Source organism: Miniopterus schreibersii (assembly GCF_964146895.1).
Source record: "Miniopterus schreibersii genome assembly, chromosome: 18".
Lineage (NCBI taxonomy): Eukaryota > Metazoa > Chordata > Mammalia > Chiroptera > Miniopteridae > Miniopterus > Miniopterus schreibersii.
In genome coordinates, this window is record NC_138121.1 from 6248155 (window position 1) to 6352051 (window position 103897).

Here is a 103897-nt window from a genome sequence, read left to right on the forward strand (position 1 = left end):
CGTTATTGTTAATTAGATAAGTAAGCAAGGTCACTGTATAGAATATTATTATACCCATCACAATATATATTTGCATTTTTCATTTACTGAACATATAGTCCTTATTGTTATAAACAACTATCGCCTATGGAGCATGTAGTGTGTGCCAGGAACTATTCCAAGCTCTTTAGACACTTCATCTTCAAAACGTTTTTAGGTAAATACTGTTGTTTCCTCTGTTTTAGTTTAGGAGCCACAGACAGAGAGAGGTAAAATAATTTGCCTGTTACAAAGTTAGTAAGTGCTAAAGGCAGGTTTCAAAATCTGGCATTTGGTGACCAGAGCTTGAGTGCTAATCACTACATCTCGTTCAATCAACATAAACAGCATGTTTAATTTCAGTCATTTTTCCTTCCTGATGCCAGAGAGATATATCCTAACATGGAAACTCAATTTTTTTCACCTGTTTTTCCAGTCCTTAAGAGAAGATACAAATGCTTTAGTAAGTCACACAAATAGGAATCTTCCATATGCTGGTTCTCTCTTCAAATCAATTTCCACTCTATGTCCAGCCATAGTGAATCACTTGAACTTCTACAAAAAGCCTCCTTGCATCTGTTCTGCTACATCCTGCTGCTCTGTTCACTTCTAAGTCAGAGTCTTCATCCATAGCCTAAATATTACCTGCTCTAGTAACACTTCTTGTGGGCTTTCAAATTGCAGACTAATAAAAGCAAGGTGCAATAACAAAGATTACATACTTGGAGTCAGCCTGCTGAAATTAAAGTCCTTTTTCTGCCAGTTATTCTCTGAACTCTGTCCCACTTTTCATTTGTGAAATGAAGATGAGAGTTGATATGAGAAATGAATACACACACTTAAAAGCACTGGAAACTGCTTGCTTTAGGTTACTAAAACATTAGCAATAATTGTTAATTATTCAAATTTGAATGCTGTGGAAAAACTGGTAGATTCTGCATCCCACTAAAAGTGAGATCAAGGATCACTAAACTCTGTATTATTTCCTTTTGTTTCCTAAATCCATTTTAGGAATTCTGAATACAACCTGAGCTGCAGGCCATTTCAGGGTTTTAGGTAGCTACACTAGACTCAAACACTGGAGAGCTTCTCTCTCCATCTCCTGCTGGGTGCTAAGCACAATGTAAAGAATGGCCAGCCTGCCCAGGCGGTGTGGCTCAGTAGTTAGAGCATTGGCCTGTACACTGAAGGGTTTCTCTTATTTCCCTTAGGATGAGGGCCATGGTCCCGCTGGCTCCCAGCTTAAGCTTGGGCAGTCCCAGGCTTGGAGGGGCCCCAGGGATTGAAGACTCATGTACTACAGGTAATAGGGCATGCTGTAAGAACAGAATCACAGTTAATAGTTATTCACTATATTATAGATTTTTTTTTCTTACAGACCCTGGGAAACTGGAGGGTGTGTCGTAAGAAGAAAAAAATTGTAAAGATAAAAGTGGCCTCAAAGCCCAGATGGGTCCATTACTCAGAAAAGATAAAGAATAAGTGGCCTTGAACACCAGATGAGCCCATCACTCAAAAGAAGATACATTTTAAGAGCAGGTAAAGGATAGGACCTGTCTGAAGGGAGATGGTGTCTCAGGGCTAACCTTTACAAGGACAATTAGAGAAAAGAGACCCTGGGAACTCAGTTTTTAGATTTTTTTTCTACCCTCTAACCCTATATAATAGCTGGCTTAAGACATGATGTCAGAGCAGTTTCCCAGGGTATTGTACCTGCCACTCTCTCAGACTGACTACTTGTGTCTGCACTTACATTAAAGTAATTTTAAACATCTTGCCAATCAAAGTAGATGGCCACACAGGCCTGAGTCCCGTCTTGAAATAGCCAGTCAGCAAGATGTTAAGCTATGGCTGAAACACTGCTTTAATGAAAAAAAAAAAAAAGTTTCTTTTGAACTTGATTGGAAGAATTCACATGACACGTAAATTTCTTAAAAATCATTTTATAAAACACTTTACCTGTGTGAACTCTCTCATATTCTTAACAGCCCTATCACTTTTAGAGGATTTATTACCAGCATGGATTCTGTGATGAATTGTAAGATTTGATCGCCAACTGAAGCTCTTACCACATATCTCACAATTATAAGGTTTCTCCCCTGTGTGAACTCTCTGATGAGATTGTAGTTGTGAGGACCGACTGAAGACTTTGCCACACATATCACATTTGTACGGTTTCTCTCCAGTGTGGACACTCTGATGAAGTTGAAGACTCGAGGCCTGACTGAAGTGCTTACCACACTCCCCACATTTATATGGTTTCTCTCCTGTGTGGACCCTCTGATGCATGTCAAGATTCAAGCTCCACTTGAAGCCTTTCCCACACTTCTCACATTTGTATGGCTTTTCTCTGGTGTGGACTTTTTGGTGGGCTTGAAGGTGGGAACTCCGACCAAAGCTCTTCCCACACTCATCACATTTGAATGGCTTTTCTCCACTGTGGACTCTCTGATGGGCCAGAAGATTTGAGGCCTGCCTGAAGACCTTCCCACACTCCTCACAATTATATGGTTTCTCTCCTGTGTGGATTCTACAGTGAATTTTAAGATCTGCTCTACGACTGAATCCTTTCCCACATTCTTCACATTTGTATGGTTTCTCCCCAGTATGGATCAGCTGGTGAATCTGAAGTCGTGAACTCTGATTGAAGCCCTGCCCACACTCTTCACACTTGTAAGGTTTCTCTACACTGTGAGCCTTCTGATGGATTTGAAGATATGAACTCTGACTGAAGCCCTTTCCACATATCTCACATTTATAGGGTTTCTCTCCTGTATGGACCACCAGATGAACTTGATAATGGGAGTTCCTCCTGAAGCTCTTCCCACATTCATCGCATCTGTATGGTTTCTCTCCAGTGTGGACTCTCTGATGTGCTTGGAGATTTGAACTCAGAGTAAAGCCTTTACTACATACATTACATATGTATGATTTCTCTCCAGTGTGGACTCCCCGATGGGCCTGGAGACTTGAGGGCCGACTAAAGCCTTTACCACATTCCTCACATTTGTAAGGCTTTTCTCCTGTGTGGACCCTCTGATGAATGTATAGATTTGAGCTGCAAATGAAGCCCTTCCCACACTCTTCACATTTATATGGTTTCTCTCCTGTGTGGACTCTCTGATGTGACTGAAGATGTGAATTCCTACTGAAGCTCTTACCACACACATCACATTTGAATGGTTTCTCCCCAGTGTGGACTCTCTGATGGTCCTGAAGATGAGAGGCCTGACTGAAGGCCCTCCCACACTCCTCACAATTATATGGTTTCTCTCCCGTGTGTAATTTACAATGAACAGTAAGTGCAGATCTACGACTGAAGCCTTTCCCACATTCCTCACATTTGAATGGTTTCTCTACAATGTGGATTTTCTCATGATTTTGCAGATGTGAGCTCTGACTGAAATCCTTACCACAACCATCACACTTACAGCTTTTTTCTCCCATATGAACTCTCTGATGAATATGAAGAACTGATCTATAACAGAAGCCTTTTCCACACTCACTACATATATGCGACTTCTCTTTTGAGTGTACTTGCTGATGAAGATCAAAAGTGGAGAGATTACTGAAGGTTTTTTTACACTCATTACACTGGTAAGGTTTTTGCCCTGTGTGAATCACACTATTCTGATCCAATGTTGATATTTTCATGCTATCTTTTCCATAATTATTGTAACTATAAGATTTTTCACTTCTGTGTACTCCATAATCATCGAGGCGATGTGATACCCAATTGACGGTGTCAACATCCCATTTATACAAACAGAATTTACTTTTCATGGAAATTTGTTGATACCTATTCTGATAATTCTGTGACTCAGTCAGTGAAGTTTTCCTCCAAGAACCCTGGACTCTCAAAGTTTGAAACTCTGGATTTCCAGTGTCACTGGGACCATCCATTTTATGACTTAGTCCATAGTTTTCATCTTCAGAAATCTGAGTAGATAGTCCTGCCCCAGCCTGACAGGGGGAATCACCTTGTTTGTGGAACTGAGAACTATTTATCATGGAGTCTTGACACCTGGTTAAGTCATTTACGATTTGTTGCCAGATCTGCCAACAGGAAAGCTCTTCATGCGGTGGTCCTCTGTCCTGAACAGTCCTCAACTCACTTTGATTGCTCTCGCCTATACGAAGAATTCGGAGATATGGACAAGTGAAAGCTTTGTTCAAAGATTAAAGATTTCACACATAGGACACACAGTATAAGACTTTAATGAACGCTGGGATAGTTCAGCTTATATTTATCACATAGGAAGTTACCTGGTTTATATACTGACAGAAACCAGGGAGTGTTCTATTAAGCTCCCAACCACTTAGCATTAATGAAACCCACATAAAACAAAATGACTGCCATTTGATACTACTTAAATCATTTTTCATAAATTACATGTCTTTCCTACCATAACACAGTTATCAATAAGGAAAAGCATTTTGGAGTGTTCATAGTTATAATAGTGCCTGGCAGTTAGTAGGCGCTCAAAAAATGCATACATAGATGAATCACAGTTAGATTTCTGGGATTCTCTATAACTAAATCCCAGCTTAAGTTTGAACTAAGCAAAAGTGCTTTTACAAGGAAGATATCTGAAATAGAAAAAGAGTCGGAAAGTATAGTTTGCTGAGAATTTGAAAGGCTGCAGTAGAGGTAGTGACACACTAAGAGATTTAATGCTGAGGATAAAATCAAAGGTGCTACAAATCACTTGGAATGAAAGAAAAGCTGGACAATCTGGATTTTCTGAGATTTCTGCACTGTCTGACATATAATTTTCCCACACAGGAATCAAAATTTAGAGGCTAGGGAAGAATGCTGTCTCTTTGAAGATAGCACGACAATTTTATATGGAGATACACTGGCTTTTAACAAGAATGATCTCCGAAGTGAGGATGCACTTTATTAATGAGCTGTGAAATAAATTCAGTAGCTTGTGATAAGTATTTAGAAGACACAGACTGGAAGTTATCAGAGAATCATCACAAGCAGTAAAGGTTTCATTACATAAAATGCCTTCTAAAGTCATACATGTAAATCTACACATAAATAAAATGTTTGTAGAGGTAACAATGTAAGATCTATTTCTTATTATGGATGTAGACTTTGCAAGAAGCAAATGGAATGCAGCTAGGCAAATCTTTCAAGGGAGAGGCTAATTCACAAGCTATCTTCTGAGAGCAGGCAACCAGTAAGAAGGCTGTTGCAATAAAACTGGAAAAAGACTTGACAATTTCGACTGAGTGAGGGCACAGGGGTGGTGAGAAGTGAAATAGTTAACTATGAGAACTCACAATTGCTTGGTTCTTACCTAAATTTCTCTCCAACTGGGATGATGTCTTCCTCATCCAAAGCCTCTCTTCTCTTTCTATATGTGATATATCTTGTCTAAAGGGTCGATGTCCTGAAAACATGCAGTCACAAGTTTCAATTGAATATACTGGAGCTAAAATTTGAATTCTAACTGCATATTCAAGATATTGAAAGCAGTGTTTTTCAAAAAATTTTTTACCATGACCTACTGAATAACATTTACTTCATGACCCAAACACATGCATAGATATGTATTACTAAAACAGAATTGAATGCCCCAGTTCTACCAATGTCTATTTTCATTAAATCACCTCCCAATAGCTCTGACCACTCATGCAGAGGCTAGTTTTAGCTGCAATGTTCTATTCTTCTTAAGGAGCTCTGATATCTTCTACCCTTGTTTTTTAATCCTCAACCAAGGACATATTCATTGTTGTTGTTGGTTTTTTTTTAGAGAGAGGGGAAGAGGGGGGGAGAGAAACACTGATGTGAGGGAGAAAAATTGATGGGCTGCCTCCTAACCAGGGATCAAACCTGCAACCTAGGTATGTGTCCTGACAGGGAATTGAACCTGGGACCCTACGGTCCCCGGGATGACGCTCCAACCAACTGAGCCACCTGGCCAGGGCTACCGCATTTTATTTTATTAAAAACTGCAGATAGGACCAAATAAATTGGTTTTATAATTCACTAATGGGACAAGAATGAAACTTTAAAAAGATATAGAAGAGGTATAGCAACATTTTGACCATTTATAGTTCTTTTACAAAACACAAATGAAAAAGGCCTGAAACATTCTGTTTAGAAAGATTAGAAAAATCTTCTTGAGTCCCACGGGAAGTGGAAAAAGTCCAGTCCCCAAAATGAAGGAGCCAAAGCCTTAACCCCAAGGATGCAAAGATACTGCAGAGGGAGGCTGTTCTCACCCACTGAAACCAGGTTCCTGAAGTTCTCTACCATCACATCTTGGTACAGCTTCTTCTGGGCAGAGTCCAGCAGCCCCAGCTCCTCCTCCGTGAAGGCCACAGCCACGTCCTTGAACGTCACTGCCTCCTACAACAAACACATACACCGCAATCTTACACCCAATGTCCACTGAAAGAGGAGCAGCACTAACAAGGTGAGGAGGATAGGTGGGAAGTTGCTCTGGCCCCTGAACAATTTGGAAATCTCCCAACCCTTCTCCTTCTATCTTGCCAATGTCACACACTGATTTTCCACAGCCTCAACAAAAATGCTGCTATGAAAAAAAAAGCTTTGTATGTTTACCTGGTGCTCTCACATTGAGCACTGTTATGAGTAAACTACCTAGAATTCTAACTGCTGTATCCTGACCAAAAAGGTTCTATGTTTTAGTTAATATTGCTGATTGCTCCAGAAATGTCTACTGTTTTAATCCCAGCAGTGTTAGATAGCACCTTCCTTCCCACTGAGATAGGAACCAGATGAGGAGCATTATATGTGGAAAAAATCAAAAGGGCTTGCCAGGTCTCTGAATGAAAAACTATCTTTCCTCCTGTCTCTGTATTTCACTCAAGTACAATACTCTGACTTGCTTTTCTGTGTGAACTTGAGAAGGTCTCTTATTTTTCATAATACATTTTCTTTACCTTAAAAGTAAAGATGAAACCAAAAATCTCATTATAAAATTGTTCTGAAGTGTGAATGCAGTGACAAGTCCTCTAGAACCACTGCACTTTTTAAACTGAGGTCATGTATTACTTTGACTTAAAAAAAATACGTGAAGGAATAAAAACAAACACTAAGTAAAATAATACACACAGGGTATGACTCAGGCACAGGGGAACAGAATCTAGCTCTTGTGGTAAGAAAATTTCTAACAGCCTTTTTGCTGTGTGAAGCAGCAGTGTGATCCTGATGCACTGAGCCATATTTGAATATTCTCCCCAAAACATCCAAGGTACCACATATAAAACATACTTTTTCTATTCTGAATACCTAGTATGTTAAGAACAAAAAAGGCAGCATTTTTTAGAATTGCTTTTTTGAGAAAAAGGTTCAATGCAGGAAAACTGCACTGTAGTGTTCCTAAAACAGTAAAAATCCTAAATTAATGATTATGAAGAGAGAATAGTTTTAAAAAAACAGGTACATAAATTTCATGAGAACATGATACAACAAAAATGAATGTTATAGCTCTGGCCAGTGTGGCTCAATCGATTGAGCATCATCTCATGCACCAAGCGGTCACCAGTTCGATTCTCGGTCAAGGCACATGCCCATGTTTCAGGCTCAATCCCCAGTAGGGGACACACAGGAGGCAGCCGATCAATGTTTCTCTCTCATTGATGTTTCTCTCTCCTCCTCTCCCTTCCTCTCTCTCTCAAATCAATAAAAACATTTATTTTTCAAAAAGAATATTATATAGTATTAAAAGCAAAAACCAATTTAAATTTGTATTTCTGTTCTGAATAAAAATACACAGTACAAATACATATGATGAAGAGATCATAGGAATATAAAAGCAGCTAATTTGTAAGCAGGGATGTAGTAAGGTAGAAGCCATTTTTTATTTCTACTAATGTTTCTCTTATTTGTGAAATAAAAAATGATGAAATAAAACAAAAAGTAAAAACAAAAGCAATTACACTTAAAAGGGACAAAACGGGCACCCGACACACTCAACAGCTCCCCAGATGCCTGGACATTCCCTGAAAGAGAAACACTTGTGCCCGGTCTCCGGGTACTGAAACGGCATTTTTAAAAGCAAAAAGGCAAGCCCGACTCACCTTGAACACGCTCATTTTTTCCTTTTCTTTCTGGGCAAACACAGAGTTCTAAGAAGACAGACTGGGAAAGGAGAAAAAAGTCAGTGGAAACTGGTCAAGTATGTCATGTATGTCACTAACCCATGTGGCTGCTCATTGTAAATTTGCAATGGTGCCCATTCCCGAGTGGCAGCAGCTGCATGCAGCTTGATGAACAGAACTTGGCATGGATGCCAGATACCCGGCCCTGCTCTTTTCAGTTCAGAAGACCTGACAGTGGATAATAATTAGTGGGGGAGGGGGGAATATCACTGGACTGAGTAGGGCTCTGGTGTATTCTATTCAGTTTTTTCTGTGACAGCTGGCAGGGTCAATTTTTTAGGCCTTAGTTTCCAGACAAGAACCTGTCCTAAATTTTTCAGATTTTCCTATGCACAGCAATCACCTTAGGATCTTGTTGAAATGCAGATTCCTGGGTCCCATCCGCAAAAATTCTAAATCAGAAGGTATCAGATGGGGCTCAAGGATAGGCATTTCTACCCAAGCGATGCCAATGCTGCTGGTTTGTGGACCACAATTAGAGAAGCACTGCAGCGTACCAGCAGTCCCAAAGAAAACAGCCTCCACTAAATGGAAACAGACACAATGAACAACTAGAGTTACTAAAACATTAAAAATGGTTATCCTTGTTTTTTTTCAGTTCGACACATTTATTGGTATTTTAATAAAGACATTAATCTCAGTTGTTTCCCTTTCTCATCTTGACCAGATATATATATGTCATTTGAGTCAAGAAAAGAATATGCAGGAGAGGGATGTTATTTTAACATAACATAAATAGTAAAATGGACAAAAATGAAAAGTTTGCCATATTAAAGCAAGTTAAATTCATGTATCTTGATATCATTAAGTCAATAAAGTAAGAACTAGTAGTTCTATGTACATATCCATTGTTTTACTTGGGGAACAATAGTTATCTTTATATCCTATGGTTATGGGTAACTTAAATGTTTATTTATACATTTCTGTATTTTATGAATTTTCCATGACCATTATGTTACTTCTACAATACAGGGTAGGGCAAAAGTAGGTTCACAGTTGTGAGTACCTAAAACAGAGTTGATTCTTGTATTATTATTTATTAATTATTGTATTACTTTCCATGTAACAACTGTAGACCTACTTTTGCCTCACCCTGTAAACACATTACTTGAAATACGATAGTGAAACAGTTGAGAAAACTTTTAAAAACTCTTCTATAGAATAGCCTAAAGCTTGCTCTCAAGGTTCCTACAATCAAGTCCCCCTTTACTTTCCCCAATATAATTCTAATCCAGACAGTTCCCTACCCTCTAGGAGGATATACCAGAGATTAATGAACTCAGGTGCTGCACTCAGGCTGCCTAGGTTCCAACCCTGGCTCCACCGCCGACTAGCAGGGTGACCCTGGGTCAACATGTCCCCTGCATCTCAGTCTCAGCTTCACCGTAGGGAAAGCAGCAGCACTTCCCAGAGCCACTACGGGGCAGAACTGTGTTTCTCTGTATAAAGCTTTAAGATAGAATTCAGCAACTAAGGCTTAGTTATAATCACCACCGCATCTGCCCAAGTGCACGGGCCCCTCATTCTCCAAGCGCTACTCACATGCGGTTCCGTTGCCTCCTCCGTGCGGTGCTTTCGGAGAAAGCAGGGCTGGGGGAGGAGAGGAAGCTGTGAAACACCAGGACAGTGTTTCATCCCCCATGAATCGCAGCCCCGGGACCAGCTAGAGGCAACCCCCTCCTAAAAGAGGCCAGGAGCCCAGGACAGTTCAGGTTCCTGGGCTCACAGAATCTAACTGCGAGACGGACTCTTTTCGGAGAGTTATAGTAGTGTTAACAACCACCCACGTTCCAAGCAGTTTTAATTAAACCTTTTATTTATACTATTCTCCTGTTTTCCCCCCAAAACATTCTATTAGGACGGTTTTACTTTTATTTCCCTTTTACAGAACAACAAGCGAAGGCACAGAGGGATCAAGTAACTCACTCAACGGGATACCGCATGAAGGGGTAGGTGAGGGAGCTGGGTTCGGGGTGCAGGGAGCCCGGGAGACCCTCAAACCCCGCGAAGCGCGACGAGCCCGCCCCATCCCCGGGGCGGTCCAAACGCAAAGCCCCGCCCGGGGGAACGCAAATCGCCACCTCAGCCTCAGACCTCCGTTGGTAGCCGGTCCTCCTCTTTCTTCCCCAACACAAGGCCAGCAGCTGCTGGCTCCGGGCGCATACAGGAGAAGTTTGAATGGATGGAGTATAACCGACCACAACCTGGGAAAAGATGGCTGCTACGTTGGTCAGGGGCGGAAGTGCCTGTGACTAGCCCGAGCCCCTAAACTACATTTCCCAGAATCCTGCAGCACGGCCCTCCCCGAAGGGAAGCGCCTGGGGCTACACAGAGCTTTTGGTTCTACACTCCCCAGAATTCCGCGGGGGAAAAAAGTTTACAGCCGGGCCTTACTGTAGGTGTAGCAGGTAACACTCCACGGAGCTCTGGACTACAAGTCCCAGAATGCTAAGCGGAAACCAGCAACAATGCCGCCCTCGTGGATGACGTGTCTCGAGCAGAAAACGGACGACGCCGCGCCTCCCGCTGTGGAAGTGCCCAACTGCGCTGAGCGACTTCCCGGAATCCTTCAGAAGGTCTCCGGCAATGTCTTGCCATTCTAACCTGTCGGCTTTAGAAGGATGTAGATTCTGTTCATTGAGAAGCTGAGTAGCACTTTGGACGGGTTCGAAGGACTAAGCAACCTAAATCCACTGCCTACCATGGAGGCTTCCTGGTAAAAACCCCAAGGGGCTTCAGCGTAAGAGCAAAAGGGAAGTGGGCATTCTTTGGCAGGGACTGAAACTAAACGTCACCTCAATCCCTGACGTTGTATAAAGGTGAACGTATTTTGTTAGCATCTTCCGGCCCTCGCAGAAACAAATGAAAATCCGCTCTAGAGAAAGGTACCATAATCCTAGGCCTCAAAATTATTTCTATAACTATAAAATTTGTGATAATGTTTGACCAAGTGAACTTTAAGAAGAAAAACATTCGTTGACATGTGGAGGGGCACTAAAGAATGACAAAAAATTTCAACTTACCGGAAACTAACAACTTCAGTTATGTTTTATAAAATGAAAACTGACAGAACCACAAGGAGAAAGATTCAGTGGGTGAAGGGGATCAAAAGGTAAAAAAAGAAAAGTGAGCACTGTAGGTTGTAGTGCAGTGATTCCTCACAATGCACCTGTAAGCATGAAAGTTATCTTAATGTGTGGATCAGAACAAGCCAACCATGCAATGAATGAATGCTAATCAGGCAATGCAATGAAAGTGATTCTATATGGGAAAGAGAGAAGACTCTAAAACTAGGATACCTGAATGGGAGGAAAAGAGATCAAGGCTCAGGGACTCAACATTTCCATTTGTAAATAAGAAAAACTAGTATTTTTTAAAAAATCACACATGAGAGAAGTTGATGCCATAAGGAGGAAGTCAGAGTAATGCCATTGCTGGAAGAGAGCCATGAGCTAAGGAATGAGGACAGCTTAAGTTGGCAAAAGCAAGAAATGAATTTCTCTCCAGAAGGAAGGCAGCCCTGCTGACACCTTCGTTGTAGCCAGATGAGTAAACCAAGGTCCTGAGAAGAATAAAATACCCAAGGAGTCACCAAGAGCAAATGGCAAAGAAGTAGTCAGGTTGGAATGTCATGGGAAATGGATGGAACTGTACACTATGCACCTAGAAACTTGGGAAAATATAACCATATAACCTGTGTGAACGAGAACAGCATTTCTTTTCATCTATGAAAACCTATTCACAGAAACAAAGTAGGAGAAACTACCAGTTTGGGGGAGAAAGAAGATGTGATTGCCCTTCCCCCCAAATCCAACATTTGTGCAAAGGACCTGTATACCATATTTCATAGTCCTGAAATATGCAGGACAGGAAAACAGGTAAGAGGGATTTCAGACCCTGTATATAAATATTCTGTTATTTTGGATTTCATATCTATTGACGGTAATATGGTTTTGTTATACAAAAAACAATAAAAACATAGAACCTTAAAAAAAAAAAATCACATGACATCCTAGGTGGTATGTGTGTGTGTGTGTCTTGAGGTGGAAGGGGTGGGGAACAGCCTGGGTAAAAACCTAATTTCTAAACCCCTGACTGCTCAGGTCTCCTATTCAGATGTGTGTGGTTGACCAAATGCTCCAAGAAACCAAGAGGATGCCCATGTGGTTGTTCAAAGATCTGTGGCCAGCACCAGTTCCAAAAGGGAAGCCTGGGGAGCAGATATCTCAGATATATATGCTTGCAGGTGTCATAGGAAGTGACTGACAGAAGTCTGAAGGCTGAGAAGTTCCATGATCTGTCTGCACACTGAAGACCCAGGAGAGCTGGTGGTATTGTTTAGACTAAGTCCCAAAGCCTGGAAACCAGGAGAGCTGATGGTTTAAAATCCAGTCCCAGGACTGGAGAAAATATGGCCCCACTGAAGCAGGGAGGCAGGAAATGAAAAGGGGCAAATTCCCCTTCCTCTTTTTATTCTACTCAGGTCCTCAACAGATTGGATGCTGCCCATATTGGAGAGGTCAACCTACTTTACTGTAGAGTCAGTTGACTCAAATGCTAGCCTCATTCAGAAACACTCTCACATACACATATGCACACGTGGGAAAACACACGTACAAACACACAAAGATCAATGTTTGATGATTCTATGAAGGCTACAACCTAGGATCTCTCAAAGCCCGTATCATGTATTTCTCCTGTCCTTACAGGTATCTGCCAGAATTTTAATGGCTTCAGGTTAATATCAGGATGTATCAAAATTCAAACTCCTACAGCTGTATGCTTATTTCCGTTTTAAACAATTCAGTGGCATCGTCAATGTAGTGCTCATCTTCTGGGTATTTTAATATCATAATCATAACTTCCATTTTATGATTTCCAGATCAAAGAAATGTATAACCTATATTCTGATATATACTCCTTTCCTGAAACCATGCTTTACTGCTACTAATAGGAAAGAGCACATAAACATCAGTCTTGCCTCGATAATAAATTTGATAAAATTATCAAATTCCCACAAGTTTGTTTTTTTTTAGGTATTCATATCACGGGTGTGGAAGAATGTGGCATAGCCCCTACCTGAGAAGTTTTGATAAATATATGCTACAATAATTAGAAGGCAAGCATTTCAAAGTCAGGCTGGAAATGCACAGAATTAGAAAGCAATAATAAATTGCAGGTTAAAAAAACTGATTGTTAACTACTTGTGACACTTTCAGTGTCAAGGGTGAACCCTCGCCTTAACATTGATAAAAATCAATTGTGTAACATGCTTTTTAACCTCTTGTAAAAATGAAAACAAACATTTTCAGTCTATACTGTCAGAAAAACCACAAAATATAATTCAATTATACTGTACACAATCCTTGGAAAACTAGACAGAGCCCCAAATAATAAGAACCCAACTCAGAACAGAGGTTGTGAGGAAGACAGAAGCTAGTTGCAATAGGGTAGTACCATAATAATATTGTGGATTGGAATACTGAGTGGCTTTCTGTATTTCAACAAATGTTCATTTCCCTGAATTAATTTTATTTGGCAGGTTTCCTCCTCTGGATATATTTTCAGATACTGTGCATTTTCTCCTTTTGGTTTATTTAACGTACAAGTACTGAACACATCTACAAGAATGAGTCATGGTTAAGGTTGTACAGATGTGGCAGCAAAGTCCCTGCCCTCATGGAGCTTACATTCTAGCGGGCAGCAATTCTGGTACACCAATCACTGCACTTTTGTTAAAGGTCAGACCGAACTCTTTTCCTTTCTTAGTACCATCTCCTAAGTGATATCTAATAACTGTCAAAGTTCTGAATGAAGTGTTTACTGTATCAATTACAAGCATTCTCCACTGTATGGACTGCTGAAAACTGAGATGTGTTCAGCTATTCCTTAAACACTGACTAAACTAAAACAACTATTTTCTCCCCTATAAAACCTGATAAGAATTCAGATTGTACATGAGTTTTTAAAAAACATCATTTTGTAGAACTTCTTTCCTCCCATAATTCTTTGATGTTCTTACCACTCTCATCACCTTTGTAAAATGTATTACCAGCATGAATTTTGTGATGACTTACAAGATTTGATCTCCAACTGAAGCTCTTACCACATATCTCACACTTGTAAGGTTTCTCCCCTGTGTGAACTCGCCCATGATACTGAAGTTGTGAAGACCGACTGAAGACTTTGCCACACATACCACATTTGTACGGTTTCTCTCCAGTGTGGACACTCTGATGAAGTTGAAGACTCGAGGCCTGACTGAAGTGCTTACCACACTCCTCACATTTATATGGTTTCTCTCCTGTGTGGACCCTCTGATGCATGTCAAGATTCAAGCTCCACTTGAAGCCCTTCCCACACTTCTCACATTTGTATGGCTTTTCTCTGGTGTGGACTTTTTGGTGGGCTTGAAGGTGGGAACTCCGACCAAAGCTCTTCCCACACTCATCACATTTGAATGGCTTTTCTCCACTATGGACTTTCTGATGGGCCAGAAGATGTGAGGCCTGACAGAAGACCTTCCCACACTCCTCACAATTATATGGTTTCTCTCCTGTGTGGATTCTACAGTGAATTTTAAGATCTGCTCTACGACTGAATCCTTTCCCACATTCTTCACATTTGTATGGTTTCTCCCCAGTATGGATCAGCTGGTGAATCTGAAGTCGTGAACTCTGATTGAAGCCCTGCCCACACTCTTCACACTTGTAAGGTTTCTCTATACAGTGGGCCTTCTGATGGATTTTAAGGTATGAACTTTGACGGAAGCCCTTTCCACATATCTCACATTTATAGGGCTTTTCTCCTGTGTGGACCACCAAATGAACTTGATAATGGATTTTCATCCTGAAGCTCTTCCCACACTCCTCACATTTGTATGGTTTTGCTCCTGTGTGAACTCCCTGATGGGCTTGAAAACTTGAACTATAAATGAAACCCTTACCACACTCTTTACATACATATGGTTTCTCCCCACTGTGAATTCTCCGATGGGCCTGAAATTGTGAAGGCTGAATGAAGCACTTACCACATTCCTCACATTTATATGGTTTCTCTCTTGTGTGGACCCTCTGATGGATATGAAGATTTGAACTACAAGTGAAACACTTCCCACAGTCTTCACATTTGTACGGTTTCTCTCCTGTGTGGACCATACAATGGCTATTAAGTGCTGATCTACGACGGAAGTTCTTACCACATATATCACATTTGAATGGTTTCTCCCCAGTGTGGATTCTCTGATGTTCCTGAAGATGTGAAGCATGAATGAAGGCCCTTCCACATCTGTCACAATTATAAGGTTTCTCTTCCATGTGTAATTTACAATGAACAGTAAGTGTTGATCTACGAATGAAGCCTTTCCCACACTGCTCACATTTGAATGGCTTTTCTATAGTGTGGACTTTATGATGAGTTTGCAGATGTGAACTCTGACTGAATTCCTTCCCACAGTCATCACACTTATAGCGTTTCTCTCCCATATGAACTCTCTGATGAATATGGAGTGCTGAGCTGTAACAGAAGCTTTTTCCACATTCACCACATGAATGAGACTTCTCTGCTGAGTGTATTTGTTGATGAAGATCAAAGTTGGAGACATTGCTGAAAAATTTTTTACATTCATTACATTGGTAAGGTTTCTGGCCTGTGTGAGTTATAGACAGAACTGCCCCAACCTGGCTGGAAGAATCACCTTGTTTGTGGACCTGAGAACTCTTTATCATGGAGTCTTGATGCCTGGTTAAGTCACTTGCAATCTGTTGCCATATGTGCCAGCAGGAAAGCTCTTCATGTGGTACTGCTTCTGAAACAGTCTCCACCTCACTTTGGGTCTTTCCTCCTGTAAAGACAGAGAAAGCAGAGAAGTGAACTGAAGGCTTTGTTCAGTGTTTTCACAATTTCACATTCAAGAGAGAGCCTCAGCCTTCAATGAATCCCGGAAAAATTCAATTTGTCTTTTCCACTGGATATCATGTTCTCTGGTTTGCATGTCTACAGACACCAAGAAGTGGTCCAGTTGGCTACTGTCCACTATGCATAATGAAACCCATTAGTACACACCAAGTCTCGTATGTGAGGTGCAAGTAAGACGTCAAAGATTTAATTTAAAATTCATTAAAGCTCCTCCCACTGGTTCTCACATCACTCACTTAATTGGCCAGTGTTTTTTCTGCAAAGTATTCTGTTCTCCTAACAAACTGATATTTCCTCCTTATATTACTGCATTAAAAAGTGTTGGTACAAAAGTCTGGTCCACAAATGCAGGCAACCATTTTAAGACTCACAAAGCCTTGAACACCTGAGGACACAAGCCAATCCTGGGAGCTGATATTCAGTTACAGAGGGCGCCTGTCCTCACCCACAGAGACCAGGTTCTGGAAGTTCTCCAGCATCACGTCCCGGTACAGCCTCCTCTGGACAGAGTCCAGCAGCCCCAGCTCCTCCTCGGTGAAGACCACAGCCACGTCCTTGAAGGTCAATACTTCCTACAACACCAAACACATGTAACCTCAATCTTATAATCAGTGGCCACCTGAAACGGGACAGTGCTGAGAAGGTAGAGAGAATGGACAGAAAATGGTTCAGACTCTGAGTGACTTAAACATCTTGCTGACCAGGCACGAGATAACTCATGTCTTCACTTACATTAACTTAAATAATTTTAAACATGCTGCTGATCAGTCACAACGAAAAAGTAGCCGGTCGAGTTCTGGCTTGAAGTAGCCAGTCAGCAAGGTGTTTAAGTCCATGTGTAGACCTCCCGGCCCTTCTCCTCCAATGCCACACACTGATTCTCCTCAGGCTCAGCATAAGTGTGGCAGTGACAACAGTCCTCCTATTTTTATTTTGTGTTCTCACCAAGTCTACTTATAAGTAACCTCCAAGAACCCTAAATATGCAGTGTTGATTAAAACAATAAAATTCCTCACAGGGATGTAACATGCAGCATAGGGAACATAGTCAATAACACTGTGATAACTGTGTATGGTGCCGGGTGTGTACTAGAGTTAATGAGAGGATCACTTCTTAAGTTACATGTCTAACCACTATGCTGTACACCTGAAACTAAAAGGATATTAAATGTCAACTGTAACTGAAAAATAAAAATAAGTTAAAAAAAAAAACAACAGTAAAATTCCTGAACCATCTAAATGTCTATGAGTGGCCAGTAGTTAAAAATTAAAAGGCATATCAATTTGGGGCAAGTAGTTAAAAATTAAAAGATATATCAATTCAAGGGGAATGTGATATAACCCTCAAAAATAAACATTAGATAACATTAGAGGGAGAAAGTGACAATTTCAAATTAGATGTAGCCCGGCCGGGCGTGGCTCAGCAGTTGAGTGTCGACCTAGGATCCAGGTGATCAGGGTTCGATTCCTGGTCAGGGCACATGCCCGGGTTGCGGGCTCGAACCCCCAGGAGGTAGCCGGTCGATGACTCTCTCATCACTGATATTTCTATCTCTCTCTCCCTCTCCATTCCTCTCTCTGAAATCAATAAAGATATATAACAACAACAACAACATTGTCTTTAAAAAAAGAAAAGAAAATGAAAACAGCTACTTTGTCAGCAGGGAAACGGTAAAGTGAGAGAACTGTTCATTTCTAGTTATTTTTCTGCTCCATAAGATAAATAACAAGATAAAACAAAAACTAAAAACAAGTGCAAAGTAAACTCAAAACCCTAGAGCACAAAATGTCCTCAAATACCCGTTCTTCTGCTTGAGTTGTCCCAAGAAAAACATGTAACAAGCTGGGGTGGTCATGAGGTGGAATTTTAAAAGTGAGAAAGGCAAGTCCACTCACCTCGGATTTGGCCATTTTCCCTCCTTCTCCTTGCGATGCGCAGAGTCCTGAGCGAGACAGATCCCAGGGAGGCAGAGCTGCGCCCGGCAGCATCTGCAAAGGCAGGAAAAAATCACACACGCGAAAGGGTGGCCTGCGTGCTGCTCACCTACACGGACGGTTGCGAATTAGCACATGAGTTTAGAGCACCCTTATTCACAACAACCTAACACCGCGAACAACTGAAACGTCGGCCTGCGTGTGAATCCACAAGTTGTGGCACATCTATTCCATGGACTATTACTCCCCAGTGAAAAGAAGTGAGGCACTGATCGTGGTAGAACATGGATGAACCTTGTAAACATTATGGAAAGAGAAAGGAGCCGGTCACAAAAGACTGCACACTGGGTGATTCCACTTACAGGCAGTGTCCAGAATAAGCAGATGTACGGAGACAGTGTGTTAGTAGATGCCCAGGTATCTGGGGAGAGAAGGGGGTTAGTCAACTGCAACTGGACGTGAGGAATCCAATCGGGGAAACAAAGATGTGCTCCACTAAGCAAAGTTACTAAAAATCATAGGTTGCTACACCTGAAATGAGTGAATTCTATGATATATATAATAAATACACCGCAAGTTGGAAAAAATAAATGTTTGTTAGACTACATTTCATTTAAGTTAGTAAAATCAATTTATGGATTCTGAGTCCATACTGATATGATATTTATATTTGAACAAATGAATAAGTAAGTGGGAGAGAAGGGGAAGCTTGTCTTTACAGTAGAATACCCATTAATTAATGTATCTCCCCCAAAACTGTATTAATTTCGGAAAACCCCCAGTAACTTTGCAATGGACAAATCTGCTAGACACCACCTTCGCTTCGTGTACAAAGCTGAGTTCACCAACACAGGGACAAGCCAACATCCTCTGGCTCTTGTTGTGTTGTAATGACAAGGGCACCTCGCCACTTCTGTGGAATCCCCACCAGCAATGCAAGATCTAAACCTAAACATGGACTGTAGGAAATAAACCCCAAATGAAGGAGTATCTCCTAAACAACTTGACTCTACTCTTAAAAAGCATCAAGAACAAAAGGGACGAAGGCTGTGGAATCGTTCCCATTAAAGAACATTAAGAGAAGTATGATAAAAATTTGTGAAATGTTTATAAACAAATGTACAACTGAAGGCAATGCATAAAACTGGACTTTGAAACAGGGCAAACCGACTACACTGCCAGTCTGCATTGCCTTTCCCTGAATCCTCCAGCGAAAATATTACATTATAAGGATTTTAAATGAGAAACAGAACAAAACAAACAGGAGTGTGGATCATGTAATGGTATGCTAGATGTTTTCTAGCATCATCTAATAGGTAACACTATAACAACCATTAGCAATAACTTATGAAATTACATGGAAGTTCATTAGTTTAATCTTTCTTGGCAGTGTTTGGAAATTTCCATTGTTAAAACACATACGGGGAAAAGCATTAAGAAAGGTATGATAAAAATTTTGTAAAATGTTTATAATATACAAATACACACACACACACACACACACACAAAACACTAAACAAAAATGCATTAGATGCTTACCACTTGCTATATTTATATCCTGGATGAACAGGTAATTCAAAAATGCCTTCTCTCATATTTCTGTAACTTCTGAATGCTCCATAATGATATGGTTCTGCAAGAATAAGAAGTCTTTTTTAAAATAAGTCAAACAAAATAGTTGACAATGGTTTAAAAAACTCACAGACCCTTGCTTTTAAGGTGTCTCACAATCAAGTGCTAACTGCCTGGCCTGATTCCAGCTGGTCCCTATGGCTTAAGGCGAATATAGCCAAGAGATTATGAATTCGAGCTCCGGACATGAACTTCCCAGATGCCAAGCCCAGCTCAGCCTCTTAGGAGGTGAGCGGCTATGGGCGCAGGCTTATGCTCCTTGGGACTCCTCTCATTTTATGGACTAGGAACAAAGCAGTGCTTCTTCACGGAGCCACGATGGGGCAGGATGTATATTTATTTGTATAAAACCCTCCTCATCACCAAAGGTGGCAGTTACGGATTAATTATCACTACCCAGGCCAGATTACACATCCCACACTTTCTCCAATTTATGTGAACATCATTGGAAAAGGAGAATGCCAAGTCCCACTCACGCAGAGCTTTGCTGTCAGTAGCCGAGGAGTCGCTTTTTGGGAAGCCGGGCTGGGGGAAGGAGGGCGCAATGAAATGCCGCGATCGTGCCGCCGTCCTGGAGGAAAGTCCAAGCCGCCTTCCCCTCGGTGCGGGCGGGGCAACCCTGCGCTTCCTAAGAAGGGGGGGCTGGTGTCAACCCGCGTCGCGCGGGGATCCGAGAGGAGGCCAGGTCGGCGACGCCGCAGCTCCAACCCTAACCCGGGGACGCGACAGCTCCCCTGGAAATTAACAGCAAGGAGAAATCGCCACTCACCACGGGCCAAGAACTATTTCAATATTTCTATTTCTACCACCTTTTTCAATTCCCAAAACAATTCTATTGGGACGGTCCTAATTATCCCCATTTTAAAGAACAGTAACGGGAGGCACGGGGAGATTACCCAATGCCAGGAGGTAGAAGCGGGCATGGAGGGGGTAGGGAGGCCGACTGGGGAGCTGAGAGCCCCGAGAACTCAAACCAGGCGACAAAAACGACCCGAGCCCGCTCCACTCCCGGGCGCTGGAAGCGCCCCAAACGCGCAGAGGCACCGCCGACCTGGGCCTGCGATACCAGCATCCTCCGCGGGGGCTGCTTTTCCCCTAAATCGACCGCAGGGCCATTGCGGGTCTTAAGCATAGATTCAGAAAACTCGGGTGGGCCGGCGAGACGCTGAACAGACAAACCGCCCCATGGAAAATACAGTCAAGACCTCACACTCCGGGAACGGAAGTGCCCTCGAGCTCAGGGGCTTCGGGACTACATTTCCCAGAATTCACCAGACCCGCCTTCCTGAGCGGAAGTGCGCGCGACTGCGCTGGAGGCCTGGGCTAAACGGCCCAGAATTCCGAAGGAAAACGTTTGTGCAGGGGCTCGCCCTGTGGGAAAAGGGTTGTGACTGCAGGAAGCTCCTTGACTACACTTCCCAAAAATGCCAGAGCGGAGAGAAGCCCAGTCCCAACTTCCTGGGTAGTAACGTGGATTCCTTCACCAAGCGCTCCCCTCTTGGCTAAATGAGTGGCTGCTACTTCTTTACTAGAAGATTCTTGCTCTAATCTACCTTCCCAAAAGTTAAATTTATTGCGATTCTCGATATGAGAATTGCTCCTTCTGACAGCATCCAATCTAGAGTGAACCCTGCTTCCTCACGTCTTCCCCTAAACTGGAAAGCAATGATCCAGTCATTGCAAAAAAAGTCTAATTCAAGGATCCAGTCATTGCAAAAATGTTTATTTCCCAAGTACACAGCCACATTGGTACAATGCCGTACATCCCTTTGGGGAACTCTATGGAAAAGATTAACAGCACACGTTTTTGCAGTATGGGAGGTTCCACCCTCAAGAGGACCAGGCCTTCGCTTCATCCAAGGGATTCTGGGTTTGTGAACTGGCCACATTTTAGAATTGATTTAGGAGCTGGGACTCTGTTCTTGGTGATTCAAATGAGACATTCGTTCATTTGACCTAGAACTTTGCAACCTATATAGATCAAAAAACAATTTAGTAGACTTTCTATCTATTTACTTACTAGGGACTCCAAGATCAACAGGAAAGGTTAAGAAGCCAATGCATGATGACTTGAAGCTTTCAAGTCATTATGGTTGAGCTGGAATTTGAGGCCATGAGCTTGTCTTTCTCATTCCCACTTTCTCCAGCAGTTAGAAGCAACTACTCCTTAGTTTGATCAATATGTTCTAAAGTAATATCTCATGGTAATCCAGAACCTTGCTTTCAATGGTTACTTCACTAGGAGTATCAAATATGTTATGGAAATATATAATTTAAACAAATTCCTATTGATGCGCACTTATTTCCACTCTAAAAATTGTGTGGCAGCTTGGCTAGGTGTGGCTCAGCAGTTGAGCATTGACCTAGGACCCAGGAGATCATGATTCGATTCCCAGTCAGAGCACATTACCAAGTTGCGGGCTCAATCCCCAGTCGGGGCATGCAGGAGGCAGCCGATCAGTGACAATGCTCTCATCATTGATGTTTCTACCTCTCTATCTCCCTCTCCCTTCCTCTATCTGAAATCAATAAAGATATATTTAAAAAATAAAATAATAAAAATTGTGTGGCATTACTGATGTGGTATTCACCGTTTATTTGAATCTCATAATCTTAAATTCTTACACTATGATTTCTAAGTCAAAGAATTGTACTTTACACATTCTGTTATATCTAATTTTCAAAAGATGTGTTTTTACCAAGAAAGAAAATCATGTAAGTGGCATTCCTGCACCAGTAATGAATACATTTGACGAAATTACCAAATCCCAACAAGTTTTTCTGGTATTTATTTCATGGGGATAAGGGAATACAGGAAGTTGAGAAACTAAACATCCTTCAAATTTGGTATAGCCCCCATCAGAGAAGTTTGACAAAAGAAATGCTACAGTTAGAAGGCAATCATATCAAAGCCTACATGGAAATATGGAAATTTAAAACACAATGAATTCGAGATTAAGAAAACTTTTAACAATGGTACTAAATCTGACACTTTTAATGGGTTACTTTGTACCTTTGCCTTAACACTGTTGAACAATTTCAGTTGTGGTATGTGCAATAGCCAATTATTACAAAGTTAAAACTGTCTGCACTATGAGAAAAACCAAAAGTGAGAAAATTTACACTATATATACCAATGGAATACCAGACAGGAACTCAAATAATAAGAATCCAGCCTCAGTACAGAGCCAGAGGGTAGGCAGGAGCTAAATGCGAGGATACTACCAAAATAATGCTGTGGTATGCAGTACCCAGTGCATTTCTGCATTTCAATTCATGTCTGTTTCTCTGAATGGTTTATTTCTGCAGGTTTCCTCTTCCAGATACAATTTTTAAATATATCTTCTCCCTTTGATTGATTTAACAAACATGTATTGAGTACATATACAAAGTGCTAATCAACGTTAAGGTTGTGTAGGTTCAGCAGCAAACAAGCTCCCTGTCCTCATGCTCCCTACCTCGTGTGGTCTCCGAATCACCGGGACATGTTGAGCTATGGCTGAAACATTCACTTCACTGAAACAAACGTTTTCCTTCCTCTGAGAATGGATGAAATTTATCACCAACATGACTTCTGTAATGAATTTTAAAGTATGAACTTGACCTGAAGCTCTTACCACATACTTCACACTTGTAAGGTTTCTCCCTTATGTGAACTCTCTGATGAGATTGTAGATGTGCAAACTGACTGAAGAGCTTACCACACACATCACATTTGTATGGTTTCTCGCCAGTGTGAACTCTCTGATGAAGTTTAAGGTGCGAGGCCCTACTTAAGTGCTTACCACATACCCAGCATGTATATGGTTTCTCTCCTGTGTGGATGCTCCGGTGCACATCAAGATCCAAGATGGTCTTGTAGCCCTTCCCGCACTCCTCACACTTGTATGGCTTTTCTCTGGTGTGGACATTTTGATGAGCTTGCAGGTATGCTTTCCGACCAAATCTCTTCCCACACTCTTCACATTTGAATGGTTTTTCTCCACTGTGGACTCGCTGATGGGTCAAAAGATGTGAGGCCCATCTGTAGCTCTTCCCACATTCCTCACAATGATAGGGTTTCTCTTTTGTGTGAATCCTCTGATGGTAATAAAGATCTGCCCTAGAGTAGAAGCTCTTTCCACAATTGTCACATTTGTATAGTTTCTGTTCCATGTGGGTGCTCTTATGGATATGAAGATGTGAGCACCAACTGAAGCACTTCCCACACTCTTCACATTTGTACGGTTTCTCTCCTGTGTGGACCACACAATGACTATTAAGTGCTGATCTACGACGGAAGTTCTTCCCACATATATCACATCTGAATGGTTTCTCCCCAGTGTGGACTCTCTGATGGTTGTGAAGATGGTAAGCATGAATGAAGGCCCTCCCACATTCCTCACACTTAAAAGGTTTCTCTCCTGAGTGTAATTTGCAATGGTCACTAAGTGTTGCCCTACGACTGAAGCCTTTCCCACACTGCTCACATTTGAATGGCTTTTCTACAGTGTGGACTTTCTGATGAGTTTGCAGACGTGAGCTCTGACTGAATTCCTTACCACACTTATCACACTTATAGCATTTCTCTCCCAAGTGAACTCTCTGATGAATACGGAGTGCTGAGCTATGGAAGAAGCTTTTTCCACACTCATCACATGTATGAGACCTCTCTCCTGAGTGTATTTGTTGATGAAGATCAAAGATGGAGATATCACTAAAGAATTTTTTACATTCATTATACTGGTAAGGTTCCTGGCCTGTGTGAGTTATAGATAGTCCTGTGCCAACCTGGCTGGAGAACTGAGAACTCTTTATCATGGAGACTTGACTCCTGATTAGGTCACTTGCAATTCGTTGCCATATATGCCAGCAAGAAAGTTCTTCATGTGGTTCTGGTTCTGGAACAGTCTCCATCTCATATTGGATCTTGCCTCCTATAAGGAGAGAAAGTGCAGAGATGTGGACAAGTGAAGACCTTGTTTAGTGTCTTCAAGATTTCACATTTAGGAGAGAGTATGAGACGTCAATAAATCCAGGGACTATTCTCTATGTCCTTTAGGTATGTATCATGGTCTCTGCTTTACATGCCTACAGAAACCAAGAGGTAGTCAGTCCAGTAGGTTCTTATTCACCAAGCATCAATGAAAACAATTTAGAACCACACCAAGTTTCCTATGTGTGGTACAAGTTAGAAATCAAAGTCTTCATAGCAAATATAGGAATATGATACATGTTAATCTGTTGCTATTTCTACTGAATTTCATAATCAGTGTAAACTCTTGGAGAGTAAATTATGCAGCAAATAAATTATATACACAATGAAGTGTGAATCAATACAAACTTTAAGGAAAATCAGTAACATAATTAATACTTTGTATATCTGCTTTTACGTTACAAATCCTTAGGTAGGAGAAAACTTAATCTTACCAAAAGGGGGATCTGGTCTTTGCCCTCGACATCTGACAGATAAGCTCTAAGCATGTGAAATGTCATGTCTGAAAAGAGCCTGAAGGTCTGGAATCACATTGGCTGGTCTAACAATACGATTTAGGAATGAGGCTGACCACACCAGAAAGACCAAAATGTGACTGTGGATAAAGCTTTTAGTTACCTCGTAGTGTGAACCAGGAGACAGAATAACCTCTCCTGGTGTGAACAAGGAGACAGGTACACTGGCCATGTGATGGAACTCCCATAATTACTCTGGACACTGAAGCTCAGGTGAGCTTCCCTGATTGGCAATACCCTGTGTGTAATTTCACACCTTTATGTTGGCAAGTAACATGGAAACACATCCTTGGCTCCACGCAGAGGACAGTGGAAGCTCTGTGTCTGGCTCTTCCCTAGACTACCTTTCCTGTGCCTTTTCTCTTACTTAATTGTAAGGTGAATTCTTCTCTGCAATAAACACTAACCACAAATATAACAGCATTCAGTAAGTTCTATCACGCCTTTTAGAGACTCATCAATGTGATGGTAGTTTGGGAACCCACCAAACTTGCAGTTGGTGTAAAGTGCAGGAGGAGTGTAAGTCCCTCTAAACTCTGTAGTTGGCTAAACTCTTTACAATCCTATATATCAAAAACCTAGCCCAGGCAGTGTGGCTCAGCAGTTCAATCCCTAGTCAGGGTATGTGTGAGAGGCAACCAATCAATGTTTCTCTCTTACATCAATGTTTCTCTCTCCCTCTTTCTCTCTAAAAATCAATAAAAACATATCCTTAGGTGAGGATTAAAAAAAATTTGAGAGTAGGACTCAATTGGTTTTATAGCTCATGATAAGGTCAGAAATTGACACAGTAGAGCAGTATACTGTGCATTTACAGTTCCTTAACAGAACACAAATTTGCCTGTTGATAAAAACCAAAATAATCCTCTCTATGTGTCCCCTATATATTAGAAAAGTCAGACCCCCAAACTCAGGGAACCATTTCAAGGGCTCCAAAGCCTTAAACACCCAGGGATATAAAGCCACTCCTGAGAGCTGACATTCAGTTACAGAGGGCGCCTGTCCTCACCCACTGAGACCAGGTTCTGGAAGTTCTCCAGCATCACATCTCGGTACAGCTTCCTCTGGGACGGGTCCAGAAGCTCCAGCTCCTCCTCCGTGAAGACCACAGCCACGTCCTTGAAGGTCACTGCCCCCTATGACACCAAACACATGTCATCTCAATCAGTGCTGAGCAGATGCTATCTTACCTGTCCTTTCAAACAGAATGGTGAATATTCCTTCATCCTTGCTTGGTTTCCTGTGTGAACCTAGGTGGGTTTCTTCTCAGTTTTTCCCTATTTACATGGAAGATGAAATGAAGAAACTCCTTATCCAGCAGTGCAAAGGAGTAAGTCCCTGGCATATCCAGCAAGACTGGACTTTTTTTTTTTTTTTTAAATATACTTATTGATTTGAGAAGGAGAAGGAAACATCAATTTGTTGTTCTACTTATTTATGCATTCATTGGTTGCTTCTTGTATGTTCCCTGGCCGGAAATTAAACCCAAAACCTTGGTGTACTGGCATGACACTCTAATCAACTGAGCTACCTGGCCAGGGCAAGACTAGACATTTTTAAAAACATTTTTATTCATTTTTAGAGACAGAAAGGGAGAGGGAGATAGAGAAAAATTGATGTGAGAGTGGAACATCAATCCACTGCCTCCTGCAAACACTAAACACTATAAATACTAAACAATCACTAAAAGCAAATACAAAGTAAACAGGTCTTTAAATACCTGGTGTTCTTGAGTCATCTCAAGAAAGGAAAAAACATGTGGCCTGAGTAGTGAGATGGAATTTTAAGAGTAAGAAAGAAGAGCCATACGCACCTTAAATGTGGTCATTTTGTCTTCTTACTTCTGGAAATGTACAGATTCTGAGATATGGAGAGTCCTGGTAGGCAGAACTGTGCCTTGTAGTGTCTGGAAAGATAGAAAAAGGACATGAAACGGTGATCGGGATGTTGCTCACTCCATGAATGCTTACTGTGAATTAGCCAAGGAGCCCCTTTCTTGAGGTAGCTGCTGCTGTACACAGCTTAAAGAGATCTCAGCAGGGCCTCGATTCCTGCACAACACACACACTGGCACCATCTCCAACACTGCCTTATGGCACTCAAGGTAATGAATCAGATTCTGGAATGATACCAATTGAGACAATAGAATGTCGGGAGCAAGAATCATATCTGGGTTCAAATCCTAGCTCAGCTTGTCACTTAGCTGGGTCATTTTGGGCAAACGAATAACATCTCTTTTCCTCAACTGTATCATCTATACAACTGAGAGAATTTTATTTCCCAACTTAACTGAACTGTTCAGAGCTGGACAGCACTTTGAATACTACCAGGGTTTCTTATTTTTGTAGCTATAGAAAAAAAGATGATACTTGGTAATATAAACTTGGTCTTTTAATGTGATCACTTCCAAAAGACACCGTATGGTCTCTGGACTTCTGACGTGATTGTTTTGTTCTGTGAAGGACTCTCATAAAATCTGAAAAATTTGTTAACTCTGTCTCACTGTCTTCCCTAATAATGTGTTGCCTTAAACAGTAATTTTGAAATTGCCACAGACAACTGTTTTCTACAACAAACAAACATTGGTTTCTAGTGTCTGTTAAGAAACACAAGATTCTGGAAAAGAGTTTTGGAAAACAGTTTTGGCAGTTTCTTAAAAAGTTAAATCTAAAGCTACAAATCAACCAAACAATTCCACTTCTAGGCATCTATCCAAGAGAAATGAAGACATTATCTCCACACAAAAACTTACACATAAGTGTTTATAAAACTGTTATTCATAAGAACCTCAAACAGTAAACAACTAAGTGTGGTATGTCCACAATGAAATATTCATGGGCAATAAAAAAGAATAAAATTATGATATATACTACAACAAGGATGTTGAATCATTGTAAGTGAAAGAGCCAGTGTCAAAAGACGACATATTGTAGATCCCATTTAAATAAAAGGTTCACAATACAAAGACAGGAAGTAAGCTAGCTGTTGGGGTATGAGAACTGAGATTAACTATAAATGGGAATAAACCATCTTTCTTCTTAATTTAAATTCTTTTTTTTTTTTTTAATATATCTTTATTGATTTCAGAGAGAGGAAAGGAGGGGGAGAGAGGTAGAAACATCAATGATGAGAGAGTCATTGATCGTCTGCCTCCTGCAAGCCCCCAACTGGGGATCGAGCCCGCAACCTGGGCATGTGCCCTGACAGGGAATCGAACCCTAATCGCCTGGATCCTAGGTCGACGCTCAACCGCTGAGCCACACCCGGCCGGGCTAAATTCTTTATTGTTGACACTTGCAGATGTCCCCCATCCCTTCCACCCCCCACTTTGCTCACCTCCACCTAGGGGAATAAACAATCTTATTATAGGAATGAAAATGTTCTAAAACTGAATTATGGGAATAGTTACAAAAGTCAATGAATTGTACACACGCAAAGCCAAAATTCTTATGTGTAAAATATATGTCAATTAAGTTGTTTTTAAGAATCATTTAATAAGCTACATCTCATTTAAATTAACAAGACTGGATTCTGAGTCCATATGGATATAGAGTTTATATTTGAGTGAACAAACAAGTGGGAAAAACAGGGAAGCTCATCTTTACTAATGGGATAGACAGTTCCTTCTCCAAGTGAACAAAGCTGACATCAGCAATATAAAGCCAGAAAAGATTCTTTGGTTCCTGTTACGTTGGCTGAAAAGTACACCTCACCAACCCTGTGGAATCTCTGCCAACAATAAATCCAATTGTGAAATATACCAGGTAAACTTCAAATGATGAGCTTTCTCCAAATGAACTTGCCTAAACCCTTCAAAAACATCGTGAAGAAAATGATGGAGGTTGAGAAATCATTCTGGATTAAAGGAAACAACAACAAACTAGACAGCAAAACGCAATCCAAAATATCGGACTTAACTGGGGGGAAAACAATTATAAGGATTTTAAATGAAAGACAGAACAAATTTAAATACGGACTGTGGACTGGATAACAGTACATTAACAATATAATTACTTTCTGATTTTGATCATGATACTGTGATTATGGAAGAGAATGTCCTTGTTCTTAGAAAATATACACAAATATTTAGTGGCAAAGAGGAACCATGTTACATCACAACTCAAAATTTTCAGGGGGAAATAAGAGAGGTATGATAAAACTGTGAAGAAAAAAATGGCAAGGGAAGTTGATAGCTGACAACAGCTAGGACTTGGTGTTTTCAACTTATCATTGATAATTTCTAGAATACCAACAGTTTTTAGACTGTTACTCACTAACCATGGTACAACAAGAAATGCAGTCCTTTTTGAGAAGTAAAGGCTGGAGGGGTAAAGGAGGCTCTGAAATACTAGGTTATGTCTCTGTTAAAAAACAAAATTCAGCTGGGTAAATTTTAAAGATCTTACTGGCTTTGTTCATTGATTCACGAATTGGTAGCATCCAATCTACCAATAGAAAGGAGCTCCAGGAGCTGTAGAAAATGAAAGACTTTTTTTTTAAAATATGCACAATGGAGCAAGAATAAGGAAGTTATATTAGAAAAAAAGCAGCAAGCTTGGTTATTGCAAGGTCAGCTCCTTTAGGGGATGGCAAAGGTCCATCAGGCAGATGACCTAACTAGTGCTAATCTGGAGATTCCTGACTGACTAGTTTAAGATTCCACTTCTGGGAGAGGTGAAATTGTCATTAAGTCTCAGCTTGGTGATATGGGACTTATCATAAGTGACTCCATTTGGGGCCTTGTCTTGTTTTTAACATCTCTGTCCCTGAGAAATGGCAGAGATAGCGTGCTTTCCCCAATCCCTGCTCCTTTCCAGCCAGAAATGGTTTGGAAGTCCAGCTTCCCACAGAGATCAAAGAGAAATGCCAGGGGCACTGCAGAGGGAGCTCTTCACCCATTTGACTTCTGGGTTTTCTGGAGACTGAGCACTTCCCCAAACTAAAGAGCATTAATAACAAGAAGCCTCCATTCCCCACCTGGTAAGAACTGCCTTAAGACTTACTTATACTATCTCGTTTAATTCTCAAACCACTGTATTAGGAAGGTAGTAACGTCATCCCAAATTTACAGAAAAACATCGGAGACAGACATTAAGGTAATTTGATCAACGTTCTACCTCGGGAACCGGCAGAGCCGGAGGAAGGTGCGCCGCCTCGGGAGGCGCTTGAAAGCGCCGGGACCCGACCGCCCCAAACACGAACAGGCTGGGCCGAGGCGAATGCCACCCGCCCAAGCCCTGAAACCACCCCTTTCGGATACAACCTCTTTCTCGTAAACCGATGGCCGGGTCGTACCAGGACCCAGAGAAGTTCGGCGGGTTCACCAAACACCGAGGCGACTTACCGCAGCGCAGGGAATGCAGGCGGTAACCAACACACCTAAGGCGGAAGTGCTACGCTTGGAAATACATTTCCCAGAATCCCCCTGCCCCGGCTGCGCCTTTGCGGAAGTACCCGAGTCTCTAGGACCGTTGGACTACATTTCCCAGAAAGCCAGAGGAGAACACGGTCCACATTCTCACCCTCAGCAGGCGGAAGTGCTTGATGCTCCTCGGAGATGAGCCACAGTTCCCACAAAACTCGTGGGAACGAAGTTCACGCTGTCGACCGCAGGGCGCTAATGTGGGAGTAAGCGCACTGAGGGCTAGTGTCACCCTCTCCTGACTCCACGAGCGGAAATTTTTCGATAAGCATGATTTCCTGGCGTCTAAATGTCTTCAGTTATTACAGTATTGTTGGAAAAGTAAACAGTGAGCCCCGAGATTAAAAATTAACCTCAAACTAGGAAATGTTCAGTTTAGGGGCAGTAGGGAGATGAAAGGAGGGTAACGTTGAGTATAATCTTACCTGTATGAGAATTAAAGCTGGGTATTTGAAGGATGGGCGTGGATGAGTGGTTTTGGAGAGGCAATGGTGTGCAAAGAAGGTATCAGTCTCTACTCTTGAGGTAGTGGTACCTGCTTTGGTAGAATATAATGCTGCAATAAGGAATCGTATGTAAAGTTACTAAACACTATTAGTCATAATGGAAATTCAAATTAAAGTAATACAAGACATCATTACATTCTTACAAGAAGAGCTAAAATTAAAAGACAAAAAACTTTAAAAAATTTAAAAAGGAAAAAGGAGGGGGAAAAAGACCCAAAAAAATTTAGCAAAATGCCAACACTCTCATGCTGCTCTTTGTAGTGTAAGTTGGTACAACCACTTTAAACATATTTGAAGGTATGTACTAAAACTAAAGATATTCATATGCCATAACCCTTGGGTCAACCCATACACACATCTCTCAAATTAATATATCCAAACATTCAGCCAAAGAAGTTTTCCAGTATGCTGATACCAACACTACTTTTAAGAGCCAAGTGTGGAACTACCCAAACACCATAATAGAATGGATTATTGGTAAATTAACACATTGTAAAAATATCCACCAATGAGAGTGAATAAAATTCATCTAGCCCCCAAGTTTGAGTTTTATATAGTGTTGAGATGAACTTTGACACAAAATAATTTCTGTAAAATACAAAAAGAAACTCAGCAAATCTATCATGTTACAAGTTAGTGACTGCCATAGTAAAAGGGTTGTGACTAGAATGAGGCATCAGGGGTGCTTCTAGGGTGTTGGATTTTTCCTGGTCCTCCAAGAAATGAACACTAAGAATTTAAGGAACAAGAATATTAAGGGAAAGGCAGAAGCCAAGGGTGGCTCTAAGAACCATCTGACCTTGATGCAACTGTTACCCAGACTGAAGGACAGTGAGAAGAAATATTTGGTGGAATGATCATTTAGCCTTTTAAGCTATGAAATATTCACCAAAACCATCAGAGGGTTCTTGGAGAAAAAGTCACTGCAAAGAGAAATTCTAGTCTACACAAATGAGCCTGCTTAGAATTTCTATTGCATTAGCTGGGATCATCCAATGGCAGAGTAGCCTCTGAGCAATGTAGTTTTAGAGCAAAGCATCAGGGACTTTTGTTCAATTGTGCTGTCTGTAACTGGATATGTATAAAGCAGAAGGCTGTCCCTCAGTTTGAGTTTATCTATGTTTCTGCATGATTACATTCAGGTTGTATATTTTTGACAGAAACAATATAGAAGTGATACTGGGTCCTCAGTAATCATATCTGGAGATCTGAAATGCTGGTTTGTTCTGATTGTAACGTTAACTTTTATCTCTTAGTGAATGTGATAGTTATCAAATTTGGCCACAGTAAACTTACTATATTTTCATCTGTAATTAATAATTTATATAGAGATATTGGATCTATGTAATATTCTGTTCCTCCTTGAACTTTCACCTAGTATTTTTAGCATTCCTTAGTGATCCTTGCCTGGACTTGTCATTACTATGATGGGGTTGATTTCCAATTCCACCATTACTTCTACATTTATGGATTAGCTTTCTATTATAAGAGTTTATATTTCTTTCTTTCCTTTTTTCCAATCTTTCCTCATTGCACGGGGCACCACTCAGCCAACTGAGCCACACCAGCCAGAACTGAAACCATAAAATGTTTAGGTTTTTAAAAGGCGATAAACTTTCATGTTATTAACCAGTGCCACCCCAATGAATTTAATTTTTTAAAAAGGAGAAAAATCTTTGTGACCTTGGATTAGGCAGGGTTCTTATATTGGAAACCAAGAGCACAATCCATGGAAGACAAAAATTAAATTTTATCAAAAAAATTTAAAAACTCCATCTCTGAAAAAAAAAAAGTTAATAAAAATACAATTCACACATGGATAAACATTTTTGCAAACACTTAACTGACAAAGAACATGTATCCAGACATAGAAAGAACTCTCAAAAATCAAGAATTTACAAAATAGGATCTATGGATAGCAAACATTCATATATAAATATGCTCATCATAGTAATTAGAAAAATATAACTTAAAACCAAAATAAGATACCACTATAAACCTACTGAAATGCTTTAAAAAAAACCCAAAAAACTGATACACACTAATGGTGGGAATGCACAATGGTATGTCCATTTTAGAAAGGTGGTGAGATTTTCATAAAGTTAAATATATACTCTTATCTACAACCCAGCAATCCCACTATCAAGTGTTTACTAAGACAAATAAAACTTATGTTGACACACAAACTTGTATGGGAATGTTTATAGCTGCTCTTTTTCATAATCACTAAAAACTGGAAACTCAAATGTCCTTGAAGTCATAAATGGACAAACAAAATATGGTACATCCTTTTAATAGAATACCATTCAGCAATTAAAGGAATGACTACTGATACATACATCAAGACTGATGAATCTCAGAAGCAGTTAAGTGAAAGAAGCCAGACCTCAAAGGTTACACAGAGTCTGACTCCATAAATATGACGTTCTAGAAAAGGTAAAGTATACAGACAGAAGAGGTCAGTGGCTGCTAAGGACGTCAGGGGTGTGAAGGGAAGAGGGGTTAACTACAAGAGTACAAAGGAATTTTGGGGTGGAGGGGGCTGAAACTGTTAAAATGTCTTGATTGTGGTGATAATATGATAACAAGCTTCTGCCAAAACACAAAATAATACATTAAAGATTCCATTTTACTATATATAAATTATTCCTTAATTAAAAAAAGAATGTTAGCTTGTAAGATTTTCATAGATGCCTTTTATCTCACTGAGGACTTTTTTTTATCACGAGAGGAGGTTGAATTTTGTCAAATTCTTTCTCTGCATCTGTTTAGATGGTCATATATTTGATAAAAAGAATACAGACACAAGAATACATACTGAACCTGTATGAAGCTCAAGGACAGACCTAACTAATCTATGGTACAGAAATCATAATACGGTTGCTTCTAGAGATCAGATTGACTGAAAATGTATACAAGGAAATATTCTAGTTTAACAGAAATATTGTATACATTGGCCTTGGTGATTACACAAGTGTACACCTTTGTCAAAATCATGAAACTGTAAACTTGAGATTTATGCACATTACTGAATGCAAATTGTACTTCAATTGTTAGCATACAAAAGTGCTGCTCATAACCAGCTGAATGGATTTCTCGATCCACTAATGGGTTGCAACCCTGTTTGATAAACACTAATTCACAGGAACTACAGGTTGGTAAATGTGCCCATTTGTCTAAATCTTCTCCGAGTCTTGCAGAATTCCTCTTCTAAATACAATTTTATAGAAATATTTAGAAATGAACTGAATAGAAATTTCAAATATGGCTGTCCTCTTTTACTCATTTAACAATTACTGAACACCTACAATGTGTTAGGCACTGAAAAGGCAGAGTAGATTTGGCAGTCAACAAAGTCACCACCCTCTTCACACTTATATTCCAGGGGAATAGTTTCAGGCATTTCATCTTAGTGTTGTTGATTAACTTCAGATCAGACTCATCCTTCCTATGCTTCTCTTCTGTGTAATATCTGCTAAATGTCATGATTTTGCATGAAGTCCTTATGTCTCCACTCTCATGAGGCTTCTCTGCTATGTGGTCATCTAACAACCGCTGTGACATGACAAGCACTGGCTGAAATATGACAAATGTTTTGTTTTCTATAACAGGTCTAATAATTGGACTATTTCAGCACCCATTTTGAGGTATTAAAACATAATTTTTATCAAGCTTCTTTCCTGTATGAATTCCCTGATGAAGGAAAGTCCTTATCACCCTCATCATCAGCATGAACTCGCTGATGAATTACAAGACTTGAGCTCCAACTGAAGCCCTTCCCACATTCCTCACATTTATATGGTTTTTCTCCAGTGTGAACTCTCTGATGGGCTTGAAGGTATGAGCTCCAACTGAAGACCTTCCCACATTCCTCACATTTATATGGTTTCTCTCCAGTATGGACCCTCTGGTGAGCCTGAAGGTATGATCTCTGTCTGAAGCGCTTATCACACACATCACATCGGTATGGTTTCTCTCCTGTGTGGACTCCACGATGAGCCAGAAAATTTGAGGCTCGACAGAAGCCCTTCCCACATTCCTCACATTGGTATGGTTTCTCTCCAGTATGGCACCTCTGATGGGCCTGAAGCTGTGAACCCACACTGAAGCCTTTCCCACACTCTGCACACTGATACGGTTTCTCTCCTGTGTGGACTCTTTGATGGACTTGAAGACTTGAGAACTGACTGAAGGCCTTCCCACACTTCTCACATTTATAGGGTTTCTCTCCTGTGTGGATTCTACAATGAACATTCAGATCTGAACTCCGACTGAAGCCCTTCCCACATGTACCACACTTGTATGGTTTTTCTCCAGTGTGGCCTCTTTGATGGGCCAGAAGATTTGAGGCCTGACTAAAGCCCTTCCCACACTCCTCACATTTATAGGGTTTCTCTCCTGTATGGACTCTAAAGTGAATGTTAAAATCTGAGCTACGACTGAAGCCTTTCCCACATGCATCACACTGATATGGTTTCTCACCACTATGGCCTCTCTGATGGTCCAGAAGATTTGAGGCCCGACAGAAGCCCTTCCCACACTCCTCACATTTGTATGGTTTCTCTCCAGTGTGGCTTATCTGGTGGGCTTGAAGGTGTGAGCCCACACTGAAGCCTTTCCCACACTCCTCACATTTATAGGGTTTCTCTCCTGTGTGAATTCTACAATGAATGTTAAGGTGTGAGCTATAACTAAAGCCCTTGCCACATGCATTACATTTGTACGGTTTCTCACCAGTGTGGATTCGCTGATGAGCCTGTAGTCGTGAACGCCAACTGAAGCCCTTCCCACACTCTTCACATTTATAAGGTTTCTTTCCCATATGAACTCTCTGATGGACTTGAAGATAGGAGCTCTGACTGAAGCCTACCCCACACTCCTCACATTTATAAGGTTTCTCTAATGTGTGGGTTATCAGAGAAGTGTGACAATGTGAGCTCTTCCTAACATATCTCCCACACTCCTCAAATTTGTGTGAATTTTCTCCTGTAAGAACTCTCTGATGACGATGAAGATATGACCTCTGACTAAAACTCTTACGTGACGTATCATATTTGTATGATTTCTCTCTACTGTGGACTCTTTGATGGGCTTGAAGACTTGAAAACCGACGGAACGCATTTTCACATTTTTCACATTTATAGGGCTTCTCTCCTGCACAGGCCATCTTATTAATTTGAAGACAAGAGTCCTGAATAAAACCTTTCTCACACTCCTCCTGTTTGTAGGTTTTTTTCCCAGTGTGGACTCTGTGGTGAACCTGAAGCTGTGAACTCTGATTAAAGCCTTTACCAAATTCCTCATATTTATACAGTGATTCACCTTGTTTTTCCAATGGAGAGCCAGTTCCTTGAATATTTACTACAGAATTTCGACATCTGCTTAAATCCTTGGTAACCTGTTGCCAGATTTGCGAGCAGAAAAACTCTTCATGTGGTAGGTACCTTAATCCAACTTCCTGAATAATCTCCATGTTACTTAGATTCTTGTCTCCTAAAAGAATAATAAAGAGAGTTTGGAGATGGGCATGTGAATGCTTTGTTCAGAAATGTCAAGGTTATAGATTTGGGACTACACCCCAAGGCTTTATTGAACCAGGAGAAAGCTCCATTTTTATTATCATGTCTCATTGTTCTCTGATTTACATGACTCCAGAAACCAATAGATGATCCACCAGGCTCCCATTCACTACTCACTAACAAGACACGTTTAGGAATTGTACTAAAAACTATTGAACTGTATACTTTAAATGGGTGAATTGTATGGTACGGTAGGGTATGTGTATGCAAATTACATCTCAATAAAACTGTTAAAATGTAAAAAAAAAAAAGCCTATTTTCATCACACCCTGCCCAGTATTTCTCACCCTATTCTTGGCACAGGCTGCACATTTCACTGCAGGTATTGCAAGGGGCTCTGACACTTTCTACCCTATTTTATTTCACTAAAAAATGCTGGTAAAATTTTCTAGGTGGGTGTCATGATCAACGAATTGGACATGATCACTACTTGAGAAAGGCTAAAAACATGTAACAGTCACCCTACCAATTTACAGTTCATTTACAAAACACACTTTAGCTGAGGGAAGACGTCCAGAAAAATGCCATCGCTGCTCTAGCTGGTTTTGCCCAATGGTTAGAGCACTGGCCTGCAGACTGAAGGGTCCTGGGTTTGATTTGGGCCAAGGGCACATACCTCAATCCCTGGCCCTGGTTGGGGCACATGTGGGAGGCAACCAATAAATGTGTTTCTCTCACATCACTGTTTCTCTCTCTCACTCTCTCTCTCCCTTCTACTCTCTCTAAAAAGCAATGGAAAAAATACTAATAGCAAAAAAAAAAAATGCCATTGCTGTGTCTCATGTTGCTTAGAAAACTGGCAACCAGTTGAAGAGCTCCAAAGCCCCACACATCCAAGGACACAAATACTTCAGGGGGCTCAAGTTCAGTCACAGGGCGCCTGTCCTCACCCACTGAGACCAGGTTCCGGAAGTTCTCCAGCATCACGTCTCGGTACAGCTTCCTCTGGGATGGGTCCAGCAGCCCCAGCTCCTCCTCCGTGAAGACCACAGCCACATCCTTGAACGTCACTGCCTCCTACAACACCAAACACAGGCAACCTCAATCTCACAACCAGCCTCTACTGGGAGAGGGGCAGCACTGAGAAACGTGTAAAGACTGAGACCAGAATCAATTTTACTGTAATATAGTTAAACATTCCAAATAATGCATATTATGTTTTTCTTTTCATAATAAATGCTGAAAACAACTTTTTACATGGATATTACATCCCTGTCTAATTATTTTCTTCAGATAAATTCCAAGAAGTGAAATTACGTCAAAGAATTTGCAACTTCAAAATTATTATGTACAATAATAATTTTGGCAAATTTTCGTTTCAACTTTTCCCCTATTTTATCTTTCCCTCAACAGAATGTAAGCATTCCTGATTTTCCATACCATAAACAACACTGAATACAACCAATGTTTTTATTTATTTGGACATGTGATCATGTCCAAAAATTGATTTTAGAGAGAGGGAGAAGGAGAGAGAGAGAGATTTTGTTGTTCCTCTTATTTACTCATTAACTGGTTGATTCTTATATGTGCCCTCACTGGGGATTGAACCCACAACCTTGGTGTATCAGGACAGCGCTCTAACCAACCGAGCTACCTGGCCAGGACCAACAGATGTTTTTAAACCCTAGGTAATCTGGTCAGTAAAATGCAACTTACTTTGTTATTTGTACTTATTTGATAATTAATAAACTCATTATATTTTCATATATTTACTGGCCATCTTTAGAACCTGTCTGTTAATGTTTCTACTCCAATTGGGGTTTTTTAACTTATGACTCTGTAAAATTTCTATTAGAGATTTTAAGTTTTGTTTCTTTAACGTATGTATTATAAATATTTTTCACCCACATTTTGCTATTAGTCTTGTATAGCTTTGTGCACAGCATGATTTTTCACCCTTGACACTATTGACACATTGGGCCAGATAATTCTTCATTGTGGGGGCTGTCCTGCACACTGTAGGATGTTTAGCAGAATCCCTACGTTCTACACACTGGAAACCATTAGCAACCCTCAAGTTGTCACACCAAAAATGTGTCCAGATGTTGCCTGGAGGCAAAACTGCCCATGATTAAGAATCACTGGTATACAGACTTGTCTTAACTTTTCATATGAAAACTGTTAGTCACTGGACTGCTGCACATCCAGGTGCCACAGAGATTCACAGAGAAGATGAGGCCACCAAAGAGTGAGCATATTTGTGGTGTTTTCTACCCAACAGCATAACCAGGCACCACACACAAAGGGCTAAGTCTCTGGTTGGGGAATTCTTTTCCCTTGCCTCTATATCCAAGTAAAATTCTAGGAGTCATTTTGCATCAGTTGGATCTTTGGTTTCTTGTGTGAACTTAAGCAGTTTTCTGAAATTCTACAATCCTGTTTCTTTGTAATAAAAAAATACACATGAGTCCTGGCTGGATGGCTCCACTGGCTGGAGTGTCATCCCATAAACCAAAAAAAGGTGGTGGGTTCGATCCCCAGTCAGGGCATGTACGGGAGGCAACTGATCAAGGTTTCTCTCAAATCAACATTTCTCTCTCTCTCCCCCCCTTCCTCTCTCTCTCAAAATCAATAAAAAAACATATCCTTGGGTGAGAATTAAAAATAAAAATACTGATGAAACCAAGTACTGCCTCATAAGGTTGGTCTGAGACTAAATGCAGATAGAAAAGGATCTGGCAACTCCTTTTGTACTAATGCCTTTTAAAATTAAGTACATTATTACTTTGATAAAATAAATTAATACATAAATAAAAAATATAAATCAGTAAATAAAACATGCACAGGATACGACGCAGCACAGCCTAGCTTTCTTATATGAAAACGCCTAATACTATTTTCTCCATGTGAAGTATGGGTTAGACCCTGTTGCACCATCATACTGAAATATTCTACATACAAACATCCAAGGTTCCACGTATCAAATGTACTTGTTCAATCTGGAGTTCCTAAAACATTAAGAACACAAAATAGCAAACTCTTCCAAATTCCCTTTTGAGGAGAATGATCTTATTAGGAAAACTGTTATTACAACATTCATCAAAACAGTAAAAATTCTAAACTACCTAAATGTCCAAAAATGGGGAAAAGTTGTAAGAGACACAGAAAGTACAAGTCAAAGGAATATATGTGGTCATTAAAAATGGAGGGCATACTATACGAATTAGAAAAGGCACACCTTAAGAATTTTAAATATACAGTCATCACAAATATAGAGCTATGAATGCATGTGAGAAAAAGAACATGGGAAAGTGAAAATACATGTTTTGTGAGGAAAGCAGCAGTAAAGTGGGAGATTTATTTTTCACTGCTATTGACTTTTTCTACTCTTATTTATGAAATTACAAAAGGTGATAAAACAAGCCCTGGCTGGGCGGCTCAGTTGGTTGGAGAGTTGTCCCATACACCAAGAGGTTATGGATTCGATTCCCAGTTAGGGCACATACCTAGGTTGCAGGTTTGATCCCCGGTTGGGGCGTGTATGGGAGGCAATCAATCAACGTTTCTTTCTCTCTCTCTCCCTCTCTCACTCCCCAAAACTAACACTAAAATAAAAAGTAGTGACCATCAGACACATAAGATGGTCCAAATGCCTACTGTTCTCTTTAATCCTTCCCAAGAAAAAGAAACAGGATGTGTCTCATACTGAGAAATGAGATGACAATTTAAAACCTAGACAGGCAGGCCCAACTCACCTTGAACTTGGTCATTTTGTCCGCCTTCTGGGGAAGGGCTGAGTCTTGGGAAGGCACAAAGGGGAAGGAGAAAAAACCAATTAGATTCTGGCCAAGGATGTCACTAACCCATATGGCTGCTTTATGTGAACCCCTCATGCACACCCTGTGAACACACACCCACTGAGCCTGGTGCCAGTAAAAGCAATGGTGCCCCTTCCTTGGGGTGGCTTGATGAGCAGAGTGCAGAATGCATTCCAAACACCACTCACCCCTCCAGCCAAGAGGCCCCGCATAGTGAACAACCCACGGTGGCCCTAATACAAGTTCATGCAGCTCTCAGGGTACGATTCTGATTACGGGAGAGTGGAAATTGAGAGCAAAGTACCCAGGTTAAGAGAGTAATCCCTGGGGCCAAATGGCACTGCTACTTATTAGCTGAGAAATCTTGGGCATGTTATTAATATCTTCACGCCTTAATTCTCTCACCTTTAAAATGGAGGGATCAACAGTGCCTATTGCATAGATTGTTGTAAGAATAAAGTGAGTAGTCAGAAAGTTTTAAGAACACTTTCAGGACACCTTATTAGTAGCAGCAGAAAAGCAAGTAATATTCACTAACATAAAACTGGTCTCATAAATGGTTCCTATCAATGGAGCCTTCAGAGGTGGCTGTCTGTCATATGACTTTCATATGACCTCTGCCATGTTATCCTCTCTTTTTCATAGTTAATTTGATGCCTTTGCAAAAATATTTAAGATTAGACAGTTTTTCCTATATAAAATATACATAAGAAAACCTACCATTTTAACCATTTTAGGTGTGTAGTTCATTAAGTGCATTCATACTGTTGTGCAACCATCACCACCATCCATCTCCAGAAATTGTTCACTTTTCCAAACTGAAACGCTGTACATTAAACACTAACTCTCTACCGCCGCTAACCACTATTCTTTCTCTATGAATTTGACTATATGGATGACTGGTTTTTTAAATCTAGCAAGTCCTGCCCTGGCTAGTGTGGCTCAATTGGTTGGGGTGTCCCCATACACCAAAAGGTTGCAAGTTTGATCCCTGGTCATGGCACGTAAGGGGGTCAAACAATCAGTGTTTCTCTCTCTCTTCCTCTCTCTCAAATCAATTAAGAAAAAAATCACTTTGTTTGTGAGGGTAAAATAAAAAGCTATTAAGTCCTTACCAAATTTACTTTGTTCACAATAGGGCCTTAAAAAGACTATCATGGAGATGAAGAGAAATGAAAAACCTGCAACGCTGAGGATTTATTTAACCATAAGCTAGGTAATCCACATGCCACTTAAATGAACATGCTACAGTGATCACAGTAATGACAAAAGCAACAAAAGTGGCAATGTTTAACATGGAATAAGTGCTAAGGACATGATAGGGACCTTGTAGAGCATCTGGCACACATTGTTTCATTAAGGTACCTCCCATGTACCTGTGAAGAAGCTACTGTTGTACCAGTCTTGTGACTTTGATCCAATCGCGGAAACCTCTGTGACTATCCTCAGCTGTAATAAGGAGATAACAACAGAATGTCAGGCACAGGATTACTGTGGGGAATAAACGAGCCAATTCATGCAATGCCCTTGGCATGCACACAAAGGAAAGACCACGTGAGAGCCTACTAAGAAGGCAGCCATGTGTAAACCAAGGAAAGAGGCCTCAGAAGAAACTAAACATACTGACATCTTGATCTTGGACTTCTAGCTCCAAAACTGTGAGAAAATAAACTTCTGCTGTGTGAGCCACCCAGTCTGTGGGTATTTTGTTACAGCTGCTCTAGCAAACTAATACAATCTCTCCTCTCGTGGTCATCATTTATAAACAATTTGTGATAATTAATTTTTAAGTCCTACTGAATTAACATCAGTGTTTGCTTTAAAACTCTGAAGGCAAAAAGTGTGTACATGGAAAAAGAAAAAGCCACAAGATTAGCAAGGATTGAAGCAGGGTGGCTGTTACATAGAAGTTCGTTTTACTATACCTTGAGTATGTTCGGAAATTTTCACAGTAAAGAGTTAAGGGGGTATCTATGAATAGTGTGCTAACTGTCATAAAACATATGTAACTACACATTTTAAAACTGTTAAACAGAAATGCATTAAAAGTTAATAATTGTCCATATCTTAGTATTATGGATAATTCTTAATGCTTTTAATTATTTCTATATTTCCTGAATTCACAATGAATGTGCACTTAAACTATAATCAGAATATGGACTATAAATATTGTTCCAAATAAAATTAAATGCTTTCAAACATTTATAAATATGTCAAAACTCACCCTACTTTCAAAATCCTCTACAATAAAATTCCTACCTACATCCACAATTCGATCACAAATGACTCCTCTGCAGCCAGTTTCCTATGGTTGACTGTTTCTGTAGACTGTTTTTCTATTTTGTTTCCTAATCCCAATTTGGGGATTTTAAAATGTGGGACCAAGAATATCAAAAGATATAAGAAACACAAGCCCTAGATGCAAATCCCACTGCTCTTACTAGCAGTGTGACAGACAAGTAACTGCTCTCTCTCTCCATTTCCTATCTGTAAAGTAGAGGTAATGATAGTATTGCCTTCATCGGGCCTTGTGAAGGTTAAATATGTTAATTCTTATAAAGCCCTCAGAATGATACTTAGCACTCAATGTTTATCTATGATGACCAGCACTCATGCCCTGTACACGTTCTACATATTGTCACAGTTATTTAACAATAACTGAACACCTTTGTAACAGGAACATTTGCTAATGAATAAAATACCTTCTACCATTCAAAACAGAAAAGTGGGACTGCTGCGAGGAGCCCTGGGCTCACTCCCCTCCTTTCTGCAGCCCCCTTTCAGAAGTAGGGGCAGGGGAAGGAAAGGAGGCTGCAGATACCACGGTCCTGTCTGATCCTGGAAAAGCCAGAGGAGATCTGTGCCTCACTCTTCCTTAAAAACGGGTCCTAAGCCGCCCACGCATAGCCTCCTTTTCTGCGGGGATCAGAAAGAGCCAGTGGCACTGCGAGGAACTTCGGAGAAAGGGATATTCTTCTGATTATTATAAGACTAATATTAACAGCTAACACCTTGCCAGATAGACGCCTGAGCTGTCAAAACATTTCACTTGTACTATACCATTAATTCTCAGAATGTTTAAGGCTCGTACTATCCCCTTTTATAGAAAAGGAATCGGAGGCACAGAGAGATTAAAGTTGTCATCCAATGTTTATGGCTAGACAGTGACAGTGTGGAAGGGGGGGAGGAAGGGGGGCAGCTGACAGCCCGGGACACCCCGGGAACCCTGCGGGATCCGCGTCCGCCCCAACCTGGGTACTCGCGAAACGCCCCAAACGCAGGGGCGCGGGCCAGCGGCAGGAAAGCGGCAGCCCCGCCCCTCAAGCCCGCTCTCGGCCTCTGACGGCGGCTTTCCTTCCCTGTGACCCAGGACCGGGCCGGTTGATCCCACGATCAGGTCAGAGAAGTTGAAAGAAGCTGCGGAGTCCCGGGGTTCACTCACCTCACACAGAGAAACGAAGGCCGCGAGCCCCACCTCCTGCAGCGGAAGCGTCTCCGACTTCGCGGAGCTCGCGGACTACATTTCCCAGCATCCCTGAGGGGCACCATAGCTGCCGCCCCGCCCGGCTGGGGCGATAGTGCCGGTTCCAACGCCGATGGCCTGACTGCAATTGCCCCAAGTCCACGAAAGAAGCTGGATTCGTACCCTCGCCCTCTGGTAGCCGAAATGCCTCCATACATGCATAACAGCTGACTCTACGCTCCTAACTCCCTGCCGGAGCCAGTAATGCACATCCGCGCTTTCTCCGAGCGGAAGTGCTCCAGTCACGGGAGGCGTCTGGACTACACATCCCAGAATCCTCTGCAGGGCCAGCTTCCCACCAGCTGAAATTTTCCGTTTGAACCGGCAGGCGGAGTGCAAACAAATTACCCGGTGCCTGTAGAACTCCGCTTTAGTTTTCTTTTTCTCATTGTTCCCTTTTACGAGTAACAGAATTTGAAAATATGAAAAATAAGTGCAAAGTAGTAATAAAGGCGTGCCATATGTGAGCTAAAAATAGAGGTAACAAAAGGGACTGGATGACTGCGCTTCACAAGCCGCCTTCATTGCATGGAGCGGGATTCACCTGTGACCAAGAGCCCAGAAAAGGAGATGCAACCGCCAGGCGGGATGTGAACAGAAGCAGCAAAATTCTCCGCTATTCCTTCGCTTTAGTCTTCTTGCATTGGCAGGAAATTAGAGAAAACATAGTATCGCATAGCGTTTTCCCCTATATATCTTGAATAAAATTCTGCTTTGAGTTCAAACTAGGGAATCACATCACATAATTCTTGCTCTTTTTATTGAAATACAATAGGCATATAACGTGTAAGATAAACAACACGTTGATTTGATACATTTATATATTGCAATATGATTACCGACTTAGCTATAGTTAAAACTTCTATCACCTCACCTAATTTTTATTTCCTTTTTGTGGTGGAAACAATAAAGATCTAGTCTCTTAGCAACTTTTACGTTTATAATACAATGTTGCTGACTATCACCACTATGTTGTGGATTATCTCTCCAGGACTTACTTATCTACTAGCTCTAAATGTGTACCCTTAACATATCCCCAATTCCCCTAACCCCCAGCTTCTGGTAACCATCATTCTTCTCTCTGCTTTTACCAGTTCACCTTTTTTAGATTCCACAGACAAATGATATCATACAGTATTTATCTTTCTCTGCCTGACATCTCATTTAACATAATGCCCTCGAGATCCATCCATGCTGTTGCAAATGGCAGCATTTCTTTCTTTTTATGTCCTAGTAAGATTCCATTGTATATATGCCACAAATTATTTATCCATTCATCTGCTGATGGACACTTAGGTTGTTTCCTTATCTTAGCTATTGTGAATAATGCTGCAGTAAACATGGAAGTGCACATATCTCTTCAAACTCCTATTTTCTTTTTTTAATCTTTATCTCAGAGAGAGGAAGGGAGGGGGGAGAGAGAGAGGGAAACATCAATGATGAGAGAGGCATTGATTAGCTGCCTCCTGCACGCCCCTGACTGGGGATCGAGCCCACAACCCGGGCCTGTGCCCTGACCGGGAATCAAACCCCGATCGCCTGGATCCTGGGTCGACGCTCAACCGCTGAGCCACGCCTGGCGGGGCCCCAGAGTATTAATTGAACAATATCTCATATTGTACAACTCATCTAAAACTAAAGAAGAGTATTTGCAGCTTTTCTGATTGTGAAACCTTTTATGTGTTAGAAAGATCTTGTATTCTATGGGCAGTGGTTTGGCAGCTTAATTGAAGATTTTTCATTTTTAATAAAATAAAATTTTTAGTCTTACTATCCTAAGAAAATTTCTAAAACTAAGCTAATATTTCTTATTTCCCCATCAAAATTTTGAGGTTTTTTGTTCTAAAAAAATGCCTCTTCTTCCTTGTTACTCATCACAGTGTGTAATATTATGTTTATTTATATTTGGATTATTCTATGTAGGTTTCCATCAGTCAAATAAAATGCCCGGATTCTTATGGCAAGGATTTTGACTGGTTAATCATCTATTCGTCAGAAAACTAGAGCTCACAGGCCAAATCCAACCCACCACCTATTTGTATATGGCTCTGGCCAATAAGAAAAGAGCAAGAATCGCTTTTACATTATTTTAATGGTTGGAAAAAATAAAAAACCAAATAATACTTTGTGACAGTTGAAAATTATGGATTTCATAATTTGGCTTCTTTCATACCAAAGCCTCAGAGTTCAGTAGTTGTGCCAGAGACCCTGTAATGCACGAATTCTTAAAATACTGACTGGCATTTACGGAAAAAAAGTACTTGCCAAATCCTGCTTTATACTTAGTACAGAGAAAAATGCCTGGCAGATAAGAGACTCTATTGGTCCACGTTTGGTGTATCATTTAGATATCAGGCTGGACTTTTTAAAAGCAATCTCTTTCAGCATGGGGAAACAAGAGGCCCCTGTGGGGCTAATAAGTAAAGCGAATCCCTGGCTGCTGAAAAACTAAGTTGGCCTCAGCTGTCAGACGGTAAACATAGACCAGTGTAATCAGGGGGGTGAGGTGAGTAGATTGTGGAGTCAGAAGAAAAGTGGCAGATGAAAGTGTCAGCACAAGCACATGGGAGTTAGTTGCTGACACCGTACTTCCACAGGTTCTGCACACAAGCCATTGAAACCCCTCTTGAAACAGTGGCTGCTTCCCCATATCACAGAAATGTTCCTCTACAAAGTACATTGGTCTCTCTGGGTTTTCTCATTAAGCACTAGTTGGTAATTGCTTGTTACTATTTTTCCTGAGCCAAGTTTCTGAGATATTCTCAATTCTCCTTGAAGACTGTCATTGCTACCAGTGACATCATAGTGGGTGCACTGGGGGAAATGAGATCATGGTGCTCCCAAACTATAACTCACACTCTCAGGTACAAGCCCTGGCAATGACAGGCTCATCATCCAGGTGTCAGAGGTCTGCTGGTATATGAATCTTTTTCTCCATTTTAAATTGTCATAAAAAGTGGCTTTGTGGCCCCAGGAATCTTTTTTTATTATTTCTTTAATTTGCTTAAAGGTTTTATTTAGGCATACTTATTTGAATTTATTGGGGTGATATTGGTTTGCAAAACCATACTGGTTTCAAATGTACAACTCAATAAAACATTATCTGCACACTGCATCACATGCCCATTGTTCCTAAGTCCCTTTCTATCCACGTTTTCCCCCTTCTTTGCCCACCTCGACCTAGCCCCCACCCCCCTTTCTCTGGCTTTCACCACACTGTATTCTGTGTCTATGTGTTATGTATGTTTTTTGGGTAATTCCTTCACCTTTTTTCATCCAGTCCCCCGCCCTCCTCCCCTCTGACAGGAATCTTAATAAGCCTTTAATCTCAAGATTAGAGAGAAGTTGATGACTCCAGTGATGGTGGTGATATGTCCCGTTTTTACTATATTTTGAGTTATTCTCTTCCCCTTCCTTTTTCTTCTTGGGCTTTTGAATCTACCTCTCCATCCTTTTCCACTCTTACATTTGCCAGAACTGTCCTCCCTATTCCCCGTAATTAAACCTTCCAACCTTTTAAAACTTTTCTTTAAATTGGGCACAACACCTTTGTCACAGGAATGAAGAAAATATAAAATCACAGACACATCTGACTCTGAACATGGACATAGAAAATGTGGGTTCATTTCTTATTTTCTCTGCAGTTAAGATTGGCTTTATAATAACACTCATAAAGTTATCCCAGGCCTTATGGTCAAGATGGCAGCATAGGTAAGTGCAGTACTCAAATCCTCCCATATTAAAGTTACAACTAAACTATACAAGCATCATTGAGAACTGCCTGAATCCTAGCTGAACAAAAGTCTATGACTAAGGATAAAAAGAAACCACACAGAGACTGGTAGGAGGGGCGAAGATGCATTTATCTCATAATGGACAGGTAACAAATTTGTGGACTGGCACTAGTCTCCAGACAACAGTTTGAGTAGCACTTATCTAAAATTGTTCCTACATTCTAATCCAAAGGGTTCCTCATTTGGATGAATTCTCTGATGTATTCTAAGATGCTTACCACATCTATAATCCTTTCTGCATTCCTTACATTCATAGGATTTCACAGCCGTTTAAAGTCTGATGTGCAGAGCAAGAACTGAATTGAATTTAGGTTCTTCCCACATTCCTTAAAGTGTTTCTAATAAGTATAAGTTCTGCAAAGCTTATCAGACTCTATGTAATGAACAAAGATACACTCCTTTCATTTAAATGGTTTCAAATCAGTATAAATTGATGTTTAATAAAAAAAATTCTAAAGGCCTTTTCATATTCCTTATATTAAAAATATTTCTTACTAGAATGAATTTCCTGATATCAAGCAAATTGTCCACACACAGGTGAGGCTTTTGCACATTACCTACATTCATAAGTTTTCTTCAGAATAAGATTTCTCTTCTTATCCATACACAAAAAAATGTTTTCATATCTCTTCAATCATAAAGTTTCACCAATATCGTTCCAGTTGAGTAAGTTGTCCATATAAAGGCTTCTCCATTCTTTACATTCACAGGGTTTATCATTACTATGAGTTCTATAATGTTGAACAAGGCTTGAGTCATGAGTAAGTCTTCCCAAATTCCTTACATTGATAATGTTTCCTACCAGTATGAAATCTCTGATGAACACTAAATTGATATCCACTACCAAAGACCTTCCCACATTCTTTAGATTCATAGGATTTCTCAACAGTATGAGCTCTCTCATGTTTAACAAGGCTTGAACTCCAACTGAAGGTCTTCCCACATTTGTTACATTTAAAAGGTTTCTCACCAGTATGAATTGTCTGATGTTGAGTAAGGTGATAGCCACGACTAAAAGTCTTTCCACAATCTTTACATTCATAGGGTTTCTCACCAGTATGAATTCTCTCATGTTGAACAAGACTTGAACCACACTTAAAGGCCTTCCCACATTCCTGACATTCATAGGTTGTTTCTCCAGCATGAAATATCTGATGTCGAATAAGTTGATACCCACTACCAAAGGCCTTCCCACAGTCCTTACATTCATAGGATTTCTCAACACTATGAGCTCTCTCGTGTTTAACAAGGCTTGAACCCCAACTAAACGCTTTCCCACATTCCTTACATTCAAAAGGTTTCTCACCAGTATGAATTGTCTGATGTTTAGTAAGGTGATAGCCACGACTAAAAGCCTTCCCACAATCTTTACATTCATAGGGTTTCTCACCAGTATGAATTCTCTCATGTTGAACAAGACTTGAACTACACTTAAAGGCCTTCCCACATTCCTTACATTCATAGGGTTTTTCTCCAGTATGAAATATCTGATGTCGAGTAAGTTGATACCCACTACCAAAGGCCTTCCCACAGTCCTTACATTCATAGGATTTCTCACCAGTATGAACTCTCTCATGTTTAACAAGGCTTGAACCCCAACTAAAGGCTTTCCCACATTCCTTACATTCAAAAGGTTTCTCACCAGTATGAATTTTCTGATGCTGAGTAAGGTGATAGCCACGACTAAAAGCCTTCCCACAATCTTTACATTCATAGGGTTTCTCACCAGTATGAATTCTCTCATGTTGAACAAGACTTGAACCACAATTAAAGCTCTTCCCACATTCCTCACATTTGTAGGGTTTCTTGCCAGTATGAATTATGTGATGTCGAGTAAGCTGATAACCCCAACAAAAAGCCTTCCCACATACTTTACATTTATAAGGTTTCTTACCAGTGTGGATTTTCTGATGCTGAGTAAGTTGATAGCCACAACTAAATGCCTTCCCACATTCTTTACATTTATAAGGTTTCTCACCTGAATGAATTATCTTATGTTTAGCAAGGCTTGAGCCCCAAAAAAAGGCCTTCCCACATTCCTTACATTCATAAGATTTCACACCAATATGAATTTTCTGATGTTGAGTAAGATGATAGCCACGACTAAAGGTCTTCCCACATTCTTTACATTCATAGGGCTTCTCACCAGTATGAACTCTCTTATGTTTAATAAGACTTGATCCCCAACTAAAAGTCTTCCCACATTCCTTGCATTTGTAGCGTTTCTCACCAGTATGAAATCTCTGGTGCACAGTGAGCTGACAGGCACTAAAAAAGTCTTTTCCACATTCTTCACATTCAAAGTGTTTTTCAGCTGTATGAGTTCTCTCATGTTGAACGAGTTCTGAACCATGACTACATGTCTTCCCACATTCCTTACAAATATAGGGTTTCTCTGGATTATGAATACTTTGATGTGCAATAAGAGATTTACTTTTTTTGTAAGTGGGCATTTTTTCATAGCTGATTATCATTTGACTGAAGCATTCCTTTGGGTGTTCCTGTAGTCCCTCAAATTTGCTTTTGCACTTCCAATCATTTTTGATCATGGATGCCTCAAGACCAAGGGTTTTACTTCTTTCCTTTACCTCCCATTGGGGAAAATTTATTTCAGAAATGTTCTTTCCTGAAAAGGTATTTTTGGTCTCATATGTTGACTCCAAATCTGAAAGAAAACAAGAAAACCACACATTTTATTTCCTCTACCAGAAAAATGTCCTCCAAAGTAAAAATAAAAGATGAATTGAAAATAATACCCCTAAGTAAGTTAGATTAGACTTACTGAACTCCTAAGCAACAAGTCTCTCCTCATCAAATTCAATTTTGATTTTTCAACTCTTGTGACCTTACTGTTCTGATTTGACAATTTTCTGGAGGATTCAACAAAGATCACTTTAACAAGTCCCTCATCTTGCTGTGTAGATGGTCCCTTAAACCAAAATGTACCCTTGCATCAATCAAGCTCTTCTGTGCCCAGGTGTGATTCCAGCTGAACTTTTAATGACTGTCATGATGAACTGTAATCTAGAAAATCTCCACATTAGAAAACAACTTCATTAAGCCAAATAATTCTCCTTCACAGGAATTTTTCTGAGTGGTTGGTGTTGGGCTAAAAAGCAGACAACATCTTGCAGTTTGACCAGTTATTTAGTTCCAAGGCTCTAATGGATTTCAAACAAGAAGTGAAACAAAACTAACTAAAGCTGTAATACAACCACCCAGCTCAAATCCTGATACACTAAAAGAGGTTAGCCCATCAGTGGCCATGTGGGAAGTTTAGAGCAAAGAAAGATTTTTAAAATCTAATTTGAAACAAGAAATGAACTAAAATTAATTAAAGTTAGTCCTAGCTCAGCTCCATGCTTGAAGCACAGTTTTGTACAACTTAGCATCAAAAAATAATTCAATAAATTTGAATTGCCATATAAGGGCTTGCATTATAATTATTTGGTACTTGAATGTTTTTAGTGTTGAGTTGGAATTGGAGATGTCTGTGTGAACTCAAGGTTTTCAATATATTGATGTAAATGTGTGTGCATGTACATGTACGTATGTAGTATATAAGTATATTTGCTAGTTCCGTCCACTGAGAGGGTCTGGGAGCAGCCACCCCTCAGCAGCAATGAGCAAACCTAGTACCCAGATTTTGGCTTCTAAATACCATGGACAAAAAGGAACCAGAGCACCTGGAAGAAATGGCTGATATTAAGGCTGGAACAGGGAAAGTGCAAGATGAGCCTGAAACATGTTGTGTCAGAAAATAAGGAAGTGCTTAGGTGGAGACATGCCAAAGGACCAGAAGCCACCATGACAGGGTTCCCAGTGGTTAAATATGGAACAAGTTCAAATTTTAAGCTTCACTAATAAATAATAGGAAAAATAGATGACAACCCACTGACTAGAAATCCAACATATAAATAAACTGAAAGTTTGAAGGGGAATACAATACTGAATAATCTCAAAGTTCCTTCTCACAGAATACTCATTAAAGGAAAAAAGATTAACTTTATAGGGAGGAAGCTGGCAGATATGATCTTAATCGCACAAAGGAAGCATCAACAGTATTGACAAATCATTTGCACAACTTGACAGGATGCAAGGAAAATGCAGCATGAATTCTGTGATATTTCTGTCAAAAAATGCATAACCTAAATCTAATCATGAGGAAAGAGCAGACAAACCCACACTGAGGAGCACTGTACAAAACAACTGACCTGTAATCTTCAGAAGCAGCAAGGAATGCAAGTCAAGGAAAGATGTAGGAACTGTTCCAGAGTGAAAGAGACTAAACAATCCAAATTCCTAAAACAACAATGGCAAAACTGTGTATTATCTGACCCTTGCGTATCTCCTAATTTCCTTTTTTTAAAAAAAAAAAAAATATATCTTTATTGATTTTAGAGAGAGGAAAGGAGAGGGAGAGAGAGAGATAGAAACATCAATGATGAGAGAGTCATTGATCAAGCCCACAACCCGGGCATGTGCTCTGACCAGGAATCGAACCCTGATAGCCTGGATCCTAGGTCGATGCTCAACCACTGAGCCACGCCCGGCCAGGCCTGACTAATTTCTTAGTACACACTCCACTGCTAACTCTGCTCTGGCCTTACAGGTCTTCCAGTAAAGTTCCTTTCCAACCACAGGGCCTTTGCACTTGCTGTTGACAGTGATTGATATATTCCTCCCCTATATAGTCATATAATTTGATCCCACTTCATGTGTCTACTCAGGAAAGCTTTCCCTGAACACTTTATCAATTAGCCCTATCAATTCCCATTATTTTCTATTCTCTTATGTCCTTTACTTTTCCTAAACAGCATGTTCCATTACAAGATTTTATTTATTTAGTTAGTTACTTACTTGTTTTATATTTCTCCCTGACTACACAAACTGCAAGAGAACAGGCAAGTTATCAATCTTGTTCATGATGGTACAATGCCTGGCTGGAAGTAGGCACTCAAAATATTTGCAGCCCTGGATGGTATGGCTTCATAGTTAGAGTGATGGCCTGTGCACCTAAGGGTCATGGGTTCGATTCCGGGTCAAGGGCAGGTACCTGGGTTGCAGTTTTGATCCCCAACCCCAGTCAGGGTGCATGTGGGGGGCAACCAATCGATGTGTCTCTCTCACATCAATGTATCTCTCTCTTTCCGCACTCCCTTCTACTCTCTAATCAATGGAAAAAATATCCTCAGGTGAGAATTAACCAAAAAAACAACAAAAATATTTGCAGAATTTATGAATGAATGCATATATTTACTCACACACAGAGAGAAATGCAAAAGATCTGGAAAGCAGATGAATCGAACATATAAGAAAAATGGTTACACTGGAAACAAAAAAAAAACATCTTCCAAAAAAAAAAAAAAATCTTCCTCACTGAAATGGGAGGGGAATGTGAGAAGAAAAACAAGGAGTGTGGGAAATGAGATCAAGATGAAGTTCCTTTTCTAGCCCAAAATGAGACCTCCATTTCCTGCCAGGTGTCAGGCCTTCACTCTGCAGGCCTTGGACCTCTGTAGGGATCTTTCCAAACACCACCCCAGATGTTCCTGCTTCTCTTCTGTGACCTGCGAGGTTGTTTCCTACAATGTTGATTCCCTCCTTCCTTTGCCTTCCTGGATTCCACTCTCTTGGTCCTCCCCTCACAACCTTCCAGGACTCTCCTCCTTGCTCCAATAATGTCACCACACCTGACTATGCTAAGCCAGAACACTTAGATAATTGTCAATAAAGTAAAGGTAAAATGACGTTGATAAAGACTTCAGAGAAGAGAAGGACGATGGGAATAAAGACCATGACATCACATAGATAGGAAAATGATCATGTCTGAAACTCATCCAGGCTCCACCTCTTTAGAGCAAACAGAATCCAGACTCTGGAGCCAGACTTCCTATGTCCAATCACTGCCACTGCCTTCCACCAGCTGTGTGACCTTGGGAAGTCACTTAAACTATATATGCCTCAGATAAAAATAGTACCTACCTGTGTCCTGGCTGGTGTTGCTCAGTTGGTTGAGTGTCATCCCATGCACCGAAAGGTCGCCAGTTTGATTCCCGGTCAGTGCACATGCCCAGGTTGCAGGTTCGATCCCCAGTTGGAGTGCATGTGGGAGGCAATCAATTGATGTTTCTCTCACATCAATGTTTCTCTCTCTCTCTAAAAAATAAAAACATATAAAAAAAATAAAAATAAAATAGCACCTATCTCACAGGGACGCTGTGAAAGTTAAATAGGTTAATATATGTGTTCTTAGAACAAAGCCTGGTTTATAGTAAGTGCAGTGTGAACTGTTAATGTTATTGTTACTGCTGTTACTTTGCTAAGAGGAAAACAAAGTTTCATGAGATGTTTTTAGGAGTTAGCTCAAATTGTAAATTTTTACTCTAAATTTGTTGTAAGTAAAGGAATGCATTTACTTAGTAAGAAATGAATTCTGTTCATTTAATCCAGCCCTATCTAAAGTGAAGAGGCTCTTTTGAAAGTTAGAGTGTATCAGGACCCTGGTCCCCACCCTAGGTATACTACCTGTGTATGGGTCAGAAAAGAACAAAGAGCAGTGCTTCTTTAATGTTCATAAAAATCACCTGGGGATCTTGTGTAAATGCTGATTCTGTCTGCAGGTCTGGGGTAGGACCTGACAAACTGCATTTCTAACCAGCCCCAGAGAAGCTGATGTTACTTATTTACGTAATGCTTAACAATAAAAAAGTTAAAACCCCATATAAACCAAGTCATGGCTTCCAATCACTGAGGAAACAGCCTACATTCTCCCCGCAAACCAACAAAACTGGCTATTATCTGGGCCTTGCCTGTCTCCTCACTAATTCTTGATACTCTCTCCTCCACTACTTTGCTCTGGCCTTCTTACGGTTCCTCAAACAAAAAGACCACACTTTGAGTAGCAAGGACACAGATCATTTATAGAAATGTTGACGTTAAACACAGTATGAAACCTGGTTTCTCTGACAATGAAATAAATGCCCCATAATATAAATCCAACTCCTTGGTCATTAAAGAAGAGAGGTCATTCATTGCAGGAAGGGTCACAGGAAAGTTTGAAGCTCACTGAGGGGTGGGAAGATCAAAGTGCTCAATGAACCCATTTCTAACCCAACAATTATCAAAACATTCCTTTGAGAACAGGAAGAAAAAATCCACCTGGTTTGTTCAAAGATAGCCCTGTAATTCCCAGTGAAGAAAGCTGATGTCGCAGAGAGGAGGTTCTAAATGATTTCAGGCAGATGACCTTACCCAGTGAGATCAAGTTATTATAGTTCTCCAACATCACATCCACATACAAGTCCCTCTGAGCAGGGTCCAGGTACTCCCATTCCTCCTGAGAGAAGTCGATGGCCACATCCCTGAAAGTCACCAACCCCTAAAACCAAAAATCCTCAAGTTACTTATGAAATTAAAGAATTTAAGAAAATATTTCCAAGAGGAAAAAAGAGGTTGTGAAGGATAAACCGCAAGAAGGGGAAAATATAACAATTTTTATTGTTGGGCTGGAAGCCTGTGATACATACAGCTAGGAAAAAGTAAGGAAATTAGTATGACTAAAGCAGAGTGTCTACATGTTCTGGAAGAATCCTGTGACAGCAGAAAAAACTTCCTGGATACTGTGAGATAACTCAGTTCTCCAGTCCTGTCTGCTAATATATTTTAAAAATCCCAGTTTCTCTTCTATTGAAGAAAAAGTGCAGGGGAGAAAGAGAGTTTACTGGTGTATATACACACATTCCCTGCTCTGTGCCCGCCTCAGAAATCCTTTATAAATGTGAACTGCTACGCCACCTCTTACCTTTAGGAATACGGAAAACAAAAATGAAAACATTTTCTCCAAAGGAACTACAAAATCTCTACTTCAGAAAAACAACTTCCATTAAGGATTATCATTAAACCTCAAGTAAATCATTCTGTTAGATTACATTCTAAGAATTGTGTCTTATGATGATGAATACATAAAATGTTTTATTAGCTACAATTCAGTTTATCATTTGGCCATATGAGATTAATAACTCTTATATTTACACACGTAGGTTGAACAAAATTTCTAAAGATTTCCTTAATCCTTGTAATCGTACTTAAGAATCTGGATCACCTGCTTGTTACATCAACCACCCGCTGCTTAACACCTTCCTTGTCCCCAAGTTGGAGGACAATGATATAGGACACTGCACATAACAAATGTTGCCGAAGACTGCATGTCCTGGTCAATGACAAAATGGACTTTGGCACATGTTCATCAATTAGGGAATTCCTGGAAAGAACCCCTCACTCTCCCTGTAATCCTGAAAGCCTCGCAAAGCATATGATCGCACACAGACTTAGGCTGAGAACAAAAAATCCCAAATTCCACCTGAACCTTCTGGAAAACTCAGGTTTGTGAAGAAGTTCCAAGCTTTCCCATGTGATCCAACGGGACTCTCATCACTAACTCCTCATACCACAGACTTGACAAGGGAATGAGAGATTCTGAGAAGGGAAATGCTACAGCCCTGGTGCCACGAAGATGGAGGTGATAACAAAAGGCACGACCAAGACAGCCTGCCATGGACATGCCACAGCGAAACACCAAAGCTCTTCCAGAGAATACACAACTGAAACTGCCTGCTATGTGGCCATCCAGCCATCTCAGGGAACAGGACTCCGACTGGCTTCTTTCCTAGCTCCTGCCAATCAGCATCTTGGCCAGAAAAGCGGAATCTGTCATTTCCAAAATGTCTAGTCTTTCAGTCTCTCCTCTTTCCTCCTTGTTTTATATAAACCCTGTCTGTGCTTTGATAGATAAAATCAATCCATCATTGGTTTTCCTTGTATAGGAGTAAAAGTGCTAATGGTTAACTTATTTCTTTGAGCAACTCTTTGACAGAAGCTCAAGTACTTCCCACAAAAGACTCCATTCCTTTACTGTTCTTGACAGAAGACTGAGCTTGCAGGAGATGTGGAATGACGTGTTCAACAAATATGACACCGACTGGAAAGGGTACGTCGGGAGGGCTCTGAGAAGCAGGTTCAGGGATGGGGTTCTATTAGGTAGAAAGCTTTAGCATAATTAAGGAAAAGGTTCTCATGAACTAAAAATCACTGTATTTCAAGGAGAGAGAAATATCAACTTACATCAGCCATGGTTCTATAATTGCAAGAACTAAGTAGTGCTCTGTGGGGTTCCTCTATTGTCGAAGCAGAGTCCAGAAAAGCCAGAGCTGGGGAAGGAAAAGGAATCTTTAGATCATGTTTAATTGATGCCATCATGACTCAAGCTAATCCACACCCCATACACCTGGAATCCAAACACTCACCCAAAACCCCCTGGTCCTTCAGCAGAAAGGTTTCTTTCACCACCCAGTTCTGGGGATGTTGCTATGAGCTTGAAATTGGACTACTCAGTCGTCCCCAGGTCAGATCCTTTGCCCTCCATTCCCACCTGTCAGGACTGAGAATGGTCCACATGGTCCAAGACTAGAGCATTCTTCATGGGCTCAGGACTTTGGAAAATTGGTCAAGACATAGGAGCAGACAGGATGTACAAACAATTCCTCGGGCAATAGCCTGTGCCCAAAATCTGACTTAATGCATTCAGGACATCCACGCAGTGGAATACTATGAAACTATGCTAAGTTGGAGGAAATAATCAAGATCTACTGTCAATAGAAAAAAGAGGTTATATGATGTATATAGTATAACTACATTTTTAAGTGGTATGTATATAGCAACATAGAAAGGCTGAGGATCAGACATCAACAGATGAAAAATGTTTGGAAAGTTATATAGCCATATATAATAATGTATTATGGTCATAATGATCTTTTTGTTTAGGTATTCTGCATAATTACTGTAATGACAGCCATGCATTATACTAACTATATGATTTCTATGGTTGTCCTACCTAGAAAACAATGGCTGAAACTCCCAAAGAAATCTCGTGGGTATATTGAGAGGTTCTGATCCTGCTTCTCAGGTTTGATTCCCAGTTAAGGGCACATACCTGAGTTGTAGGTTCTCCCTGCCCCGCTTGGGGTGCATGTGGGAGGCAACCAATTGATGTATCTCCCTCCCTCCCTCTCTCCCCTCCATTCCCTCTGAAAAGCAATGGAAAAAATATCCTCAGGTGAGGATTAACAAAACAAAAAAAAGATTCCCCCATGAGTGAACACAAGTTATGGAAGTCACCTTCAAAGTCTGAGGAAGGAAATATATACGCATAAACAGAAACTCAACAAAAACGTATGTATTTGGTAAAGAGTAGATGCTGGATAAGTGTGGCTACACCTTTCTACTTCTTCACTGAATGGCCAATGAAAACAACATTTTGGATATGATCCTTGAAAAATGTCTTTTCAAACCCTGTCTTTTCTAATGGGATTCATACAGAGCTCCTAACATTTGAGAGTACTTTTGTTCATAACTATAACTTTTGCTTAATATTATCATTTACATTTTTCCTTCTTTTGATTCTTTATAAACAAAATTTTTATTAAGTGAATATTATTCTACCACAGGAAATGCTACAATTTACCTGTTTCCCTATCACTGGACACTAATTTTCTACAAGCTCCTTCCCAGTTGTTATATCTTTTTATTCCAGACCAATGGAGCTAGATCTTTTTGAAGTTATGTGCACTTGATAATTTCAGTAACATATACATTTTGCCCACTTTATAAAATGACTTTACAAATATTTACCAAAACTCTGTCTCAATTTCAAGGGGTTTGTGGTCACTTGGAATAAGAAGACCTGAGGTAAAGATTTCCTATACTAACCCATTTGAGCATTTGGTCACTTTTTTAAACTTGCAAGCACCCATCACAATCATCTTCATATTTCTCTTCATATGTTGATCTATAAAAAGTTGATGGGGAAAGATCCAGAATCACCACATAATAGCAACTCTTAATATCTACCAAGCCTGTATCATAGGGCAGGTACTGTTCTAAGGAGCTTTACATATGTTAACACATCATTACAATCCCATACAGTAGGTATTATTTTGTCCTGATTTTGTCGATGTGGCAAGGAGAGCCTGAATTATTTGTCTAAGCTCATCCAGCTGGGAAAAGGCAGAGCCAGGATTTGAATCCAGATGCTCTAGATCCAGAGCCACATTCTTAACCGCAACACAGTACTGCCTGCCTCTCACAACCTACACAAAGTTGGACCTGAAACAACTTGTGCTTAGCAGTGTTACAGATTTCTATGAAAAGATTATATGAAAGTCTCTGCCCTTGTTGGCGCACACTGCAAAGCCCTATGCTCAAAGCTCAAGCACATTACTGCTCCTAAAAGCATCGCAACACTGAAATTATTAACTGAAACTATCAATTCTCTCCTATCTTGTTTTGAGCTTTAAAAATCATGACTGTAGAGAAGATAAAAAATAGGTTGTACACCATACTATCGAAATATTAATCTCCCCAAGTAATCATAATCTAAAATAAAGCTCTAACAGTAATCTCCAGGAGGTGTATTTCTTTTATTCTTTCTTTTTTTTTTTTAAATTTCAGAGGGATAAAGGGAGAGGGAGAGACAAAAACATCAATGATGAGAGAGTCACTGATCGGCTGCCTCCTGCACACCACGCATGGAGCATGTACCCTGACTCCAGGAGGTATATTTCGATACCAGGAGAACACTCAGAAAGGGAGAATGCCCTGAAGGAATTGAACAATTTGCCATATGAACAGTTGGCTATTAATTGACGAAAAGGGCAATATGGGACCACTGGGAAGGGGGATGCATCAGCGTGGTGGGTCACTCACCAGAGGGAAGACCCACGATAGACACTTCTAGTCAAGATATTTCAGGCTAAAGAAAGCAAATATTCTCGTGATCTAAAAGCAAAAGCAATTGTACGAATAGAAAAGAAACACAAACTCACCTGAACTTCGATTTCCAAACAGGCAACTATTCTTTCCTCCTCCTCGGGGTCCTTCTTAGAAACCCGACAGCAGCGGGAGGGGAAAGAGGAATCATGAGACACCAGTGTTTTTTGAAGCAGACAGACTTAACTAAAAAAGAAAAACAGAACCAAAAAGGCCACATCTGCCTTCATCCACATACAACCAAATCGAATTCAAAGGGAGGCTGGACTCTTATCTCTGAGTCGACAGCAATTCTTGGGGACTGAGGTCTGGTTGTCGTGGCTCTGAAGCCCGCGGCTGGCCCCCAAGGAGCAAGGAGAGGTGCCTCTTCTAGGAACCCTACCTGTGTAAGAAGGAAATAATCTTTTTTGTCAAAGGGCTTAGAAGAGGCCAAACTGAATAGATGCCCACCTCCGCAGCCTCCAGTTAACCGCAGCGGCCCCGACTCTGTACTCAGTACACGTGCCCAATTGCCCAATCCAAGGGCCCGCCCCTTTCCAAATTAGCCAATGGGCTTAGACTGTGAAGCCTCGCCCTGACCAATAGGGCAGGCGCAGGGGAACCGCCTTAGGGATAAAAGCCCAACGACTTCCTCCCGTGGGCCGCTTGCTTGCTTTGGGTGGCTGCGCACGCTACTGCTGAAGGCGTTTGCCTCGCCCAGTTACTTTCGATTTCTTGTGTCCTTATTTGCAGCACGGTGGAAACATTTCCAACACCTGAGACCTTCGCCTCGCGTCCGCCCAGGAGCCGGTGGCGAGCACACTTCCAGACCTAAAGTTCCCACCCCAGGACTAGACGCTCCTGCTTGAACCGTTCAGTCTGGGGTTCGGTACAGGGCCTCCTTCCCTGGGGTCACTGGCCTTTGGCAGGCCCTAAGAGAGTCTAGGCTCTAGAGGGAGCTTAGCGCACACAGCCACAGCGAACCACGCCTACAAATAAAGGCAGGGGGCCGAGACACAGCTGGCCCTGTCTCGCTGCCTGTCACACACCGTCCCTCTCAGCCGCTCGCGCACGCTCAGGCTTGAGGCTCCGGACACGACACGCTTGGTGCGCGACGCGGGCCTCCTCCCCTCCAGCGCCTCCCGGTGTCACCCAACCCTCGCTGCCCGTTCCAGTCCCGCTTCGGGGAACTCCGCTGAGCCCTGCCACCCTCACCTGGCGCCGATTACTTCCTGGGACGCGACCAACTCACCGCGCAGAGTCCCAGAACTTGGGGACACCGGAAAGCGACCCAAAGACCAAAGCTTTGAAGGCTCTTCACAGGCAAACTCGCCCCTTCCCGAAAAGACATGTGCCCGGAGGCTTCTGGGAAACGTAGTCCACAGTAGGCCAATTCCCGGAAGCTGGGACCTTCAGAAGGCTCCCAGGATGCAACTCGGCCCAGCGTCAAAGGCGCTTAGCCCGAAGCCATCCTGGAGTGCTAGGCTTTGCTGCTGGGAGCGGTTCCCTGCTGGGGCCAGCCGGGCAGCTCAGGCGTCTTCGGCGCGGCTAAGGGCGAATTAAAAGGTTCTCAGCGAAGGCTGAGGGACGCATTCGGGAGTCCAGAACAGGCAAAAATGGGGATGGAGGGTGATCAGGGACTTAGGCCTCAGTGAGCAAGGCATCCCTGGTGAAGTCCGTGGGAATGACCCTGAGCGGGCCGCGAGCGTACCTGGGTGCGAGAGACTGGGGCAGGGTCTGGTAGTGGAACGGATGGGTTGTGCTGCTCTGGGTGAAATTGTGGGTCCGACTGGTTGTCTGGGACCCTGCGTGGAGTTGTTTATACTCATGGGATAGTTTCTGCCGTTGTGAATCATTGTCTCCTCATGTGTAAGGCAGTTTTTGTTGGAGGTTATATGCCACTGTTGGAAAGCAATAGTGATGACTGACTGTGAACGGATATTGTGACCATGGGGATTTGTGCGAAGGTCTCTGTAGGGACTGACAGAGATGTGAGGTCTGTCACATTGTGTGTTTCTAGTAATATCAGTAACTGGAGATGACGTAATATTTGTGAGATTTTTTTTTATATGCATTTCTTTTATGTGCATACCATGGTGATTATGAAAGTGGATCACTGTCCAGCTGGGATTGAAAAACAGTACAGTGTTGTCTAGCTTGGTATGTGTTAGTTTGGTTATCTGACTACCAGCCACTATATATGCCTAGGAAATATATAGTGATGATAATGCAATAATCCACGGTTTTATTACCTACAAAATAGTGTTATTACATCTTCTTGGAGCATCAAATTTAAGATGCAGAAAAAGATTGGCAACTTATTTGCCATAATATTTAGATATTTTGTAATGAATCAAAGATGTTTTATGGGAAAAAATGCAAATCAGCATAACTTTTCTTAAAAAAAAATGTTTTTATTGATTTCCGAGAGAGAAGGGAGAGGGGGAGAGAAATAGAAACATAAATAATGAGAGTCATTGATCCACTGCCTCATGCATGCCTCCTACTGGGGATCGAGCCGAAAACCGGGCATGTGCCCTGACCTGGTATTGAATTCGAAACCTTTTTTGGTGTACAGGATGAGCCACCTGTCCAGGACTGTGCTTGCAACTTTTTAACTGGGTTCTGGAACTTTCATAAGTATTTCGGCCCAAGTACCATTGTTAAATCCATGTTTCTGTGGAGGAACTAGGGCCAGGACTTCCTATTCTGCCATCTTCATGATGTCAGTCTGATCCTGCTTGAATTTTTAATGAGCTCCCATACAAGGTCATAATAAAAGCAATAAATGTTTTTTCATTGAGGAAAAATAATCATTATAGGTAAAGTAAACATTTTATTGTACCTCTGATATTTTTGTTTTTCTAAGAAAAGGGATCACCAAATAAAAACAACTGGAATTATTCAGAATTCAGTAGCAACCAGATATTAAATAATAAAAGTGAAAGTTTCTAATACCAGCAGCAACCTGTTAGGAAAGAAAAAGTTAATTTGTTACATCATAGTTGCAATATGCAATACTTAAAGAAAAACTTAATAGAAACTCTATTAAAAATGGGAAAAGTTGCCCTGAACCTATGAGTATACACTTAAATTTGGTGACATTCAGTTCTTTCCCAAACTACATAAATTAGTTCCAATCCCAACAATACTCCAAAGTATATTTTTCCCATAGATTTAAGTTATATTTCAAATGGAAGAAAATACAAAAAAAACCACCATAACAATCTTTTTAAAAATCCTCACCCGAGGATATTTTTCCCATTGCTTTTCAGAGAAAGTGGAAAGGAGAGAGAGAGAAACATTGATGCGAGAGACACATCGATTGGTTGCCTCCCGCACACACGTCGTGGCCAGGGATTGAGCCTGCAACAGAGATACATGCTCTTTGTCAGAATTGAACCTGGGACCCTTACAGTCCGTGGGCCTACGCTCTAACCACTAAACCAAACCGGCTAGGGCAACAATTTTGAGGACTGCATGAGAGGAGGGGAATTTGTTTATTGGCTTTTAAAAATATATTTTGCCTGGCCGGGCATGGCTCAGTGGTTAAGCATCGGCCTAGGATCCAGGAGACTGAGGTTCGATTCCCAGTCAGGGTACATGCCCGGGTTGTGGGCTCGACCCCCAGTGGGGGTTGTGCAGGAGGCAGCCAATCAATGACTCCCTCTATCTCTCTCCCTCTCCCTCTCTCTGAAATCAATAAAGATATATTTAATATATATGTATATACATGTATAGTTATGGAAGAGTATAATGAATCCTCATATACCTACCACCAGCATCAACAGTTATCAATTTATAAGCAATTTGGTTTTATCGCTACCCCTACCCACTTCTCCCAATCCTATATTGTTTTGAAGCAAATCCAACATATTTCATTCATAAATACCTTAGTATCTCTTAAAGTTAAGGATCCTTTTTCTAAAAATACAATCTCATTGCTAGTTTCTCACAGGCATAACTAAGAGCAAATCCTTTATATAAAATATTCAGTCCTTCCCTTACTCCACATTTTCACTGATGCCCTTCTAAATGCATCTTCAAAGTTCAATGCCTGCTGGTCATTAGCTGATTAAGGAATGAGGCCTTAAAATGCTAATTCAAATCATGTGTAGCAGAGCAGCTATCAAGTGGGTCTTCCATGAGGGTTATTAGATAGGCTCATTTCATTAGGGTAATTTCTTGGGTTGTATAGTGTTTTGTTTTTGAAAAAAAAATTTTTTATATGTCTTTTTTTCTTTTATTGATTTCAGAGAGAGGAAGGGAGAGGGATCGAGAGATAGAAACATCAATGATGAGAGAGGGTCGCTGATCCACTGCCTCCTGCAGGTCCCCTGCTGGGAATCGAGCTGACAACCCGGGCATGTACCCTGACTGGAAATCGAACCTCGATCTCCTGGATCCTAGGTTGGCACTTAACTGCTGAGCCACACTGGCCAGGAGGGTTGTGCAGTTTTTGCAGGAGAAGAAACCTCATTTGCTGCATTGGAAGGCAATATTCAAAGAGAAAATAAGAAATGAGTTTAGAAAACTAAATTAAATCACAGGAGCGAAATCTCACATTGAAAAATCACCAGGATAAGTTTCAGATGAGTCTACAGGGAGACACCCCGCCCCAGTCATCGAATATTGAGTGCTTAAAATGTGTTGAATGAATGAGAGCTGTTCATAAAAGGGCTATTTGAAGATTTTCATTTTACTGCAACCGACAAAGTTCTGAAGAGTTGTCTGTTATAGCTGATGAGCACAAAGGGGCTGAAAGCTGGAAAAAAAGAAGCCAGGAATGTAGTGATGTTCACCAGTAGCAGGCTTGGGTTGACAAAGCAAGTCACGTAAAGTGATAAGATGGAGGAGACAGAATAGAAGGAAACAGATGAGGTCACCAGAAGCAGGACAGTGTGAGTGGCTGTGGTCTCTGGGGATACTCTGGGAGAGAGCCTGGTGTGGTGAATGTATTGGACTCTCTGCTTGTGTCTTTGCAAGAAGATCACTATGGAACCACTGGCCCAACCCGTGAGTCCCAAAAACAAAATATCAAGGAAGAAAAACAGGAATGCATAGAACGGGGTCGCAGATGACTCAGGCTCTGTTTGAGAGCACAATCCAAAGTTCTTGCTGGTAATGTTTATAGTATGCCCTGCATTAATCGTTTTCAGTGGCACAATAATAGCTATCAGGAGATGAAGAACCCAACAGAGGGAACAGGAGGGCTGGACAAATTTAGGAGCTTTCCACTTGAGTTCTGCCCACGTGGAACCACCAGAGCAGATGGTGATGGCCTGGAAGGCACTCAGGAAGCAGGTGGAGCAGAGAGAAACACCCCGGGCCACTCTGTGAGCATAAAGGCTAACCTTACACTCAGCTTCTCCCAGGCGATATGCAAAATGAAAAGCAACCAGTATCTGGGGGGTTCCCTTAGAGAAAAGGACCACGGAGTTGGCTAAGGCCAACTGGCTGAGTATTAGATCTATGGGTCTAGTATGTTTAGTGAGTGAAGTCAATATATAAAAATAAAGGAGTGAGGAATTTCCTAGGAGCCCAACTCCAGTCTGGAAGAGGAAGAGAGTCCCCATTACCAAGTCACTAGAAGCCATAATGTCAATGCCCGGAAGTTGCTTATTTTATTCAAAGCCAGACGATCTGGAGAGAAAGAGAGTGTGCGTATTATTTTCCTTAGTGTGGCAAATGTAATATTAACAAATTCCACCTTTTTTCACATTTGCGAAATCCTACTTCATGTTATTGGATATATAAATACGTCTGAAACTACTTTGGGGAAGTAAACTAGTTCTCTTCCAAGTTGTATATGACCTACTAGCATTTTACTTAGGGTATGTGGATACAAATTTATGAATAACATTTTTCTAAACATAGGCTACATAACGGCAGAAAATGGGCTGTTTATGACTTCTTTTCCCCACTCTGTAGTTTAAAATTTTTAGATTATATGCCTACTTTTAAACAATGCAGAGATTTTGTTTCCCTTTAAAAATTAGAAAGTGCTATGATGCTGGCCAGTATTTGATGGTGAATGGTTGATGGAGCCAGGCAGTGTCATCTCCATTGACTGGGCAGGTACCCTCTAATTCAGTGTAGTCTCCACAAAACTAGGTTTTTCTGTTCACATTAATGGCTTAATCCTATAGGATTTCAAATTGATAATTGCCTTTTTAGACATAAAAAGCTTTAGGAAACAGAAGGAGACTAAGTGGAGTTTAACACGTATCTGCCTGAAAATGTCACTCCATTTACAAAAATCAATAGAGGTAGTATACCTTGGCGCTGTCAGCATCCCTGAAGCAGGCAGCAGCTGGTGCACAGTAACCAATTTGCTGCCACACGGATGATAATGTGAGTTCCTCTTCAGAAGACATTCGCAGAACCAAGGAATTAAAATTGCTTATGCCACGGAGTCTAGAAGTGAAGACCAATAAGTAAAAATAGGAACATTAACAGAGTAGGGACAAGGCTGGAGAGAAGTTCTCTCCTCAAAAGAGAGAACTAAAATAGTCTTCTCTCTGCCTTTGGGACATTTTCCCCGATTATCGTTATGTGACCTAAGAAAAGCCTTGCTACAGTGCATTGCGTGGACAACTTTGTGTCCTATTATCCATTTTAACTAAGTTTATTTGGGGTACCTGGGCATTTCTAGGACCAGTTAGGATTGCAAAATAACAAACACAACTCTTGAAAAAAATTTACAGTTGTATAATACTTCAAACATTTTATGTATTTAAAGTCCATATAAAAATAAATAGAATATAGAGACTCTGAATAACATTATCAGCCTGCCTAATTTAATAAATTTGAGGAAATAATTCTAAACTGTGCAAAAAACATTTTAAAGTCAACATGCATTTTGCTAAATTTTGCTTAATACAGTAGAAGGGAGATAGCCTTGAAGATAAAAAATAAATTAATAGAAATAAAAGTAACTATACTTGATAAAATAGGAAAGATATATGAGACTAATATTTGCAAATATGGCCAAGACAAAAGCGAAGAACGAACAACTTGATAGTGGTCAAAGACTATTACTAGAGATATAAATGGGCTTTAAACATCAAGAAGGATATTATGTGCGTGTTTGTTGATGAGAACAGAAGAGGATTATTTTGGAGAGAGACCTCTGATTTCCTACCCTTGCTGCTCCCCTATGTTCTATTTAGAGGATATTTACTGGCCCAATATCCATAGCACTAGATCACCATATCCCAGGTGACATGACAGTGGAGGGGGTTATCCAAGAAGATTAAGAGCCTAGCTGAGCCTGGCCGGTGTGGCTCAGTGGTTGAACATTGACCTAGGATCCGGGAGATTGAGGTTCGATTCCTGGTCAGGGCACATGCCCGGATTTTGGGCTCCATCCCCAGTAGGGGGTGTGAGGAGGCAGCTGATGGATGTTTCTCATCTATGTTTCTATCTTTCTATCCCTCTCCCTTCCTCTCACTCTAAAAATCAGTAAAAACATTTTAAAAAACAATCCTATATTCAGTCTGGGCCCTGCACTGGCATGGCATGTCTGCTCACTGGTGTTTTTCATTTCCTCTCTAGCACCAAGGGCAGGGTGGGTCAGACCTGGGCATCTGAGAGGAAACCTTCCAGAATTAGACCCCTAACTCAGGATTTCTTGTCTTAATGCTATGGCCCAATTTAGGACTCAGGCTCTGCTCTGGTGTGGTCAATGGGTGGCTTTATATCCATTACGGGAAATCAATTAAGGAATATGTCTCTCCTTAAGAGACTCAGAGTGAACAATTACATCTCTTTCCTGTGGTCTAAGAGGATCCTGAAGAAAAGAGGGTTATGCCTTTTCCTCATTGCCCAAAGGGATAGCTCTTTATGAATGTTTTTCCAAAGCCAATCTTGACCACAGAGAAAACAAGAAAAAAATGAACCCACAGTTTCTATGTCCATGCTCAAAGCCAGACATGTATATGACTTTATTTATTCCTTACGATATTCCTAAAATGGAGGTGCTGTGGTCCCCAATTTTAAAGAAAAGATTTAAAAGGTTGGAAGGGAAAGGAGTAGAATTCTGGCAAGTCTAATAGTGAGACATGATGACCAGGAGGTCTTAGGAAGCCAAGAACAGAAAGGAAGGGAAAGCAGATAACTAGATACAGAAAAATCATGAGGGCCACAGATTTCTTTATAAACTTCAGATTTAATATGACACACCACCCCTTCCCCAACTAAGAAAACATATTAGGATTTCAAGATAAAGCTCCGATACCCGAAGTTACTTTTCCTGACACTTTCTAAGAGGAGGACAAGAAAAACATACTGACCAAACAGAACTCCGATACCTGGATGGTGAGCCTGTCATTGCCAAGGTTCATGCGATGGGGGTGTGAGAAAGCCCCAAGCCCAGTTATAGTTTGGGGACACTATGGTCCCATTTCCCACCAGTGCAACCATTATAATGTCACTGGTAGCAATGACAGTGTCTGCAGGGAAAACTGAGAATATCCCTGAGAAACTGTCGGCCCAGGTTCAAAATAATAATAATTAACAATAATAACATGAGCAATTACTAGCCCTTGATGAGAAAAATCCAGAGAGACCAATGTACTTTGTAGAGAAGCTTCTCTGTGACATGACATGAGTGGAGCAGAGGGACTTGCATGGCTCATGTGCAGAACCTGTGGAAGTACAGCATCAGTGACTCACTCCCACGTGCCTGTGCTCACAGTTCATCTGCCACCTTCTCCTAACTCCACAATCTACTCACCTCACCTCTGCAATTGCACCAGTCGAAATTCACTGCCTGACGAGCTGAGGCAAAGGTGACTTTTCAGCATCCAGGGATTCTCTTTGCCTATTAGATCCACAGGGGCCTCTTGTTTTCCTATTGCTGGGAGAAGGGTTGCTTTTTTCAAGCCCAGCTCTTTAAGTAAATGGCTGATGTCTTAGTGACACATCGAACTTGGACCACTAGATTTCATCATCTGCTAGGCATTGGTCTCTAGAGTGTAGAGCAGGAGTTGGCACACTTTCCTTGAAAAGGGACAGATAATAAGTATTTTAGACAGGGTCTCTGTTGTAACTACTCAACTCTGCCATTGCAATGGGATAGCAGCCACAGACAATATAGAAACATTCCAGTGTAGCTGTATTCCAATAAAACTTCATGGACAGTGAATGTTCATCTTTCCTTTGTCAACCACTTAAAAATGTAAAAACCATTCTTACTTTTAGCTCATTAGCCTTACAAAACATGCAGTGGACCTGATTTGACCAGTGGGCCATAGTTTTCCAACCCCTGCTATCAATGAACAATCTAAGAGTCAAAATTCTTGCTTTAATGAACATTTTATTCTACCAGTGGACACAGACATAGAATAATTTGTATACTAAAAACACATAAAAGTACACAATGTGATGAGTGATAAGAAAAAGAGGTTTGGGGGAAGCCCAAATCATGTGATGGATGATCATGATTAAAATATGGATATAAGGAAGACCTGTAAGAGAAATTAATTATTAAACCGCTGTTTGTAAAATTGCGAATGAATCCTTAGGCAAAGACAGGGGGAAGGGAATTCCTGGCATTGCCAAGTCCCCAAGTAAAGGAAGGAGCCTGGAGACTTTGAGAGGAACTGAAAGATCACAGATTGAAGAGAGTCACCGCCCGGCATTCACCTCATCTCCCCTTCCTGAAAACTTAGTTCTGATTTCAATGTCGTTCGGCTGGACCGCCTCCCCTAAGAGTTTTCTCGGACAGTTGAGGCCGCGCGCGTGATTGCCAAACAAGGTTCAGCGCCTGCGCACTCCGGCACTGGCGTGGCTCCCAGAAGCCCCCGGGGTGGAGCGGGCCCTAGGCCATTGGGTTTCCGGGGTCTCTAGCTTTTCCGGCTCTGGACTACATTTCCCAGGGGCCATCGGGCGGGAAATGACCCTGGTTTCTGAGGTTCCCCTAGAGCGTCCTCGTGGTTCTCGGGCTCCGCGCGTGAGCAGGGCGTGGGAAGGAGACGTCGACGCCGGGCGAGGTGGAGAGGACTCCGCGAGCTCGGCCCGGGCCGGCGGTTGGGGTGGGGGCAGGGAGGCGCTGGAGGGGCTCACGAGCAGCTGAGGGAGGTGACGGTGAGGCCGATGCCCAGCCTGCTGAGCCGCACCGGCCGGGGCTAAAGCCACATTTATTAAGTCTCCTGTGCACCGCACGTTGTTCGGCCTGCCTGCAAACATTCCTCATTTCACCTGCAAAACCCACCTACCAGAACTGGGTATCTTATGGTGAAATGGCCTATTGCATTAATGAGACACAGCTAAGTGAATCTTAAGTCCCTGCAGGTGTTACTTGTCTCAACTAAATGATTTTCTTTATAGGCTCTTTTAGCTCACGTTTTACTTAATGACTGGAAGAAAACTTTTCCCCCATTTTAATTTTTAAATTTGTAAATAGCTTTATATTTCTGATAGAATTAACGCCAAACTGTTTGTGATATAATAAAAAATATATATTTTGTTTTTGTCCCTGGTTCCAGGCACAGTGCTCTTAAAACTCAGTTTGGAATTTACTGTCTTTTGTATGCTAATAAAATAACTCTCTGTGGGCAGTGATGGGCCTAGATAGCTTCAGGATGGAGGCTGGTCTTCACCAGAAAAAACGATCCAGGTAACTGGAGAGTTAGCACTTTCAGCCCATCCCCACCCCAAACTTCCTGAGAGAGGAAAGGGGCTGGAGTTTGAATTCAATCACCATTGGCCAATGATTTAATCAATCATGTTTACATAATGAAACCTCCATTAAAAACCCTAAATGATGGGGTTTGGTGAGCTTCTGAGTTAGTGAAGACATCCATGTGCTGGGAGGGTGCACCCTGACTCCTGTCTTCCTCTTTGTCATGAGCCAACCCTCCCCCAACATCTGCCCCACCCACCTGTGTGGCTTTCCGCAGTCACCCAGTACAGTTGTTCATGTTGGCCACTGCACAAGAGTACTCTACCTAAGGAGGTGCCAGTCACATCACAGACATCTTTATTATTTTGGAAACAATATTTTAAAAATATTTTTGTGTAGTGTGTTATTTTGCTGACGGCAGGGATTTCTAGTTTATTGCAAGACTAGTCCAGCAGATGGCAGTCAAGTGTCTTGTTCTAACAGGGTTGGTAGCTACCATTGATTGCTCTTCAAATGACCAAGGAGAAATCACTTTGAAACTGGGAAGACCTTGTTGATCTCATATAATCTAAAATAGCCTGTGCTTCTAAACAAGGAACTGCTTTTCCACCTGGTACACAGAGCATCTTTTAAAGAAATCCCTACTGGTATCTGTGCACTGGCTGCATTTAATGTTTCATATTGCAGTTCATATTTTCTGCTAGTTATTTACTGTAACGGACCAGAACTATTGAATTCTAAACAAAAATTCACTTGTCACCTCACGTCATCGCTATGTAATAACTAATATACAATTACCATTAGTAATCCATAAAGAATGTAGGTGGGTGGAAATTAGAGAGTATTACACAATAGCCTGTTAATTATATTATTATAGCAGCTGTTTATTACTGCTTTAAAATTTCAGCAGTATAAAAATTAACTATTGCCCTGATTGGTGTGGCTCAGATGGTTGAGTGTCATCCCATTCAGCTAGAGGTCACCGGTTCGATTCCAGGTGAGGGCACTTGGTCTCAATCCCCAGTGGGGAGCCCCAGCTGAGAGAAGCAAGTCCTTCATTTCTGAACAGATCCTGGTGGCAAACCACAGCATCCACCACACTCGATTCATTCTCTTTTTCAGTATTTTTTCCATGTCCAGAGTTTGAAATAGATTAACTACAGTATCCTTTGAGGTGAAATAAAGTTACCGGAATCTGATCTTTTATTCCCCAGTTGGGAGAATTTGGTGAAACAACATTTCTGTCTATCATTACACTCTTTTGGAAGCTCAACGTTCTTATTTAAAGTGAATCATTTTTGAGAGTTTAAATTTGAGTTGGATATCCAAATATTCAAAATTTAAGAGTTTAAATCTAATAGTCTAATATTCAGATCAGATGGCTGGGTAATTGGATTGGCAAAAAACATATTTAGTCCTGGTCAGTGTGGCTTAGTTAGTTGGGTGTCATCCCATGCACCAAAGGGCTGCTGGTTTGATTCCCGGTCCCCGGAGTGAGTACTGGAGGCAACCAATCAATGTTTCTCTCTCCCTCTCCCTTCCTCTGTCCCTAAAAAATCAATAAAAAAATATTTTTAAAAAAGCATATTTAATGAAAAACTTCTTTATTTACCTCTCTCAGTCATTTCTTAAAAATGTTTCTTCATGGTTTACATGGAGGTGGGAGGTAATTTCAAGTCAATCATTAACAGATCTGGATTCAACTACTTTCAGCTGAAATAACAGCTGTGAAAAATCCTCCCCATCTTATTTTTCACAAAAGCTTATTCAATTACTTAATTAGTTTTATAATTGTTTTCCAATTTCTGTCCTGATTATCTTTCCTTCTTGATAAATGTAAAATAGGCTTAATATTTTATTTTAGAATTTTAACATCTTAAAATAATATGTAGATAATAAGTCATTACATTTTAATTGTATTAATTTTTTTAATAAAAAAATGTTTTTATTGATTTTAGAGAGAGAGGAAGGGGAAGGGAGAGAGAGAAACATAGAAACATCGATGAGAGTGCAACATGGATAGGCTGCCTCCAGCATGGCCCCTGGGGCAGGGATGGGAGAAACAGGAGTAATAATTTGTATGCAAAACAGTTTGGGGGAAGTGATGCCTAATGGGAGGGGCAGGGATTTGGCAAGATGAGGGTGAGGGAGGCTATGCCTGTGAGAGTCTGAAACCCTGGTGAGTGTCCACAGTGCCTGGGAGTCTGCTGTCAAAGAAAAGTTGCCCCAAAGTAAAAGAGGACAGGAAACATTATTCATGGCAATAGGAGAGAGGGAATGAACTCAACTCCACAGAAACAAAAGGTGGGAAGGTTTTTAAGGCCTGGATGGGCTAGTAGAAGGTGCTGGAGGATGACTGGCGGGAGCGTGGTCCATGGATGTGTCCAGCACCCTGAGTCATTCCTGAGTCAAATGTTTTTCTCGTGATTAGGCCATCTCTGCTCGCTAATTGTCACTTATTCAAGGTCCTACCCTCCTATGGAGCTGGGAGACAGGGGTGCTACCTTCCTTGATGATGACATTTCAGAGGGATGGCTCCCAGGTCCTTGAGAAAGGCATTCCTGGGCTGGAAAACTGACAAGAGGCTGGGAGATTTACCTACATTTCAAAGGGACAAAGAATTTGCAATGACAGGTTTTCTAAAGTAAATGCTCTAAGGAAAGGAAGGTTGGGGGCCTATACTTAGAGTCAGGAAGAAACCTGTGGAAAATTTAGTCAAGATTAGGGGACGGTTAAGGCTGTCCTGGTCACCGAGATTATGTCAACTCTGTCCCATGTGGGCCCGTGACTCTAGGTCTCCGCATGTGCCTGGTTCCCGAGAGTGGTTGTGATCCCAGGAGGCAGCTCCTCCAAGCAAGGAGAAGAGAGGCAGGTCAGGAGGGCTGGCCTGGGGTCTCTGCCCCAGCTCCCACTGCCTGCAGGGACACCCACCTGGATGTCCCCATCGGCCCTATGTCTGACTGTCCACATGGGTCTGTCTGTGTCCTCGGGGGAGAGTGTGTCCCTCCGGTTGTCTGCCTGTGTCTCTATCTCATCCCGTTTTTTAAATTCATTCACTTAATAATCTAATACACATGTTTTAAATACCTTCTGTGGGCATGCCCTGTTCATCGGGGTGTCCCTCTTTGTGTCTGGGTTTGTCTGTGTGTCTGCCTTCACATCTGTCCACACTGCTGTCTTTCTACATCCCATGTATAACTCCGGGTCTCTCTCCCGCCCACCCCACCCCCTCTGTTTGTACACACATTGTTTCACTTATTGATACAACCTGGCAAACATCCCCTGAGGCCTCTGAGTTCACAGCCTGATGGGGGAGACAGACGATAGCCCCATCCCAGGAGGAACATGGCTGAAAGACAGGGAGCTGCGTGATGCTGGGAGTGGGTGGGTGAGTGGGGATAGAGGGGTCCCAGAAACTTCCAGGAAGGGGTGATGTTTGCATCTCCAGGTCTGAAGAGCTGGCCCCAGGATTGGAGGCTGTGTGTGTCTCAGTTTGTGGGTCCTGTGTGCTGGGGTAGAGGAAGAGAAGACAGGTCAAGAGGCCATGAGTGCCAACCTCAGACTAGAACACAGAGTGGGGAACAGAGCAGAGAGCTAGCAAAACATAGGTTCCTCCAAAATTAAGGGTTATAGGTCCCTAGTCCCCTCAGACCCAGGAGTCCAGGTCCCCAGCCCCCCAGCCCCTCCTTCCTCAGGGCCCAGGAGTCATTGTGTCCCTACCATGAATATCTAGGAGGAGACCAACCCTAGAGAGGGAGGGCGGGGGTGGAGGAATCCTGCCAGGCTGGGGAGCTGGCATGCCTGGAGCGCTGCAGGAGAACCAGCCCAGCAGAAATCAAAGCAGGAGAAACTGTCCACGGTGTCTCCACTCGGCTCCACGACCTGGCAATGGGTGTCCCCAGAGCCATCCTGCTCTGCCTCTATGGATCTGTGCTCTGCCTCACAGGTACCCAGGCTTCTGAGTCCAATGACAAGAAGGGCCTGGTGGGGTCCTGGACTCCTGGGTCTGAGGGAGGAGGCTGGGGGCCTGGACTCCTGGGTCTTGGTGGTGGAGAGGCCCTGAGACTGTCCTCTTCATTTCTCTTCCCCATCGGTCATTTTCTCCGTTTTCTCTCTTCCTGCCACCTCAGCCTTTCTCATCCTCAATGCCCACGACCCCTTGCATTCGAGGGCACTTCTGGGGGGCAATGGGTGCTCTTTCCAAAACTGTCAGGGAACCTTGGCCTCCTCCTCAGGCAACCCCTTCCCCCTATTCGGGTAAGAAAAAGGACGTACTCATCTGGCTGAGGTGGTTACAAAGACAAGGATTTCAAGAGGTGGGAAGGAGGCTAAGTCTGCACACAACTGACTTGGTGTGTGTGCGCCTCCGTGGGAGACAGGGCTGTGTGTGTGTCAATGTGTCACCATGTCCTGTGGTTCTCTGTGCTTGTGTGTGTTCCTCTGTATCAGATTTTGATGTCTGGGTGTTTGAACAAATGCTTTTATGGGTGTGTTTATCTCTTACGTCACTTTTTTAATAAAAGAGATGCGTGTATAATTTTGTACATCCGTGTCTATATTTGTGCATCTCTGTGACTGGTAGGTCTGTATTTCTCTGTGTGTATGTGTGTCTGTTGCTCTGTGTATCTGTGTCTCGTGTCTCCATGTGTCTCGTATCTTTTAAATAGCACGTTTTTGTGGGTCTTTTTTGTGTACCTCTAGCTACATAATTGTGTTCTACTCTACTTGTGTGCCTGTGATACCTGGGTCTGTACTTGTGCCTCTCCGGGTATGACTTCCTGTGCTCCTGGGTCTCTGTGTGGGGTTATTGGTTCCACAGCCCCACGTTTTTCTGCCAGTGAGTAGGATTTTGCGTGTGCATGGTGCGGCGCCTCGGTCTGGTTTCTCCTGGAGGGCCTGGGGGTAGTTGTTTTGCGTGTGAATGGATGTGGATGCCTTCAGGATACTCTGCGCCTGTCAGTTTTGCCCGTTTGCATTTATGTCAGTGTTTACGGAAAGGGTCCTGCGTGCGTCGCTGGGGCTGGCTGAGCATGTGTGTAGCACAAGGCCACACATCCCGCTGCCTGCACTGGAGCGTCTGTTTTCCATCAGTGGCGTTTAAGTGCAACTGAACATCTCAAAGGGTTGGGCAGAGCGGGAGTGCATCATTTCCCCCTGTTTAAATTCTAGAGAGGTTCCTGGAAGAGAGTTAAGACCTGGAACAGGCTGGGGGAGAAAACTGGGCTGGCAGATGCAGACAGGCCATTACTCTGCCACCAGGCAGAACAGCCACGACCCTGGTTCTCTCAAGGCAACAAGGCCGGTCTCCCCTCAGAGACAGCCTGGCCCGCGTGGCTGTCATATGCAGGGTGGAGCCCTGAGGGCCTGGGACAGTGGCACCCCTGGCCTGCTCCTCTCACCCCCCCGCTCCACTCCTCAGCGTCCCAAGCCCTGCAGTGCTACAGCTTTCAACACGTCTACTTCGGGCCCTTTGACCTCAGTGGCATGAAACTCCCCAGTGTCTCCTGTCCCCACGGATGCTCTGAGGCGGTCTTGTCGCTGGACACAGGTGAGGGGCAGGAAGGGGGAGGGGGGAGAAGGGTGTGCAGGAGATAAGGGTGGGGACGGGAGGCTGGGTGAGGGGTTAGAGGAGGGGGCGGTGCGGAGCCACGGGGGTGGGAATCGGGTAGAAGAAGAGGGGAAGGCTGAGGCTGGGGAGGTGGAGGACCGGGGAGGACGCAGGGAGCCGGGGGTGGGGGGGTGGGGGATGGGAGGTGGCGGAAAGGGTGCCGCGGGGAGGGAGACACGAGCGGGGGAGGGGAAAGGGAGGCGAGGAGGGGGCCCGGGGAGGGGCGTGTGACCCGGGAGAGGGAGGAAGAGGAAGGGCGGGAGGGAGGAGGAAGGTGAGAGGGAAGGGCGGGGAGGGGGGCGCGGAGGAAGAGGAGGGGGAGGGGCGGGCGAGGGGCCGGAGCCGCGCGTCAGGCCGGCGGCCCGTGGCCTCCGCCCGCAGGGTACCGCGCCCCCGTGACCGTGGTCCAGAAGGGCTGCTGGACGGGCCCGTCCACGGGCCAGATGGAGTCGAACGAGGACGCGCTGCCGCCCGACTACTCGGTGATACGCGGCTGCACGACCGACTGGTGCAACCGGGACCTCATGACGCACGACAGCATCCCCAACCTGAGCCCAGGTGTGCCCCGGGGAGGGCACGGCGGGCCGGGGGCGGGGGCGGGGCCTCCGCGGGCGCCCCCCACCCCCACGCCGGGGTTCCGGCCTCCGAGCCCTCTGCGCGGGGAGGGGGCGCAGGGTGCAGTGCGCGCCCGCGACGGCGGGAGAACGGGGCCGCGCGCCTGTGAGTGAGGAGTGAGTGTGAGTGTGAGTGAGTGTGAGTGTGAGTGAGTGTGAGTGAGTGTGTGGAGGAGTGTGAGTGAGTGTGAGTGTGTGAGTGAGTGTGTGAGTGTGAGTGTGTGGAGGAATGTGAGTGTGAGTGAGTGTGAGTGAGTGTGAGTGTGAGTGAGTGGAGGAGTGGGAGTGAGTGTGAGTGAGTGAGTGTGAGTGAGTGAGTGAGTGTGAGTGAGTGTGAGTGGAGGAGTGGGAGTGAGTGTGAGTGGAGTGAGTGTGAGTGAGTGTGTGAGTGTGGGTGAGTGTGTGGAGGAGTGTGAGTGAGTGTGAGTGAGTGAGTGTGAGTGTGAGTGGAGTGAGTGTGAGTGTGTGAGTGTGGGTGAGTGTGAGTGGAGGAGTGGGAGTGAGTCCCGCTCTGTCGCCAGCCCCCAACCCGCAGACGCTCAGCGGCACCGAGTGCTACGCCTGCCTGGGGATCCGCCCCGAGGACTGCAGCCTGCACAAGGCCCGGCGCGTCCAGTGCCACCAGGACCAAAGCGTCTGCTTCCAGGGCAATGGCGAGATGGCCGTTGGTGAGGGCCTGGGAGGGCAGCAGGGCTGGAGGCGGTGCGCGCCTGGGGGTAGAGGCGTCGGACAGCCAGACGGACGGGAGACAGGGCCCTGAGAGAAGAGCTGCGGCTCCCCTCGAGGGGGAGGCATAGCCTGGTCTGAAGGAGGCACGACCCTGGACCGGGGAGGAGGCAGGGCCCTAGCCGCAGGAGGGAGGCCAGATGTCAGTCTGTGGACCCTGCAGTTCTGACCCCTCCTCACTGTTCCCGGCCCCGCCCTAGACAATATGTCGGTCCCTGTGTACATCAGAACCTGCCACCGGCCCTCCTGCACCGTCACGGGCACCACCAGCCCCTGGACAGACATCGACCTCCAGGGCTTCTGCTGTGAGGGGAACCTGTGCAACGGGGGCTCCGTGACCCAGCCCTTCACCATCGCTTTGGCCAACACCCCTTCCCTGGCACCTCACATCCTGGCCCTGCTCCTCATAATTTCTCTACTGGCTGGCACTCTGGGAAGACCCCTGTCCGCCTCCCTGTAGACAGCCCCTCCAGCCTCTTCATGAGCAGGATGCTGGGGGCAGAGCACACTCCTCTGCTCGCTGCTTCAGCCCCTGCAATGTGGGAAATTATGTCAAATAAGAGTTGCATTCCTGTCTCCCTCTCCCTCCCACTTCCCAACCGACACCCCACCCTCACCTGTTCAGCAGGCCTGGGAGAAATTGGGCGAGGTCCTCAGCATCCCAGGATGGGGAGAAGCAGCCACATCCTGCACCTCATGAGGAGCGAACCTGATGATAGATATTATTTGCTGAGCACCAGCCAGGCCCCAGCACCCCGTGACCCCGTTCCCTGTGTGCTCTCCCTCCCAGCCTGAGACCAGCTCCAGCAGGGAGCTATGAGGATGTCTTTATTAGTATCATCATGAGAGGGTTGAGAGGCAGTTATTGTAAAAGTGAGGAGTCCAGGCTCTGGAGCCAGGCCAAATGGGTTCGAATCCCAGCTCTACCTTTTTAGCCTCTGGGGAAACTTGAGCAAGTTACTTAAGCTCTCTGCACCTATATTGCCTCACCTGTAAGTCAGAAGTGAAAATAAATCCTACTATAATGACAAAACCTACTTCACAGCGGTCGTGGTCAGGATTTAACAAGCTGAGCATGGAGTACCTGGGAAACAACAGTCGCCCAGCATAGGTAGACTATTGTACAATCTTCATGTGACAGGTGAGCAAATGAGAGGTGGAGGCACTTGCTTGAGCTCATGTCAGGAGCATGACTCCCAGTCTTGTGAGCCACTTGGCAGCCCCACCTCCCAAACACATGGGTATCCATCGTTCACTGAGATCCTCCTATGTTCCTGGCCATGCGCTGGGTACTGGGGCCATGGAGGTGAGTCCCCGACTGATGGGAGAGGCAGATCCATGCTCAGACAGCCATAAGCCTATGATGCAGGGATGTGCAGGTACAAGAGGAGCCCGAGTTGGGGAAGGGACACATGGGGGCTAGTGCCAGAAAGAGGAGAACCTGGTGACAGGTCTCAAGGCACATCATATGAACAGAAAAGAGGACAGCATTCCAGACAGAGGGGCCAGCTCATGCAAACAGATACAGAGGCAGAAGTAATCTCAACAAACATTTGCAATTCATTCTTCTGTGCTGGATGATTCTGGAGAACCCTACCCCTGAGGAGTTCTAGGTCTGATGGGGGACCCAGACTGGGGCCCAGATGGACAATGGACACAGCCCTGAGAGAGATCAGGGCAGTAAATAAGGAGGGTGCTTGGGCTGGAAAGTAGAGAAGAAACCCCTGACTGGAGGGTTGGGGCATTGGGACATCAGAGGTCACTTCACAGAGAACGAAGTGGGTGCTGGGTCCTGAGGGATGAGTAGGAGTTTGCCACGCTAACAGAGTGGAGAGCAGCATTCGAGGCAGAGGGACCAGCTCATGACAAGGTCTCAGGAAACTTAGTTAAGTGGCAGAGAGACAGCAGGACAGAGCAGGGACAAAGGAGAGACAGAGCTGCAGGGAGAGAGAGTCAGCAAACATCTTCTGAACCAGGTGATGCCAGGGACCCAGTGCTGAATCAGACCCAACCCTGCCCTCCTGGTCTGGAAAGAGACAGTCACAAGCCTGGAAACTCACGGTGGGCAAAGCATGAAGTACCAGGGCCTAAGGGAGCTCCAAAGAGGAAGACCAGGGAAGCTTCCGATAGGAACGAATCTCAGGAAAGGCGCCGAAAGGACAGGTAGGAGCTGGCAAAGGGGCAGGAGGAAGGGCCTGCCAGGCGGGAGGGGCGGTGCGCACAGAGGCGCGGTCCTCCTGTGAAGCGGAGGGAAGGTGAGGACTCCAAGCGTGGCAGGGCCCCTGGGGTGAGAGGAAACTTCCTGAATTTTCACCTGCGGCCAATGGGGAGCTATGGCAGGGCTTAGAGCAGGGGGCGGGCGTGGTCAAAGCCAGGCGATTGGGAAGCCCTCCTCACCTCCATGCAGGGGACAGGCCAGGGGGAGTGAGGCTGGAGGCAGGGAGACCAGGGAGAAGTTGGCGATGGGGTCTCTCATTCTTGGTCTCCGGGGTCAGGGGCCACTTGGTGTTGGAGGCTTGGAGGGAGGAGGGACTGAGCGCAGAGTGTGAGGACCGCGGGGTAGGAGTAAAGTTCCTTATGAGTGAGGGTGGTGGTTTCCTCTGGAGGCTGGGAAGGGGCGATAGTCTCCCTGGACGTGTGTGTGATGATTTCATGGGGGTTCGCTATAGAATTATTTGTCCAAAATGCACCTCGATATTTTATGCACTTTCTGCATGAATGGTATGTTTCGTACAAAAAGAAAATGATGCCAGCAGCAAAGTCAAGGCTAGAGCCCAGGTCTTTGGACTCCGTCATTGTGGCTTTTTAATCTCTGGGGATAGAGGTCAGGATCCTGGCCATCTCTGGGTCGTCAGTTGGGGGAGGGTGCCAGAGAACCTGCCGTGACGTGGGGATGCTCTACACACAGGCAGAACTGCATCAGTCTGTGCACTTCACATCTGTGGACTTAATACTGTGCAAGTCCTACCTCAACAGAAAGAAACAAAATTAAAAATACAACCTATAATTAAATGATATCATGTCTGGGATTTGCATTAAAATAGTAGAGGAAGTGAGGAGGTGGGTGGAGGCGCAGATGAAACACAATTCCCCATGTGTCAGTACTTGTTGAATGGGTGCACGGAGGTTTACTACATTCTTCTGTTCACTTCTGTATTTTGAAGTTTTCCATTAAAAAAAAAAAAAGATAGGTAGGTAGAACAAATACCTGCTGAACAGTGATGCGGGCACCCCCTCCCTCCAGAATTCAGACGCCTGCCTTCTCTCGGTGGTTCGGATGGCACACGCAGGGGTCACACGTCATCTTGCCCCTTTCCCAGGACTCCTCTGCCCTCCCCTTGTAACAGAGGTGGGAGCCCGGGTCAGCACCAAGGACAGATCCATAGCGTTGGGTCTCAGAACCACAGACAGCAACTCAACTAATAGGGGCACAGAGGAAAGGGACAAGAGGAAATGACGTCCTCCCACCTCCAGGAGGGTGTGGAACAGGGCGAGAGGGTAGAGTCGGGGGAGAGCCAGTCAGTGCCATTGAACCAGAGCTTTCCTTCACCAAATACCCACTGAGCAGCTCCTGGGTGCAGGCACTGTTCTAACACTCGGATGGAAAGATCCCTGTCCTAATCAATTAGACAGTGAGATAACAGACTCATTTGGATTGTCCTAAGTGCCGTGATAAAGATAAAACAATGAAATAGGATACAGGGTTATTTATGGTGCCAGAGGGGACCATTTTTTTTTTGGAGAGGTGATCAAGGATGAGACGATATTGAGCAGAAAACTGGATGAAGTGAGGGAGTGATCCATGAGGAGCTTGGAGGTCAAAAGCATTCAGACAGAGGGGAAAGCAGGTGCCAGGACCCTGAGGCAGGAAAGAGCTTGGCACATTTGAGGATCAGCAAGAAGGTCAGTTGGAACAATGGAACAGAGTAAATGGAGGGGAAACTGGCTGGTGGGATTTTGGCACCATTGGAATAGAAACACATAGAGAAAAAGAGAAAGAGATGGGAAAACATGGAAGACAAGCAGTGATTGACAGTCAAGAAAGGCTCAGGCAAAAAGAAAGAAGCAAATGACACTGGTTGCAATTCATAAAGGGCAATTTCTATGATCTATTCCATTACTGATTCACATATATACGTATTCATATGTATACTCTTATTGCTGAAAACTTCAAATATAAAAGTGAACAGAAGAGTATACTTATTGTTATTACTGTGTAACAAACCACTTCAAAATTCAGTGTCTTAACACTAAAAGTGCATTATTTCTCATGATGCTGAGGGTTAATGGGCACGACTGCTGGTCTTTCCAGAGCTCACTCATGCAGCTGCATTGGGGCTGGACTGGATTCTGGCCGGGTGCCTTGAGTCTTCTCTGCCTGGCCTCTCCATGTGACTAGCTTGGGGTTCCCCACATCATGGTGGCCTTAGAGTTCTAAGAGAACAAAAGCAGAAGCTTCAAGTTCTCTTCAGAACTGGACCTGCAACCTGCCCAGCATAATTTCTGTCACACTCTATTGGTCAGAGTGAGTCATAAGTCGGCCAGATTGAAGGAGAAGGGATATAGAGTCTACCACTTAGTGAGAGAGCCACATGCGAGCACAGAGAGGGGAGAGCATGTACCACAAGTGCCCAACATATGCCAGCTCCTTTATGAGGGCTCTAGATGCTCCATCTCACCTAATCCTCGAGCAGCCCTGTACACTGGTATTCTCATCCCGATTTTACAGGTGTCGTAGGACACGCAGCTAGGAATAGCAGAGCTACACATGCACTCAGGTCTCTCTAAACCAGGATGTAGCCCTGGCCAGTGTGGCTCAGTTGGTGTGGCATCGCCCCATATACCAAAAGGGTTGTGGGTGTGATTCCCAGTCAGGGCATACACCCAGGTTGCAGGTTTGATCCCCAGTTGGGGTGCATGCAGGAGCCAGCCGATCAATGTTTCTCTCTCTCTCTCTCCTCTTTCCTCTAAAATCAATAAAAACATTTAAAAAATAAATAAACCAAAATGTATATGCATTATATCCCAAGCCTTGAACCAATGTCTCTAGACTCCAAAATTGATATATGTATGTATATATATAATTATGTATTATTACATAATTACATATGTTAATAGTTTTTATAATTATGATATGTAATTGAACATAATAATATACATCATTTTTAATTGGTGGGGAACACAAAGATACAAAGAAGAAAATAAACAAAAGCGGGGAGAGAGAAAGAGAGAGATTGACAAAGCCTCCGGACGCCCTTTAGCCTGGGAGCCCCAGGAGGGCAGGGGTTTGCTGCTCTGTTGTTTCTACACCCTGGCCGCTCGGAGCAGCGCCTGGCGCGGCAGGTGCTCGGTGTGCCGACGGGACGCCGGGCTGGACGAGCGGCTTTCCTGCAGGTCCCAGGACCACCGCTAGGGGGCAGTGGGCCGCCGCCCCGAAGCCACCCACCGCCGTAGCCCAAGGCTGCCCCGGAGGACCCGCCGCCGCGGGCCTCGGAGTCTCCGGCGGGCTCGCCCGGCTCAGCCCCGCCTGTCCCCGCACCAGCCCTGGGTGACGATTGACCTTTCCGCCTGAGACACCTCCTCCGCGCTCCCCGAGCTGTTAAACAGCCCTTTGTCCTTAGCCCCTTCCGGCTGGGCCCCAAGGCACCTGGGTCCCTTCCAGGCCCGGAGATGGGGCTGGCAGGGGGGTGGGGCAGCTGGACCGGGGCCAAGGAAAAGTCCCGGGGACTTTGGAATCGGTTATTTTCGTCTTCCTGGACCAGGAGCGTGGGACCCAGCCCCCCCCAGACCAGGAGTCCAGACCCCCAAGCTCCTTCCTCCTCAGACCCGGGCGTCTGGGCCCGCGGCCCCCTCCTTTCTCAGCCGCAGGAGTCTGGGCCCCAGAGTCCACACCCCGAGTCTGCTGCTCCCCCCAAAGCCACGCAGTAGCCCTCAGCCCCCTCCACACAGGCCCTCTGGTGCTCCTTACTTCCTCTTCTACAGAGACCCCTCCTCCTCTCCACTCCCCCTCCAGGACTGAGACCAAAGCTGAGTCACAGGAAACTCTGGGGCCCTGAGTCACCCCCACCGCCCAGCTCAGCTCCTCCCCGGACTGGAGGGAGCTGGCTCAAACCACGTGTCCTACAAACTGACCCCCACAGCCCCGGACTTCAGTTTGGAGGCAGGTGCCCTTCCCACTGGGTTCCCCTTGCTGCCACCCGGCACCTCCCGTGTCCAGCTTTCGCTCCTTTTTTCTCTTAGTCGTGGTCTCTTTGAAGACAAAAATCTCTCTCTGCGGTAACTTCCATGTCTGGATTCTGGCTTCTCTTTCCGGTTCACTTCTGGGTCTCTTCTCTCTCCATCTCTGATTTTTGTTGTTATTCATTCATTCTCCCTCCCTCCCTCCCTCCCTCCCTCCCTCCCTCCCTCCCTCCCTCCCTCCCTCCCTCCCTCCCTCCCTCCCTCCCTCCCTCCCTCCCTCCTCAGTCTGTCTGTCTCGCTCTCTCCCTCACATCTGGCTGCACCACGAAGGTCTCTCTGGGTGTCTGTCCCTCTGTGTCGGTTTTCACCTGCACTGAGGCACAGCTGTGGAGGGGCTGGTGCTGGGGTCTCTGTCCATGGCCTCTGACTCTCTCAGGCGGCCACAGTCTCTGTGTCTCTGGCCCTTGGCCCCTGAGTGGGGCAGAGAAACACATGGAGAGGCCCAGGGAAAGAGGGAGACAGAGACAGAGACAGAGACAGAGACAGAGAGAGGCCCAAAGGGAGATCTGGAGGCAGGGAGAGAAACAGATATGGACAGGGACAGAGAGAGACCTAGAGTCAGCAAGAGACAGAGACAGAGAAAATGAGACAGAAAAGAGCACAGAGATGGAGACAGAGACAGAAGGAGAGAGACACAGACATCAATACACACGGAGAGGGACATGGAGGCTGACACAGTGACAGGGGAGAGGGAATAAAGAAAAACAGAACGGAACACAACGATGAAGACAGAGACAGATGCTGAGAGAGACACAGAGACACAGGCTGAGAGAGGCAGAGATAGAGAGATAAAGAGCCAGAGAGAGAAATGGAAACGAACGGGCGGAGAGAGTCAGAGATACTCAGAGAGACAGAAAGAGACAAAGGCATAAAAGGAGAGAAAAGCAGAGACAGAAAGACAGAGGAGGCAGAAATATAGGCACAGAGGCTCCCAGAGCTGGGAGACTGCGAGGAGTCTGCGGTGAGGCCCTGAGGACCGGAGGGAGAGGCTCGGAGCGACGCGTGCCAGGCCAGGCGGCGGGTGCCAGGGCTGCCAGGCCCCGCCACGAGAGCCCGGGGGCAGCGGTTTCTGCGAGCGGACACGTGTGTGGCGTCTGAGTGTGCCCGGGCGTCTCACCCTGAGCGAAACCCAAGTGTGCCACGGGGCGGGGCACCGGCACCAGTTGTGTTTTTGTCACTGGGCGTGTCTGTGTGTGTGGTTTGGTGTCTCTGGGTGTGTCTGTGTGGGTTGTGTTGGTGTGTTTCCAGGCACGTCTGTGCGTGTCTCATTTTCCTGTGGCTGGCGGGTCCATGTTCCTGCATGACATATGACACGGGAGGGGAGAGGGATTATGTGTGGGTCCTCCCAAGAGTGGTGTCCCTGGGACCACCGTTGAGTCGGGAGATCGGTGTGTGACGCTGTGTGAGGTGAGTTGTGTCACCACGCCACTGTGTCCCTATGTGTTGCTGTAGGAGACTTTTTGATCTGTCTGCCACATGTGGTCACACCCTACACTGTGTCACCCTGCATTGCATGTGCTGTTCTGTGTGTCAGTGTGTGGTGTGTCTCTTTCTGGGTGTTCTGTGTGTAAAGCTGTGTATCATTCAGGGATGTGACCCTTTGTCCATGTGGAGGTGCATGTCCTTGTTGCGAGGGGCTCTCCTTTCCCTGCTAGTAACACAGCCTGGGTGGCCACACTCAGTGTGTTGTGTTTGTGTGGTTGTGTATTATGCTGTGCTGTAGGGTGTTCTCTGGTGTTGTGTGTGGTGGTGTTGCAGGCCTATCAACTGTGGCGGCCATCGCTGTCATGTGGCACTTGGTGTTTGTCAAGGGTAGTGTTGGGAAATGCGTCAGTGTGTTTTGTGTCGCTGTGTGCTTGTGTGTTTCTCTGTGCATGCTGTATGTGTGTGGTCGTGCATGTTGGAATATATGGAGTGCTGGGCCGTGTGTGGTTGTTGTATACAGTGTTTGGATGTGGCTTGTCAATCAGAGGCGACGATGCCTATTTCCCCCCTGCACACGCCGTTTAGCACCGGGGTCCACGTAGCCTGTGCCCCCTCCCCCGGGGCAGGGTTCTGGGTTGTGTCCTCTGTGATGTCTTACTTGGGCCTGTGCTGTTAGGGATTCTGTGTGTCGCTGTACACTGGAGGTCCCTGCCTGTGTCCATTCACACTGCTCTCCGGTTATACACTAGAATGGCACATGAACCAGGGTGCGCTGTGTGTCAGGGTGAGTCTGTGTGTGCTGTGAATCAGCCTCTGGGCAGATGTGCTCCAGTCCCCATGACATGATGTGTGACCGTGTGTATTTCTTCATGTGCTGGGAGATGGGGACTGCTGTGGGTGTGTCCCTAAGTGTTGTGTGTCTGCACGTGTTGGATATGGTTCCCCGGGTGTGTAATGCTTGGGACTCTGAATGCACTGCTAATGTCGATGTGTGTGTGTGGCATTTGGGCATTGCTATGTCAATACCATTTGTGTGTTTGTGGAACACTTGGTATATGTTGTGCTTGTGTAGCTATGTATGTGTATCCTGTGTATGGTGTCTGGGTGTGGCTGTCTGTGGCAGGCAATGTTGTGCCCATTTTTATTGCAATGTTTGTGCCTGTGTGTAGACAATATTTGGGTGGTCGTGTGTGCCATGGGCACTGTCTGCCTCACTGAGTGCCGGCGTGTGTCACACCATGTATGTGGTGTCTGGGTGTGGCTGTGGGTTTCAGAACTTGTTGGGAGTTGTGAGTCACTTGGTGTAGGTTGTGTTGTGTGGCCATGTGTGTTAAGTTCTGTCTATGACCATGCTGAGTGTGAGAGGGTCACGTGGTGGCTGGGTGTGGTTGGATGTAGGTGTGTATTACACAGTGCAGACCGTTGTGTGTGACCATTGTGTGCCAGTGCGTCTTTATCCACGTGGATGCATGCTTCTTCCTTGCTCTGCCCCAGGATACACTTCAGCCCCTCCTTAGTCTGAGAAGCGGGGTTGGGGAGCCTCCCCTCTGCCCAAGGGCCTCCCGGCCCCTCCCTGCCCTGCCTAGCCGTCACCACCCCCCAGAGGGCACCGGCTCCACTGTGCCTCAAAGCAAGAGCCCCAGAGCCACTGAGCAGAGCAGGCTGACTGACCTGCAAGCCACAGTGGCTGCCCTTTGCGTGCTGCGAGGTGGGGGACCCTGGGCAGGAAGCTGGCTGAGCCCCAAGACCCAGGGGGCCATGGGCGGGGAGTTGGTGCCTGGCCTGGGGGCCCTGCGGCGGCGAAAGCGCCTGCTGGAGCAGGAGAAGTGGCTGGCCTGCTGGGCACTGACGCTGGCGGGAATTGGCATCGGGCTCATGGTACTACACGCGGAGATGCTGTGGTTTGGAGGGTGCCCGGTAAGTAGAACTCTTATCCTGGGCCACAAGAGGCTGGGGACTGAGACTCTGTCTGAGAGAGGAGGGGGGACTGGAACTCCTGGGCCAGAAGAAGGAGGGGCTGGGGGCTGAGACTCCTGGGTCTGAGGGAGGAGGGGCTGGGGGCCTGGACTCCTGGTATGAGGGAGGAGGGGCTGGGGGCCTGGATTCCTGGGTCTGAGGGAGGAGGGGCTGGGGGCCTGGACCCCTGGGTCTGAGGGAGGAGGGGCTGGGGTCTGAGACTCCTGGGTCTGAGGGAGGAGGGGCTGGGGGCCTGGACTCCAGGTCTGAGGGGTCCGAGGGAGGAGGGGCTGGAGTCTGGGATCCAGGAAGGCAAATGCTGGGGGTCCTCTCTGCAGAAGGAAGGGAAGAGGGTCTCAGTGTCCAGTCTTTGAAGGTATTGCAATTAGACCGCTGGAGGTCCAGGACCCCGGAGTCGGGGGAAGGGCTGATCAGATACTCAAGTCCCCCAAGAGCAGATAGGGTAGCGGTACCCCCAGGTTTGGTGGAGGGAGGGTGAAGAGAGAGACTAGCTCCTTCCAGTAAGCGGGCGGATCCTAGGTCCTTATCTAAACTCTGCCGCTTACCCAGCACCTCGGCAGAGGGTAGAGACCAGAAGAAACTGGCCGGGTGGGGGTGGGAAATGGACACGCGCCCACGCGTGCACACACACCATACGCTGTTTAATCTGGGAAATAATGGAAAAGTGGGTTTACGGGAGCCTGGACTCCTGGGTCCCGGGGAGGAGGGCCCGAGGGCCTGGGCTCCGGGTCTGAAGGAGGCTTAGGGCATCTTTGGGCCAGGAGCTGCCTTGGAGGAGAGCGGATGGAAAGGGAAAGGACAGGTGGGGCCAGGGCAGGTCTGAGCAGGCTCCCGGCACATTCCAGCCAGGGTCGGCAGGGCAGTGATGGGGCACAGGGAGGACATGGGTCGGAATTAGTGGCTTGAGGACACAACAGAATTGCTCAACAGGAAAGGAGGGGTTGGAGACCAGTCTGGGTTAAGGGATGTGGAATTGGGCTGTTTGGGGTGCACTGATTTGAGGATTGAGTTGGGGGGACTCTTGGGGGATGGAGGCTCAGGCTCGGGATTTTGGGGGTAAAGGAGGCAGGCAGCTCTCCAGTGACCAGGAGCCACACGGAAGGTCAGGGCAGATTGGTTTCCTTTGGCGAGGAGGCCAAGAAGAGGGCAGCGGGCATTGAGGGGGTGGAGCAGCTGGAGCCCATGCCAACAGGAAGCATGGCCGAGCCTACCCACTGCTCCCACGCTCCAGCACCCCGCCCAGCAGGGGATGTGAGGATATGGGAGCCCTGGCAGATATGAAGGGGGTCACTCCCACCCCCTTCCTCCACCTTCTCACTTCTCATTTCTTCCTTTCCTTTACCACCTGCCAGGCTTCTGCCTCTAGCAGTGGGACACTGGGGAACCTGCTGTAGTTCCCCGAGCCTCAGTTTTCCCATCTGTAAGCTGGGGGTGAGGGTTGAAATACATGGTCCTAGGGGTCCTCCTCAGCCCCATTTCTCTGACTGTCTTGCTAACAGCCACGTCCCCTCCCCACCTCCAGCTCAATCTAATGAACTTGTTTCACAGGGACTCAGACACCTGCTCACCAGTGGGGAGGGGCTGGAGGAGAGGCAGGTGCCAAACTCCAGAACTGAAGGGGAGCAAGACAGATATCAGAGGGGACTGGGGGAGTGTCCAGGGATTTAAAAAGTAGAGATGACCACCGGAGAAGTGGACTGCAGTGTCGGGAGGGGGGGTTGTGTCTAGTGGGGTGGAGTTTGGGACAAACTAAAGAAAGAAATAGGGAATGAATGGGGTGGCAGAGAAGGAGGTAGGGGCGGGGGAGGGCTGGGGACAACAGCACCATTGTTCTGGGAGGGGTGGGGGGGCAGGCCCCTTGGGGCAGGAAACTGGCTCTCTTCCCCTGCACAGAAGTGGACCCTGCCTCCTCCAGGGGAGCTGGCAGCACCTTAGGAGAAACAGGTGTCTTAGGAGAAACAGGTGGGAGCCCAGGTGGTCTCCTCCCCCTGACAACAGGGCCCAGGCAGGGACACCCTCCCAGCCCCTCCTAGGGAATCCAGCAGTCCCAGTCCCCTCTAAACCCTTCCCTCAGGAATTCTAGATTCCTCCAAGGTATTGCCACACAAAGGGAGAGTAAAAACCTTCTCCATGGTTCCTGGAGGCCATGTGCTTCCGGCCAGATCTGCCCTGGGCTTAGAGCCAGAGAGAGGGCAGGAGGTAGGGGAGAGGAGATGCAGGGCACAGGACTGGGGGAGGGGGTCTTTCTCTGAGCTGGGTCTGGGGTCTCTCAGGTACTCAGCCCCCTGTATGAGGGCAGGGGAGGGTATCATTCATTCCTTGGGGATTGAGTAGGAGTTTCTAGGCTCCTTGGGAAATGGAGCCTGGGGGTGGGACCTAAAGTTGCTTTCTAAGGCAGGACCAGCTGGGTGGGAAGGGGAGGGGAGGGGGCACTCTCGGGAGGCCAAATGTCTGCTTCCAGGCACACACCCACCCACACACACACACACCACTGAGGAACTATTTTTGATGGGGAAGTCGATCGGAATTAAGAAGGAATGTGAGTTTCAGGTTCTCCCCTAAGGGATGTGGGTCCTAGGAGAAGAGCTGAGGAGGAGGGTGGACGCTGGCACCCAGGCCAGGGCTGTCCAATTGGGAAGATTGGGGGTCAGATGATGGTTTTGAGACTGCCCCAGAACTGAGACCTTGGGAGGAACTGGGTTTGGCTTGTAGGGAAAGGAGTCTAGGAAATTGGGAATTGAGAAGGAAAGGCTGTTTGGGAGGAAGGTAGAGGGGACGTAGAGATCTGGGATCTCACCCCTTTTTCTCTCTCTCCCAACAGTGGGCGTTCTACCTGTTCCTGGTTAAATGCACCATCAGCATCTCCACCTTCTTGCTGCTTTGTTTCATCTTGGCCTTTCATGCCAAAGAGGTCCAGGTAGGGCAGGCCCCACCCCACCCCCTTCCTTTTGCCCCCAGCCCCCCTCCCCCGGCAGCTCACACTTTCCCTCCTCCTCCTCTGCCCTGAGGTTCGTCCACACCCTCACCCACTGGGATGGGATGGACCGTGGACAGTCCAACAGAGCCTCCTGGAGCAGCCTGGTCCCTTCCTCCACCTGCAGCCCCCAGTCTCCCTTGCACACTCATGGATGCTGAGAGTTCCTGCCCCCAGGCCTCTGTCCACTCTGCCCCCAGGCAGCCTCACTCCAGGCCCAGCCTCCCAGATCTCTGTCCTCCATCCCCAAGTCCCCACCTATTCCAATCCCAAACCACTTGAGACATCAGGTACGTGCCCACAGGTCCTTCCCCACTCTTGAGCTCCCCACCTCTGTGCCAGTATCCCCCAGGAGCCCTTCCCACCCATGTCCCCCTCCAGTGCCCTGTCTCAGTGGAACATTCAGCTCCCCACCCCTGGCCCTCTCCATGCATCCCCCCAGATCCTGACCCCTCCTCCTTCCCCCCATATAAAATGGGGGTTATCGGCCATGTGTACTAATGTCCCCTGCTGTGCCTGGTACATAAGAGGTGTTCAGTAAAAAGTACACATTAATAGCAGTCATTTCAGCAGTCAAGTGTCCTGAGTTTGTAGCTCAGCTGTGCCACTGCCCACCTGAGGGACCTGTGCCTCAGTTTCTACACCTATAAAATGGGGCTAATAACACTTTCAGCCTCATGTGTTGTGATCATTCACTGAGTCACAACGTGCCCGGACAGTGTTAGCTATTGTTGTTGCTAATGGTGTGACGACCACCATCACTATAGGCGTGTCCCCAGAAACAGGAGTGGGAGATGGCTCCGTGGATGTGGAATGTAAGCTCCAGGAAGGCAGGGGTTTCTGTCTTTTGTTCACCTCAATATATAACACAGTCTCGGGCACACAGAAGGCACTCACTGAGTGTTGCTGGCCTGAAAGTTCTGGAAGTGGGCTGAAACTGGGCGGGAGGGGAGAAGTGGGAGAGATGTCTTCCTCAGGGCCAGCCCTGCCCCTTGCCCACCCTCCGCGGCCCCACGCCCCTGTGCTATCTGCTCCTTCCCTGGCCCGGCGGGCGCGCCCCCCTTATCTCTCGGCGCAGGCTGGTGGCTGCCGCCTGACCTCAGTGTGACCCCCTCCCCTTCTGGGGCTGTACCCTCCCCGCAGCTGTTCATGACGGACAACGGCCTGCGGGACTGGCGCGTGGCGCTGACGGGGCGGCAGGCGGCGCAGATCGTGGTGGAGCTGGCGGTGTGCGGGCTGCACCCGGCGCCCGTGCGGGGCCCGCCGTGCACGCAGAGCCCCGGGGCCCAGGCCCCCGCGGCGCAGTCCTGGCCGGGCTTCCTGAGCCAGGGGGAGGCGCTGCTGTCCCTGGCCATGCTGCTGCGCCTCTACCTGGTGCCCCGCGCGGTGCTCCTGCGCAGCGGCGTCCTGCTCAACGCGTCCTACCGCAGCATCGGCGCCCTCAACCAGGTCCGCTTTCGCCACTGGTTCGTGGCCAAGCTGTACATGAACACGCACCCCGGCCGCCTGCTACTCGGCCTCACGCTTGGTCTCTGGCTCACCACCGCCTGGGTGCTGTCGGTGGCCGAGAGGTGAGGGTGCTGGGAGGTGGGGGGTGGGTACCAGGAGCTTCTGGAAAAGCCGCTTAGAGCAGCGCCCCCCCTGCCCCGTGGTGCAGATCGGGGCCCCTGGGGGCCAAGCAGCGGAGAAGGCTATTGTCCACATTTGTCCAGGGCAGCCCCAGCCCTTCCTCCACCTGTGGCCTCCAGTCTCCCCAGGCACACACAGACCCTAGGAAGCCCTTCCCTTCCTGCTTCCCAACCTCTCCTGCCTCGTTTCCAGGCATCTGTTCGGTCTGGAAACCCAGGCGCTGGGGCCTGGCCAAGCGTTACATCTGCCTTGGAGGAATTAGCACAGATGCACTGTAGGTGCTCATGATGCCAGCATGGGGTGTTTGGGGGCTGCTCTGGAAGAGAATTCCCTACAGGGAGCCGGTACCGAATTCTAGGCTGCCTGCCGGACATCCTGTGATCTGACACTGGGCCTGTACCCTTTCAGCCCTCTTCCCCCCCACACAAAGAAATTGGGGGTAACCTTGGCCTGTGGTGCTCAAAGTTGTTGTTCTGGGACCAGCAGCACCTGAGAACTTGTTGCAAACCTGAATTCTTAGGCCCCATCCAGATCAACCAAATTTAGAACTCTGACAGGTGGGGCCAACCAATTGGTCTTAACAGGTGATTCTGATGCCCGCTCAAGTTTGAGGGCCTCTGGTTTAGTGCATCTGGCAAAGGGTTCTTGAGGGGAGGTGGAAAGTGAGAGACCTGGCTTTAGATCTCTCCTTTCTGAGCCTGTTTTCTCATCTGTAAAATGGGTCCATTTTACAAATTCCACCATCTTTAAAGTCTCCCTGGCAATTCTAATCTTTTGTAATTTTAAAGTTCATCTTGCAGGACCTCAGTTTTCCCAGTGGGAAAATTGGTCAGGATCAGGACCAATGAATGATCCTCCCACCGTGTTTCTTATATGAAAAATGGGAGGATGGGGAGGGAGTCGAATTTCTAAATCTGAAGGCCGCAGTCCTCATGAAGGGGGTGGGGCTTGTTTAAGCGCAGATTCAGTACGCACTTCTGACACTAATTTAGTGGGTCTGAGGTGTCTGGAACCCTCTTGGATAAAAGCTTTCCCTACTGACCCCGATGCAAGAGGGGTCTGTGGGGCAGAGTTGGGCAAGTCCCAATTTTTGATGAAGTAAGGGAAAAGTGCAGAATCCCGCCAAGACTTTGTAGAGCCCCACCCACTTTTTTGTTGTTGTTCTTTTTTTTAAAATTTACATTCCATTTATTTATTTATTTATTTATTTATTTATTTATTTATTTAAAATAGGTTTTTATTGATTTCAGAGAGAGGGAAAGAGAGGGAAAGAGAGATAGAAGCATCAATGATGAGAGAGTCATTGATCGGCTGCCTCCTGCACTCCCCCCACTGGGAAGCAAGCTGGAAACCAGGGCATGTACCCTTACTAGGAATCCAACCGTGACCTCCTGGTTTATGGGTGGACACTCAACTGCTGAGCCACGCCGGCCGGGCCCACCCACCGTTTTAGTCCTGATAGGGCCACCTCTAGGCCAGACAGCATCTTGTAGAAATTAGAAGGCTTCCATTCCTCTGCCAGGGCCTGACAAGCAGACTTCAGGCTGGGTTTCTGCCCCCTCTCAACCACTCAACTACACACTCTGAATACAGCAGTCCTGGTAGCCTCCCTGAAACCAAGCAGGCTTTGGAATTGGCTGCACCCAGGTTCAAGTCCCACAGACCAGAGTAGTTGACCATCCAGCCCAGCACACACAGCAGAGAGGAGGGTGGGCAGGCCCTCCAAAGCCCGAACTTACTGGCTTTTTTTTTCCTGGGTGATTCTGGGACTGTGGGTATGTATTAGGAAGGAGGGTATCAAACACCATGGGAACCCCTGGAGTGGGGTTTCAGAACTAACTCCTCTTTCCCCATAGGCAGGCTGTTAATGCCACCGGACACCTTTCAGATACCCTGTGGCTGATCCCCATCACATTCCTGACCATTGGCTATGGGGATGTGGTGCCAGGCACCATGTGGGGCAAAATTGTCTGCCTCTGCACTGGAGTCATGGTGAGTATGGCCATCTCAGGGACCCTCCCCCTTTTCCAAACTGGTCATCACTGGCTGTAGGAAACCATGGAACCAATGTAGGCAATCAGGGCCACACCAAAGAAACATGGGTGTCTGGACCCCCACAGTCCCAGTCCCTCTCCAGGATACAGACCCCAGCCCCATTTCCTTTTAAAACCCAGAAATCCATCCCCAAAGTCCTTGCTCTGCAACATAAGACCCCAGCCCTCATTCTCCTAGGAAACACAAGGCTCCTGACTTTCCAGCCCCATTTCCTCCCAGAATCTAGGAATCCAGCCCTGAGCCCCATCAAGGCTCTAGCATCCTTCCCCACCCCTTACCCCCCAATTATCTAGGACTCAGGCACCGTTTCCCAGCTCTAGGATAGGAACCCAAGCTCCCAGCCTCCATCAAGGCTACAGAGGTCTAATCAGGAAGAGCACACCTGTGGGGCCAGGCTGCCTGGGTCCAAATCCTGCTTCTGCCACTTTGTAGCTAGAAGCAAGCCATATATAATCTCTCTGGGCCTCAGTTTCCTCATCTATAAGATGGGATGCTTATACTAGTGAACTCCTTGGGTTCCAGAGATTAAATGAATTGAAACATGTAAAGGGTCTCAAACAGTGTCCAGCATATATAGGAAGTGCACAGTAAATGGGGTGGGGTGGAGTTATTATAACTGCTCCTGGGTATCTGCACCTCCATCCCAGCTCCAGTGCCCTCAAGGATGAGGCAGAGCCTCTCCAGCCCCAGATTCATGCCTCCTTCCTAGAGTCGGCCTCCTCCTGAATCTAGACATTCATTCCTTGTCCTTCATAGATCTAGGCATCCAGTCCCCTGCCATGCAACCCTTATCCCCCTCCAGGACCCAGCACCCAATGCCTTGGCCTTCACCTCCTCAAGAGATCTGGCTTCCCTTACCCTCAGGGACTCAAGCTGCCAGTCCCCAGCCCTGATGCTGTCCCAGGAAGGACATGTTGAGTTCCCAAGTCCTGGGCCCACAGGTGACAGATGGGGTGGCAGGGAAATGTCACAGACACAGAGTAGTATCTGTGATAAGGGAAGATGCAGAGACTCAGGCAGGGAAACACTCCTCCCTCATTTGACAAAAGTAGAAACTGAAACCTGGAGAGAGCAGGCAACTTGCATGAGTTCACAGCCCACTCCTGGCCAGGAGGTTCCGAGGCATGATGGAATTAAAATTGCTAACTTCTGAGCACATACTCTGTGCCAGTCTCTGTTCCAAACACTCCCCAGGTGTTAAATTACAGAATCCACAGGGTAATACTGTGAGGAAATTTTACAGAGGAGAAACTGAGGCACTGAGGGTTTAAATAGCTTGCTCAGAGCTGGGTTTGGAACCCAAGCAGTCCCAGAGCTAATGTTCCTAGCTAGTAAATTGTTCTGAGTGGTCAAGAGCTGAAACACGGGGTGTGTGTGTGTGTGGGGGGGGCTTCAGAAGATTCCTTCCAACACAGGAAGAATGACCAGGTGCCACAGAGCAGCTGGAGTCTGATGGGGCCTCAAAGGACCAGAGGCCTTGGGAGAGGGGAGGGAGAAGAGTGAGTGTTCGGACCCAGATGCTCAGGCAAGTGAGACAAATTGAGGCTGGGGCTGAGTTGTCTGGGAGGGAGGCTGGGAAGAGGAGGGAGAGGCCTAGATCTGGGAAGGCCTTGAAAGCCAAGCTGTCAGAGGCTGTGGGAAGCTAGAAGATTAGGGTGAGGGGGGCAGGGTCGTAACTAGGGTTAGGTCTCCCTGGGGTCAGGGCAGGGTGAGTGGAAGGCTGGAGATGGTCTAGGAGGAAGACGACAGGGCCAGAGTTGGGCAGAGGCTGTGGGCGTGGGAGAAGGGTGAGGGACAACCTTGGTGACCTGATGGCTAGCTGGGTGTGAGGAGCATGGAGGAATGGGTCCTGCAGGAGCCTGAGGTCTGCCCCTTGCCCGATCAGCCCTCCTCTCCTCCTCCATTCGTACCCTTAGCCAAAGAGAACATTCTGATGGTGTAAATACTACGCACAGGACCCATGATTTCTGATCCTTGCTCCACCCTTGGAGCTGTTTGCTTGTCTGTCAACTAGGGTTGGTTGGGCCTGCCTTCTGTGGCTGTTGGGAGGGTTCAAGGAGAGTTGGTGGCACAAGGCTAGCCTAGAGAGCCCCACAGCCCTTGTATCATAGTGCCTGCTGTGCCCACAGGGGGTCTGCTGCACAGCCCTGCTGGTGGCCGTGGTGGCTCGGAAACTGGAGTTTAATAAGGCAGAGAAGCATGTACACAACTTCATGATGGACATCCAGTACGCCAAAGAGGTGAGGACGGGCCTACACAGAAGTCCCAGCCCCAAGCTCCTCCTCCCTGAGACCCAGGAGTCCAGGCCCCCAGGCCCCTCTTCCCAGAGCCAAGGGGTCTGTCTACACTGACGCTGTGCCACCCATCCCCAGATGAAGGAGTCGGCTGCCCGAGTGCTACAAGAGGCCTGGATGTTCTACAAACATACACGTAGGAAGGACTCCGGAGCTGCCCGCAGGCATCAGCGTAGGCTGCTGGCCGCCATCAGCACGTGAGGGCTGCTGTGTGTGTGTGCGCGCACACTCATGTGCACCTGTGTCCACATTTCCTCCTCTCTGCTTGATGTGTGTGTGTGTTTAAACACTTACACTCATGTGTGACTGAACAGATGTCTGCCTGGACCTCACAGTGACTGTGCGTGTCTATGGCAGTTGATTTTGCATATCTGAGTGTCTGTGGCCTGGACACCTGGGTCTTTCCCAGGGAGGTAGACTCATGGGTACAGTCCCCCACTTCTGCTCTCTAGCAACTTTTCCTTTTTGTACTGTGTATACATGGGTCTCTCCTCCCCTCATCCCTCCCGTGAGCTAGGGCAACATCTGGGGGCCAGGTTTATGGGAAAATTGATGCCCTACTTCTGCCCACAGGTTCCGCCAGGTGCGGCTGAAACACCGAAAGCTCCGGGAACAAGTGAACTCCATGGTGGACATCTCCAAGGTACCAGGATCCCATGGGAGTGGGTCTGGGGGCAGAGGGAGGCTGGGGTCACAGGCAGGAAAAAGTGGCCCTGGAATAGGGAACACTGGCCAGGGCCTGGCACACACAGGCACTCAATAAAGGTTTGTGGTTGAGTGAATGAATAATGCAATACCAAGTTTCTTAAAGTCATGTACAGTACAGAGAGATCCCTTTTAAACTTAAAAAAAGAAACTGCACAAAGGACTCTAGTGTTTGGTTTTAAATTACTTTTATTGTCAAGTTACTTACATGTGGACGGATATAAAATTCTTTCCAAATTCCAACTCTTATACAATAAAAAAACCAAAGCAAATTTACAAGCCAAGCCCAAACACACAGGGCAAAACCAATAAAATGCAAATGAACAACACTAACATGGGGAAAGGTGACATTGTTTCAGTAAAATTCAGTCTCTGCTGCTACTATGAAGAGGGGGCCCAGGGCCATGGGTGCTTCACCTGCCTGGCCAAGCGACTCAGCTTGCCCACCTCCTGCTGGCACCACTTGATTCCAACAGTGCTCAAGGGCGATGACGTCACACCCCTTGGCTTGACTCATAGCGTCTTTTGCTTATCCAGTGGCCTTTGCTTTTTCTCATTAGTCCGTGACAATTCAAACAGTGGTCCTCGGCACCCATGCCATGGTAAACACAACTGGATACAGGTCTTTGCACTGTGTGGCTCAGTGAGGAGGTGATGGCCTAGGTCTGCCAGAACTGACAGGTGATAATTTCCTAAGACTATCGAGCCATAAACACAGAATTAAAGAACTCCCATAGAAAGCTCAAGCCCTCAAGGATGAAGCTGTGAATCCTGGTTTGAGAAGGCAGGGAAAGGGCTATGTGGATTTTGAAGTCAGGAATCAATTACACAGGTATTTAGTGAGTACCTACAACATCCTAGGCCCTATTCTAGGTGCTGCCTTGGGCATGTCAATTAACAGCTCCAGGCCTCAGTTTCCTCAGCTGTAAATATGGGAACAGGATTCTCATTTCTCATGACTTTCAGGATTTTAAACCACACATGAAAAGCACCTGGCCAAGTAGCTGGGGTGTGGTAGAGGTCAATACTTGGTAACTGTTATAATTGAGGATAATCCTTGAAGGCCTGTAATGGTTTATTAAATGTTGGTTCTACCACCTTACTCCAGCCCCCTAATACCTCTGACCCTCTGCCCAGATGCACATGATCCTGTGTGACTTGCAGCTGGGTCTGAGCAGCTCACACCAGGCCCTGGAAAAGCGGATTGATGCACTAGCAGGGAAGCTGGACACCCTGATGGAACTGCTTAGCACTGCCTTGGGGCCGAGGCAGCTTCCAGATCCCAGCCAGGAGGCCACATAGCTGGTAAGGAGGCTAGGACTTGGGCAGGAAAGCATTCTGAAGGAAGGGTGCCTGTGGTCAGCACCCTATATTGTGAAGGGGGTGGGGGATGGCCTGGAGACAAGGCCACCCTTTCTCTTCCACTCTGTGTTGGGAGGAGAGGACTCCCAAGTTTGGGACTGGACGGGCAGTGAAGGAAGGAGACATTTCTTCTTCCCTTTGCTGACCCTCAGTACAACCTCCCTTTGTTTGCTTGGAATCTGTCTCTTTGCCTGTCTCTGGGCACATTCTCTGGCTCTGTCCAAATGCCCGGCTGCTCCAGATCTCTTGGTGCCGGGTACACCATGCTTACTTCCTCCTCTGTGCACTGGTTTCTGTCTGTCTCCACTTCCGTGTCCCTGCTTTTGCTCCTCCTCTGGTGTCTAGGTTGCCTGCCAATCCATCTCCCTTTGTCTCCCCAGGACCTATGGAGGAAGAACCAGGCTACTTTCCTCAGGATTGAGGTCAAGGACATTCTCTCTTCTACTCCTGACCCAGCCCTATGACTAAAGCACCTCAAATGCAAGGAATCAAGGGGCCCCACCTTGGGGTGGACTGACTCACTGAAGCTGCTGGAGGGGACATTGGCTGAAAGAGGGAGGCTATGGCCCATCCCTGAGGCTCCAAATGGGAAAACGGTCACCACTACCCAATGTACCCTCAACAAAAACATCCTCACTGTGCTGCTACAGACAACCTCCAGATTTTAGTTAGAAGTGGAGGTGCCTGGGAGCTTGGAGAAGTAGGGCCCAGAGGAGGAGGGAACTGGGCGCCCAGAGTCCAGGATCCTAGGGTGCCTCAGTTACCCCGCTGGTCGGTAGAGCTGAAGGAACCAGGCCTGAAGCTGGGACAAGGCAGGAGGCGGCGCCCCCTGGTGGCAGAGCAGGAGGACACTATTTCTCTAGAGTTGCAGAGAATATCCTGGGAAGAGAAGGTAGAGGGGGTGCAGGGGCTCACCAGTCTCTGCTCTTATACTTTGTAATAAATGTTAAACAAAGACAGAAAAAGTTGCTGTTTCTTTCTAAACATATCCACACTTCAAACAGGCAGGTCATCCAGTGGAAGGCCCTCACCCTGCCCTGTCTGAACCTGTTTCCCCATCTAAAAAACAGAGGCCTCCCCTAAGTGCCCTCCCAGGTCTGAATCCTCAACAACCCCTCCCACCCCACCCCCCATCTGAGGCTAAGAGGAAGAGCTTTGGATTCTGGCAAATCCTGGCTCCACCATCCACTGGCTGTGTGATTTGGGGCAAATGGTTCCACGTCTCTGAACATTTTACTTCACCTGTAAAATGGGGCCACCGCGCTCCCCCATGGAACTACTGTGAAGATTAAAATGGAGTGGTACAGAGGGCCAGGCATTCAGTAAGAACCAAATACATGAGATACTTAATCTTTATTATTGCTATTGATTTTCAGACACAATGCTTAGCTGCCCCTTTTCTTTTTTCTGCTGCCCTTTTCCCCTCATCTCACTAGAACCTAGATGACAACAAACCCATCAGGAGACTAGCAGGAACCCCAAACCATCCCACACATTCATTTCATATCTGCTAGGACTCAGACAGGAAAAAGGGAGGGGGATGGCACTTCCAGATATGTGCTCCCTTTTTATAGTCACAGAAACCACTCCCCCAGCCCACTCCAGCCCATTGTACAGATATAGGAACTGAGGTTTCAAGAGGAGCCAGGCCTGGAAACTGAGAACTGGGGCTGCAGAGTCCAGATTCGCATCCAGCCTGTCCCTCTGCCCTGCCAGAGATGAGTCAGAGGCGGAGTAGCCTTGGGGCTCGAACCCAGGTCTCTTCCTACAGTGGCTTCGTTCCCCTTTGAGAGGCTGACTCATCCCTGCTTCCCAACAGTTGCAGGGAAGCCCGGGCTGCGAGTCATCCTCCTCTGTGGAGCTATCTTTAGGTTTCCCTCCAGGTCTACAGCCAGCCTCACCCCTCAGCCCTGCTAAACTGGGCCTGCACCAACCACTGCCAGCCTGCCCTTCCTCGCCGCCAACCCACTTGGGGAGTAAAGGAGACAGGAATTAGATGGAACCTCTGAAGATATTTCCAACAGCCTTCCCCTGCAGGAAGCCCTACTTACAGTGTCGCCAGGTCCCCTGCCAAGCTCATTCCTCTGGGACCACTCTTCCTTTATATCTCCCTACCCCCGTCCCCCTTCAGCTGGCAAACTCCTTCCTACTCTTCCTTTAGGCCTTGGCTTAGATGTCCCCTCCTCTAGGAAGTCCTCTCTAAAGCTCCCATAACCCCATGAACCTGCTCTATCACAATATTTATTGGGCCAAGCACCATGTTAAGCCCTTTGTATAACAGATCTTACAAAATCTCTACAAAAGAAGGCAAAGTGGGTACTGTTGATCCTGTTTTATAGATGAGAAAACTGAGATTAAGAACCCCACCCAAAGCCACAGCAAAGAGGTGGGAAAGCTGGGATTTGACCCAGGCAGTGTGGTCCAGAGCTCCAGTGCTTAACTGGTCTGTTCAGATCATCACACCATATTTTCATTTTTGTTCACTATTGCATCTTCAATGCCACATGCAGGGGCTCAGTGAGTGCCACTGAATAAGCACACTGAATCTCTAGGGTGGCCCAAAGCCCCTCACCTTCTACCGCATGTTGGCTCCACTGAGACAAGGTAGGAACCGGTTTAAGAAGAGGCTTTTTGACTAAGAAACTAAGAGAACACGTGAGAGATCCCAGTTCTGAACTATCTTGAGTCTGACCCTGCCTACCTGCCCCCATTCTCCTCTGTGGGTACAGGTCCTGACCCCCCCCCCCCCTTCTGGCAGATTTTGCACTCCCTCTCACAGAACTAGCACTTCCTGAAGGTCCTGTACCAGGGCTGGGACTGCAGGAATGAGTCAGAGGGCTCTGTCCTCCAGGGGCTCAGTCTCAGGGTGATTCTTGGCTACTTTCCTCTCATACTTCTGTTTTGCCTTAACTCCCACGAGAGGACTGGGTGAAGGGAAAAAGGGTCCAGAAAGGAGTGGAGGCTTACCAGGGTTGCTGAGGTGGGGCCAAGTTCTGGCCTCTCCCCTTCCATGGACCCCCCCCCCCTTACCCCTGAGGACCTTTCTAATAATACCCAGACTTGACTGGGTCTTGTCCTTGCTCAAAATCCTTCCATGGCTCCCACCTGCCCTCTGTCGGTCTAGCTCCTAAGCCTAGCTCATTTTTCCTCTTATTAAGATCCATTTTACATAAACTACACAAATTTTAAATGCAGTCTCAATGAATCTTTACAAATGCATTCACCTGAATAGCCACCGCTCAGATCAAGCCAGAGGTTTCCAGCCTCCTAAAAGCTCTCCTGTCCCAGCCAATACCCTCCTCCATCCTCAGTATTTACTTCCTGGGCTCTACAGGGGCTGTGAGACCCATCCAGGCTACTCATTCTCTTGCACTGCAGAACAGCGTTCCACTGTGTTAATACATCCACAGGCCTCACCCGGGGGGCTCTTTAGATGCTGCTCCCCCTCCCACTCCAGTTCCCCTCCTTCCTGGCAGCTATTTGCAACCAGTTCCCACTTAGGGTTTTTCCTCACATCAAGCAATTCTCGGACACCAGCTGGGAGTCCTACAAGAATAACATAGTGAGATTTTGTTGAATATTGTGGACGAAAAAGTGGTCACGTACTAAACCAGACAAGCTCAGAGGCGGCCTGCATGGCATCCAAAAGTAACCACATAGGATGGTCTAAAATGAAAAGTTCCTAACTAAAAGTGAGTCATGGTGGGCAGTCATGTCCTAGATCAATTTTTACCTCACTGAGCCTGTCTATTGTCTTTTTGCATCTACGATAACATACCTTTGGAATGTCAAAGAAAGCCCCTCTCTTCCAGACCCCTCAGGACACTAGACACCCACTAGAGCCTTGTTGAAACCTGGTTCCCAGCACACCATCTCCAAGTGCTGCAAATGCTCATTGTTAACTGTCCTGTACCCACCAATGGAAAAGAAGTATTTGTCCCTCTGGTTTACTCTTTATCCAATCTCAGAGATTCCCCCGCTTTGCTTTCTCCCACCTCCCTAACCTACCACCAATGAATTTCATGTAACCCTCCTTCACCTCCTCCTTTGATCGTAGTGTATAAAATAAACTGCAAAACTGCCATTCTCAGGAGCATTTTTTCAATCCACTGAGATTTGGCTTCCCAGCCATCGTCATCAGTTTAGTTCAAATAAACTCATAACAATTCTCTACAGGTCTGGACATTTATGTCAACAATATGAAACTATCCTGATACTATCTATTTGGAGACAGAGTCAGATTCCACAGGATAAGGGGTCAATCCCACAAGACTGTCCTCCTACTTCAGCCACCAATCTTAAGTCTGGGTTGTCATCTGTGTTTTTAACTGGCTATAGATCAGAGGTTCCAACAACCCCTGCCCTTGGGTTCCATTAATTTGCTAGAGTGGATTATAGAAACACAGAGAAACATTTTACTTACTACATCACCAGTTTATTATAAAGGATATAACTAGGAACAACCAGGTGAAATAGATGCAAAGGGCAAGGTAAGGGGAAAGGGCTTGGAGCTTCCATACTCTCAGCACGCCACTATCCTGGCATCTCCATGTAGTAACCTACCAGAAGCTCTCTTAACCCCTCCTTTTGGGGTTTTTATGGAGGCTTCATGCATAGTCATAGTTGATTAAATCACTGGCCATTTATCAGTTGATTAAATCTCTAGCCTCCCTCCCCTCCCAGGAGGTAAAGTAGAGACTGTGGGACTAAAAATTTCCAACCCCTGTCATTACCTAGGTGCTTTCCAAAAGTCACCTTATTAACATAACAAAAGACACCTTAACTCTCCTTAAAGAAAATTCCAAGGGTTTTAAGAGTTCTGTGCCAGAAACAGGAAGGCCAAATATGTATTTATTATAAATCACAGTATCACACCTGCTTCTGCTGTGGGACTTCTCTTGCTTCTCAAACATTCTTTGCCTTAACTGCCCACTTAGAACCATTACCAGTATTTGTCCAGTTCTTTATTCAGGTCCATAAAGGAAGCTGTATTATCTACAATCAACATCAGATTGGAAGTCCAAAGACCTGTTTTGAGCTTTTATGCTGTGTGGAATAGCTGCCAACATATAAAAACCAGGGGAGTGGTTTTTACAATTTGGAGAGGATATCAAATAGTAAGACTCTCCTTTCTTTTACCAGCATGAACTGGCCCTTCTTCAATTCCATTCCAACCCCTCTCTCCACCCTGTCTGCACCTCCCTCTCACCTCTCTGAGGACCCAGTTCCCAATCTCTTCCATTTTCCCTCTATCACTCCCATCAGTATACAAACATGCTGTGATTTCTCCCATCTTAAAAACATCCCACTGTAACTTGGAGCACTTTAGAGCCTCTGTTATCCTTAAAGTTCACTATGTATTCACCAAACCACAAAACATCCGGACTTGAAACTCAGTCTTTATTTTAGGTATTGTAAAATAACCAGCATGAAAAACAACCAGTAGGAAATCCTTCAGGAGTTCTTGTAGAGCAAAATCCTATTACATGCATCATGAAAGACTTTCACAGACATAAGAGCTAAAGAAGCCAGGCACACAGACCTGCTGTAAGATTTCTTTTCTATGAAGTTCAAGAGCAGGCACACTAATCTATAGTGCCTGGCATCAGCTCAGTCGTTGCCTCTGAAGTGGAGGAATGGACAGGGAAACGGCACACAGGGCAATTTCCAGGTATTTGGAAATGTTAATGGTTACATGAGCATATATATATTTATAAAAAATTCAATGACCTGCATACCCTTAAATCTGTGCCCTTTATGCACTTTACATTTGAGTTACGCCTCACCAAAAAAAAGTAAAAGAAAAATAAGTACTTATAAATTTCTCCTTATAGAATCTGTATTATGATACTGAGAAATTTCCATAACGTAGTTAGATTGGAGGATAAAAAAGCTGTGTTTTTTTCATTGTGGACTCCAAGTCTACTTGCAGCTACTGCCCTGAATCTCTGCTCTCTAGTCAAGCACCTTCTCTTTGGAACCCTTTGTTCCCTTGGCACCAGATTATCACCTCTTCTGATGTTCCTGCTTCCTCTCTAGGATGCTGGTCCTTTCCCTGTCCCCAAATGTGGGAGGCCCCATGGCCTGGTCTCTCTCTTTCTATCCCCTCAGCCTGGATGGTTTCAGAAAAACTCAGGGCTT

At 44.9% G+C, this 103897-nt stretch overlaps 7 protein-coding genes across 11 annotated transcripts; 2 read left to right on the forward strand and 5 right to left on the reverse strand.

The window, feature by feature from the left end:
* Window positions 1-1956: 1956 nt before the first annotated feature.
* On the reverse strand, window positions 1957-10392 carry ZNF226 (zinc finger protein 226; the record flags this gene model as incomplete). The annotated part of the gene is made up of 6 exons (XM_081117557.1): window positions 10242-10392; window positions 9703-9750; window positions 8080-8140; window positions 6256-6382; window positions 5328-5420; window positions 1957-4148 (listed from the first exon to the last, which is right to left on the reverse strand). The coding sequence occupies exons 3-6, from the start codon at window positions 8092-8094 to the stop codon at window positions 1957-1959; spliced, it is 2427 nt and encodes an 808-aa protein (XP_080973683.1). The 5' UTR covers window positions 8095-8140; window positions 9703-9750; window positions 10242-10392.
* A 3142-nt stretch (window positions 10393-13534) lies between these two features.
* On the reverse strand, window positions 13535-20891 carry LOC308547342 (uncharacterized protein). 3 transcript variants are annotated; one of them, XM_081117558.1, is made up of 7 exons: window positions 20695-20891; window positions 20120-20271; window positions 19551-19644; window positions 18374-18432; window positions 17973-18065; window positions 16523-16649; window positions 13535-16003 (listed from the first exon to the last, which is right to left on the reverse strand). In XM_081117558.1, the coding sequence occupies exons 5-7, from the start codon at window positions 18063-18065 to the stop codon at window positions 14136-14138; spliced, it is 2088 nt and encodes a 695-aa protein (XP_080973684.1). In that variant the 5' UTR covers window positions 18374-18432; window positions 19551-19644; window positions 20120-20271; window positions 20695-20891; the 3' UTR covers window positions 13535-14135. The 3 variants fall into 3 exon arrangements, with proteins under 3 accessions (XP_080973684.1, XP_080973685.1, XP_080973686.1); XM_081117559.1 differs by lacking the exon at window positions 18374-18432; XM_081117560.1 differs by lacking the exons at window positions 16523-16649; window positions 17973-18065; window positions 18374-18432; ... (1 more) ...; window positions 20120-20271; window positions 20695-20891 and adding an exon at window positions 16449-16492.
* Window positions 20892-21346: 455 nt separating this feature from the next.
* Window positions 21347-30524, reverse strand: LOC308547344 (uncharacterized protein). Of its 2 annotated transcripts, XM_081117562.1 has the most exons (4): window positions 30478-30524; window positions 26947-27039; window positions 26143-26269; window positions 21347-24559 (listed from the first exon to the last, which is right to left on the reverse strand). In XM_081117562.1, the coding sequence occupies exons 2-4, from the start codon at window positions 26959-26961 to the stop codon at window positions 23157-23159; spliced, it is 1545 nt and encodes a 514-aa protein (XP_080973688.1). In that variant the 5' UTR covers window positions 26962-27039; window positions 30478-30524; the 3' UTR covers window positions 21347-23156. The 2 variants fall into 2 exon arrangements, with proteins under 2 accessions (XP_080973688.1, XP_080973689.1); XM_081117563.1 differs by lacking the exon at window positions 30478-30524 and having other exon boundaries at window positions 26947-27090.
* A 2274-nt stretch (window positions 30525-32798) lies between these two features.
* On the reverse strand, window positions 32799-44161 carry ZNF45 (zinc finger protein 45). The gene is made up of 5 exons (XM_081117561.1): window positions 43841-44161; window positions 41775-41847; window positions 40336-40379; window positions 37531-37657; window positions 32799-36554 (listed from the first exon to the last, which is right to left on the reverse strand). Exons 3-5 carry the CDS (start codon window positions 40348-40350, stop codon window positions 34729-34731), a joined length of 1968 nt encoding a protein of 655 aa, XP_080973687.1. The 5' UTR covers window positions 40351-40379; window positions 41775-41847; window positions 43841-44161; the 3' UTR covers window positions 32799-34728.
* Window positions 44162-47765: 3604 nt separating this feature from the next.
* On the reverse strand, window positions 47766-60871 carry ZNF283 (zinc finger protein 283). Its single transcript, XM_081118121.1, has 6 exons — window positions 60773-60871; window positions 59598-59648; window positions 56839-56924; window positions 54970-55096; window positions 53701-53874; window positions 47766-50380 (listed from the first exon to the last, which is right to left on the reverse strand). Exons 3-6 carry the CDS (start codon window positions 56845-56847, stop codon window positions 48471-48473), a joined length of 2220 nt encoding a protein of 739 aa, XP_080974247.1. The 5' UTR covers window positions 56848-56924; window positions 59598-59648; window positions 60773-60871; the 3' UTR covers window positions 47766-48470.
* Window positions 60872-60962: 91 nt separating this feature from the next.
* On the forward strand, window positions 60963-78131 carry LYPD5 (LY6/PLAUR domain containing 5). The gene is made up of 5 exons (XM_081118210.1): window positions 60963-61086; window positions 75567-75695; window positions 76137-76313; window positions 76891-77037; window positions 77296-78131. The coding sequence occupies exons 2-5, from the start codon at window positions 75632-75634 to the stop codon at window positions 77553-77555; spliced, it is 648 nt and encodes a 215-aa protein (XP_080974336.1). The 5' UTR covers window positions 60963-61086; window positions 75567-75631; the 3' UTR covers window positions 77556-78131.
* Window positions 78132-83696: 5565 nt separating this feature from the next.
* KCNN4 (potassium calcium-activated channel subfamily N member 4) lies at window positions 83697-98704 on the forward strand. 2 transcript variants are annotated; one of them, XM_081119943.1, is made up of 9 exons: window positions 83697-86677; window positions 89559-89654; window positions 90855-91282; window positions 93197-93332; window positions 95525-95635; window positions 95768-95886; window positions 96263-96332; window positions 97532-97699; window positions 98137-98704. In XM_081119943.1, exons 1-8 carry the CDS (start codon window positions 86519-86521, stop codon window positions 97694-97696), a joined length of 1284 nt encoding a protein of 427 aa, XP_080976069.1. In that variant the 5' UTR covers window positions 83697-86518; the 3' UTR covers window positions 97697-97699; window positions 98137-98704. The 2 variants fall into 2 exon arrangements, with proteins under 2 accessions (XP_080976069.1, XP_080976070.1); XM_081119944.1 differs by having other exon boundaries at window positions 97998-98698.
* The last annotated feature ends 5193 nt before the right edge of the window (window positions 98705-103897 follow it).

Excerpts from the sequence above, each read along its gene's own strand:
- LOC308547344 (XM_081117562.1), bottom strand. Across the intron at positions 24,560-26,142 it reads CCAGAACCTGGTCTCAGTGG|GAGGCAAGATCCAATATGAG; the intron begins GTGAGGACAGGC and ends CTCTCCTTATAG.
- KCNN4 (XM_081119943.1), top strand. The coding sequence starts at position 86,519 with ATGGGCGGGGAGTTGGTGCCTGGCCTGGGGGCCCTGCGGCGGCGAAAG. Across the intron at positions 95,636-95,767 it reads ACATCCAGTACGCCAAAGAG|ATGAAGGAGTCGGCTGCCCG; the intron begins GTGAGGACGGGC and ends ACCCATCCCCAG. Across the intron at positions 96,333-97,531 it reads CCATGGTGGACATCTCCAAG|ATGCACATGATCCTGTGTGA; the intron begins GTACCAGGATCC and ends CCCTCTGCCCAG.
- ZNF45 (XM_081117561.1), bottom strand. Across the intron at positions 36,555-37,530 it reads CCGGAACCTGGTCTCAGTGG|GAGACAAGAATCTAAGTAAC; the intron begins GTGAGGACAGGC and ends TTATTCTTTTAG.
- ZNF283 (XM_081118121.1), bottom strand. Across the intron at positions 53,875-54,969 it reads TAATAACTTGATCTCACTGG|AGAGAGAGAGAAACATTGAT; the intron begins GTAAGGTCATCT and ends TTTATTTTTTAG. Across the intron at positions 50,381-53,700 it reads CAACACCAGCCAGGACACAG|ATTTGGAGTCAACATATGAG; the intron begins GTAGGTACTATT and ends GTTTTCTTTCAG.
- LOC308547342 (XM_081117559.1), bottom strand. The coding sequence starts at position 18,065 with ATGCTGCCGGGCGCAGCTCTGCCTCCCTGGGATCTGTCTCGCTCAGGA. Across the intron at positions 16,650-17,972 it reads GGAAAATGGCCAAATCCGAG|GAAGTATTGACCTTCAAGGA; the intron begins GTGAGTGGACTT and ends TTGGTGTTGTAG. Across the intron at positions 16,004-16,522 it reads CCAGAACCTGGTCTCTGTGG|GAGGAAAGACCCAAAGTGAG; the intron begins GTGAGGACAGGC and ends CTGTCTTTACAG.
- LYPD5 (XM_081118210.1), top strand. The coding sequence starts at position 75,632 with ATGAAACTCCCCAGTGTCTCCTGTCCCCACGGATGCTCTGAGGCGGTC. Across the intron at positions 75,696-76,136 it reads GGTCTTGTCGCTGGACACAG|GGTACCGCGCCCCCGTGACC; the intron begins GTGAGGGGCAGG and ends CTCCGCCCGCAG. Across the intron at positions 76,314-76,890 it reads CATCCCCAACCTGAGCCCAG|CCCCCAACCCGCAGACGCTC; the intron begins GTGTGCCCCGGG and ends CTCTGTCGCCAG.